We start from the raw sequence: 123,862 nt of genomic DNA on the forward strand, positions 1-123,862 counted from the left end.
CAACGTGCTGGTTTAACAAAATGTTAGATTACCCACTGAGAAAATCAGTGAATCTGAAATGGGTTAAAAGCAATTATCCAGAATAAGGCATGGAGAGACACAGGATTAAAAAGTAAAATTGAGGGTAAAAGACATAAAGGTTACTGTGGAAAGATTTCATAAATATTGACAGAATCTGAAGAGAGGGGAAGAAGGAGTTGGCAGAAGCAATACTTGAAGAGATATTGGCTGAGAGTTTTCTCTGTTGAAGAAAGGCATTTAAGACTAAACACGTTCCTCTAGATGCTGCTTTGTTCCCCTGGAATATCTGCCCTTGTAACGAGGATTTGCAGCCTCTTCCTTGGGTTGTACGTTGATGGAGGAGATACCCAAACATTCGAAGGGTCGCTAGACACAGGGTAGAGCTGACGCGGGTACCTACGGACCCAGGCCCTCAGGTGGCCCCTGCTGAAGTGGGGGATAAACAGACCGTGTAGTCAGTAGTTGTGGCCAAGGACTGGCCTACAGCAGGCCCACTGTGTCCCTGAACCCCTGTGGCCGTGTCCCCAGTCCCTGGATTGTAGCTGGGATAGGCAAGCTTGGCAGTCGGTGCCTTTGGCCTGTGGGGTCAAAGCAGCCACAGTGGGACGTGACAAGGGGAAGCGCCCTGACCCTGGCCAGGACAGTAAGTAAAACACACGACTCCATCCCCAGGGTGGGTGGAAACCGGTTCCGCACCAGAGGCTCCGAGGACGCAGGGGTGGCGGTCTCCAACCCCCCTCTATTTAATTTCTATCTAATTTAGCAGCCTCCCTGCAGAAAGCAGGAGAACCCTGAAGAGTGACCACGGACTCCAGCAAACGAGACGGGAGGCGGCCTGGCCCAGCCGCCCTCCAGCGAGGTCCTCTGCCGGAGCAGGTGAGCACAGCCTCCGGGGCACGGCTGCCCTCAGGGCGGGCCGAGCGCTCTTTTCCGTCCCTGGGAAGAAACAGTCTGCATTCACGTGGAAGGTGTAACAGGATATATTCCTGCTCTGCCTCGGGGCTGCGACAGAGGTCTGGGTGGCCCGGACATCCCGTAGAACATCACCTGGTCCTACCTCACTGATAACACCGTGCCCCCCGGGGGAGAAGCCCAAAGAGGCTCGCACACTGGAAGTCTCCATGAGATACCTGAGCCCCAGCAGGTGGGAGGGAAACCCTAAGACTATTCAGAGAACACCACGGTAATCCAGTTCTCAGGGGGGCCCTAGCCAGGAGCAGGCCGCTGCCTCCCCTCCAGTTCCTGCTTCTGGCGTCCCACCCAGACGATGCCCGGTGGGCCTCTGGGGACCCCGGAGGCTGCGCGTCCACAGCTGGGAGGCCGCTGCAGCCCACATGCTGCTGACGTGGACCCCGGAGCCGTGGGTCAGCGCCGAGCAGGGAAGGGCTCGGCAGCACGCCGGCTGAGGGCAAGCAGCCCCGAGGCTCGGGCCTGACACCAGGCAGACCGTGCGCCATCGGGGCATCGGCAGCGGGAAAAACGCTGGGTGATCTTTACAGCAAAACCACCATACAGGCCCCTGGGATCCTGGAGCAAAGCCACGCCACCTGCAGCAGAGAATTCTGTGCCTTTTGAAACACCACTGCTGGCGTGCTCCCGGGCCCCAGAGAGACAGGCGCTGCCCGCCCCCCAGGGCGAGCTGGGTCCCGTCACGCCCACAAGCTGCCCGGCTGTGGGGCTCAGAAATAATCCGTCCCGGATGGAGATGCGCACCTGGGACCAGCAGGAGCAGAAGCGGAGGGCCCGCAGGCCCCGGGCCCCCAGCGCAGCCCCAGCTCGCACCCAGGCCCTCCGCAGGGCCCCTCCCGGGGAGCAGATGCAGGGGGCCAAGGCCCGCCGGGCTCTCTGGTGGGTCCAGCCCAGCCAGGACTTCACGGCCACCTCACTGCAGCCTCACTCAGGCGCTTTAAAGAGAGTGAGGCGGGAAAACCCTCCCCACGGGCAGGGCTGTGGGGCCACCCGGGCCTCCCCTCTGTGCCCCAAGGTTAGAAGGGGCTTGAATCCGTGGGCAAAGGAGGAGGACTGGTCAGCTGGGCAGAGCCGGGGAGGGATGTGAGGAGCAGAACAAGGGGGTCTGAGCGGAGGCTGGTGGGCAGAGGGGACTGAGCCGGAGCCTGCAGGTCTGGGGAGCCGCGAGGAGCAAGGAGGAGCGTTCTCAGCAGCCCGGCAGGGAGGGTGGGGGCCAGCCTGCATCTGCGGGCAGTTCCTGCCTCAGATCTCCGCCGGGGACCAGGCCTGTGGTCTGGTCTGTGGGGCGGTCCCTCTCCTCCCTCGGCCGTGTCCTTCTCTGCCCCGCCTCTCCACGGCTGTCGATCCCAAGGGAGCTCCTCACACACGTCCTGTGTGCTAACCCTGTCCCCGAGTCTGCTCCGTGGGAGCCCGCCGGGACGTGGACCACATTCCAAGTGGAGAGAACGGGGCGGCTGTGCGTGGCTCTGATGCCCGCACACCCGCCTGCTGCCCGTGGCCCGCTCTCCTCTCACCTGGGCCAGCCCCTCCTCGACACCCCAGCTCCTGCTCAGTCCTAGACCAAGCTCTCCTCCGGCTCTCTGGGTGGTGTGGGGTGGTCTCTGAATCGGGGGTGACGCCCAGTGGTCCTCATTGTGTCAAGGGGGACGCTTTTGGATCTGGAGACTGATGAAAAGACAAATGACCTCCCCATCACATTTAATACAGAATGTTGGACCCGGGATGGGATGACAGTGACCAGCACATCCGTGGGAAGGGGGTCTCAGGGCTGAGCCGCCCTGGAATCCCAGCGGGGTGGGAACCGTGCCTCCACCTGGCCCTGATTCTCCCCCCACCCGGGAAGGGCCCCCATCCACCACGGTTCTCCCTTTGCTGTTACCCTCGCCGGCCACATCTGAACCGGGCCTGGGGGACCTGCCCTCCCGGAGGCCGAGGGCTTTCTTAGCCTGTCTGCTGCTCTCAGGAGAACGGGGCCGCGGGGGATTTTCAAGTTTTCAGTCTCAGATGCAGTTATTGTATCTTTATTGTCTGTGGATTCTGTGTTTTTGAATTTGTCTACTCTGGAAAACTTAGTTGTAACCTCAAATCAGTACCGAGGAGCTTAGAGGTCGTTCTTGGATGTGCAGAGGGTGGGGGTGGGGCAAGGAGTCTGAGTGATCGGACAGGCACGTCCCCAGCTGAGGATGACAGGGCGACTCTGCCTTCTTGTTTCAGCTCATGCTGCAAACCAGCGTCCTTTTCACGGCCTATTAAGTGCCATGCTCCTCGCTCTTCTGTGCTTTTTGCTAGTGAATCTGCTGTTTAAACAGCCCCAACCACCGCGGGAAGAGCTGTCTGGGGTCCTGAGCACAGGGGGTCTGGGACGCGCCCTCCAGAGGAAGCACGTGTTTAGAGCAGCGTCCTCGGGGTGAGTGCAGGGCTGCTGGCCTGAGTTCAGTGTTAACTGACCAACAACCTATTAAATAAGTTGTCTTTAAACAAAACCCTCGTCAAACAAGATCACGTATTGATTGATGGATGAAATGCTGTGACCAGAGGCTGGCAGGACCCAGCCCTGTGTTCCCTTCGCCGCAGTGGCTCAGGTTCCCTAATTCTGGGTGCACAGCGGCTTCACGCAGCGTGACTCCTGCACGTGCCGGGACCTGACCGTGTTCTTCCTGGTGTGCAGCTCCCCGGAGGGTCATCCTCTTACTGCACTGATGGAGAGAGACATTTGTGGTCTCTGAGCCCAAGAGCTGGCGTGGGAGAGACAACCACGTCCTCTTTCCTTGTGTCCACCCGGCCTGAGCCCCGGGTGTCGCCTGGATCCGTCCAGGGGTTTCAGGAACGGCCGCGAGGCGGCGCCCTGACCTCATCCTGGGACATGGCTGGGTTGTGTGCAGCTGCTGCCTCGGGCGTTTCTCAGTTTCATCACTTTGCTGCTGGAGTTTGAGAATCAGTCTCTTCTTCCTAATCCACCAGCTCCTGAGTTTGCTAACCCCACCCCTTTCGTCCCTGTTTACAAACCAGGCCATTCTTTTCTGAGCTCATCAATTTGTTCAATGCCTGTTCAGCGAATCCAGCAGCAAGCAGTCACCACACACTACTAAAATCGCTTCCACCCGTGTCCCCGAGAGCTGCGGTGTCCTTGGGTGTAGGGTTGCCTCCCACGGTTCACAGGCAACAGTTTTGCCAAGCCCACCGGGAATGACCTCCTCCCGCCCCTGAGGGGGGTCTCCTCACCGCCCTGCCTCCAGCCCTTCAGTGTGTGGGATACATGGCTGGGACCACCTGGGACCAGGTCGCATCTAAGTCGGGCGTACAGGGCATCAGGTTCTCCACGTCACTGGCTGCCATGGCAGAAGGCAGACTCCTCAGGAGGGTCCCATGTGGGTAGCTGAATGCTCCAACCCAGAAGGGACATGCGTCACCCCCTGTCTTGCAATACTTTGGCCAAACAGGCTGGGACTGGCCGTGCAGCTGCTGCGTGTGCTTAGAAGTGGTGAGGATCAGAAATGCTTGCTAAGAGAGGGCTGGTGGCAGCTACAGAGGACTCCAGGGATCCAGGGGAACGGATGCATTGTAAGCCTGCGTGGTGTGGCCTCAGGGCGGGGAGGACGAGCCCACAGACGGGCTTGCCCAGCGGGCAGGGGCCAGCACACACTGTCTCGTGGTCCAGCCCTGGCTGGCTCGTGCCAGCTGCACACAGGATGGTGTCACGACGGGCTGACTCGGCTCTCCGGGTTGAGTGAAGCCTGGCACACACCGCTAGCCCACCTGAAAGCCCTTCGGGTCCGTGCACGGGTCCTACCTCAGGGAATTTTGTTCCCACTTGAGTCCAGAGCCTCCACTGCTCCCCACGCTGCATTTGCAAACGAACCTGGAAGCTTTGGAGAGAGCTGATCTGTCCTGGAGGGTGTCATTAGCACCGTCAGCTTGTCACTGATTTGCAAGCCCCCCAGTGGCTCCTGGTCCCCGTCAGACCTCGCCCCGGGCTCCTCTGCGTCATGGGCACTTGGTCTCCTCGCTTTTCACATACTTCGGAGGCACTGATTTATCACTTCCCCTGCTTGGTGTTCCGGAGACATTCATTTTTCATTTCACGCTGCAGTTTCTAAAAATGAGCTTAGTGGTGACTTGAGTTTCTTACTCATTCCTCTTCCAACACCAGGCGGCTGGGTTCACGAAACCCTGCAGCTGAGGAGGTGAGTGGGGGCCCAGGTGAGCTCAGGTCACCAGCGCCCTCCGGCCTGGGGGCACCTGTGAGACCACCTGCAGACTGAGGCCACCGCAGTGGCCCGCGACTGAGGGCTCCCAGCTCTGATCCTGGTGGCTGAGCTGTGGGAAGTCACTCGGCCTCTTGGCCTTCGTGTACTTCGTCTGGATGGCGGACAAAGACAGAACAGAGCTGAGCAAAATGGCTGGTACAGGCAGTGAAGGTGTCTGGGTGCGATGATCCGATTCTGGAGGTTGCCTACAGATCGACACCGTGAGAGGGAAACGGACAGGCACCGTGACAGTGGCTGGGGCGGGGTGGGGGGCAGGCGTGCAGGGCTCATGGCGTCGTCTTGTCCATTTTGTGTGCGCGTGAAAACTCCCCTCATAAGAAGTACAGAAAAAATGAAAATCACGAGGACGTTTGCTCCAGCCTCTCTGGGAAAGGACAGACGGATAGTGAGCTGCAGGCAGACTCGCGGACGCCAACCCCGGCTCAGCCGGGAGGGAGCTAGCGCAGGTGGCCGCTCTGGATCTCAGCCCCTTCGTTATTTCATTAAATGAGGGTGGAGAGACAAGGGTCGGGGGGAGGGGTGGCGGCTGGCAGTGACAGAGCCTCCCCGTGGTGGGGGAGAAGTCCCCTGCCCGGTGGCGGGGGCCCGCCCTCCTCACGCCGGCCTGCAGGCCCCTGCCCCTCGCCAGGCTGACCACCGGACACACAGCGTTCCCGCTTCAGTTTCTTGTGTCTCATTAAATGTGACAGGAAAGCAAAGGGCCTCTGTGACAACCCAGCCCTTGAGAGAAGCTCGGCGGTGGGGGTTGACCTGGGGGCCAGGGAGCCCCTGCAGAGGGGCCCTCCTGGGTCCTCCTGAGACTTGGCCCTGGGAGGCCCTCTCGTGGCAGCGTGAGAGTCTGGTTTGTATTAAAACAGAACAAAGAAAACAAAAAAGAGGGGTCTTGGCCTTTCAGACCCCGGGGCCCACAGGTCTGATAAGCCCACCGACCCCTTGGCCGTGGGGGCCCCCGGTCGCCCTGCTTTGGGTGCAAGGGGCTCTGCAAAGACCAGGGCGCCCCCGGGGCGGCCAGCAGACGCGTCGCTGAATCAGCACTTACGAGGGACAGTGGGACAAGCGCTGCCCGGCGGCCGGGACTCCTGCTGGCCTCCACTGTGCTTTTCTTTGGGCCTCAGTGTCCTCAACAGTCAAGTGACCTCTGACGTTGCTGTCAGCTCTGAACTTGTGATTATGTGACCAAAACTGAATCCGCCACTCTTCTGCCCAAGACGGCCCTCCTTCTGGCATGCCCACCCCTGACTCCTCGTCCCCTGTTCCCCAGCCCCCAACTCCGCCTCTGTCTGCCCGCAGCAGCCCTGGCTCCACCTCCAAACCCTCCACCTGGTCATTACCAGCGTGGGCACCATCTCCCGAGTCCCTGCTCCGAGGGCCTGCTGGCTGCCGCCTCTGTCCGTCCAGCACTGCCCTCCCTCAGGTCTTCAATCCCGGGCCGTCCTGTTTCACCCGTCACCCACCTCTTCGCCTGCCTGGGCCCCCCCCAACCCCAGCCCCCCTCCCGCCTCCCCCTGCGCCTCTCTGGCCCTCCGGCCTGGCCCCGCCAGTCCCAGTAAAGCAGCGTCCCCTGTTGCCAGGGCTCACCGACCGTCCCGCCAGCTTCCGTGGGCCGCTGGACGGTTTGCTCTGGGTCACCACCGAGTTCTTGGCTCAGCTACCCTCCCTCAAAGACGACCGACCGATGTACGTAACGCCCCCCCCCCCAGTCCCCTCGCTCACCCTCCCCCGGGACTGGCCATCCCTGAGATGGCACTGCTCCTCCGTCTGCTGCTGTGGGCCGTGGCCCCGCAGCGTCGACTCCTCGAGGCCGGGGGCTGTACTGCCCTGCTCGTCACCGTCTGTCTGTCTTCCTCCAGGGCTTGGCAACATCGTGTGGAAGGAAAGAATGACACCAGTCTACTGGTCAGGTTTGACGTCTCGACTCCAGGCACCCGAGAGGTGTCTTCATGGGGTGTGGTTTCAAGGCTGGGGTTCTGAACGCAGAGCTGGTGCAGATGGTGACGTCGGACGTCCCCGAGGGCGCGGCGGGGTCCTGGGCTCCACAGCCCTGCTAAGCGTCAGCGTCTTGAAAGCTGCGCTGAACCGCGGCTGCCCCAGAACCACTGCCCTGCACGGACAGCGCTTCACTTTCTTCCCAGTGTTGACCCTACTTTCAAAGTTAACTTTATTACTTCTGATGATGAAAATAAGACGTGTCCCCTTAAAACACGTAGGAACTAGAGGAAGACATTGTACAAGCCAGGGTTCTGACAGGGAAAGAGAACCAGCAGGGGACCGCACCCGCACACGCAGGCACGCACACACACAGACACACCCACGCACGCAGACACACACACCTGCAGACACACGTATACCACACACACACATACACACAGACACACACACATACACACACAGACACGTCTACACACAGACATGCAGACACACACAGACCCACACATAAAGATCCTTATTTACATAAAGAGGTTTATTCCAAGGAGTTGGTTATGCATTCGTCTCAGCCGGCATGTCCGCAACCTGCAGGGCAGGTGGCTGGAAGCTCTGGGCCGGGAGCCGGCCCTGCCGTCCACGGGCCGAGTCAGAATCTCTTCTTCCGCAGGAAAACCTCGGTTTTGCTCCGAGGGCCTCTGGACCAATTGAGCCGGCCCTCCTGGGTTGTGGAAGAGCATCTCCTTTACTTCAAGTCAGCGGACTGAGGTGGTCCTCACGTCTACCAAGGGCCCCCCAGCAGCACCAGGATTAGTGACTGGCTGGGCACCAGGGACCAGCCAAGCAGAAGACCAACCATCAGAGGCGTGGGTGAAGTCCAGAAGGACCCTGCAAATCGGAAAGAAAAGGACCGGCAGCCCAGCGGGAAAAGGGGCAGAAGCTATCCCGGAGCTGGCACAGAGCCCCGGGGCAGGGGGCGCGGCCCACACAGGACAAGACGCCCCCCTCCCCGCTGCAGTACAGGGAAGCCGCTAAGGTCAGAGTAAGGTCGACTCTCAAGAGCAGGGGGGGCCCGGGGCTCTTTCTGGGGTGGGGGTAATGCTCTGCCTCTTGCCCTGGATGCCGGCTGCGTGGGGTGGAGTCACAGTCACGGAGCAGTCGGTGGTCGAGGCGGTAAGGGGCTCCCCAGGGCCGGGCCTGGTTCTTGGTAGTGGAGTGGAGAGAAGGCAGTACCAGCTCTCGGGCTTTGGGGGTCAGACAGGTCTGTGGGGTAAATGTTGTGGTCCCCGCCCTTTGGAGCAAGCCACCCGCTTCTCCTGCGTCCACTACAGCACCCGGGCTTTCTGGTGCAAACAATGCGGCCGACGCGGAGACCTCAGGCACCTCGACTTCGCGGCAGGAATACATGTTTTGGTCAGTTACCTGATTTAGGCTGTAAGCTTACTTTGACTCAAGGTACTAAATATAATTAGCTTAGGTCGGTCCCTTTAAACCCTGGTGGATGTTGCACACTTACAAACGTGTAATGTGTCCTGGCCGGGCCGTGAGCTGTTTGGTGCCATTAGGATGTCACTGATAAGTGAAACCAGTGGGAAGAGGAGGAAAGGGTGCTTAGGAGACACGTACCGAGGCCTCTGCAGCCGCTGTGCTGAAGTTCTGGTGGCTCTCTCTGCATCTGTGGTTCCTAAGGGAGGTTGGAGGGGGACAGTGGAGCCGGCTCGGGGGGCTGGAGCCGAGGCTGCCCCGGGACCCTGCCTCCTACGGCCCCTTCCCAGGGAAGAGGGGAGAATGTTTTATATCCTAGGACCTTGAACTTTTTTCTCATTTTTGGACAAGGGGCCCACGTTTTGAACAAGTTGGCACTGGCTGCAATTTGGCCGCCCGCACTTCCCAGCCGGGAGGACCCAGGGCCCCCCTGGGAAGCCAGGCTGCTGAGGCTCCTTGGGGACACCCCACGTGACCCGCTGTGTGAGCAACTCGCAGTAGCCCTGCACACCCACCGCCCGGCCCCCAGCCGCATGGCCACGTGGCTCCCTCCCTTGCAAGGTGTGGCTGGCAGGTCGCTGGCTATGGTTCACAGTAAGATTAGCAGGGTCGGGAGGAAGCGTTCACAAACTTCCGCAGCAATTGGCAGAGTGGTTTTATGTCTGTTGAATCTAACAATAAAAAATCAGGGCTTGCATGTTTTTCCCAGTTCATTTTTTTCTAGCAATCTATTTTTTATTGGATTTTACAAGCTGGCTATTGGAGGGGCTCTTTCTAACGGACAGTTTCCAGGACCGATTTTTCGTTCCTTTGTGAATGAAGGGCTGTAGCCCCGCCTTGGCTCTCTCACCAGTGCCACAGGCTTGTGTTTCAATCACCCTGGGTGTTTCTCGTGGATTTGAATAGGAAGGTCTGACTGCCACGTAAATTCATGAAGGGCAAAGCCACATTCCCGGTGACTGCAAGCACGCGGGCTCTGAAGCGGCTATTTGCAGGAGGAACCTGTCTCAGCCGCTGCTCAGGATGAAATGAAGATGTATTTCTACACTGAACTCATATACTTTTTCTGTAAGAGTCACAATGAAACCTTCCATTCATGGACAGAGAATGTTTCAGCTAAACTGCTCTAAAAAACAGCCCTGTGTGCACCCCCTTTTCTGCAGGGCTCGACTCCCCACCTCACAGGCATGGCCGGTGGCCGCCCAGCAGGCTCAGGGCTGCTGGCCCCCTTCCTCCGGGGGCTGTCGAAGATTTTCTCCTAACACTTTAGTCCCCTGTGTTGGGAAAAGCACCATCACCTCCTAAACGCTTCCTGCCGCTGAAGCACAACAGACAGGTGGCTGTTCTCCAGGGAAGGTGCAAAAATGGACTGGGTCAACCCAAGGCCTTCCCGGGCATCGTGACTACCAGCTCCGGCCCAGAGGGAGGAGGCGGGAGTGGTGGTTCCGGGTTTCATTAGAAAAGAAGTCCGTGCGTCACTGAACAGTGTGATTCCATAGCTCATCCCGCCCTTGTTCCTGCTATTTAACACTGAAAGGACAGAGGCCGTGTGGGAGCAAGGGGGCTGCAGCTGCAGGGAGGACAGAGTGGACGCCCCCCACCCCCACCGCCCGGAGGGCCAGCGGCAGAGGAGGAGACACAAGATGCAAAGAGCAGGAGGAAGAGGAAGATGCAGCCGGGTGAACCGTGCGTGAGGAACTGCATGGAATCCGCTCAGTGTTGGTGGAAATTTCACCCTCAGCGACAGGGCACTTTTCAAGTAGGCAACTCACTCCTGTAATAAAAAAGGCCTCCTTGCAAGGACACCTGCGCTCGGAACAGCCCCCTCCGGAGAGCAGAGCCGCGCCCTCGGTGAGCGGGGACGGCGGTGAGCGGCGGCCGCAGCCGGACGGCAGCGCCTGGCCCCGCGTTTCCTGCCAGCGCCCGGAAGTGGTCACCCTGGGCACCCATCTGAGAAAGACTAAGAACACGTGGCTTTATTTGGAAGTTTCGTTTCTGAACGTAATGGAAACGTGAGCAGAAATAACCAACGTTCTGCTAGAGTTTTGTTTTTTTTTTTTTAACATTTCATTTCAAAGAGCAGGTGTTTTTTTGAGGCAACAACTGAGAAAACAAGTGGCCAGAGGACAATCGGAGTTTGTCTTAATAAATAGCAAGATGCCACTTGGGTTTCTTAAGCTTCCGTAACACCGCACACACTTCGAGAAACCAATCTGCACCAGGGCCGTGGAGCCAAGGACAGTCCCAGGTCTGTGTGGGGCCTGGGAGGAGGCAGACGGCCGGGCTGGGCCGGGCTGGGCACCGGCCACTCCCAGCCCCAGGCTGGCCTCCTTGTGTCCTCCCCGCGACCCCGCATGGGGCCAGGGGCGTCGTGGCCCTTGGGGTTCTGGTGATAGGAACCTCGGGGTGTCTGGGGCTGCCGCTCCATCCTCCAGCCCGTCCGCGGGCTTGGCTGGCTTCACCGCAGTTCACTCCGTACCGTTTCCAGGTGGCTGCAGGGCAGGAGGAAGTGCTGGACGTCTTCCAGGTGAGGCGATGGGGGTTTTGATGGCTGTCTGTGTCCTGGGTCCTTGGGGAGGTGGGCTCTTTGCTGCCTGCGCTCCCCCACCTGCAGCGCCCCCCGCTCTGACATTCACCCCGAAACCCCCGGGGGAGCGAGGCTCACCTGAGTGCCGCCCACCAGTCCGGCCATGTCACCGGCCGCGGCAGAGCTGCTGCCCGGGCGCCAGGGGCCCGCTCGTCGGGCTGCGGGGCGGCGCCACACTGCTCACCGCCTTGCTCACCGCGGCCCTGAGCCCCGCGGCTCGGCTGAAATAGTACCAGTGCTCCCGAGGTGGCTTTTGTGTCTTTTCCAGGTGAGTGTGCAAAAGGCAAAGGTAAATCATTCTTTTCAACAGAGGATCCTTTATTTGAAAACTTTTCCTTGAAAGACAGTTTGTGAAGGACGGGCCCAGCCTCCCTCCATGGGACTCGGTGGTCAGTGCTCCTTAAACCTGGAGGAAGAGCACAAGGCGGCGGCTGTCACTCAGCCCGCGGCCACGCAGGCGCAGGTCCCCACCGAGTGCCGGTTCCCGGGACCTCCCGCCCCCCCCCCCCCAGCCTCCAGGGCACACAGGGGAGGAGGGGACACAGGGCGGGGCAGAGCCAGGCTGGGCTGGGGGCACTCTCTGTCTGAGGAGAACAAAGGAGGCAGCTTCCCTCACATTTTTTCACTCAGAGTTTGAGGAGAGACCGCCGGGACCACAGCCAACCCGGGCTCAGTGGGAGAGGAACACGGGGGAAGGAGCCATGCGGGGACAGGGACCCCGGGGAGGCAGGCAGGTGAGGGGCAGGACTTACGGAACTTGGTCTCCAGTCGCCAGCCCTGGGCAGCTCAGCTCCTTGTGTATGAGGCGGATCAGGAACTGCACCCAGAACAGAGACGAGGCCCTGAGCGCCTGCCCTGCACCCGCAACGCCCACTGGGCTCGGCGCTCACGTTCACCATGTCTGCAGATCTCCCGGGTCGTGGGGGGATACCTCTCAGAGGGGCCTCTTCTTTAGAACATCAAACACTGAAACCCTAAAGCTGAGCGGTGGGAGCCTCGCCCAGCCCCAGGGCCTGGTCCCCGAGCAGCGCCCCGCTCACTAGGTCCCCTGCGTCACCCCCGGGGTCGTGCTCCCGGAAACAAGGCCGTTAGGACAGACTGCAGCCAGAATGACCTCTGTGTTCAAGTAATGTTTAAAATGAAACCAGTCCAATCATAAAATGTCCAAGTGGGAAAGACAGAGAGTAAGGACAAGGCGGCCCACGGTCATGGTGACACGTGGGAGCTGCCACGTGGCTCCGAAGGCCAGGCGAGCGCTCACCAGCCATCAGCACCAGGAGGCTGGAGGGCGGTCGTGGGAGCAGCTCTGTGTCACTGGGAAGCTCCTGGGAGAGCGCCCCTGCCGGCCCAGGGCCTGCCGCTCACCCCCAGGGCCTCGGAGTAAGCCCAGAGTGGCCCTGCCTCCCTGTCGGGGAGCAGTCCTCCTCCCCTTCTGCTCCTTCCCATGCTGAGGGGCTGCGTGCAGACAGCGGGGAAGCATCGCCTGGTGTCACTGCAGCTGTGGACCTGGTCCTCCCCCGGCACGGCCGCAGCCCCCAGAAGGGCTCCCCCACCGCGTGCAGAGCCTCGGGGCTCCTGAGGGAGGTCTGGCTCTGGTGGCCCCGATTCTTAGAAAGCTGCAGGTACCCTCGGGCCCGAGGGAGACCGGGGCCAGGAGAGGCCCAAGGCAGTGGGGCTGCCGAGCAGAGGTTTGAGGGGCCGCACAGCGCAGGCCTCAGCTCTGCAAGGCAGACACGTGTCCTCAGACGCGCGAGGCTCAGGGGGAGCGTCGCCCTCGTGTGACGGACGCCGTCCAGAAAGCGGGCGCTTCTCCCACGGGGAAGGCACCGCCTGGCTGCGCGCGGGGCCCCTGCAGCCACGGCCACAGAGCGGGCGGGGGCCTGTCCGCTGCTGTGAGCGGTGCTGGTGGGAGAGTCACGTTGCTTAAATCAACTGACCACGTGGATGTGAACCTCCAGCTCCAGCTGCCCGTACCGAGCTGCCAAGGCCAAGCTGAGCTGGTGTCCCCTCAAACAAGTTCCACCACGTGCAGTGAGTGACCAGCGCTCGTGGGGAGAGCCCATGGTTACAGGAGGCAGATCCCAGGAGGAGGGAAAAGAGGGAGGAAAGAGCGAGTGTTCCCTGAGGGCCTGGGGGACACTGAGCAGCAGCGACACCTCTGAAAGACAAGGTCTAAGACTTGACACAAACGGCTGCCTGTGCGCAGTGCCCCCCAGGGAGCGGGCCTGCCGCCCAGGTGCCCCCATGGTGGGGGCTGCAGCCCGTGCTGATGTGAGCTGGAGGGGGCTGCGGACTGGAGGGCACGCGCCCCGGTGCGCAGGCCTGACCCGCCGGCTTCACTGAGGTCCGCTTCGGACTGGGAAGGAGAGGAAACCGGTCAGGCGACCGTGAAGAGAAGGCGTGCCTGGTCTGCAAGGCTGAGGAGGCTTGTCCTCCCTGGCTCCGGCGGGCCGCCTGCCGACCAGGTGACCTCGCCTCTCGTGGTGTGACTGGCTTCAGTCTCTCTCATCTGACCCAGCCAGTCTGAAGGCCTCCAAGTGACTGTCTGCCTGTTATACAGTTTTCCACTCTTTTCCTTTTGTCCCTTCTGATTCTGACATTTCAGCGTGTGTCCTGTAAACACCTGGAGCCAGGTCTTCGCAGCCGGTCCGCGGTCTGCTGGGACCACGAGCCAGCCGGGCCACAGTCCCGCTGGGCCCGCCCCGTCGCACTCGCCCGCCTCCTCCACGTGGCTCTCGTCCTCGGCTCTCTTCTCTTCTACTGTCGCTTCTGGCCCCGTCTCCCCAGCTTCCCGCTCGGGAGCCCCCCCGGACGGCGCTGCACCAGCCTCTCCGGGCCTCCGCTCTCCACCTGCTGCCTAGTGTTTCCCGTCTTCCTGTTTCTGGGCTGCACTCCGGATCGCTTCCTTATGTCCACCTCTCTCCAGCTCGGTCCTCTTTACTTCTTGTTCTTTTTTCATGAAGAGTTCAGTCGCTTCTCTGACATCTCCATTATGCTGGATGTGTTTATTTTTACAGCTCATCTGATAACCCTCTTACCTGCAGCTCTGGGGGGTCGGATTCTGTCTGCCACCCCATCACCACAGCCTGTTTCCTACTCTTTCCTGACCTGGGGTTGGGGCTGGGAGCTCATCCTTGGGGGCGCTGTCGGCTGTGGGACCCTGTGCAGCTGGGCTGAGGTTTGTCCCTCTCAACTGGTTTGGGATTTGCTTCTGCCTAAGAACCAGGTATAGCACCACTCCAGGATCAGTTTTACCCGATTTTGGTACATGTCACGTAATATTTACGTAACTTAAGTTAGAAGTGAAAGCTCACTGTAGGCAGGGGAGGTCCCCCGCCCCTAGTCTGGCGATCGGGCGAAGACCCCAGTTCCCCTCTGCGCCAGGTGCAGCGGCTCTGCGCCAGCGCACGCAGAGCCCCAGGGGCCTGCCTCGACGAGGAGGCGGGTCTGCTCCTGCGGCCCAGGCCCCCGTCTCCTGCTCCTGGGCCCGCAGCTCCCGAGGCCGACCCCTCCCCGGCTGCCCCAGCAGCAGTGTGGGGACTATTTCATGTTGCCTCCAGGCTCCTGGGTCCGGGGGCCACCCCTCCTTTCTTACAAGTCTGACTGTGCGTTACAAGGAAGGTTAATGTATGTGTTACCTGCTGCTCCTGAAACAGGAGCGGTTCTGTCTTTAAGCAGCCACCCTGATGGAGGCCTCACCGCTACCTAGTGCAGGGGACCGGGGACTTAACTGGGAAACCGCTTTCAAAACCTAACAGGTCCGCACGCTGGGAGTTGGCGTTTGATTCTGTATGAAGTCGGGGGAGCTGCGTTGTAGGGCTGCCCGGACTTCAGATACAAAACTTTCATTTAATTGATGGAGCTGTTATTTCCCAAATCCTTGACTCTCTGCCCTGGAATCCAGGTTAGGTTTTCCCGGGGAAGAGAGAGGAGGCCTCACTTCAGGTCTGGGGCCCCGTGCGTGGTGATCGGCCAGGGTGAGGCTGTGGTGGCCGCTCTCCAGTGGCCGCTGCGTGACTGTGCCATCAGGACCGGTCTTCTCCATCCGAGGGAAACCTCCCATTGTCTCACACAGGAGGGACGGGAAGCAGGACCCAGGGAATGGAGGGGCCTGGTGCCATGCGGGCAGCCTCAGCTCCACCCCTCTCTCCTGGCCCTTGGGGCACGGGCAGTCAGGCCGTTCCCCCCGTGTGGCCGCTTGGGGACAGGAGGATGTGGGGGCAGGAACAGCACTGTCTAGGAAGTCAGCTTCAGGGCACTGTCCCCTTTAACTCCCACAGTCATCCCGTCACCGGGGCCAGCACTCTGCCCACTTAACACGTGGACGCTGTGGAACAGAGGGGCACTCGCACGGGACAGCCAACAGGCTCAGGGTCCCAGGCAGGGCACCCCCGTTTGTGGCCTTGCCACCAGTCTGCTGGGAACCGCAGGGTGGCAGGCTGACCTGCTGCTGCTTCGGACGTCTGTTTAGACCAGAAGGAGAAAGGGCCTTGGACCTCAAAACATTTAGGGTCCCTGGGTGTGTGACAGACTGGACTCCCTGAGACCTGCAGGAGTCTGCGGGAGGGAGCGGTGGGGCAACAGTCACAGAGACACTCACGGGAGCTGCTTGCGCCGCCAGCGAGCTGCTTACCAGTAAGGCACAGGCGTCTGCGAACATCAGCATGTAGAACACGTTGCTCCATCCGGACGGGGAGATGAGCCCGGCCAGCAGCGGGCCCAGGGCCGCCCCTGCAGCGAGACAGATGACACACGGTTCCCGGTGAGGAGGACTCTGGGACGTGGCCACCCGAGGCACCCAGGCCCGCAAACACACAGCGGAGTGCCACGCCTGACTCAAAACGCAAGAAACAAGCTAACCGGGAAACCCGCGTTCTCAGCCATCAGACTGGTGAGGGGTGAAAAGCCTGGCACTTGGTGCTGGTGAGGGCAAAACTGGAACAAGGTTTTAGGAAGCCGATCTAAAAACTTGTCGACATTAAAATGTTCACTCTTTTGCTCCAACAATCCCATTAAAAATGGTTATAAAGTAATCTGAATCTAACGCACAGTCTTAGATATTCCTATGCTATAAAAATATTTAGTAAAATACAAGTGAGGCTTGTGGATACTAATATTGTATCAACGTTAACTTCTTGCTTCTGACAGCTGTGCTGCGGTCACATCAGGACTTCCTTGTCTTCAGGGAACACACACTGAGTACACAGCTAATGGTAAGGGGCACAATGTCTGCAACTTACTCTTACGTGGTTTGGGAATAAATGCATGTGAATATTCATAGCATATGTGTGTGTGTGTGTGTGCGTGTGCGAGTGTGTGTGTGCGTGTGAGAGAGAGGCAGGGAAAGGGGGAGGAAGGGGGAATGATAAAACAAGTGGGAATTCTTTGTACTATTTTTGCATCCATTTTGTGAGTCTCAAATTATGTCAAAATGATGTCTTAAAAAAACTATAAAAACAAAAGAAAGCAAATGTTCCTCAAAATACCCAAAGACACTTGTTCAGGGATGTCTGTTGCAGCAGTGGGGCTGTTTTCCCACGAGGGACTGGAATGAGCCGTGGTGCATGTGCTGGGCAGGCCGCTGGCAGTGAGAAGTGTGAAAATTCACGCCGAGTCATGCACCGAGGTCTCACCTCCGAGAGCAGGGCCAGCACGGCCCCTCCTGCTTGCGACGCGCTAACGCTATCCGCAGTGTTTACAAAGGGCACATACTACTTTTATAATCTGAGAAGCATCTGCGTGTTTTTTTGTAATCACAGAAGGACTCCCTGGTAAACACAGTAGACTGTTCACATGTGCTTAGCTCTACAGCCCCTGAACACCACAAAATGGACCATAACTGAATAAAAACTAAAACCCGCAAAGGGCACCTGAGGGAAGGCACTGTTTGTGTGGATGAGATCTAAAGGGCACGACTGATGTGCTCTGGCCCTCCTTGCCCAGGGCCAGGCTGCCCATGGCATGAGGCAGGGGAGGGTGGGCAGTAGAATGAAACAGGAGATCTGGCTGAAAGCCTCTTATAATGAACTATGAGACGTGCCCCACCTCCCCGACCCCAGGGCCCTCCTCTTCCGCATCACCCCCCCAGGACCACCCCTCCCAGACCCCAGGACCACCCCTCCCCGACCCCAGGGGAGCAGAACCTTAACCATTGGGAGAGTCTGCACCAGAGGCTTTGGGCTCAGGGGTTCCGAGCTCGGCGCAGGATGGGGACGAGGCACCGCCGAGCACGGGGAGCACAGGGAGGGACACCAGCTTCCACCAGGCAGCCCCTCCCATGATGGCAAGGATGCTGGCAGTAAGGTGCACACCCCCTGTGGGTACTGGGGGGGCTCCTCCTCCAGACCCGAGCCGGACCCCAAAGACATGCAACTGACATGCCTCCCATGCGGAAAAGGCTTCTAGTAAGTGCTTAGCGGCTTAGTCTTAAATGCAAACATATGAGGGGACGGCCGAGATCCACCTGCGTCTGAGGAAAGCCTCAAGGTAAATGTGAACAAGCTGGGAGGAGGGGGACCTGCAGAAAATGAACAAACTGGGGAGAAGAAAACTCCCAGCAAAATGCAACACCCCCAGAGAACTGACGGGAAACCAGGCTGAACCACGTGAGACTCCCGCTCCTGCATCTGAAATCCAGTCCAGCATCAGCGACTTCTCGTGACTTGGCCTCACACACACTGATCCGAGAAGAAAGAACAGGACGCACTCAGAGGGCAGAGACACCAATGAGCATGAATGATGGCAGCTAAAGTAAAAGGCTCAGCACGGAGGCGGGAAAGCAAAGCCAAGAACGTCTCTGAGAAAGCTCAGGAAAAGAACAAAGACGCAGGCAGGCAAGGAAAACAGAAAATTGAAGGATTAATCCAGAGAGCTACACCTCTGACTAGTAAGTTTTCCAGAAGACAAAAACAGGAAGGGAAACCTGTCAAAGAGAAGACAGGGCGCACGTCCCAGGGATGGAGGGCCTGTTTCCAGACGGGGCGGGACCCCGGGTGCCCGGCGCGCAGGGACGAGGGGGAGCCGCAGAGACAGAGAGGTGAGCCTGGAGGTCTCCCAGGGAAGAGAGCAGGGGCGAGAGGTCAGAAGCGGAGGCCTGGCCGAGGATGACAGTGGGGCTCTCCGTGGTGGAGATGGGAGCTGGATGACACTGGAATTCGGAAGAAAAAGAACTTTCAACCAAGACCTCTAGATCCAGACAGACTATCCATCAGGCGAGAGCTGAATCCAGACCCCTCCCCAGCGCTCCCGGGCTGTGCCCTGCAACCCACTACTCAGGAGGCCACGAGAAGACGTTTCCCACCAAAGAGGAGTCATGAACACGGGATCTGGCGAGCAGGGGTCCACCGCGGGGGAAGACGGAAGGGATTCACAAGCTGCGGCGTGACAGCAGCTCTGGGATGAGGGCCACGCAGCAGGTGAGAGTGAAGCCCGGCGGCACGTGGCTGCGGTGGACAGAAAGGCGCAGCTGTGACAGAAATGCCAACCAAAGGGCAGGTGAGGCATTCGATATTTTGGAGAAAAACAAAAATGTGCACGTTAAGGATGTGTAGTTAAGGTTTATTTCTTGGCTCAAGAGTGAGCGACATTAAAGAGACAGGGTGGTGAAGGAGCCGACGGGGACGGAGCAGGGGCCGCACCTTCCTCACCAGGAGGACAACACGGAAGGTCAAGAAACGTGTGACCGTGCATGGAGGAGACGAGAGAGCACAGCCGGCAGTGACAGCTTCTAGAAAGAGGGGCTGGGGGGTGGGGGCGGGAATGCCATTCTGCATTATGATAAGTTTTGACGTCTATCTGGTTTCTAAAGTTACGTTATGCTTTACTTTGATAAAATGAAAATGACCTTGAAGAAGTTCTGGGCTCTCTAACTGCTCTGCATAAACATGGAGCCAGCAAGCCCTGCGGCCGCGGAGGCGCGGCTCTAATCCCACAAAGGCGCCCAGCAGATAAACCTGTGTCACCGGGACCGGCTGGCCCTGGTGACTTGCGAGAGGGCCCTGGCTTATTTACAGGTAGTCAAGCTTCGCCTCCATCGAAACCGGTATTTCCAATACTTAGTAAACACAGCGGGCGAACTCCCCGGTGGACAGCAGCCCTGCGGGGAACTGCGCACGTTTCCACCCGAGCCCGGCTTTGCTTCCGCCAGCTGGGCAGCGCTCCCGCAGAGAACCAGGCCGTCTCCCCGACGGCCGCCGGAGAGGTCAGAGAGGCTGAGCCGCCCGGCTTCCGTGGGGGTGCTGGGAGCCGTGCCCCGCCACCGGCTCAGAGCCCGCCCCGTTTACAGACGCAGGACACCCCGAGCCACAGACTTCTGCTTCCCTCTAGCTCTGAGAAAAATATCAAGAAAAATGTGTTTTTCCCTAATTCATACTTTCCTTCATTTTAACCCCCACTCCTCTGCTTTAAAATGCAATCAGGGCCCCCAGCCAAGCTCCAAATTTGCTTTAAGAAAAGGGTTTCTCAGCGGGAGCTGGACTGACCCACAGACAGGCCTGTGTGGGACAGAAGCAGAGAGAAATGTCCTGTCCAGAGCCCACGAGAACCGCGCTCGGCCCAGGGCTCCCCCTGCTGCGCGGCTTCCAGGCCGGGGAAGCTTCTTGCTAACATAGTGTGGCACCAGCAGGGACTGGGGTACCCGCCACCCCAGGCGGGCGGGCCTGTCCTGGCGAGCCGGGTGGGCAGTGGGTCGCCCAGGGCCTCTGTGACCCGAGCCCTCACCCGGGAACCCAGTAGCCGGACAAGAGACCAGCTGCCTGGCCTGTGGGCGAGTCCTGAGTCTCAGGGCTGCCAGGTAGTTCCCTCCTCACCCTCCTCCTGAGCATCTGCTCTGTCCCGGCCTCCCCCTTGGTGCTGAGAACACAGCAGAGAACAAAATCGCTCCTGTCCTTGCGGGGCTTCCACTCTGCTGGAAGCTGCAGGGAGAGAGGACGGCACAAGACAGGAGGATGGTGCCTGGAGGACAGTGGACCAGAGGAGAGTCCCTGAGCCTGCGTGGGGAGCGTCCATGCACCCAAACGGGGTGGGTGAGGGGTCCCAGTGAGAGGCTGATACCTGGGTGAAGACTCTCTGTGGGTGGAGCCCCTCCCTCAGCATGGGGGTGGTGGCGGGAAGCGAGCTGAGGCCCATGGGGACCAGGCGCGAGTTTCGGGGGAGCAGCCGGGAGGCCGGGTGGCGGTAGCAGGAGGAGAGCAGGGTTGGGGGGAGGACTTCAGTCCTGGCATCAGTCAGACAGCAGTGGGTGTCTAGAAGTGGACCGGGGCTGTTTCTACGTGGCTCGGATGATGGGCCTCAGGAAGACAGGACAGAGGCATCTCCTGGTGCAGAAGGAGAGCCTGAAGGCCGGGCTTGGGGGGACCTGCACCACAGACCCGCCGTCGTCTGGCAAGCGTTGGGTTTCCCTGCTCTGAGCTGCTCCAGACCCAGGGCCCTCCCCACCTGGCCTGCCTGCTCTCTCACTGCCTCCCTGCGTCAGGAGCCTGGGGCAGCGGGGACACACCAGCATGCCACCCAAGAGCCTCCCGAGCAGCCGTGGGGGCCACAGTAGGCGGCCCCCCGAGCTTCAGGTCCCACGTCTCCAGAGAGGGGCCGGCACACAACACAGGGCCGGGCAGGCAGGGCTCGTGCAGGCAGAGCCAAGGGCCGTCCCAGTGCACCTGCTCCTCACGTGAGGCTGGGGACAGTCAAGGACGCCGCTGTCAGCCTTCAGACTCACTGATCAGGACAGGCTTGCTGGGTACCAGGTCCCGGCCGCCCAGCTCGGGGACGGGGAGGGGGTGAGATGTTCATTTCACCCCCTTTCTTTCCTCCAGCATATGCTACTGTGTCCTCTCCAAGACCCTTCAGGGGCTGGAAAGATGGGCATCTTGTATGCTTCAGGACCCAGCAGTTTACCTGTCATTCATGTTTGAGTTAAGATGCTGTCCTCACTGGAATAACAGTGACTGACAGTCAGTGTCTCAGTGGCCCGTGGGCCATAGTTCGCCAGTCACTGGCTCAGATGAAAACCCGCGGACGGTCCTTTCACACCAAGGAAAACCTGTCCTTCTGGCCACACGCCCATACCTCCTCTGGAGCCATCCGACCAAAGAGGACCAGAGTGCCACCTGCCTGTGTCCCCTGGGTTTTGACGTGCTTTTGATCTGCTTGTATTTTAAGAAGGCCAGCCGGTCCTAGAATCGCCAAAGCAACCACGACCCTGGGCATCCGTTAATGAGGACAATTAGGACGTGCTGATGCGGCCTCCCCTCCGACCACAGTTAACCTCTGAGGCTAAAAACCCCCACACACCTACAGACCCAGTCCCATCGATGATGGCAGTCACGGTGGCCAGAGCATGCGCGTTTCCTTTCAGGCTTTTGTGAGTCCCCTGGAGGAGAAAGAAAGCCAGTGTGAAACACGTCCCTGCAACATCAGAGCGAGAACCGATCTGTGTCTTCTACGTGACAATTTACCCAAACTGCTTCGCAAAGCAAGGCGTGGGGTACTTCCGTCAGAAGATTCAAGCTCCACACCATCCCAACGTGCCTTGGAAAAGTATGCCAGGTTTCACGTGTTTTTAATATTTAAAAAAATGAACAGAAATACTTGTCCAAATGTATTCCAGTTAAAAGAAGTCTTAAAATTCTCCTCAATAAAGAAATCTTTACTCGGCACAGCCACCCTCTTCACAACGCGGAGATCAACGTGGAAACCACAAGGTGAGTGGGGCTCATCGGGTCCCTGGCCGGGCCGGCGTGCGCGCCCGCGGCCACGGCTCTGCTGGGGATGCTCTCCGGCCACGCGCGCGGCAGCTCTGCAGCGTCTAAAAATCAGCCCGTGGGGCGGTAAACGCCAGGGAGGATGGGCGGGTGGGCGGGGCCCAAGAAACCAACGTACGGGGCAGAAGTTCTACGTGAAAAACCAGCAGGAGCTCTGGTTTTCAAAAAGCCACACAGATCAGGTTGAGGGAGAAACACAAACTGAGAACAATAAAAGGAAAAGCTAAATGAGGAAAAATAATGCCCAGAAGCCTAAAACTATAAGAATAAACCAAAGCTTGTAAAATACGAGTGCTTGTGTGTGCGTGTGCATATAGCATAAAATAGAGCACGTGGAAGAACCCCCTACAGTGGGTGAAGCGCCCCCACCCCTGTGCCCTCTAACCCCACGGGGCAGACACGCCGTGTGCGCTCCGCCCAGGCTGCGCGCGCTCACCAGGTCGGCGGAGACAGCGGTGGTGATGAGCGCGTACGGCCCACTGACCAGGGCCCCGCAGAGCAGCAGCATGGCTGTAGAGAACAGACCGGGGAGAGAGGGGCGGTTAGCAAGCACGACAGGGCCCCCGGGAGAGCCCCCGCAGTCTTAGCACCCCGCATCACACGTGGGTGCTGCCCTGAGTGGAAGGCAAGCAGGTGCCGGTCTACCCTCCTCCCCAGAGCGGTCACCGCTGGGGCAAGAGTCACAAACTGCTCCTTTAAACTTGCCCCAGGGTACGTTTTGTAAGTTCAATCACGCTTTCCCAGAGGTTCAAGCTATGTTCAGAGGAGCCGGTACCCCGTTTGCTGAATCTCAATGGGCAGCAGCTGTTGTCACAGAGAGGGAGCGAGAGCCTGGGGCACCGAGCACAGACGTGACCACAGGCGTGGCCAGGGGAGCGCCTGCTCCTTGTCGTCCGGTGGCCTGGATGCTGACGCCAGCCACGGTCTCACCTGCAGCGGAACGGCTTCCTCTCTGCACTCACTGCTGCTCACGGCAGCCCCCAAGGGGGCCCCGGAGCCCCAGCGCGGCTGAGCTGCTCACGGGCGGGACAGCCCTGCCCGTTTCTGAGATGCGGTCTCCTAGCCTCTGGCTCACTCCCCCAGCCATCCTCTGGTTCACATTCCTCTGTGCAGAAGATTCTGGACCCAAGGGTCATAGGAAACTCCAGGATCCTCTTGCACCCGCAAGCTGCCCCCTGAGTAACGTTTCATGGGATCCCACACGGCCCCCTCTGATCCCCACTGCTGCCTTGTCAGAACAGAAGAAATGTTCACTAAGTGTCACAGCCATAATTCGATAGCACTACTTGCAGGAAGTTGGAAATAGTCCTCCAGCGTGATGCCCAGAATGGCGGCTGCCAGAGCCAGCTGAGAGGGCCGGCTCCCCGGGGCTCGGCAGGCTGGGGGTGCAGCCCCGCCTGCTGCCCGCTCCTCACCAGGGGCGGCCAGGGCGCATCACCGCCCCAGACCAGGGGCCTGCACTCTCCCACGCTTGCCCTTAAACCTGCCGACTGTCAGGCCTCAAGTCTGGGAGCAGGAGTCCCAAAGCCCCACCCAGAGGGACTTGGCAAAGACTTCAGCTACACTATACCAGCTGCATGCTTCTTGCTGATTTTTTGTTTCATTTCACAAAGCTGTGTGGATGAAAAAATGCGTGTGAAAGGAAGGAAAGGGCTCATCAACTCACCTACAGTGGCTTCCAGACCCATTTTGCTGATGGCGGAGAATACGTACAGCTGTGAATAGGGAAAAAGAGGGTAAAGACAACGGTTTGCTACGAGTGGCTGAGAGATTGCCAGGAATCTCTATTTCTGAAAAGTGATTCTCAGGCAGCCAATCAGAGAGTGGACACCCTCCAAAAAGCAGGATGGCCAGGCCACCCCAGCAGACTGTCTAAGGACAGGCGTCGCAGAGAGCTTGGCACACAGTCCCCAGCCTTGCCCCAGACAGGCAGGGTCTGATCGCCCACGATCTGGGGAGCTCTGGGGGCGCCTCCACTCCGAGGTCCTGGAGTGAGGCCTTGTTGGGGCCGCCCCGCTGAGCTCTGCGTCTCTAGAGTCTACCCGTCTCCTCCTAGGCCGGCAGACCCAAACAGCCGCGCCCACTGAGGTGGGGCCCTGGTGGCAAAGGGGCCACGCCCAGCACGTCATCAGCCAAGGTTCTTTGAGTGTCTGTTCTGGGCAGTGTCCATGGCTCCAGGACGGCTGAAGACTAGGCTTTGTCTGGGGACAGTCAAGGCCCAGGGGAGTGGCAAACGGGCAAATAACTACAGTGCAAACGGATGAGCAATCCTACGGCTTATGACACGGCTGCTGTGGGAACGGCCATGATCTGTGATTTTCCACTTGATCCTCACAGTCGCACTGAGGTTTTTCACATGAGGACACCGAGGCGCAGAGGGAGCTACTAAATACTTAAAATTAGTGGATGGGCAGGGTTGGTGCTGCCTGGGGAGGGAGGGAAGACAGCAGGGATCCTAAAAAAAGTGCAGAAGCCTCTTGAGGGAGGGGAAGGGTGTCCCAAAGGGAACAGAGCACACGGGCACACGAGAAGCCAAGGGTGAGTGAGGAGCAGCGCGGTGCGCGGTGGGCGGTGCGCGGTGGGCAGCAGGCAGGGGGAGGGGGGTCCAGCGGGAGAGGGGGGGCACTGAGCACTGAGTGGGGCGCCGAGGCCATCGCTGGTCCTGGAAACCAGAGCCAGGAGCGGAGCAGACGGGAGGGTCTGCCTGTGGGAGGACAAAGGGCTGCGTTTCCACAGGCCCGGGGGCCCGACAAGGCGGTGGGGGCGCGGGCTCACCGTCGGGGCTGCGAGCAGCAGCATCAGGCCGCAGGTGGAGGCCCTTTTCTCCAGTCGATCTGAGATTACACCCGCCAGGATCCCACCTACAAGGCAGAGGGAGGGCCCTGAGGGGCTTGCGTCCCCAGGGCAGGACCCCACGGAGCAGCAGCAGAACACGGCTCGCAGAAGCAGTGAGAAGAGTGACCTCCTGGCTGGGCCCTCTGTGCCCACATCACCGTTAGCGGGGAGTGGCCTCTGTGGTGCTCGGCCTGGAACCGGCCTTGGTGGCCGTGGTCACATGACCCAGAGCCTCCCCCCGCCCCCAAGTGAAAAACAAGGGCGGTCTAGGGCTCAGGTTTCAGGCTGGCCCCAAGGCCCTGCGGCCTGGAAGGGTCCCAACCCTGTCAGCCTGTTGCCTGCCAGGGGCTGCGGAGCATGGGGTCAAGGCCCAGGATGGGGGGGGGAGCCTCCCCGAGAGGCACAGCCCGGCGCCTCCCGGCACTAAGGCAGCTCACAGAGTCAGGGCCACAGGTGTTCACGCACCACCCACAGAGAACACAGGCAGTGAACTCACCGAAGATGCCGCCCACGTCAAACAAGGTGGAGAGCTCCCCGGCCTTCCTGACATCGAGGTGATCTATTAAAGTGACGACGGAGTGTCACCGAGGAAGTCACAGTGCAAGACCCACACACAACATTCTGCTGTTCCATAAACATGCCTTCAGTCAGGCAACAGTTATTCGCTCAATGATCAGATGAGTATCAAAGTAGCAATCATCAGATCAGAAGGGGAAAAAGGGGTCCGCCATGTGGGTGGATGCACAGAATGGAGGAGACCTAAACCCTCACCTGCAAAGCGAGGACTCACGTGGCTCAGTCTAACTGCCATCCCGCCTTCGGCTCAGTGTCCCTTCGAGGACAGCAGCAGGGAGGCGAGACAGGGCCGGTGGAGCCGGCCTCGGGGAGCGGCCGGGGGGCTGCAGGAGCGCCCCTTGACACAGAGCACAAGACCCCCAGAGTTTAGACCTGAAGGCGCCAGAAGCTCCTCCTCTAGGTGAGAAAGCCCAGGTCTCACCGCGCAGCGCAGGGGTCTCCCTGCCGGACTTCGCACGGGTCCGGAGCTTTCGGGGGGTTCAAGGCGGCCAACGCCCGGGAGACGAGGTTTGGGAAGCGTCTGGACTGTTCATCAGTCCAGCCCTTCCTAGCGTCCTGAATGGTGCACAGGGCAATCTGTTCTTTTCAAACAATCACTTAGACTGCAAATGCTAGTCACTTGTGACCTGAGTCCTGTGGTCACAGGAGCGCAGTGCCAGCCCATTGAGGGCCCACCTGTCTGCACCACGGCAGCTCGCTGGCTGCAAGGAAGGGGTCGTGGGACAGGGAAGGAAGCATGGAATCCCTGGGAGCTCTTTCCTGCCCCTCCCCCCCCACGTCCCCGCTACCACAGGACGGTCCCCTCACTGCCTCTCCAGCTTCCATCCCTGAGAAACTCAGCCCTCCCGCCTCAGGCTCCGTCCATCTCTGCTGGTCCTCATGCCCCTGCTGGGAATACGGGTCTGTCCTCTGGAACCCCCACACCCCAGTTCTCCTCTCTGTCACGTTCACTAGGGCCTGCACCTCCTGGGGACCCTGGTTTCTTTTCTTTCTCCTCACAAGCCCTGACTCCTGGGCCCAGAGGCTCCAGGCCCTCCCTGACCACCCGTCCCGGTCAGCAGTGGCTGCGGCCCCCGCGCTCAGGGGCCTGTCCTCTTAGGAGTTGCCGCCTTCCTCCTGTCTCTGCTGCGGGCATGCACGGTCCGGGGAGGGCACGTTACTCCCCAGCTGCTCTGCTCTGTCATAACCTCCAGCTCCGGCCCCGGCAGGACTTTGGAAGCGGAAGGCAAATTGTCGGCTCCCCTGAAGTTAGAGCTCCCCTCCAGCAGCAGGTTCCAGGTCAGACGGTTAGGCTCGTATTATCTCAGCTCCCCAGGGCCTCTGCCCTGCTCACCAGCTGCTCTGACCCAAAGTCAACGCAGCCTAAATTCAGACGCAGGCTGCCCTAGACAGGGAGACCTCACAGAACTGGCAGCCACAGCCGGGACACGACAAGGTGATCATTATGGCAATTACACGTCCACACTTGAGTTCTTTCTGTCTATACGTTCCTACTCATCACGCAGTCTGACTCCAACGTCTGTCTCCCGGGCATCAGGCTCGCGCTCCCTTCCAAGACTCAAGACCTGAGGATAAGGGGGCTCCGTCCGACGCAGTCACTGCGAACAGCCGCGCGTCCTGCAGGCAGCAGGTACTCACCCACGTTTGTGATGTACAGCGGAAGCCAGAAGAGGAAAGTGTAGCTGACCAACTTTGCAAATAGCAAACACAGAGAGAACTCTATCACGCCCTGAAAGAGAGAGGGGGCCGGTGTTTACCCCAGAGTGTACTCGGCAGGTTTGCTGAAATATGCAACAGAATTACAAAGTACTTCATTCTCCTAAAAACAGCCCCCCCAGATGCCCGGGTACCGCACCGCTGTGGAGGGCAACCTGCGATGGGAGGGACCGCACAGCCGACCGACGTAGCCTCTTACAGCACATGACTACCTGTTAACTGAAACCTCAAGTCTTTCCATCAGACCAGGATCCATAAAAAACACTGATTTGATTCTCATACCGCAGGGCCCTGAAACAAGCCGTGAAAGTTCTCAAAGAGCAAGGCTGCACACAGCGCGCGGTCAGCTAGTTACCACGTATTTAGCGGCTATGTCTTTTCCCCCTAAAACTGCAATCACTGCGAATTACACAGACACCTGGAAACACAGTGCAGACACCCGACCATCTGGTACGACACACAGGCGACTGCCACCTGCCTGGGACTGAGCAAACCTGTGGTGCTGGAGAAACACCCAGAAAGAGGAGTGTGGGTCCCGGTGAGGAACCTGGTCTGGAGTCATGGCTACTGTGAAACGTTCCTTTTTACCTCTGCTTTTAGAGAGACAGCAGTTCCAGACAGCACGTGGCAGATGTGAGTGGCCCTCCAGGTGTGAGTGCAGAGTTGTGAACACACACCAAATCTGGGCAGAGAACACAACGTGCAATTTGTGTGCGTGCTGCATGCTCCACAGTCACCCCGGGAGGCGTGTGATGGCCCGTGCGCTTCCGCGTGCCTGCCATCGCGCTTGGTGTGAGGATAACGATCCCACTGGACTCCAGAACAGCATGGAGTTCTCAGAGCAGCGTGAACGAGGGCACCGAGCCTGCACGACAGGCGAGGAAATGGGGGCCCAGAGTGGTCACCACACTTGCTGGGCACAGCCCGCTCGTGGTGGCAGGGCCAGGCCTGCTGCTGTCCCCAGTGCGCCCTACTTTGAGCAGCGGTATTTGAGGCTGCTACACAGTAAGGTGCAACGTAAAAGTCACTAGCTGTTAACAACATTTAAAAATAACTTCATTTAGAAGCAGTATCTCCTCCAGGCCAGCCCACAGGGGTCTTTTTTAGGGACTCTGGGAGTCCAGGCCAGGCCTTCAATGTCCTCCTGTCTGGAGACCAGCTGCAGGGTCCCCGCAGGGCCAGTTTCGTCTGGGTGCTGGCGGCACTATCTGTTCTGAAGTGGAAGTTCTAAGTTCTTTCATTTGACTGATGTGGTTCTAAGGCTCTGGGTGCCCTGTTTACGTTTCCAGCCTCACACGGTCCCTAAGGAGCCCCTGGGTCAGTGTTCCCTCTGCCCTCCCAGCCTCTGAGGCCAGCATCGGGGAAGGTCCTGCCGGCATGGGAGTGACACCAGCTCCTCCGAACAGGCGCCCAAGGGCAGCCCCCTGAGCGTGGTGCAGGTGTGCCCCTCCTGCCGTTCTGCTCCGGGCCCCCGCTTTCCCCGCACCCCCCCCACAGAACGCAGCTTTGAAGAGTCCTCTGCATGGCTCCCTAGGTTCTCTGCTGCGGGGGCCCATGGACGTCATACAAGAAAACCTGCAGCAAAGAAATCTCATCATTGCACGGCTCCCCCAACCTGGACCGGAACACTTTTCCCTTGATTTCCTTCACACCCTGATTATATGTATACCACGCACCCCCATCAGCCCAGAGTCGGGCCGGCTGCCTCCTCCAGACCAGCACACCTGATTTTCAAACACAGAACAAGCTGGGTTCCGAGGACCATCAGCTCTCTGCGTCCAGGCAGGCTCGTCTCCCTGGTCTCTGCACGTCCCTTCACTCCTGCCCTGCCGGCCCACAGGTCAATCAGACCAGGACTGTGCTCCTAAAAGCACTGTGGCAGGTTAAGAAAATCAAGGTGGGCCCACCCAAGCCATAGAGCAGAAGGAGGGGGTGGTGACTCCCCAGGGTTTCAGGGCAGGCCAGGGATGGGGGGCCCAGGGGTGGGGAGGATGGGGCCACAGGGGTGCAGGCCCAGTGGAGCCAGAATTTCTGATGTTTCAAGTGAAGACAGGACGGCCTGCTGTTTGTCTATGAAATTTGTGAATTTCTAAATGGAGACAACCAATTTCAAAATTATACATACGTATTTAAGTTTATATATACACGTGTGTATATACATGTGTATATTTAAATACATATATACATATGTGTGTGTGTGCGTGTATGTACATATTTCGTAACTACTGGGAGGCAAAGGCGGCAGCCTTACTCGGTCCCGAGCCGAGCTGTCTGCGGCTGCCGGTCCCTGCTGGCTCTGGGCCTCTAACTTATGGGTTATACAGTCACGGATTTCTTTTCCAAGCTTGATTGTCAGCAGGCCAGTTTCTGTTCATGGTAAGTACAAATGCCCCTTTTTGAAACCCCTCCCAGGCCCAGGTACTCACAGGGATTTTCAAGGCCCCAGTGAAGCTGATGGCGGCCATGCCGCCCCCGCCATCGGCCGGGAGAATGACCACGTGGTTCTGGTGGCCGGAGTGCTTTCCGTCCGACAGCAGTAAGCACTGCATCTCTGGGTCCTGGAGACAAATCCCGTTGGGAAAAGGAAAGAAAAGGTGTTACCCGGTAGCCCATCCGGTTGGGGCGAGCTCTGCTAATGGTCCTGGGGACGCCTCGTAAAACATGCTCACTGTGGGCATTCACGGAGTTTTAGGAAATACTAACTAAAAACAGGCAAAGCCCTTTGACCAACAATTCTAGGAATCCATTTGCGAAAAATAATTTGAGAAGTGGAAAAATACTCGTACAATAAAATTAATGTCACACCAACAGTGAGAAAAACTGCTGAAGTACATCCACATAAATGACGTACAAAAAGCTGAGATTTGACGGTCTGGGAAGTGCTTATGAGAGGTCAGGTAACAGAACATCATCCAAAACCACGTTCTCACTCTGATCTCACAGCACGTTCATGCTTAAATGTGCACCTGTGTAAGTGGGTAACTAGAGGATCTATTCAGAGAAGAAAAGAGGCTAAATTCTAAACCGATAGTGGTTGTCACTGAGTAGTGGAATTAACGTGTAATTTTTATGGAAATGTCGGGAAATTTTTTACATGATCCTGAATTTTTTAAGGAGTTCATAATGGACATAAATGATCAGAAACGTTACTTTAAAATTCAAAAACCAATTCCAATATTTCGTAAATTCTGATTCTGGACGTCCCTAAAGGGCAAAGTTTGCCTTTATGAAAGTAAAGAACAGTGGTCTCCAGCTGACGGTGGAGTATCAAGTCAGAGCAAGGATGATCTAAAAACGCCTTTCATGAGTGCACTAGGGAGTCAGGGCTTTGGAAAGAAATGTTTCTATGGAGTTCAGACTTTCCATGAAATCAAATAGGTTTTATTGTATTTATCTCAGTGTAATCTACTCAAGACGGATTCCAAATGCAGTAAAAAAAAAAAAAAAGAAAGTGGTAATGGATCATCATATCCGTCTCTTGATATGACAGTTCTCTTCCAGTGAAAGGCAGAAATGTGGACAACAGTGGCAGGCTGCAGCAACCGTGGTCCACCAGGAGCTGAGGGCCCAGCGCCTCTCGGGCAGCAAGAGCTGTGGCACCAGGATGCCCGGCTCCTGCCGTCACTCGGGCGTCCGGCCCAGAGCTGGCCATTGGTGGACACGGTCACGTATCACCACATGTCTGATGTGCCAGAACGCAGATGCCAACCCCCGGTGAGAAAGCAGAATATCTTCTGATGACAGTTCTACAAAGTCATTGGAAAAGAGACCAAAGATTTGAGTTTGGAAATAAACTCTTCTCTCGTGAATTACGCCGGCTACCCAGTGTAGGAGACAAAAATCAATAGTTCTCAACCCTGGCTAAACGCTGGACTCTCCAGTGAGAGAGCCCGCTGCCCAGCTGCATTCCAGGTTGGATAGAGCAGTCTCTGTTCAGACCCCGGGGGAGTCCAATGTGTAGTCAAAGCTGAGAACCGCAGGACAGATGCTTTAAAACACTGAGTGGTCTGACCAGTGGACCATGAAACACAGCCAGATAAAGAGTAAAAATAAGGTGAAAAGCTTCTGCTCAGCCAGGAAGACTGCCTCTGACTCACAGCGACTGCAGGTCCAGCACAGAACCCACCTGGTCACGCCCCTGAGTCACCACCTGGCCTGTCCTCGTTCTGTACAGAGCTTCAGAGACCCACCCATGGGGCTGGTTTAAGGCCCAAGACCCAGCCCATCTGCTCCGTAAACAGCGAGGAGCCCCTCGGACGAGAGGGAAGGCCCTGCCTGTGTTGAGCATGGGCCTCCTGCCCACGCCCACTCATCTTTCACGCAGGGGCCTGGGTGGGTGGGCTCTCAGCCACCAAATTCCGGCCCTTTGCAGTGCCTGGAGGAGACAGAGGGAAGTGCGAGGTCGTGGCGGGTTTCCTAAAACAAACCAGGAGCGCAAGGCTGCCTCCTCCTCAGAGCCAACAAAGACCCACTGGGCGGACGGGACAGAGAAAGCTGTGTGCCTGGAGCCCCCGCGGATCTGCTGGGATCGGGGAACCCCACCCTGAGGTTTTACGCCTTCAGAGAGCACAAGGGCACCATTTGATGAAAACACACACAGGGGAGGACGCACTGGTGACTGCTCTGCCCACACCTCACCCTGATGCTGGCCCCGAGGACACTTGTGGGGCCGCACTGGCACCCCAGGTGGAATAGCCTTGAGCAGCAAGCCACCCGCTCAGCGCTCCTTAAGTGTTTGCTGAGCCACAGCCAATCAGAAAGACCCTCAGAGGAGCCAAGGTGACAAGAAAGACATGTGACTACAAGGATGACAAATTCCGACCACCCCCACAAATAATCACCTCGTGGGTTTTTATAACCCACGCGGCCTGGAAGCAGGTCCAGCGTGCAGCCGCGTGGCCCTGGAGCCACCTTCTCTCTGAGCACATCCTCTTCCTCGCCCACCCCTTCTTTGTGTATTTCCTGAGACGTCGCTGGGAACCAGGCTGGGCAGGTAAGAGAGTGGGCAGGACCGTCAGAAAGGCAGCAGTGATCTGGGGCCTGGGCGGTGCTCAGCTCTGGGCCCCAGTGGATCTGAGCTGGGTCACTTGGGGGAGGGGACAGCAGGGCATCTTGCCAAACTGTGGGATGTCCTGCCTGCTGACCCCGGAGCCGCCTCCAGCACGTGAGCTCATCCTGTTATGGAAGGGCGGGGCTCCCTACCCTGGTTAGTGGGAGGGGCCCGCTGAAAGGGGACACCCATTGACGGCCGCCAATACCTGCCCAGTCATGTCCATCAAGGTCAGACCTACTGGGGCTTCTAAACACGTAACTGTCTCTTTGGTGACGTGCTAGTGAACAGACTTCTGTGGAGGGAAGAGAAAGGAAAGAGGGCAGCTATGTTCAGAAGACAGGTCCAGCCGCTTTACCGGCCAGTAACCGCACCAGAGCACAGGGCCCGGGGTCTTGCCTCGGGGGGAAGGTGGGTCTTCAGTGACAGAGAGGAATTACGGCCATGGGCACTGATTAAGACCTGCTAGGGCCCCGTATTTGTGTTCACCCCCAAATCCGTATGTTGAACCCCCATCTCTAGTGTGGTGGCATTAGGAGGTGGGGCCCTTGGGAGGTAATTAGGCCACGAGGGTGGGGCCCCCATGGAGGGATCGGTGCCCTTCTGAGAAGAGGCAGCAGAAGGCCTGCTTCTCTCTCTGCTCCGCCGGGTGAGGACCCGAGGAGGAGGCGGCTGTGTGCAGGCCGGGGAGCAGGCTCTCACCAGACGTCAGGTTTTCCGGTACCTTGATCTGGGGCTTCCCAGCCTCCAGAAATAAATGTTTGAAATGTGAGAAATAATTATTTACTGTTTAACCACCGAGTCTGCCGTGTTTGTTACAGCAGTCCAAGCTAAGGCACCTGATTTTTACATAAACTCAGAAGTGAGTAGAAATTTTAAAGCATTTCAGTTGAATTTAACTAAAATCCAAGAACCAAGACACATCAGACATCATCTTCCCGCATCCATTATTTCAACCACCAAAAATAAATTCCTTGGGCAATAAAGAAAAAAAAAAGCCTGTTTAGTACACTTATCCTTTAAGCTACCTGATTTAAAGAGAAAAGAAAAGATCATATACTTTCAATGATTAAAACCAAATCTAAAACGCCCCTGTGGCTCAGCATGGTCAGCTAGGCAGAGAGATGGGAGAAGCCTCCTGGAAGAGCCTTCTCGGAAGTACAGTCCTGCCCTGGTACCCGAGACCTGTGGGGCACTGTTCCCAGGACCCTCGCAGAGACCAAAATCCACAGATGCTGACGTCCTTTACACACACTGGCGTAGTGCAGCCGGCCCCGTGCTGGTGGGTTTTGCATCTGCGGGAACGGAGAGCGGACCGTGTCCCAAGAGGGGGCAGGTGAGGCCCAGCGCAGGGGAGGAGCCCTACCTGCCTCCCGGCCTCCCCATCCAAGGGGGCCAGGCAGAGGGCTCAGCACCTCTGTGCCTCAGTTTCCCCTTCTGTACCCTGGAAGGCGCTGAAGGGGTGGAGGGCTGCAACACAGCTAGCTTTTACGTTCTCTCTGGGTCCCTCCTCATGTTCCCAGCCCGCCCCACGCTCCCTCTACCTGAACCCCCTTGGCCCAGGTACGTGCGGACTCACTCCTCCTCCTTCACAGCTCCCTGCGAGGCCGGCCTGAAACAGCGCCTGCTCACCCCTCTCGGCGGGCTCTGTCTGCACCTGATGCCCAGCCCAATGCCCGGCCCCCGAGGACGTGAGCTCCACGGGCCCCGGGGGACATTGTGACTGAGGCTCATGGTGTGTCAGTGGTTGTTGGATGAATGAATGGCTTGCCAATTTGATTAAAAAAACTTAAAGCAAGCCCAGCTCTACTATCCAAAGAAAAGTACCCAAGGCAGACTCCAATGTCACCGAGGAAGCACAGGCCCTGCCCAGGGCGTCTGTGACAGGTGCCACCGAGGCAGGGCCCCACTCCTGCCCAGGGGCAGCGGGTGCCACTCACCAGGGGCTTGCTCCTCTCGTCGGTCAGGACTTGCTTCTGTAGCCGAAACCTGTGTGCGCCGTTCTCATAGGCTTTCGGATACTGGGAGAAAAAAATTTAATTAGAGCCACTGCCAAATCAACAGAGTGAAATTACACCTCGTTCACTGCAGCGATGGCACTGTCTTCACAAAAACTGATTGATTTCTTGAGTTTGTGTAAGCACATTTGACTGTCCTTTATCATTGGATTACCCCGTTCTGTCCATTCTCATTTTATAGTTGGCTTTATTCCTTTGATAACTATGTAAGTTTAAAAAGCTAAAGCTCTAATCTGTTCTTAGAAACAATAATCAGTACCTATATGTAAACTAAAAACAACGTGCAGTGTGCTGTGTACGGGTACTTACACGCCACGTACTGTGTGTGCAGTCGGACTGTAATATTTCTACCTAATAAAACTGCAAAGGGAAAAAAATGCTACCGATGAAAATAAGACAAATGATTAAAACAAAACAAGGGCTAATCCGTGCAACCTGAAGGCTTCAGACCCTCAGACAACAGGATGAAAATAAAATCCTTTCCCGAAGAACAATCCGCGGCCAACACATAAAGAAACATAACGTGCTCCTCCCCCGCGCTGGGCCAACTAACTCTCCTCAACGGCTCTGATGTTTCAAAGCGACCTCGAAAGGAAAAGGCCTTTAGAAATAACACAGGCCAACCTCTTCCTCTAACAAGAAATTTCCTACATCAGCAGGTTGCTCCAGAAGGAAGAAGACGCCCTCCACACAGGAGAGCACGGCTTCCAGGCAGCGCGCAGCGTGACCGCCGGGGCTTTGGGGGGGTGTGGACGGCGGACATATGTTCTAATTTCTCCTGGATGCACCCAGGAGGGAGTGGAATCGCTGGGTCATATGGTGACTCTATGCTTATCCTTTTGAGAAGCCACCAGACCGTTTTCCAAAGCGGCTGCACCATTTCACACCCTCACCAGCAGTGACTGAGCGTTCCAACTTGCTACTACCCGTCCTTTAGATCACAGCCATCCTAGTGGGGGTGAGGTGGCATCTCGCTGTGGCTTTGGTGACTGACCCCTGATGGCTAACGATATTGAGCAGGTTTTCATGTGCTTACTGGCCGCCTGAATGTCTTCTTTGGAGAAATGTCTCTTCAGATCTTTCCTCTTTTTTAAACCTTTTAAAAAGTTATTTTAAATCACTGAATTCTAAGTGTTCTTTATATATTCTAGATACAAGTCTTTTAGCAGAAATACGATTTGCACATACTTTCTCCCGTTCTTGATGGTATCCTTTGAAGCATAAAAGTTTAAAATTCAGTGAAGTCCAATTTATCTATTTTCCCTTCCATCCCTTGCGCTTTTTGATGTCATATCTGGGAGACTTTGCCCAATCTGAGGTCATGAAGATTTCCTCCTGTATTTTCTTCTAAGAGTTTTACAGGTTTAGCTCTCACATTCAGGTCTTCGATCCATCTTAACTTTGTGCATGGTCTGAGGAAGGGTTCCAGATCCTCTCTTTGCATGTGGATATACAGTTGTCTCAGCACCGCGTGTTAAAGAGATGACCCTTTCTCCACTGAATGGCCTTGGCGCCCTTGTCAAAGTCAACTGACTGTGAGTGTGAGTGTGAGTGTGAGTGTGAGTGTGAGGGTTTATTTGGACTCTCAGTTCTATTCCACCAACCTGCATGTCCGCCCTTATGACAGTAACACGGAGCCTCAGTTACGGCAGCTTTGTAGTGAGTTTTGAAATTGGAAAGTGTGAGTCCAGCTTTTTTCTTTTTCAGGATTCTTTTGGCTACTCTGAATTCCTTGAATTTTTTCATATGAGATCAAGGATTAGCTTGTCAATTTCTACCAAGAAGCCAGCTGGGGTCTTGACAGAGATTACACTGAATTTGTACATCAATTTTGGGGATACTGCCTTCTTGACAATGTAAGTCTTCCTGTCAGTGAACATGGGGTGTCTTTTCATTTAGTTAGGTCTTCTCTAATTTCTTTCAACAATGTTTCGTAGTTTTCAATGTGTAAGTCTCGTATCTCCTTGGTTAAGTTTATTCCTGAGTATTTCACTCCTTCTGCTGTAACTGGGACTGCTTTCTTCCTTTTGTTTTCAGATTGCTCATCACTAAAGTATAGAGATACCATTGATTTTTATGCACTGACCTTGCACCCTGCAGCCTTGCTGACTTTTCAATTAGCTGTAATAGGTTTTTGGTGGGTTCCTTGGGATTCTCTAGATACAAAATTACGTCATCTGCAAATAGCGGTACTTTCACTTCTCGTCCGATCTGCATGCCTTGTATTTCATTTTCTTGCCTAAATGCTCTGGCTAGACTCTCCCATACGATGTGGCAAGAGCAGGCGTCCTTGTCTTGTTCCTGACCTTACAGGGAAGGCATCCAGTCCTGGACTGTTAGTTATGTTAGCTGCGGATTGTCCCAGACACAGTTCCCTTCTGTTCCTAGTTTGTAGAGTGTTTTACCATGAAGGGCTGTTAGATTTTGTCAAATGCTTTTTCTGCTTCTACTGAAAGGACCCTGTGGTTTTGTCCTTTATTCTATTCCTGTGGAATACCACATTGATTGGTTTTCAGATGTTAAACCAGCTGTGCATTCCTGGGATAAATCCCATTTGACCATGGTGCTAACCCTTTCTGTATATTGCTGGATTAGCGTTTTGTTGAGTTATACGCACATTCCTAAGAGAGCTTGGTCTGTAGCTTCCCTGTGACGTCACTGTCTTCTGTGTATCAAGATAACACTTCGTTGGATGAGCAGGGAGTGTTCTCCTGGAAATCTGGGAGGAGTCTGTGAAGAGTTGGCAGAATTCACCAGTGAAGCCATCTGGTCCTGTGATTTTCTTTGTATTAAATTTTTAATTAATAATTCAGTTTCTTTCCTTGTTACAGGTCTATTCAGATGTTCTCTCGAGTCGGTTGTGGTAGTTTGTATCTTTCTACCTGATGTGTCAGCACACTGCTCCTGCCGCTCCCAGCTCTGCTCCAAGGAAGGCAGCACCTGTCAATGCGTCACAGACGCTCTCCAGGCCACCCGGAAGCTCCGTGAATGTAAAGGGCAGGCCCAGAAGGGCAGCAGCAGCCTGGCCCGCAGCGCCAGGGCTCTGGGGCCCCTCAAGTGGGCCCCATGACCAGGGTCTCTGCAGGGCCCCATGGGAAGTGAGCAGAGTCCCTGTGGGAGGGAGGACTTCGGGGCTCTGGTGGAAGCTGACGAAACGTCCCTAGAAATCAGCCCAATCTCTCTGTACCTCTGACCGGCCCCTGGGAGGAAGAGAAGCCACAACTGCCCGGCCACCCTGCCCCACAGCGTCCTGGGGACACGGGCACCCCAGGAGCCCAGTGAGTTGACAGGGAGGATGTGAATGGGGGAAAAGGACACAGCTTCGGCTCAGCTCACAGCCACAAGGGCAGAAACGGCGCCTCGGGCTCAAGCCTGCCCTCCTGTCCCTGTGAAGCAGCACGTGAGGGCGATCTGCCCCTCCCCCAAAGTCCCCTCGCACTCGGTGCCCGTGTCCCGCCCCGGGGGACGTGCTGGGGTGGAGGTGAGTGCCAAAGTCCTCCCCTCTGCCAGAGGTGGCGGTCCATGCAGCTTGGGTCTAGCCCACAGCACCAATCTGAGCTGACCCGTCCCAGCTTGGAGACTGAAAATCATGCTCGTGGCAGGAAAATGGCCTTAAAAAAAAAAAATGTATCAAAGTTTTAAAAAACCAGAGGTGTTTAACCTTCCTGAGGCAGTCATTTACAAAATTGATTTTGTTTCCCTAATTTGGTTTAATGTGGTACCAGAACCCTTCTTTTTAAATTAATTGTTCTCAAGGCGCACTGTATTAACAAGCGGATCCCAGCACAGCCCCGGCTCCCTGTCTGCGCACGGCAGGCGCACTCCACCGCGGTCCAGGTGGGGCCCTGCCTGGGTGCTCTGACCCTCCCGCGGGAGACAGACAGTGAGGGCTGAACTGGGCTTCACTGAGTAAAAAGGAGATGGCTGGAGGGCTGTAAGCACGCAGTGACATGGTCTGACTTCTGTGTCAAGAAAATGTCCCCAGGCGATTTGGCTCTGGCCTGTCCAGGGGGTGGGGAACGGCTCCCTGAGTGAGACAGGCAGTGCAGGGGCCTAGCAAGTTCACGGGGTAAAATAACGAGAACAGTCTAGTTGTGTTAAGTCTGAGAAGACACCCGGACGCCTCTACGGGGACGTCAGGTGGCAGTGTGACCACGACCACGGGAGCTCAGCGGGGAGGACCATGCTGGGGAGATGCTGAAAGCCACGGCCTGCGTGAGAGCTGCCCCAGCGAGAGGATGAACGAGGAGAGACGAGGCCGAGGAGCAGGCCTTGCCCCCCACGTGGGGGTACGGCAGGGCAGGCCCAGCAGAGCACTACAAGAGAACCAGGAGGGCGCAGTGCCCGGAAGCCCCAGGGAGAGGGCCTCTCACGGAGGGAGGAAACCATCGTGTCAAAGGCTGGTCACAGGCCAAGGGGGTGAGGCGGGAGCACTGATCGCGCGCAGCCAGACGATGCTGCTGGGGACCCTGTGGGCTGTGTCCAGAGTGGGGGAGGCCCGAGGAGGGGAGGGGTGCCGTGCAGGTGGTCAGGGAGGGTGATCCATGGGGTCCACCCAAAGGTAAGCAGGGAACTGGGTGTGAGGGCCACAGAGGCCTTGTCCACGGTGGGCGGCACCACCTGCTGTGAGCGGCAGAGGGAAGGGGGCAAGCTGAGGGCTCAGGAGAGGGGACTGGGAGCCAGGGGGGAGGCTGGCCTGGGGGGCAGGGCATTCACGGAGTTGCTGTGACTTGGGGAAGGGAGAGACCCCTCCAGACGTGGCGGGGGAAGCACTCTTTCGTGCCTGCCAAGACCGCAGGGTCACTTACCAGCAGAGTGAGCGGAGAGGTTAGGAAGTGGGGCAGTGGGTGATGACACTGACCAGGGAAACCCGGTCCTGGTGCTGGGTGGTCCAAACGGCCCCCCTGCCAGATATGGACCAGTTTCAAGTGACACCGGCTGGCTTAGCTCTGTGTCTTTCTGCAGTCACAGCACGCTGCCCGCCCAGGGAAGCCAGGCCACCCCCACCCCTTGAGGGCCCGGCCAGCCCCTGGCCCGGGTCACCCTCTGAGGGCCTGCATTGGGCCTTTCGTCTGGTTTTCGTTGCTATCATTATGATGACCCTTTTTCTAAAACTTCCAATATTCTGAGGGTGGGACCCATGTCCACACTTCATTATCCACCGACAGGACAGACAGACAGGACCAGGCTGGTGACAGTCATCAGACACCTGGCAGATGGCTCAGCGTCCAGAAGACACAAGAAGCAGAGAGCAGCCTTACCTTCACCAGGGTGGAGGAGCAGGCGATGTCCTTCGGATCTGAAACACCAAACACGACCAGCGTGAATCCAGGGCTGGGTGTTTACCCCAGCGTAAGCCAAGAGGAAACCCAAAGAGGGACCTGCTGATACTTTTACTAAATTAGTCACAATTTAAGAAAAAAGACTGCGCGAGGCAGCGTCGCGGGTGGGGAGAAGGCTCCGCGCGGCCGTCCCAGCAAGAACGGGCCTCGCTTCTGGTTTTGCTGGGACGCAGCCCTCCCTTCCCCCGGCCCGTGACCACATCAGCCCCCGCCCAGAAGCTGGACGAGCCGGCATGAGTGCGAAGCCTGCTTTGCAGAAGGAGAAACAGCTTCTGTGTGAAGACGCTCACCCTTATGTTTAAAGGGTGAGGATCAGAGCAAGCAGAAGACATGGCCACGATTAGAGTGGGGCTCCCAGTAGCACTTGTGATGAGTCATGGAATGTCATGGAATCAATCAGAAATAAAGGTTAGTGGGCACAACGTCTACCCTGACACAGAGCAAAATGCCTTTTACCTAAATGCACGGAGGGAAGGACACGTGGAAACCAGCAAAACCAGAAGCGAGGCCCTTTTCATCTTCTCCTTTAAAATCAGCGTGCGACCTGGGGTGGGCAGCAATGCCCCTTTCACAGAACGAGACGGCCGCCGCCCCCGGCTCTGCTCCCCCCTCACCCACCCAGATCCCTGCTCTTTCTGTAGCTTTTGGTGAGACAGCTGAACTGCCTTAAAACACAAACTGAGCCACAGGGCTCTAAACTTCCCACAGCAGGTCCCTCCGACGGGCACGGGGGTGACACCGTGGAGGGCCCCTGACCACGTGGGCCCTGCGCTGGCGGCTGCTCTTCGCCTGCCCCTGCGGAGGCTCTGCCTGCGCCCGGTGGTCTCGCCGGCCGCTGGGGACGTGTAGTGGTGCCAGCAGCCCACACACGGACCTCTCCAGCCGTGCCGTGGGGCCCTAGGGGCAGGCAGGACGTCATGGCCACTCCTCGTGGGGCGGCCCGTCCCCACGACGGGCCTTCCCTGGGCTTTCCCCCTGCAGGACACCAGCACGTGGGCCCCTTGCCTGTGCTCACAGGCAGGCCCGGAGGGGCTGGCAGACGGGTCCCTGTCCTTGGGCGTGGCTGTGGCAGGAGGGAGGAGCAGGAGAGCTGTCCCCTAGCTGCTGGTCACAAGACAGGGCGCATCTGGAGTCTTCGCTGCCCAACCCTGCTGTCAGGGGTGAGGGACGAGGGGGGGCAGAAATAAACCCCCAAGACACACAGGGAGCTGGTCTCTCTGCAGAGCCTCCTGCTCTGGGACACAGAATTTGCTGTCATTACTTACGGCTGGCTTTCACTGGCTTTCGTCATTCTTACCCGTCACAAGGCGGGGGAACACGGTGCCAACACCCTCGGCAGGAGGGCCTGATGCCTTCCTCCCGGGCTGCCATCCATGGAGGGCAGCAGGGGACTCGGGCTGACCGGCGACACTGGGCTGGGAAGGGAGGCCTCACTTACAAGGGCCCGTCCAGGACTGAGCGAGGAGGAGGAAAGGGGTTCGGAGCCTGTGAACCGGCTTCTCTCTGCTGCAGACATGCTCATGGACACGGCCCCGGCTGCGGGGTCCAGCGTGAGGGGAGTGGGAGCCGCAGACAGGCCTCCCCCCGCCAGGCCGGCTGCAGGGCTGCCCCCAGAGGGAGGTGCCGGGGCACGGCCGGCCGTGAGCACCCGGAGTCCTGTCACAGCCGGGAAAGCAGAGCAGGCCTCCAGGCCACGGGCTCAGGAGGAGCCACTCAGTGGGAAAGCAGAGAAATGCCAAGTCCAGAAGGTGCCCCCAGGCCGTGGGGCCGGGCCCGGAGACCTCGGCAGAGGCAAGGCGAGGGGACAGGGAGCAGCTAAGGGTGCTTTGAGCAGCACAGCCAGTCTCTGGGGGAGATGAGCCACTAAAGGGACGGCTGAGCGAGGCAGAGCGTGAGCATGGGCGGAGCAGGGGGCTGAGAGCCTGAGAGTTCGGGGGTGGGGTGCAGAGAGAGGAAATCTTGGGGGCACCGTGAGGAATGGTAACAGGGAGCTTGAACACGTTTACTAGTCACAGCTAAAGGCTAAGACTGCGGGTGAGAAAACCCTGCCCCATCAGAGGAAAGTGCGGAGCAGAGAGGGGTTGCGCACAGCCTCTGAGGCCCGGGCTTCAGTCCCACAGGACCCTCTCCCCGGCCTGCGGGGCCCTGAGACCCTGTCCTCAGCACCAGCTGAGGAGGCACAAGTGCTCACACGGCCCCCAGGCCAGCATCAGCATCGCTGACAGGCGGGCCTACTGGCCTCGTGGTAGCAGAGCAGGCAACAGAGGAAGGTCCCCACCAGGTGACGGTGTGGTGGGAGAGCCGCTCCAGGAAGGCCCTCCGGGTCCCTGGGCACTGCCCCAGCCCCGCAGAGCTACGGGAGGGAAGGATGCTCTCTTGTTACAAAGACCAAACCAGAGCTTCCTTGTTCTTGGAAATCCTGCCCCTCCCAGAACATCTAAACAGAAGGCCACTGGCACTTAGAGCCCACCAGGCCAGCAAAGAAGCCCTGCCTCCCGCACACCCTGTTCCTCTCACCTTGCCTCCTCCCCCAGAACCACCTCCTTATCAGCTGAGGAAGAGAAAAAAAGTCACCGTGGACTCTGGACCTCCGGCTGAGCTCACCCGGCACACCCCCGCCACCGGGTGCTGGGAGCCTGCCCGGAAGAGCACAGGTGACGTGGACAGCCTTTCTTGCCCATAACTCCAGTGACACTCAAGCTACAGTTAAATGCCACATGTTGGAATGTTCGCAAGGAAGTCAGCTGCCCCCCAAGTCTGCTAAACAATTCACTTGTTTTGGCCATGTTGAGATGTTGCTAAAATCTCACTTGGCCCCTGGAGGAGACGGTGAAAACAGGAGAGCAGCCCCGCCAGCCTGCTCCCCAACCCTGGCCCGGGGCGTGTCTGAATTCCTTGTCTAACCTGGCTTCCATCCTCCCTGACCGGACAACGCTGGCCTGAGAGCCTCATGAGTGCTCAGCTAAATGGTGGGTATTTTAAAAATGAAAAGGTTAGCTTTAGCAACAAGAAAACAGAAGCGAGAAACTGAGTAGCATAGGACTTCACCTCTCGGAGGATGAAGCTGGCAGCTCCAAACGCAGAGCTGACGCTCCACCCAACAAGGCTGGTGGAACTCCCGAGCGACCCTACCTGGGCGTTAACAGCGGCGAGCTGTCTGGTACCAAACGACTTTTACTTTGCTTTAAGCCAAATCAAAGCCAATGCCAGATACGACTCTTCAGGGTAGCTCATGGGGTTGGGACACCCTGACGAGGCAGCAAAGGGAGCACTGCTCCTCTTCGCTGGCATGACTGTTGGGAGGCCTCGTCCTGCCTGTCTCTATTTCAAAAATTAATTTCAAATTCAATTACAACAGAAGTCTGGTATTGAGTCTAGAACAGAACAAAGGACTTGGCTTCCTGGCAAGAGCACTCTTCACCTAATTAAGATATATGATCTTAAGTCGTGGGTTTTAAACATTGACAAGGGTGTATCTTATCAGAAAGCAAACAAGCTTGTGGCGGCAGGAGTGAGTGGGGGCGGCCACGCGGGCTGGGCGGTGAGCAACGTGGCAGGCCTGGGACGACTGTGCACGCCTGGTGCTGCTGGGCCGGAGGGCTGGGCCGGAGGCGACTCCAGGCATCAGGAAATAGCAGAAAGTTCAGCAAGACCAGGAAACCTGCTTCTGAGGAAGGAAGCCTGCCTGGGAGCCGAGGGCAGGCCGGGACAAGCACACGCCTGCACAGGACTAAGGCGGCAGCAGCCTGTTCTCCAGACACCGTGCCCCCAAGCCCCCCGGGGTCAGCTCCAAGGCTGGCGGTACTTACGTTCGATGAGAAAGAGAAAGCACACTATCCCCATGGCCGCCACGATGGCCCCGGGCACGATGAAGGACAGGCCCCAGCACGTGGACACCCAGAAGCCAGCAATCAGGGACCCCAGAATGTTGCCCACGGATGTGTGGGAATTCCAGACCCCCATGATCAAACCTCGCCTGCAACACAGCAAAACACAGGGTGGCAAACCATGTCTCGAGGCTTAAATGGGTCAGGACACGTAGGACACAAGAGTGCCCGCCTGCACGTGTGAGGGCTGGTGTGGAAATAAACACGCTGCCTCTGCAAGACATGGGACCAGGGGTGCTTGCAAGGTGACTGTATCTTCACTTTACCTCAGGCTGTAAGATGACGTATCTCCCTGAGCTTATGCCTTCTATGATTATGAGAGGAAAGAGGCCTTTTCCTGAAATTCTTGGAAGGCCCCAAATTTAAATTTGTGCCTTGGCAACCTAAATATAATCATTTGATGAAATATCCTGTTAATAAAAGTTCATGCTGGCAAACCCACCGGATGGATGAATGGAGAGCTAAACAAGACTGGGTGGGCTGGTGTCCCCACCTTGCTTAGCGTCTCTACCACTTCTTAACCGTGGGCCTGGCCGTGCTGTGCGTCACAGACGTTACAAGGGATGGGACCGCATTCAGGTCACCAGAGGCTGGGTGCAGCTCTGCTGCTGGGCCCTGGGTGACCTAGTCAGGGCGTGTCACACTTCCCTGTGCCTCACAGTCTCGGGAAAATGTAGTCTCTGCTTGGAAAGGCCTGGGGCGAGGCCCTGACTGCATTTCTCCCAGGTTCCCCAGAGGCCAGGTGGGGTTGACCCAGACACCACCCCGCCCACAAGGGTACCATCTCCTGGGACAAAGGTCCATCTGAATCTCAGAACCTCAAGTCCCAGAGGTTTCAATCACCTGATTTCATAGAGTAGACTGAAGTGTTTTTTTTCTGTAATAAATCTAAAGGAAAACTAAAGCCAGAGTGGTCTGGTTTCCATCAGGATCTTCTGACAATAAATGCTGCCCGACACAGGCTGCCTTCCTCACCTTCCTTTTCCAAACCAGTTGCCGAGGCAGGTGACGACGCTGGGCCAGCCGGTGGTCTGCACCAGTCCATTGACGACCTGTGGTTGAGGGCAAAGCCGGGGACTCACTGGGCAGACAAGGCGCCCGGGGCCCATCTCCAGGAGTCTGGTGCAGAGGGGGACTCGCACAAAAAGATCTGATGTAAGCCTCAACGGCCAGAGATGTATTTCGAACAATTTATATATATACATCTTATTACGAAGTAATATGTGCCTATTGAGAAAATTTGGATTAAGCAGAGAAAGGAAAGAAAAAAAATCTCTTGCTACTATTAATAGGTTGGGCCAAACTTCCCCCGTCTCTTTCTAATCTAAATCTTAATAAAAAAAGAAACTTTTTTCTTTTTGTAGAGCTGATTGTCCCGCAGGCCCGGCGTGTGCGCAGCGTGCGCTCACTCCCGCGTTATGAGGACGGCCCTGCTGCTAACGCTCCTCTGCGACAGGCGCGACCTTGACTGAGGGCCTGGGGACACTGATTCTCCACTTCCAGGGGCACCGAGCTCAGCTTTCAACGAGGAGTTAGAAAGCGGCTTTGCTTAGGTGCAGGAGCCTGAGGGCAGTGGGAAACTAGGGCGGCTGTGCCTCCTCCCGCCGCCTCTGGGAAGCAGCCCTCTCCAGAGCCTGGAGGCCGCTGGCCTAGCCTCGGGCCAGCCAGGCTTGCCTTCCCTCCCGGGTGTGCTGGCTCCGGGAAATTGTTTTTCCTTCTCTTTGTCTATATTACTATAAAGTTTGAACTACTTTTGTAATTAAAACAGCCAAACTTTTTCAAGTCCTATGGTGAAGTTTTTAAAAGCAAATGACATATAATTTGCCTTGATGATTTTAAAACATCCTCCTGGGCTGTTTGAGAGCCTCAGAAGGTGAGCATCATTATTTTAAGTCCTTTTCCACTTCTTGTCAAGGTTAGCCACAGGGCTGCTGAGAGGGGCGGAGCCAAGGGTTCCAGGAAGGCGGTGGCGGGGGGGGGGGGCAGCGGTGGGTGGGCAGCTGGGAAGGCCGCACACCCTGTGGCACCGCTGGGCCCTTGCCCTTCCTCCCGCCGACTGCTTCAGACCCTCCCAAGTCCCTCATCCTCCACCCTCGCCACGCCCCACGTCCCTTCACCTCCTCTGTCACAAGACCCAGCATCTCAAGTGCATCTAAATTAAGGCAGAAGGGTTCCTGAGGGCTTCAGGCTTCAGTCCCCCAGCAGGAGGGCTGACAAATAGGATTCTTAAAGACACAACTCCTGAAAATAAGGAAAACTTCACAGCGGCTAGAACTTCAGGGCAGTGGAGGGAGAGGGCAGTGCTGACCCTGACGTCAGGCAGGACACAGTTCTGCCCCCACCCCCATCGTCTGCCGTCTTCTCCCCCGGCAGAGCAGGCGCCCGCGACACGAGCCCCCCGGCCAGCTCATCGCAGAGCCCCGCACGTGGTGGCCGCGGACCCAGACCTCACCTGCGTCACCACGTAGAATCCGAAACTGTGGATGTCGTAGAAGTAGCCCAGCCCGAAGAGGGCGGTGAGCGCCCCGCTGGCCAGCATTCCCGCCGTGAGGTAGTACCGGATAGGGAGGCGCTCCCCTATCACGCCACTGTGGATGGAGGGGAAGGAGGACAAGTGAGGGCGCGACACACTCGGATTGAAAGTGGCCCAGCAACTTCTTTCTGGATGTTTCCATGCTGTCCTCTGAGCTTTTAGAACTCCACGGCACTACAGTTCCCAGGAAATTTTAATCACAACCATTTCTCAGTGGAGCACTTAACCAGAAACTGGCAACATCTTTTAAGACTTCTTATTTCTAGTAAAAGTCACTGTTGAATAATAAAGCTTAAACGCTATGACACAGGGTGACTGCCAGCTTAAAAAACCCAAACCTGTCCTGCTAGCTAATCCTGTTCTAAATAAACAGCATCCTGCGAACGTACACAGTACCTACAAATTTCAGCTGTCAGGCTGTGGACAAGTGACACGAAAGGGGCCCCGTGACCTCGAGCGGGTCTCTCAGCTCTTAGCCGTCACGAAGCCCCTGCAACAGTGGCCAGGCGGGCAGCGCTCTGCCGACGACCCCTCCTGCCTCAGCCACTGTGATGCGCCTTAGAGACGGAGCATTTTCCTTAAGGTAAAGCCTGAAACATGGGGGGAGAGCCTCCGTGCTCCTTCTGAACAGCAGTGTGACTCAGTGAAGAGCTAATCTCTCCGGAGAACTTCTTCCTAGAGCTGCCTGGGTCCAAAGAGACAAGCGCAGGGAAAATGCCCATAGGTGGTGGGGACTCAGTGAAACGCTGCGGTGGTGCTGCTGTGGGAGAGACGTCTCCGGTTTCACGTGGGACGTGCACGCAGCAGGCTTGTAACCCCTCACACCGCACCGCCCGATGCCGTGGGAGATACAGTCTTCACTGCCTTATGGGAGATGTCACTTCGGAACAACTTGAAATTGTGACTTATTAAGTGAATAAAAAACTGGAGACTAATTATAAATGACTGCGAGCGCTTCGTGACATTCAAGCACTCTGTGGTTCTCATTTCCTTCCAGGCGGCCGTTCCAGGAGCAGGTGGGCATGAAGCGTAGTGGGGAACGATGCCCGCCTGCCCGTGGGCAGTGCCCGGGGAACCATCTCCAGAACCCGGTCTTTCCTCTCAAGAACCAACACACCATGGAGCTTTCACTTCTGAATTTACCACAGAAAACGTACCTCCCCCGTATCATGTAAATGGCCTTTTAAACGCTAAAGCAGAGGAGGTAACTCAAAATTATAAACCACATTCGGGTCAAATTTTGAGCTGAGTAGAAACTGATCACATCCAAACGCAAGAGCATTCTAGAGCTAAAGGAATCACCTACTTCATCCTGCTCACTTCGGAGAAGAGGAAACATGTCCCAGAAGCACTGGCCCCTCTGCCCAAGGTCACAGAACAAGCGGCAGAGTCAGACGGGCCTCCTGAGAGGGCGCCATCAGCAAGGGATGCCAACGCCCTCTGGTCCTGCTGTGCCACACTGGGCCCCAATCTGGTCTCCACTTAAAAGTTTTAAAAGAAAAGGCCTAACAGAATGGACGCCATTCTACATTGTGTGAGCCTCACACAGGTAATAAAGGCCACGCCACACCTGCATGAACCTGCCGGCCATGACCTGGGTTAACGAAGGTGCCTCTGTATCTGATTCGTGTGACATACACAATCCGCTTCACTAGCCACGTGTCACGATGTCACCGAAAGGACATGCAAGGCGGCAGGGTTCACCCTCGTTGCAGCCATGAGCCTATGGGGGAGTCTCACATTAGAAGGAATTTCATAATAACCCTCACTGGCAACTTGAATCATGAGGAATGATCTTTGCCAATAAATAAGTAACAATGAAACCGCTTTATTCAAACCAGGATTCCTAACCCCAGCTCCCGTGACATCTCGGGCCAGGCAGCCCTCCGCAGCAAGGTGCTGTCCTGTGTGCTGCAGGACACTCAGCAGCGCCCTGGTCTGCCCACTGATGCCAGCAACATCCCTGCTCCAGCTGAGACGGCCGAAAACGTCTCCAGGTAGCACTAATGTCTCCTAGGAGACAAAAGCTCCCCCAGCTGAGAGCCACATTTAAATACTGTTTTCTAGTAACCGAGAAAATCACACCTCAGCTTTTGGGTATCTTTATGTTACTGATTACTGGTGTCCAGTAACACTGCAGTCTCCAGAACACGGGTACTGGGCCCCAGGGTGGCCTGTGGCTGGCGGCTGGGCTGCGACCCTGCCCCTAAGGCGCCCAGGCTCGAGCGCCGCCAGATCCAGGCTTCCCACTCCTGATCCTGAGTGCCCCGTTCCCTCCCTTGGACCAGCCCTGCGGGCAGCGCAGACGTGCAAAGACAAGGGGGCGCCATCCACTCCGCCAGCACAAGCCGCCTGTCTGGGCACCAACCGCTCAGAAGGGTCCTGCGCTGGGGAGGGGGCCTGGGTCTTGATGATGCCACAGTCTGGGTGGGTCTCAGGGGAGAGAAGCATTCACAGGGATTCTGGGGATTCTCAAAGCTCTAAGGACCTCTGTCTCTGAACAAAGGCCTCTTTGGGCAAAAGGCCTTAGTTCCTATGATGCTTTTGTTAAACCTGGCTGGACTGACATGAGACCAGGTTTCAATCAGCCTACTGCATGTCTGTTACCCACAGGACACTCGCCACCTTCCGAGGGCAGCTCAGGACAGACGCGGGGACGGGATAATCATCATGGTACAGATGCTGGGAGCACGGCACGTGCCAGGCACTGTTCTGAGCACTCGACAGGCACCACTCACTCAATCCTTTTGTCACAGTCCTGAATTAAGAACTACTACTTCCCCCATTCGGCAAAGGGGAAACTGAGGCCCAGAGAGGTAAGGTAACTTGCCCAAAGCCACACAAGCATGTGGAAAAGCTGGGATCAAGTCCCAGAGATGTGTCTCTGGACCCACCCGCCAGGCGGGACAGCCTCTGTGCACGCAGGTGAGGTGCTGTTTGGGCCGAGCTGGGCCTGCCAAGCATGTCTGCTATAAACTACTCTGATGTAGGTGGAATCAGTAAACAGACGCGGCCCCTGAAACCAGAGAGGGTGTGCTGTGCTGTGTGTACGGGGCAGGGAGCTGCCAGCACATGTTCCTAAGTGACCACATCCTGGCAGGGCTCACAGTGCGCCCTAACCCCGGGCCAGGCAGGCTGTCCAAGGACAGTGGGCCTGACCGGCAGGACACCCGGGACGTGTGGAACGCGCTGCCTGGCCGACACAGAGGGCACACACGGACCCCGTCTCTGAGGAGAGGCTGGGGGCTGGCCGCCTGTGGGCGAGCCCGAGCTCCCCGTCCTTTGGCGCCGAGGCGCGCGCTGCACGCGCTGGGCTGCCCGGCGAGGGCCCGGGGTCGCCAGCGGACCTACCTCAGGTACATGCCGACGGCGTATGCGCACAGGAAGGCGTAATCCAGGGCCCCGAGCAGCTGCTGATAGTTGTCCTGGTCTGCACGCGCGTCAAACAGCAGCAGCAGGAGGAGAGGGTTGTTTAGTTTTCATGAAATACCAGTTGATGTTTGGGAGGGGGCAATAAAACACAAAGCTTCTGTTGTCTGAGTCTGGGCAGTGAACTCAGACTGGAAAGAGGTGGTTCTGAACGCAGAAAATACGGCAAGGGGGAAAAGTCGCCTCCTTTCCAATAATAGTAAAATAATCGCTAAATAGGCGTTCCTGCGCTCAGGGCGGATCCAGGCTGGCAGCGAGCACGTGGTTGCTCGTCTGCTCCACGTGTTACCCTGGCTGCTCTGAGACCCCCAGCCACCCAACACCACGCGCTGAGATCCTCTCTTCTTCCCACCCACACGGCTTATGCCGGCCAGTCCTGGCTGCTGTCTTTGACAAATGCCAAGTGCGAGTGATCTTCAGCAGATCTCCTGCCAAGAGAGACTTTTCCAGGTACGACGGCCCCGCACACAGGCGCAGGACACACAGCGGCTGAGGGAGAAGGCCAGTTTGCTAGGAGAGGACAGACTAGTCTGTACCTCGAGGTGCAGCTGTATCCGTGAGCACCATCACGCTGCTGAGATCAGTGACGCTGGGAGAGCCTGGCTGGCCACGGCCACACCACCAGCTCTGGGCCTGGCCGTCTATGGAGGAGCCCTGCAGGGACGGCCTGCTTCAGCCAGAGGACGAACATGGGGAGGGAGACGGATGGGGAACTCACCAAATGGGGCCCAGCCGCAGTCAGTCCCATTGCCCGGGAGCCGGTGGGGTGCGGTGTCCCCTGCTTTCTGGCTCTGGCTGTGGAAATGGACTTCACCCTCATTCGGAGCAGTGCAGAACCTGTGCAGCTCACCCTGGGCATTCGTGGGGAGGACAGAAGCCAGAGAGAGAACAGGCACTCAGGTGAGGTCCAGCAGGGGTGCAGCGTGAGAATGACTGCCCCTATCTCCACAGCGTTCCAGGGGGAATAAGGCACCACAGGGCGATCTGTCTGCAGGACCCACAGAGAGCCCACGGTGAGGAAGGTTCCTCGGGTGCCCAGCAACCCCTCCTGACGCGTGCACAGCAAACACGTGAGGGGCCTCGCAAAGGCGATTGCTGAGTGCCGAGTGCCCGGCATCCCAGGACCACCTACCCAGGACTGAGGAACAGGCCATCCTGCTAGATTTACATAACTGAACGCGTGTTACAGGCCCATGCAACGATGAGGATGGGTCTCAAAACAAAATGTGCTTGACACAGAGGAGCACGAGTGGGAGGACTCCACCACGGAGTTCAGGAGCAGGGAGACAAATCCGTGAGACACTGGTGAGACTCATGGTCACCCGGGGGAGGTGATGATGGGGACGGGGCGCACTGAGCCCTCTGGGAGCTGGAAAGGGGCCAGACCTTAGCCCAGGGGACGACTTCCCAGGTGAGCAGCTAAACATCTGTCAGGCCAGACACTGAAGACCTGTGTACTTTGTGCAAATCATACCTCATACCTCAAAACCAAACACCCCATCCAGGGCAGAAGGCCACCAGCCCGCCAAGCCATGCCCAGCAGCAGCACCCGCCAAGCCATGTCCACCCCAGCAGCAGCAAGCAGGGCGGGGGACAGAAGTGCTTGTCTGAGCAGTCTGGCTGTGGGGGCTGGAGCCCTGCCCGGTCTCTGGTCCGCAGACGGGGCTGCCACCGTCACAGAACTGTTCCCTGAGCCGTGACGCTGAACACCGTGCTTCGGCCGGTGCGTGGGACGGGCAGCCCGCCAGCCACGGCTGCAGTGGGGCAGGGAGTACGCGCGCCTGAGGGGCACCCTCTCCAGCAGCAGCCAGAGGGTCTGGCAAAGACGGCGTGTGTGTGCCGGGTGCTCCTCGGAGAGGACTGGCACCCTCATGCCATAGCACGCCAGCCGGGCCCATCTCTTTACAAGTGACCTGCTCCTTGTCACACGAGACAGAACGCCACACGTCTGCCCTTCTGCCTGCTGGCACCCACGTCCTCCCCAGGTGCTCGCCCTCCTACTCCTCTGCTGCTGCGCACTTTCTGGGTTTCCCACGACAAGTGCTTGGATGAACCAATCCATCAAGTGTAAGTGAGGGAGAAAGGAGGAATCCTCAAGGTCAGGGAGGTGGCCCCGAGGGGAGCAGAGGTCCTGAAGAAGCGTCCTCTAGTGAGCTGGGGCCCAAGAGAGGCCGGGCCTGGAGGGCTGTGAGGAAGGCTGGCCCAGGAAGGAGCATCCACCCCAGGGTCAAGACACAGGGTGGCGGGCAGGGGGCCCAGTCCACCAGGAGGGTAGCAGCCAGGAGGCCTATCCCCACCTTCGCCTCGTGGGCATCCGACTCTTCAGGATAGAGTCACCAAAGAGGCTGATCTCCTTTAAAAGGCTGCCTTGCCGGGGCCAAGGTCAGCCGGGGCTGGATGCCCCCGGGTTCTACATGGACGCAGGCCCCTGAGACCTGGCCCGGCACACAGGGCTCAGCTGCTCTGTGGTCGGGTGGCTTCAAAGTCATCACTGGGCTGTTCTGCTATAATTCAAACATTGCCCTAAAAACCAGCCAAGGGTTCCGCTTTCCAAACTCAAAGTAACACTTTGCAAAATAGCTTTCCTCAGCAGAGCTCAGCTCCCCAGCGGTGGAGGCCGGGTGGCGTCACCTTGGGTGACTCGGAGCCCCTTCCCCGTTCCTGCCTGTGCTCGGCGGTCTCACCCAGGCTGCACGTGAGAACTGAAGGCTGCGACTGTGAACTTGAGGTGGGGACCTGGGCGGGGGGGCTACAGTCCTTCCTTCCTGCAGAAAGCTGGCATTTCCCCACCCACCTGATTATACAGTTTTCTCCTCTTAGCCTTCAGAGGTCAGGGGTTTCCACCCACCTCTCCCTGCTGCTTCTCATGGAAGCCGACTGGGCCAGGCCCGGAGCTTCACTGCAGCTGGCCGTTCATCTTTCACTAAGAAAGCCACAGGCAACCCTTGCAGCCGAGAGGGACCCGCGGGCAGGGCCGATGCAGGGTTCCTAATGCATGCCGTGCACGGAAGCCGGGAACAGGACCGCTGTGGACGCTGCTCCGACTGGCATTTCCACCTCCTCTTTCACCATCCATAGCACACATGGGACTAGAAATGATCCCTTTTTATTTCATAAATAAGCAGAAGAGGTCTTCTGTTTCGGTCTGTCCTGTGATGAGACGTGCTGGTCAGGGACACACGCTCTGAGCTGGGTGCTAGGGCTGCCGTGCTGGCCTCCAACCCGGGCCAGGTCGTGCGAGCCCCGGACTGACTGCTGTGAGGCCGGCACCGCCCGGCTGAGCCACGTGTGTGTGGAGCGCTGTCCCGGGTCCTCGGCCCCCGCGGGGCTCCGCAGCCGTGAGCGTGGGGCCCCACAGCCATGCCTCGGCCCCCGCAGCGAGCCCCCTTTTCCCCCAGCCCTCCTCTCTCTACTGGAAATGCCGTCTCCACCCCGCCTGCCCTACTGACAGGCCGCAGCAAGAGCACCGAAAGGGTGGACGTGACACAGGCATGAAGAGCTCTGAGGCTGTTCAGCCGTGTCAGTTTTTAATAATACTGCTACATTTTAATATTTCAATGAGTTTTATTCCCTAAACCTGGTGTTTGCAGGAAAATTAAGGATTAACTAAACTGAGATAAACTTAGTTCATCAGAAAAAGACTCACCAGGTGAACTAATTCTCTCCATGCTACAAAGTCATTTGGGGGGAGCTAGTCCTCTGCTTTCATAAAAGCCGTCTCCTTTGCAAAGGTTTTACACATACGTCTTTCAACGGGTAATATAGAAAAGTAATCAAGTCACACTAGGCAGTTACTGAAAGTTGGTCAGTCAAAAGACTACATGGCAGCTGAGGGACACAGGTATGAAATGCCAGAGGAGGACAAGCAGGATGGAGCCTCGGGGCCCAGGCTGCTCATCACCATCTAAGAACGTCTGTGAACACTGGGGTGCGTGGATATTTTTGAATTAGAGTTCCCTCTGGATACATGCCCAGGAGTGGGATTGCTGGATCATGTGGTGAGTCTATTTTTAGTTTTTTGAAGAATCTCCATACTGTTTTTCATAATGTTTGCACCAAACTACATTCCTACGCTATTTACAACAGCCAAGACATGGAACAACCTAAATGCCCATCGCCAAATGACTGGATAAGAAGTTGTGGTATATTTATACAATGAAATACTACTCAGTCATAAAAAAGAATCAAATAATGCCATTTGCAACAACATGCATGGACCTGGAGATTGTCATTCTAAGTGAAGTAAGCTAGAAAGAGAAAGAAAAATACCATATGATATCACTTCTATGTGGAATCAAAAAAAAAAAAAGACATATGACCTTATTTACAGAACGGAAACAGACTCACAGACATAGAAAACAAACTTATGGTTACCAGGAGGAAAGGGGGTGGGAAGGGATAAATTGGGAATTGGAGATTTGCAGATACTAACTAATAGATATAAAACAGATAAACAGCACATTCATACTGTACAGCACAGGGAACTACATTCAGTATCTTATAGTAACTTATGGTAAAAAAGAATGTGAAAACGAATATATGTGTATTCATGCATGACTGAAGCATTATGCTGTGCACCAGAAATTGACACAACATTGTGAACTGACCATACTTCAATAAAATACATACATGCAATAAAAAAGAATACTTGATATAAAAATTGTCTGTGTAACACACAACGAAACAGCAACAACAAAACAGACTGTGAAACGCCAGAGCGACGGGAAGTTGAGGGCAGGATGAGAGAAGGCAGGTGTCAGCGTGACGGAGGATCACAGAAAACAGCCCCGACGGACAAGCGAGGTGCTTGCAGGGGAGGGTGGCCCGCAGTGGGCGACGGGCGCCCCCTCCCACCCAGCCGCGGCCCAGCTCCGCGCAGCAGGGGGCGGCACCTCGGGGACTGGCTGGCCATGCAGCAGAAGTGCTCTCTGGAAGTTCCACTCTTGCACAGGCCCCCGCAGCCATTCAGGGACAGGTATTTCTTATGTAAATGTACATTTAAGGAAGACTCCACTCTCCAAACTCTGAACTTGAGCAACTTTGCACTGAGAAACGCTTTCACTCATTCATTCCAGAAATATGGGCTGGACAGCTCCTGGGCTCTCTGGCCAAGGGTACAGAGAGGGTGCTCAGTGTCTGTAACTGGGGAGTCGGGAAGGGTCCAGAAGACACGGAGAGGTGATGATGAGGGGTGGGCGGCCAGAGCGGGGGTTTGGGGCCACATCAGCTCCCCCGGAGGAGATGAGGTCTGTCAACTCCACCTTTAGACGACACGTCCAGCTTGGGGTGTGCACACACACACGTGCATGTGTGTGGACACGAGTGTGTACGTGGTCCACACGGAGTGCATATGGTCAGTAAACTGCCTGTGGCTCATCAGGTTGTGTGGACTCATTCACTTTAACTAGCCCTTTAACAAAGCTCTGGGCTAAAAGAACTCTGCAGAGCACCATCCAAAAGGAGCCCCAGAAGAGAAATGGAAGTTGGGCGCCCGCTATGGTCTGAGTGTCGGTGCTCCACCAATTCGTATGTTGAAACCTAACCCCTAAGGTGATGGTGTTAGGAGCTGGGGTCTTTACGAGGTGATGAGGTCAGGAGGGTGGATCTCCCGTGAATGGGATTTTAAAGGGACCCCAGAGGACCCCCTCGACCTCCCACTATCTGAAGACACAAGGACACAGCCATCTGCAAGCTGGAAGAGGGCCCTTACGAGAAACCAGCAGTGCGGCACCCTGATCGGGGCGTCCAGCCTTCAGAACTGTGAGGGGTTGATTCCTCTGTTTATAGCCACCCAGTCTATGGCACTTCGTTACAGCAGCTCGAGTGGACGGCGACAGTGCTCGGAGCAGGAAGGCCAGGCAAGCTGTGCCTGTTTACAACAGCACCCGGAGGTGGTCAGCTCGTCTGAGTGAGTCACAGCGCCACGCACAAGGGGACCAAGCACACACACGCATGTGTGAGCACACACCCACTCACAAAGGTGCAGGAAACTCAAGGGAAGCTTTCTGGTCACTATCCGTTTTTCACAAATGGAACCCTTCTACATGGACTGATGCACACCGTAGCTCTTCTGACTCAAAACACCTCCTGGGACGCGTTCTGAGGCCACTGCTTTGGCTCTGACCCATTCCTTGAAGCAGTTACACCGCGGGAATATGGCTGTGCCACACGGTCCATGCAAACTTTCACCTGCTGGTTAAGTTCACATAGTAGCCAGGCTTTTTTTCTCCTTTTTTAAAAAAATTGTGAACGATGCTGCAATAAAGGTGCCTATGCAGATACCCCGAAGTGCTGGCGCCTTTATTTTTATGGGCAAAGTTCCCAGATGCAGGAATGAAGGACAAGCATTTTTAATTTCAATTAGGTGTTACCCAGAACGCTTTCCAAAAGGCTGTAACACTACATTTCCATCACCAATGCCGGAACGTCTTCTGCCTCCGTCAGTGCCAGCAACAGGGGCTGTTACTCTCTTTATGTTTTGCCAGATTGTGGGTGTAAAGTGATGTATTGCTACTTTAATTTGCACGTGCAAGCTCGCATGCAGTCCTCACAGTTCTTGGAAATCCAGACCCCTTGTCTGTGAGCTGCCTCTTCCTCCCCTCTGTCCATCACTCCTTTGGGTTTTCCCAACCTCATGCCCCTAAGACGGACATAATTCTGTTTTTGCGTTTTCACTTTTTATTTTTCACATTTGAATCTTTAACCCATCCATTTTTATAAGATAGGGATTCAACTCTATTTCTTCCAGGTGAATAACCAGTTGCGTCAACACCATTTATGAAATGACCTGTGCTTTTCCATCACCTGTCGACCACGCCACCGTATGTTTCTGCAGTATTTTCTGTACTATTCTGCTGACCTCCTCTGTGTCTAGTCTCACGCAACACCATAATAATTTGATTATAGTGACTTTAAAAAGGTTGCCTTTTCCGCACTTTCCTTGGTAATTAACTCTTGGGCGTCCTTTCATATAAACTCTAAGATTATTTTATTCAATTAAAAAAGACATTGCTGAGATTTTCACTGGAGTTGCATCCTGTTGAAATACTAACACGGGGAACAGTGGAACTTTCCAGATAGCAAGTTTCCCATGCAAAGCCCTGGTATGCACTTCCAGGCTTCTAGGCCTCGTCTTCTGTCTGCCACCGAGGATCTTACAGCTTTCTTATGGAGTCCTCTGTGTGCAGAGAGGGCTGGGCACTCATATTCAGACCAGTCAGGTCACCACTCCCCTCAGGGAATAGGGCTCCCTGCAGCTCAGGCCCTCCCTGAGAACCCCTGCTTTCAGGACTTTGTTCTGGCCCAGCTGGGGCTGGGGACACCCCCAGAGTGTCCCCTGGGCACGGGCAGGCCACACCTGTCTGCCAGTCTCCAGCTGGGAGCCGGGGCCAGAGCTGGAGCAGCTCGTGGAAAAGAGGAAAGCGCATTTGCTACACCACCTCCTCCCAGCCCTGTTTCCATCATCATCACCTATTTTTCCTTTTTGCTCTACTAAAATCAGAAAAACATGGAAGGCATCAGTGGAGACTGCAGGTAAGTCCAACAGAGAAGCCTGACGCTGTCACGACACGTCACGTCACTATGAACGACACTGAAGAATGTGACTCATTCTGTAATTCACAACCCCTGGTGGTCAATTCCAAGTAAGCAAATATATTTTAACTTTGTTTTGCTTATAACGTGCTAATTTAGGCTAGAGAGAATTCAAACTGTTCCCTGAGTCACAGAACCATTACTACCTCTAGTTTATAAATAAGATGAGCTAAACAAAGGCAGAAAACCCTGTCAGGCATTGCACAGCTTAAGTGTTCGTGTGCAGTGTGATGTCCTCCCTCAAAAGGCAAAGATGACCACGGACCCTGCACGAGGCTGCTCCACATCCAGGCACAGTTAAGGTGCAAAGCCAGACCACATGCGTGTCGAAGGGGACCTGGGTGTGACGCTGTGAATGCGCTCAGGTGTTTAAACGCCCCGGGGACCTTGTGGCAGAGAGGTCCCGAGAACCCTGGAGTCAGCCCGCCCACGTGGAATTCACCCGAAGGGGTCCTGAGTCTCAGTGTCCTCACCGGAACACTCAGACCCACGGTGGCAATTATCTCAAATGAGGAATGCGTGCATCCTGCCAGGCTGCAGGGCTCCATGAGCAGCAGACACTGTGACTGACGAAAACTTGACAGAGAGCTGGCCACGAGGCCCCGCGTCAGTAAGCCCCAAGCCCCCGGCAGGGGAGCCTGGAGCCTGGACGGTGCTCCACCCCTTTTGGGCAGAATGGAGCCCCGGGGACCCCCACATCTGGAAGGAACCCACATGCCCCGCGCTGCTGCTGAGACCCTCAGCCCGCCTGGGTCCCAGCACAGACCTCGGCTGGTCCAGAGGCGCTGGGAGGTGACGCCCCGCCCTCCACCTAGCGCTCCGGGCACTGGCCCCAGGACCCCAGTGCAGCCTTTCAGGGAAGCTCAGGAGGGCTCCCCGGCCGCTCGTGCTCCCTCAGTCCACGGCACCCACTAGGCCCCTTCAGCGGGCTTCGCCCTTTCTGAGCCGTGTGTTTACTTCCCCCAGGACGACGGGAAACAGGCGTATGTGAAGTCACCGTGGCTGGCTGGTCCTCGGCACTGACTTTGGAGCCACTGGTTGAGTGGAGTAAGGCCCTCCAGCTCCTGTTCCATCCTTTTCTCTTTTGAAAACAACATTTTAAAAGGTCTTCAAACCTCTCCATAGTTATTAAAACTCGGTATGTCAAAAAAAAAGCAAGAATTTTGGAAGTGACTTAAAGTGCAGGGGAAATCCCTGCTTCCTAGGGGCTAGGGAGGAGCTCCAGGACCCTGTGCCCCACATACTCCGGGAGTAACTGGAGAGAGGGGCACAAGGAGTGGCCAGGGCAGCGGCTCTCAGCCCCCGGGAGCAGCGGGGGGCACGACCACAAAAGCCAACAGAACTGCAGCCCCGGACCGTGTCCCTGCCGATGTTCAGAAGTTGAGGGCGCGATCGAGCCATCAGGGAACTATCTCTGGCACCGGTCAACTTCTGTGTCCCTCCTATAGCAAGAGTCAAAAGCCATGCCAGCCCGGTGACAGTCCGCAGGCAGACTGATGCGGCTCCGGGGAGGGCAAGGAAACGCTCCTGCTTTTCCCAGCGTTATAACTGGCTCTTACGTAGGATTGTCTACTTTAATCTTCTTTTCTCAAAGTCTAGTTAAATGCCTGCTTAACAACTTCCTGCCCACCCATCACTCAAACAGAAAAGCAGTGCTCCAAGAATAACGGAGAACCACCACGATGCCAGACTTGCGATCAAATCCAAATGATCACAGGGGCAATTTGGGGAACAATTTTAGATTGGATCTATTTGGAGGGAAAATTCACGCAAGACAGAATAAATATTTAATTAAGCTTCAAAATTCTGGAACCATCAACTAATAAAACTGAAAATATACTACCTCTGAAATTACAAGTCCTAAAAACATTTTAAAGATTTTAATTTCAGAAAAGAGAAACTAAAAACCAAAGCAGCAAAATAACTTGCTTCTCAGCAACCCATTTTCTCCACTCATCTTCTTACTCTGCCCCCACCCTCCCCTCGCCCCAGACTGGCTCTGAAGGTCACCAGCTCCTCACAGCATTCCAGGCAGGAAACGGAATCGAGGGCCGACAAGGGCTTCTTACCTTGACTATACTGATGGGCTTTCGAGATAAGTGAAAACTTGCATACAGCAAAAACGTCAGAATAAAAATGAAGGCTCTGTACCTGAAACACAAAACAGTGGCAGGGGATGGCATAAAATAACATAAGATGCGCTAAGAATACATTGCACTGCATTCTTAAATTTCCTTATGCTGTATGTTATTTATTCAATTCTGTATCAGGTACCCATCTTATTTATAATACTATTACAATATTATATTTTAAAAATGTGCCACTTTTACTTTGTCCAAACTCAAACTATTTAAATATTCATAGAAAAAAATCTAATCAGAGAGAAATCTGGGACACAGATGTACACGTGTTTACAAAGCAGACAAAAAGGAACGATTATTTGGTTTGTAACAAAAGTAACTGCAGGTGACTCAGATGCCTCTATCCCGGGCATTTAAGATCATATTTATTTTTTACCTTTTAGCTTCTGTGCAACTTTCTAGAAGGACACAAGCCAGGCAGAAGTATAAACATTTCACTGACCTCAGTGAGAACAACTCAGTGATGCTGACAAGCCATGAATAAGGCCACTGACATAAAAAGTCCTGCCCGAAGCCCTGCTGCCCTTCTCGGCGTGCGCGGAAAGCAGCTCAGACAGAAGTGCTGAGATGTATGGGAGACTCCAGAAAAGAGGCCACTTTAGTAAGAAGATAAAAGTTTGTTCCAGTCTAAACGTGTGAATCACTCCATAGAAAAACAATCCTTAGGGGAAGAAAACAGATCAGGAGGAAAAAGGATTTGGCCAGAGATCACGACAAGGGGCTCCCACCAGGAAGGCAGGCCCTCTGTGTCCTGGGGCCCAGCCTCCAACCCTGAGGAACCCAGCCTGCTCTGGCCCAGAAAGGCCAGTGACTCTTGAACTGCACACTGGCTGAAATGGATAATTACCCACAGCGGGGGCAGCGCCGGGGGACTGGACGGAGGCAGCGCCCTCGCTGTGCGAGGAGCCAGGTCCCCGGATCAGCTCATTCTAAGGCCCTGACGAGGAGGGACCCTTCCTCCTTTCTGCCCACATTTTCAATGTTGTGATTCACTTCTCAAGGGCAGCTTTCTGTAACTAACAGATTCCTACGGGTCTCTGCCTCTCTGGCCACCAGAAAAGGTAGGAGTTAAATATTTCCAGATTTAAAAAAAAAAGGTCATATTTCAGGTGGGAAAAAAGGGTTGGGACTCAAACCTACCATCGCGGCAGCAGCCGCGCGGAGTGAAAGGAAACCCCTCATAGGTTGCCTGGCTCTCGGTGAGCGCCTGCTAAGTGAATAAGGAAACGCACCCCCGTGCTCTCTTCTTCATCGGGGAAATTTACTGATGGCTTTTCTAGGATTCTTTGTGATTCAGCCCGAGCCCGTGAACAGTTAGGAAACAAAGTGCAACTATTAAAAAATGTGTCTCCTCCCTCTCAGAGAGCAGAGTCCATGCAGGCACAGCGGGTCTGTCACTGGAGCCCAGGCCTTCATCCTCATGCTCTGAAAACCCTTCATTTGGACGGGCGGGGCTCCGGCCCTGGGCTTGAAGCTCCCTGTTACTCCACCCGTCACTCCTGTGTGCCACCTTAGGAAGACCCTGGGCCACTGAGCTTTCAACGCCCAGATTCCCAGCCCACAGCCAGACTCAGGGTCACCTCCCCACTCCTCGCTAGGGCTCGTGGAGGACCCACCTGGGTGCAGAGTTCCCATCTCCCATCCCCACAGGAAGAATGGAACAGCTCTCTGACTGGTCACCTCCAGCCCCTCCCAGATCAGTCCAAGGGAAGAACCTAGCGCCCGCAAGGACGCGGGGTGCTGCCAATCCACAGGTGTGTTATCGACCAGGAGAACCTGAATTCCATGACCACCCGGCTCGGCAGGGTTTTGAGAGGGTGTCTCTACTTAAACAGGCCTGGAGCGGAGCGGAGCGGGGCGGGGGCGGGGGCGGGGGCGGGGGCGGGGGGTGGCACGCAGGGGTCAAGCGTGGGCTTAGCATGCACGAGGTCCCGGGTTCAGTCCCCAGGACCTCCCTTAAAACTGTAAATGAATGAATGAATGAATAAATAATAAATAAACCTAAAAAATAAATAAGTAAATGGCCCTTGGGTTCATGGCCTCCACTCTACCCAGACATAAGCAGAATATTCCATTGATAAACATTCTAGTTCTATTAAGTATTTTTAATGTACTTATTAAATAGGATAAATAAACCCAGAAACGAAGAGCTCCTCTGCGTGCCTAGGTGAGTCTGAAGAGCCCTGCGACCCTAGCACACCTGCATCCCGAGGCCGTCAGGGCCGTCAGGGTCACCGGGGCCGAGCAGCCGCCCCTGGGTCTCTGCCCCCTTCTCCGCCGGCTGGGCCTGCACGCGGTGCTCACCTGCACAGAGCCCACGGGGTGGAAGCGGAAGCAGTCCCCACACCTGCTCCTGGCAGGGGGAGGCCGAGCTGAAGCACACACCATGGATGCCCCAGGACACTGAGGGCCACAGAGCGGAACACCTGCCTCTGGACATATTCTGGTCAGTTTTGTGTGGAAGTGAAACACCTTGATGAAGAAGAGTACCCAGCTGCCTGTCAGCAGGGTTCCCTGAGGGAGGCTGTTCTGCAGAATCAGGGCAAAGGGTCAACCCACACTGCAGCCTGGAATCTTCCTAGAGATAGGACCCGTGGGTGCGAAAGCGGAAGCCAGTGTCAGGCCAGCTCTGCGTCCTCTATTTCCATATCCATCCTTCCTCCCTCACTCTCCCCGTCTTATTACGTAGGACTTGGGGAGAGGGGAGGAGCCAGCCGCTAGAGGTTGAATTTCCCCTTCCAGAAGGTCTACACACCGGTCACTTTAAACCACAGAGCCACGCTGTCGGGCTGGCGCCCTCCTGGTGGCCGTGTTGACACGTCTGCACCCGCGCAGACGTCTCACTTGTGTGGGATTATCCTGGTTCATGAAGAGGAAAGTCCCAAACACCCTCCTGAGGCCTTTCCGGCTTTGTAATTCTGTTCTCATCTGCTTTCTTCCTTTATCATTTATGAAGCAAGGATTTTGGGTATTTGTTTCCTTTTATCCGTCTTGTACTGGGGTGAATACCGTTTCCCAAAATTAACGTCCGCCATAAACTTTAGAATGTGATTGTATTTGGAAACAGGGTCTTGCAGATGTAATTAGTTAGTCTGAGGTCATACTTAACTCATGTGTGACCTCAGATCCACCGGGATCCTGAATCCAGTTAGAGGCCCTTATCGCACGCCACGGGGAGACACGGAGGCAGATAGGGAGGAAGGCCATGTGATGGTGGGGCAGAGCAAAGCGAGGAAGGCTGAGCACCGCCAGCAGCCGCCAGACACGGGGTGAGGCAAGAGGCGCTCTTCCCTCAGGCCTTCTGTGGGAGCAGGCCCTGCTGACCCCTGACCTCACACTTCCGCCTTCCAGAACCATGAGAAAACAAATTCCTGCTGTTTTAAGCCACCAGTTTGTGGACTTTGCTATAGTAGTCCTAGGAAACTCATGAAATCCAGTATTTTACTTTTTGTCTTGTGTTACATTAAACTTGTGAATATTAAGCAAGTAAAATTAAAAATGAATTATTTAATCTTTTCCTTCATCAGTTTCCACTCACCTTCTGCAGTTATGCCTAACAATAGGTAGCATTCTCTGTATCTACAAATACTACAAGAATAGTATTTGGGTTAATCCCATGTTTCTAGCAAAAAAAGTCTGTCTCAGCAATGCCCCTTCACAGCCTCCACAGAAATGTTCCTGAATGACACACGCATCCCCAGACAGACAGCAGCCCGCTCCCGGCTAGGAGACTCAAGGGACAATATCCGCTTCCTTATCTGAGTATTATTTCTCTCAGTCACATGGAAATAAGAAGTAAAAAAATGCTTTAGAGGACAGTTACTGAACAGCATAACTTGGCACAGAAGTTAGTAAAAAAAAAAAATCCTTAATTTAGGAACAATGAAACCACACACCCTGTGACACGAGCCCCTTCAGAGCACCCCAAAGGAGGGCCGTGGCGTCAGTGAGTTAGCACTGACCGCTTGGTTCAGGGGCTCTCTGCCACATCTCCCCTCAGTGAAGCCACCATTCTTCCCTCTAGCAGTTAACAAGGAATTTGTGGGAACATACTTGGAGAACAGACATCCTATTCCTCCAACGTTCTCCCAATGGTGTGTGTCCGCTAATGACCCTTGCCTAAACCAAGCATGCCTGATGGTCACAGATGGCGGTGTCCCAAGCTGGACACTCCTGCTCCACTTAGGGGCTAGAATTCTACCTTGGGAAAGAGCTTCCTTCCTCCCATTTGTGCATTAATTTAGGTATAGCAGCAGGGACTCACTAGATTCTTGTTTTATTCAATGGGCTATAATCCATTACTCGGATCATTTATTTAAAGTTTCATCCTCGATTTGGCCAGTGGGGGACCATTCATTTTTAAGTACTTCCTTATTTTCTGGCACAAGATATTCCAGGCTCATCTCACTTTCCCTATGAGCCCCAAGGAAACAGCCCCAGTGCTGACATCATCCTAGTATCCAAGGATGCCTGCCTGGATCCTTCAGTGGGAAAGGGTACATAGAAACCAAGATCCAACACCAAGTGTGCTCAGTGCTGCTGGGGTGTTGCTGCTCCCAGGGCCTCTCAGCAGGGCAGAAAGAAGGCATATTACACACACACACACACACACACATCCCAAATACATACACAACACACCCTCCAATATACACACATGCTCACCACATACACACCCACACACCCACAGCCACATGTATTTCTCCCTCTACTCTCTCTCCAGGTCTTCTTGATACCTTTCACTCCAGTCCAACACCACATGATTCATCCCGTCCCTCCCCCATCAATTTCTGTAACCTCGTCACCATCAGTGAGAAGCTGTCACCTTTCTGTCATATTTCTGACAAAATGCATAATTTGAATCTAACCATGAGGAAATACCAGACACACCCAAAACAAGGGACAGTCTATAAAATAAATGGCTTTATCCTTCAAAAGCGGCAAGCTCCTGGAAGGCAAAGAAAGGCTGAGAAACAGTTCCAGTTGAAAAGAGACTAAACCCACAGAACAACTAAATGCAGCGTGAGACGCTGGACTAGCTCCTGCGCCAGGAATAAACTCTACAAAAGACATTATTGAGCATTTGACATAACGTTGAATATGGACTATTGATTAGATAATAGCATTATATCAGCACTAAATGTCCTGATTTTGCCCTTTGTGAGCAGTTATAGGAGAGTGTCTCGTTCACAGGAAACTCACACTGAAGTGTTTAGAAATAAAACAGCATAATGTCTGTAACCTGCTCTCAGATGGTTCAGGAAAAATTGTGTGTGTGTGTGTGTGTGTTGGTCTGCCAGCTGAGCCCAGGCCCAGGGCTGGACGGGACGCATTTCCTCTGCTCTAGGCTCACGCTACTCAAGACTCGGAGTCCCAGGAGAGAGGCCAGCAGCCCACCGTGGGTCCTCTCCCACTCCTGCTGGACCTGGGCTGTGGAGGCAGGCCACGGGAAAGGAGCCTGGAGGGCCTCCATCGCTGCTGTGATGGTTGGAAAATCCGGAGACCCCACCCACGGACCACAACTGTGCACAAAGGTGGGGAGTCAGTTCCCCGAAGGGGACCAAAGTGCTGTGAGGAGGGGGCAATGCGCGCTGGGCAGAAAAACATGTAAAGTGTTCTACGCAGGAATGTTAAAGGCAATTCTCTTCTAAGGAAGCTGAGATCAAGAAAGGTTAAGTCACTTTTAAAAGTCAGAGAGCAAGTCTGAGGTGCAGCTGGAACAGAAATGAAGATGAAGACTATGTCCTTGCTACCCAGAGTGTGGTCTGCGTCACCCAGGAAACGCAGCACCCAGGCTCCACCCAGACCCACTGAGCCAGGATCCCCACTCCCACGAGTTTCAGGTGGTTCACATGCGCACTAAAATTTGAGAAGCACTGCTCTATCTCTGTAGGTCTCAACCTTAAAAAGAAAAGGGGGGAAAGAATTTGTGATTATAGGAGCTCTTTGTAACATTCTTATAATTTTCTTCCTGTGAGTTTGAAAACTGTATCTAAATGAAGTTACAAGACAAGGTAAAGATAAACACTCATAAATAACAGGTGAGTGTTTAACCACGTGCGGCTTGATTAGCAGTAGACAGGAGACGAGCCAACACGCGAACTGCTCTGAAAGAACCAGGCACCTGAAGTCACAGTCGGGAGCCTTGGGGTGAGCCCCCAAGCAGCCTCAGCCCAAGAGGCTGCAGAGCGTGCTGGCCAGATGGAGACCGGGGGTCCGGGACACGCCGCTGCGGCATGGAAGGTATTTTGAGCAGAAAAACGCTTGAGTTCCTGAGATCTCTCATCTGCCTAAAAACAGAGCCTCCTGAAAGAACTCAGCTGTCATAGGTCCCCTCTGGGAGCACCCAGGGGGGGCTGAGGCTACAGGGATGAGAAGTGTTCACACCACAGTCGTGACCCCCTCCTGGCTCCCATCTATTCTAAGGGCGCGTTTACTTTTCCCAAAAGTCATTTGTTATCCCAAAGGTGCCTTTCTCCTCCTCTCCGCCTCCTCATCCCCGTTTATAAGATGGTACAGAAGCCCTAAATTCTAAGGTCCCTTGGAGTCACAATTTTCTATAAACGCCCACACACACATGCTTAATTCTGTCTTTTTTCTTGTGAATCTGTCTTTTGTCAGTTTAATTCACATACCCCCAATCATTCAAGCTAAAGGGTGGAGGAAAAATTTTTCCTTGCAGCAGAGATGAGCAGGAGAGGAAAACCACTGAGACTGTGGGTCAGAGACCAGATGGCCTGAGACCCCGCTCCCACCACCTGCTTCCTCTGCGGAAAGGTGAGTCACGAATCCCCCGTGAGACGGACTCTCCGAGCACGACAGGAGAGGCGCTCGCTGAACAGAGCGCACGTTCCGGCCTGCGTCCACCTGGTCCAGGTTTCATTTTCTCTCTGAAGGTTCTGGCCCCGCGAGGCCAGTCACTGAGCTCAGAGGGAACACGCTTCACCCACAGCCACGCCATAACCCTGCCGGTCGCCAGCGCTCATTTATCTGTGGCGACCAGGATTATTTTCTGTAGACCAGAAACCACTGAAAACCTCAAATGAGCCCAAAGGCTGTCTGTCACTTCGAGAACCAAAGACGGACAGCTCCACGCTGCTCGCGCTCAGCCTCACCGCCGATCCGCACGTCGGCAGTGGCGGGCGGCCGGCCACCCACCTGCATTCTATAACCGAGCTGGGCGGGCCGAGGGGCGCTGGCGGCCCGGGGGCCCTCACCCACGCGGGGCACCGGGCCAAAGCACTCACCACTGATCCCTGGAGAACGAGATGATGAAGCGGATGCCAGGGGGAAGTCGGGCCATTGATGTCCCGCTGACCACGGAGCGCTGGTCGCAAAACAAGGTGCTTCATTAACAGGTTACTACCCCAGCTCCAAGGGGCTCTCTCGTGCCACGGCAGTTAGCTCAGGCTGGAACGCGTGTACAGACGTCTTCCTTCCAGCAGAGGCTCGGCTCCCTACACGGAGGAGGAGGTGTGGAAAAGTCAGGTGTTCTGACAATGGCACCGTCGGAGCCCCTGGCAGAAGTCCCCCGCCCCCGCCCCCCGCGTTGTTGCCAGCCTGGAGCGAGGCTGGGCTGCCAGCGCCACGGGGAGAGCCCACCGGGGGAGCCCCTCGGGGGAGAGCGTCTGCCCTCTGGGCAGCTTGTTCAAAGATCACTGAGATGAATTTCACATGATGTTCTGATGATATATAAAAAAGAACCGTGGAATTCAGCTCCATCTGAAGGTCTCTAGAGATCAACCCATTCACTCTTAACCACAACACTCTGCAGAACTACACTGACGTTCACATGAAGCCTCGTGTGCCCAGTGGTTACATCGTGCACTCAGTCTCCAGAATGCCAGGGAACCGGCCATGCTTGATTCCACCTGCTGTGGACCAGGCCACCTTTGAGTCACAATAACAGAGAGGAACGCAGGCCTGGACAAGATGACAGGTCATCAAACCGATCATCTGACTGTGGCTTTGCAACTGAGTCTAAATGCATGTAGTGCTGTGGGAATGAACTTCACCTCGTACTTGCCTCCTCATTTCTCACTCCTGTGGTCACCTCACTGGAAAACGGCCCCATTCTGAAGCTTGGGCTGAAGGCAGAGCAAGACAAGAGGAAACGGGCAGAGAGGTGTGAGAGCTGAAAAGGGCCCCAGCACACCAGGCAGGCCCGGTCTCCTGCCCCAAAACCAACTTCATGACTTGGGTGAGTTTTCAGTTTTTCTCCCATGCTCAGCAACGAGGAATCTTTTGGACCAACACATTAAATGACCGCACCAGTGCAGGCAGGAACGCGGACTGTTCTATGTTAACACGCACTGAGAATCCGCAGGTTATATAATGTTTTTAAAGAAAGCTACTTTTGACTAAACATTAACCCCGACTTAAAGCTGAAATGTACTCAGTGACACTAAACAACTTCCTTGGGGTTAACAGACAAGTAATAGCAAATAGCTCCAAATATTCCTAAGTGCCTGCATCTTCCCGATTAAAATGGGCTCTCCATGTTCACTGCTGCCCTCCCTCCTGAGTGAGCTTTCAAATGCACCTTTCGAAGCTTTCATAATTACCCCCCCCATCTCTTCTCAGGGAAGCAGGGAGGCCCCCTCTGCTCCCGCCAGCCAGCCAGCCCACCCAGCCTCCACCCCCACCGAGGCCTTAACTATGACACGGCTTCTACTCTTCATTCCACCTGGAGTGCCACCTGCCCCTGCAGCTGACCCCAGGCTGGGTAACCCCAGGCATGTCCCCTGAACTTTCTGCTCCTTCACCTGCCCAAGCTAAAAATGAGGGATGATGGCACCGTCACTTCAGGGTTGTTATAAAGATGAAAGGCACAATCCACAGAAAGCCCTTGGCACAGAGCCTGGTGTGCAGCACATGCTCAGTGAACAGCAGCTGGTCTTGTCCTCAGGAAGAATTCAGGAGCAGAAGGCGCGGGACTGCAGGTGACTGCCTCGGTCCCATTCCCTGGTTCAGAGCCCAGCACACAGCAAGTGCTCAAGACGTGTGCTGAACAGAGTTCCACAAATGCTTCAAAACTGGTTTTGCTCAAATCTCTAGATTAAAAAAAATTCTACTAATATTCTGCTCAAAATGAGTGGGCTCCAGTTTGGGCCTAAATACACTTTGAGAAATAATTTTGCGATGATGACTGGAAAGGATTTGGTCTAAATTTTACACTGCCTGAAAATGGATGGTCAGAGTCAAATTTCTTCCTCTGTCCAAACACTGCTTCTCTAGGTACTGCTTGTCTGGAAGTATTCTATTGCCATGTACTAAATCAACTCATCAATAAACCTCAATTCAATTCTGGTAAAATCTGTAACTTAAGAAAAATCCAGAAGAAACTGGAAAACCAGCAGGAAAAAAAAATCTTAATTTCCTTTTAAAACAATGGGAGTTCTTTCCCCTGTAAAATGGATGAACTCAAGTACTATAAATTCTCACCATGAGTGCAATTAAAATGTGTAAACATAATGGTTTTCCATGTGGGACATTGAGAGCTCAGTTTAATGAGGCCCCTCCCTCCAAAGCCTGGATGGTACCCATGGAGAATCATTCCAGCGAGAGCTGGGCAGGACCTCTGAGGTCATCAGTGGTGACTCCATGCTCTCCTGCAAGCTCCACAGGAACCTGGAGGCAGAGGCGGGACACACGCCTCAGACCCGTGAGGCCAGGCGGCTGGCCTGGGTCAGCTGGACACTGTGGGGCAAATCAGGTTGGTCCAGTTTCTCGCAGTCCCCTCCTCCCTCCGGCTCACCTCCTGCAAATAGAGGGCAGCAGAACTGGAGCAAATTCCTGGGTTTAAACCCTATTTTCAGCACATACCCCAAGCACATAAAAAGAAGACTTTTTAAAAAAGGTTCTTAATAGGTGCCCCTGGAACTCACCACCCCAGGAGGGACAAGGGTCAGAATACCCAGTTTCATTCTACCGTCAAAGAGAGCAACTTCAGAAACACCCCATTAGAGCATCTCTATTACAAGCGGTAAAGTGCAGTTTTTATACCCATCTTCCAAAAGAGCCCAACCTGACGTGCACCTGTATGACTGCAAAGTGCAACGACCAGAGGGAGATGGCCCCACCCTCGCACACTGCCTGGGGAAGAGTGCCGTGTACCTGCTGGAGAAGATGAGACTCAAAAGCAAACAATGGGAGTGACGCTGGGAGGGCCTTCCCAGAACTGAAGCGCTGCTATAAATAACCAAAGCAGCCCCAGCATATTTTAAACAATCTACTTAAAGACAAAGCTTTAAAAGTGCATCTTATCTTACTTTGAGGCAACAGGGGCAGGGGAGATGCATGTTTCCCAAACAAGCTCTCATGCACTTTTCTTTTTGCAGAGAAAGAGAGAGAATACAACTTCCCTTCTAGAGAAAACACTTTCTGTGGTTTGTGCTTTAAAGGCTCGAGGCAATATTAAAGGTTAATGACAACAGCCACCACCTCCTTCCCCGGCTTACACACGAAAAGGGACCCTCCATCTGTACCACTTTGTCCCACCAACAAAGAGAACCTCAAGGCGGTGCGCACAAAACAGAACCTGCAAATGCAGTTCCAAAACTACGTGGTGAAACACTGGAGGTCTAGAGCCCTGGGTTGACAAGGTTGATCTTAAAAGACATTGAAGAAGGAGCAACGGGGGAGAATAATCTAATCCAGTTACCAGCTCAAACAACTGCACACAATTCAAATCCAAGGGCAGGTGGGCACGTTCCAGGCAGTGAGCTCAGGGAGACTCAAGGAAAGGCCGGCTTCGGAATTCCACCTTGAGAAATTCAAACCTGGCGGTGGAGTAAGGGGCTTTCCAGTGTCCTGTTCCCACGCCTAGGTCACAGGTCACCAGGATCAGCAGCGTGGCCGCCGAGGCAGGGAGGGCAGGAGGCTGGGAGAAGGAGGAAAAAGGAGCCTGACGGTTGGTGCCCAGAGGCTGGGTGACTTTCTGACGCTTTAAGTCCTGTAAATCCAGAAGGACGCTGTCAGTTGTGTTGGCCAAGAGGCTCACGGGCTCCGGGAATGAGCTGCGCAACAGACAAACAACCCGAAGGCCCAAGGTGCCGGAGCTCGATTCGCCCGGACGGCTGCTGCGCCGGCTCCTCCCCGCCGGCGGGTCCCCGGAGGTGGACCTGGCGGGCACGCCCACGTCCCCGCCGCCCAGCCGACCGCGCGCCGCGCCTCTCTAGATCCCCGGCTGCGCTGTCACCGCGGCCGGGGCGGGCTGGGGAGGGGACCCGGCAGGACAGCTCAGCTCGCCCCTGCCCGGGGCTCCGGTGGGCGGCTGCCGGCCCGGCACCGGCTCCCCTGCCTCCGCTTGCCGGGTCTGGGGCCGCCCGGCCGCTCCTCTAGACCCCTCGCTGCAAAGATGCCCTCAGCCAGGGGAGCGCGGGACCGCCCCGGCCCCGGCCCCGGCCCACGACGAGCACAAAGACGGGCCAGCAGCCCGCAGAAGGCCGCCCCACGGCATCCCCGCCCGCCGCCCGCGGTGGCAGGTGCTGCGCGGCCCCTGCGCCCGGGCCCGGCCGCCCGGCAGGCGCGGAGCGGTGTCCGCGCCGCCGCGTCCCCCGCCCCGTCCCGGTCCCCGCGCCTCACCTGCGCCGCCCAGGCCCGCACACCGCCGCCCGGCCCGGCCGCCGCGGGCGCTTCCTGCTCGCGACTTCCTGGGGCGGCGCGCCCAGGCCCCGCCGGCCCTTTCACTTCCCTGCGGCCCGCGGGGCGCCCGGCCGGGCGGCGGCTCGGCCCCTCCCCCTCCGGCCCGTCCCCGGCGCGTCCCCTCCCCGGTCCTCCCGCGGCCCCGGAGCGCGCCCAGGGTCCCAGGCAGCCCGGGGACGCCGGGCCGGGGCGCCCCCACGCGGAGCGGCGCGGCCCGCTCGCCGGCTGTTGGGGCTCCAGGCCATCGCCGCTCGGGAGTCTTCCCCGCGGTCCCCGTCCCCGCACCTGCCTGCGGGTGCCCGGGGCGGACTGGCATGTTCGCCACTGCCCAAAGGGGAGCTCCCCAACGGCGCTTTGTCCTCAAGGTAGGTCCCTCCCAACAGCGGCACTGCGATGCTTCCCGGGAAGGGACCTGCGCTAAGGGGCGTCTGCCTCGGCCTCCAGGACTTTATTCTTCTTAGGGGTCAGGCTCATGAGACTAACACTCTATTAACTGAAAAACGGGGCCCACGATAGGCTAAGCGGACCATCTCTTAGCACACTTTCATGTGTGCGACACACACAGCTCACGTGGCCATGCTGGAGAACCGCAGCCGGCTCTGGTCACCTGAACTGGAAGAACCCTTCCTGGTGCAGTAACAGTTCCCATTTCACCCCAGAAAGTGTTCTCTGAATGCTATGCTCAGTTCTTGCCAAAAACTAACCCTGTGCACCGGCACCCCTCCAAGCCTGATTCCTCTCCTGGGGTATCTGCAGAGCACCCACAGTAGATACGGCATCCAAACCCAGCCCAGGTGCCCAGCTCCCAGGACAGTACCTCCCTCCAAGTAACAAGTGAGGCGGAAACATTCTGCAGAATAAATTCCAGAAAGAACTGCACCCCACCCCCCGCGCTGCCCGCTCCAAGTTAAAACTGGAGAGCGGTCTGCAGGAGCGTGTGCCTCAGCATCCCAGCGGGTACCGGGCTTCCCCGCCAGGCCTCTCAGGGCCCCTAAGGGCCCTGCTCTGTTTTGCAAACACCCTGCTATCCTTTTCCGCTGGCAAGTTGGATGTCTAAGGCACCGCTTCTTCGGGCTTCTGAGAAGCGTTCTCCACGCAGGAGGGAGACCAGCGGGCCTCCCTGTAGCCCTGAGCTCAGCCACAGGAAATCCTACAAGGGGAACGGCCCGAGCCTCCTGACTTCTCCCTCCTGACTTCTCCCTCCCCTTGGCGAGCTCTCTCCCCAGGCCTCCTCTTTCAGGTAGCCCTCCTCCCTTTCCTCACTCTCCATTCCTGGTGATCAGAACCTGCCTAGCCCTGCTCTGGCACTTGGCAGGGACTCTGCTCGGGCTCCTCCTCCCACCCTGAACTTGTGCATCAGCCTCCCCTCTTCTGAGCTCTCCCTCAGGTAACCACCGTTCCAGGGCCTTCAGCTGCCCTCCTAGAGCAGACAGACCTGTCGTTCCTGATGAAAACCTTTCAAGAGCCCCCACTGGATCAGGAATGAGCCCCAGTCCTTAGCAGCTAGAGAACAACACCTGAACCCACTCTTGGCTTCATGACAGAAGCTCAGGACAGCACGTTAGTTTCTAAGACACGTGCTTTCTTGCACACTGAGTTGGTATCTCTGCCTTGGCCCTCCTGACCCCAGCCTCTCCTCATGAGCTCAAATTTGGAGACCCAGGCCAAATACTTCTCTGTTCTCTCAGGCAATCTTCACCGCGTTTCCAGGGCACTGCAGAAACCTCTTCGTCCCGACTTCCCACAGTGAACTAGGACTACTTATTTCCAAACCTTTCTCTTGGCCCTTAGCCTGGGCCTGGAGGGGTTCTCGGGGTCCTGCCCCGATCGGGAGGTGCTCATCTACACTGGCCAACTGCACGGACAGGCGTGGAAGGACAAAGCACAGGGTACCCCACGTTTCCACCCCATTTCTCACCTAGGAAACGGCGACCTCTGCATGGCCCACTGGGGAAGACCAGAGGGTCCTGAGGTGGTCTATATAATATTTGCTGAAAAAATTCATCTTTTAATTTTATAAAGATGAAAATATCAACCTTTTAGAAAATAATAATATTTTTATATTAACCTTTTGTATGATTATAAGAAATAATTAAAAATATGTTAGGGGAGATAGTAATTTTGTACGAAACTTCCAATTGAAACGGTCCCCGTTTTGAGATGAAACCTTGTGAGTGCTTTGTATGTTTGTAAGACAAACATACAAGGTAGTTATGCTGGAAACGGCTGCACACAAGCTCAGGACGGAGGGGACAGCGGGGACGTCACCATCGAGACACTGTCTTTGTGCAGGTAGAAAACTTGAAAGCCGTTTTTTTCAATCACACACATTTCACAACAGCTGAAATATTTAGGAATCTGACACTCTTCTTTTTCTTCCGACATGTAATATTGACATTTCCTGTGAGAATCAAATGCATTTCCAGTCCTGTGGAGCTTTTCACATCCAGTACCGCAAACTCACGACAAGCATGCGGGCCAGTGGTGGCGTGCCCTCAGGCGGCCGTGGACAGAGTGCTGGCCAGGCTTCCAGAGAGATGAGCCCAGGGGGCCCAGACCTGGGGCTGCCAGCTGCGCACACCTGCCTGGGCGGGCCTCTGCTTTATCCTGAAACTTCTATGCTTGCTCTGAATTTATTTTATTTCAGAAAAAGCGAAGTAGACCAAATGAAAGGCACAAACACTCTTATCTGGCAGATGTGTACTGGGGGCCAACGAGGGCCAGACCGTGCCAGGCACTGAGCCTTAAAGTCAGCAGGGGCCTTGCCTTTGAACAGTTCATCGAGCAAAAGGCTCGTGAAGAACAGGCTGGTCCCCTCGAAGGGAAAGTGACGTGAGCACGGGGACGCGACTTCTGTTCACTGCCTGGGGCGGCTGTAACCAGCGCCTCAAACCAGGTGACTTCAGACAGTGGAAATGTACGGTCTCACAGCGATGGAGGCCAGGGTGGTGGCAGGGCCGTGCCGGAGGCTCCGGGAAGACTGTGCTCCGTGCCCCTCTCCCCGCTCCCGGTGCTGCTGCCGGTCCGTGGCGTCCCTTAGCCTGCAGACGCCTCGCTCGCGTCTGCTTCTGCTGCTCTCCGGCCTTCTCCCTGCATGTCTGTGTTCACACGTCTTCTCTCCGTGCGTCTGTGTGTCTGTGTGTCTCCTCTTACAAGGACACCAGTCATGCTGGATTGAGGGTGCACCCTACTCCAGGAGGACCTCAACTGAACTAATTACACCTGCAATGCCCCTATCCCAAATAAGGTCACATTCTGAGGTTCTGGGAAGGACACGCATTTGTGGGGCAGGAGGGGGCCATTATTTAACCCTACAAGGCGATATATGTTCGAGAAGGTGGTAGGGAAGGCACCCAGGCCTGAAGAGGCCAGGGCAGTGAGCCGTTAGGGGAACTCGGAGTGCTGAGGCCGCAGGAGGGAACCGTGGGACGGGAGTGGGCCTTTGGCAGAGGAGCAGCTGCTGTCAGACTGTGGCCCCCTGGGATAAGCAGCCCGACCTCTCCTCCTGCCCTCTGACTGGTCCAGTCGAGGAGGGAGGTGGAAGCCAAGGGAGCCCCGCCGACACAGGGCAGTACCGGCACAGGCGTGCCCCTTCCCCGCACAGTGCTTCCAGCGGGCGGAGACGTCAGACAGCTAACCAGCAGTCACTACGCTGTGTTACACGTTACGATGCGGACATGCGGAGTGCAACAGAGGGTCACCTGGCCCAGACTGGATGGTCACAGGAGGTGACGTCTCAGGAGCATACCAGGAGCTGGCCAAGAGCATGGGGAAGAGAAGGGACGTGGTCGGCGCGGAGGTACCATCACGTGTACAAACGCCCACAACACCCGCAGGGAGGCGGGTCTGGGGAGCGGTGACAGTGCAGGGAAAGTGGGGAGGGGAGGGCCGAGGGCTCTGGCAGCAATCCAGGCCCGAGAGAGCGCTGTCCGGGAGCATAGATCTGAGGAAGGCCTGAGAGGTGAGAGAAAGGCGGTGAGAGAGAGGGAGGAGGCGGGATGACACCCAGGCTTGGGCAGCTAAGTGGATGGTGGGTCTTCATGGAAAGAAGGAGCAGACAGAGGGCACACAGAGTTGAGGGGCAGAGCGGGGCAAAGGATTAATTCACACTCACTGAGCATTCGGTTCCCGTGGGACCTCTCAGTGGCTATGCTGACTGGGGGGTGTGTGGGTCTGGAGTCTCTGGAAGAATCCTAGGTTGGTGAGGGGGCCTGGTACAGACAGCGGTTGGCAGCTGGAGGGTAGAAAGCTTGCCCAGGCAGGAGACTAGGGCTGAACCCCCAGGGGTGCCAACGTTTAAGGGCTGGGCAGGGAGGAGGGGCTGGAAGCTATGGATGGAGCAGAGGGAAAATCCAGAAAAGTGTGATGTCCAGGAACCCCAAGGAAGGCAGTGCTTCTGGAACAAGGTGGGTGGCTGTGGAGGTGGAGGCTGCAAAGCAGTCAGGGTCTACTGGCTTCACCCTGGAGATCATGACTGAAGCTTCCATGGGTGTGGGCTGGGGTGGGCGGGCAGACCACTGGGGTCCCATGGCAGACCACTGGGGTCCCATGAGGAAGAGGAAGCCACACAGAACAGAAAACCAGTTCAGGAAGGCTGGCTGTGCCCGGGGAAGCGAGAGGCCCAAAGCTGGAGAGGGACTCAGGGAGGAGGAAAGATATTTTTAAATGTCTGACATTTTCAAGCATGTACAGAAGTCGAGAGAACACTATGGTGAAGCCCCAGGTGTCCATCGCCCGGCTTCATCAGTGAGCATGCGTGGCCAGTTTTGTTTCCTGTCTGTTTGGACCCACCTCCTGCCCTATGATTATTTTGCAGAAAATCCCATAGTATTTCATCTGTAAAGTTTCAGTGTGTATCTCTAAAAGATACAGTTCCAAACGCGATCACTGTACCGTCGTCAGGGCTCCCCCAAACAAGAAAACTCCAGAAGAGCATCGCATGCCCAGCCCATGTTCCTGCCTCCCCGACTGTCCTGTAAGTGGGCTCTCCATGTTCTCTGTTTGTTTTCAGATGCGGACCCAGACGGCCCACACCTGTGCGGCGCACGTGTCTCCTGGGCCTCTCCCTCTGGAGGTCCACCCGCATCTCTGTCGTCGCAGAGGCCAGGCCGTTTTCCCCACAGAGCTTCTTACACTCTGCGTTGCGCTGACTCCATCTTAATGACATGGTCAAACATATCCTTTTGCCCCCTGTATTTCCTAAAACTGGCAGCAAGGTCCAGAGGCTCGGCCGGATTCGGGTTGACCCGAGGCAGTGGTCGTCTTCTGTGGCATTAGACGTCAGCTGCCTAAGCTCGTTAACTCTTCAGAAGCAGAACTGGCAGAAGCCGTGAACCCGTGGCACCGTAGTCCCATGGTTTCTTTTTTATTTACTTGCTCGCACGCTGCCCTAAAGAGAAACCTCTTCTACCAGCGATTTAGTTAGCTGAGGTACACTTCATATTGGAAAGGCGAGGTAAGTACGGAATTACTTTTTTTTTTTTTTGCCACTTTTCAAAATGATGAGCTGGTTTTCCACTATCTTCAAAGGTCAACAGTGTGCTCCTGTTTTGCTTTTTCGGCCTCTGCCCTAGTGGCCTGAGTCACAGTTGCTGGGTTTCGATCCACTCCAGTTACTCCCCCAACTGAGTCGCATCTGCCCGTCTTTGGCCAGTGGGAGGCTCTTCTAATTGGCTCCTGAGTCCTTCCGACGTGGACCTGGCACCTGTGATAGTGTCCTTGCTTTCTAGTGTGACAGGCTGTCCCGAGCTCATCCCATTCGTCTGCTGCCCCAGACCTGGATTCAGCCACTTGTCCCAGGAGACCCAGGTCCTGAAGAAGCAGCAGAGAGGATGGGAGTGGGCGCGCCCAGGAAGGCAGCCGTGTGCTTAAATGACACATGTCCCTTCAGAGGCAGAAAGACAAGGAATCCAAAATACATGAGGAGGAAAGAGCCTCAGGCTGGAGCAGGGAGGGCGGGAAGGGCAGGTGTGGCTGCAACGAGTCTGTAGGTGGGAAGGCATGAGGTGAGAGTTCTTACGCATCTTCCCTTTGTTGCAGAAGGAAGAGTCAGTGGCTGAAGTGAAGAGGCGGGTGTCCGAGGGAAGTGGAGAGGAGTCAGGGTAATGGCTGAGAACCTAGGGGGAGGGCAGCAGGTACTGCCCAGAGATGAGAGGAAGGCGAGGGGATAATGAACTTCTCTCTGTGCCAATCAGCAAGGTGGTGCCAGTGTGTCTGTGAGCCCCGGGGGCGCCGACAGAGGACAAACAGGTGGGCAGTGCCAGCTGAGAGGGTCAGCTTTTTGCTAGCCCCCAACTTGCAGGGAAGAGTCACTCCTTTTCCCTGGTCTTACAAAAGCGTCAACTCTGACACCTATTGGAAAAGAGGTGCCAAGAATAAGAACCTATTATGTGCAGAAGGAGCTCTGTGCTAGGAGCAGGGGTTGCAATGAGAAATAAGATTGAAAAAAAGGACCTTTGGCCAAGAAGCTCCGTCTTTGCAGGAAAACCACGAGGCGCGCGTGGGGGCGGGGGTGGGGGGGGTGCGTGGTCCAGGCAGGAGCAGAGGTTTCTTGGGGAGACGGAGGCAGGGCTGAGGTCTCCTGTTGGGAGCTTTGAGGATGCTGGGCTGCAGAGCTCAAGAAAATGCCTCAAGCTTAGAAAGCATAAAAGCATGAAATGTGATTCGAGAGATAAGGAAAGGTAACATCAGAACACGGTTACTTACCATGGAGAAGAGGAGCCTCATTCCATCTCCACTGATCAAAAAGCAAGAACTCTAGCACTATGCGGCGCTCACCCTGCGAGTGAGGGAGTTTTGCCTTCATTCACTAATGTTGAAAACGAGCAGGGCGAAGAGCCTCCTACCGTGAGTGCGTCCTGTATCCCAGGCAGACCAGAGTCCCCGCGCCAAGGAGCCACATGCCATCAAGGATGCGGGGGCAGGCCTGCTGGGTCCCCAGGGGCCCAGAGAGGAGGTGGCCAGACCACGGGCTGCCTCAGGCTGCAGATCTCTTGATTTGACTCTGGTTGACTCATTTATGAAACTCGGTCCCCCCAACGGCTCTCTGCCCGGATGCCAAGGGCCCAGGCAGCAGCCTGGAACAGCACTTAGAATCTCCCACAGGGGAAGTGGGAGGGGGTGTCAGAGAGCGGGGTCACATCTCCAAAAGGAGCGGGCATAGAAGAGGGCTAAAAGGACCAAAAATCGCAGTAACTCACAGTCTTTAGAAACATGGAGAAGAGACTAGGAGTGGAAAGCAGTTGCCTCTGGGCTGTGAGATGAGGTGCAGAAGGGACAAAGTTGTATATTTCCAAGTAGAATAAAAATAAATATTAACGTAAAGAGAAAAGGCAGAAAGCTGTGCTCAGCCGAGGCAAAGGCTTGTTAGTGGTAGGATGTTAGAGCCTGTGATGCCTAAGTTAGGACGCATCTGGGAGAGAGCTGCTTTGCAAGTATCACGAGATAACACCAAGGCAACAGCCTGTGTACAAGGGTGGCCCTGAGCAAACTATGTGTACAAGACAGGTGGGCAGTTGTCCCTGCTTCCAGACCCCTTGGCAGTGTTTCCCAGTGGAGAGCTTTCCTGCTCGTTTTCTGTACTGCAGTTAGGGGAGTGGTCACTGAGAAAATGCCTGAGTGTCTCTGGGAGTAGCTGGACCCGAACTCTGGCAGGGCAGTGGAGGGCGCTGGCAGGGGCTTACTCTCCCATTGGCCAAGCGTTCTGGCAGCTGAGCTCCCCTCTGCGGCTAACTTGTCGCCTGAGCCTGTCTGCTGCAAATTCCTCCAAGTCCTAAGCCCACAGGTGAGCAGCAGCTCAGGGACATGGAAGCAGGAAGCTGACCAAGTAAGGAGTCACCCCCTCAGCGGAGCTGGTGCAGACACGTGTCGCATGCAGGCTGGAAATGTGTATGAGGCCTCCAGCAAGGCTCAGGCCCTTTCAGCCCAGGTGTGGTGTGGCGGAACACGCGTCACACACCAAGGGGTCACACACCAAGGGGCCGTGCTCTACAGCTCCCTCTGGGCCTGTGTTTGATGATCTGTGAAGAGAGGGTGCTTTTGCTTTAAGCACTATGTTGACAGCCTGGAGGGTGTAACTACAGTGGGGCCTCTGTACCCTCGGGGTCTGCATCTGGATTGAACCAACCATGGACGGAAAATACTTGGACAGAAACTCCAGAGAACTCCAGAGTCACAACTTGAACTTGCCACACACCAACAGCCACTTACACAGCTTTTGCGCTGCATTAGGTGTTGTAAGTAATCTAGAGATTTCAAGTACATGGGAGGATGTGTGTAAGTTACGTGCAAATGCAACACCATTTACATAAGGGGCTTGAGCGTGCTTGGATTTAGGTACCTGCCAAGGTGGGGGTGGGTGGACACAGAACCAACTCCCACAGAAACCAAGGGACAACTGGACTCATGTCCTCTCTACCAAACCTTAGCACACGCTCACCCATCTTCTCCCAGACAGCATGGAGCCGGGGAAGTTCTGGCCGTGCACGAGGAGGCTCTTCGCCCCGTCGGCTGAATCTGCCCTGCTCACCACAGGGGGACAGTCCCCCAACAGCCTACACTGATGACCTCGGCACTCACCGCGGTCACAGGAAGGCCGGGCCCTGGGCTCCTCCAGGCAGCTACGTTTTCTAGTTCCCCTATTAACTCCTATGGTTGAAATCGTTAGTTTTTCATCCTTAAAACTGAAATCTTTCTGAAACCAGACTCATGTAACTCAGTAATAAATGCAATTTATTGGCTGTGGTATCTCTTCTGTGCTGTCACTTGGGATCATCTTTCTGAACGCCAGCCCTGACCCCACAGAGTATCGTGGCCTGGCAGGAAAGCTGGGGGCCTGGGATCTGAAGATGCAGGCTCAAAGGCTGACTCCACACTTAGCACTGGGGGACCCCAGAGATGCCACGTCACTCTCCTGAGCACCTCTTTTCCTGCTGTGACTCCCCAGGGCTGACCAGTGGGTGCAGGAGGGCGTGTGTCAGGATGTGGGCTCCACGAGGGCAGAAATTTACCCCCTGTTCTGTCCTGCAGTGAATCCTTCCTGGAATTGAGCCTGGCACATCAGAGACACTCATTAAACCTTGGTTGTTGACTGACCAGCCACGAGAGTGAGTCAGAGCAAGACACCGCGGCTGCTCCACTACTAGAAAGCACGGCAAGTTAGCGTGAATATGAGTTAGCGTGCATATGAGTTGGCGTGAATGTGTAATCATTTGAGGACACATGCTGGGAGCTGATGGTCATTTGAGGACACATGCTGGGAGCTGATGGTAGGAGAGAGCTACAAAGTCCCTTTTATCAGCTTATTTTGTTGATTTGCCATTTTTCTCCTAAAAAAATGGAGTTTGATTCACTGCTTCCTCATCTTTAATATAACTTCTGTTAAGGGCTGGTTATGTGGCATAAAGTTAAAAGAGGTTTTAAAACCAAATATACCCGCAAAGTTCCTGTGCATCACAGCGGCCCTCCTGCTGGCAGACGCAGGAGCCTCAGAGAGAGGCCGCGGGACCGCCACGTCACGTGGGGGGCGCCGAAGTGGAGCCTGCCGCCTGCGGCCCGTGCTCTCCCTGCAAGCTGAGGGCAGAATCCCCTGCTGCCCGCGGCCCCTGCTGTGCGGACGCCGCACTTACTGGATGTGTCACGCTGGAACACTCTCTACCTCTTTGTGCCTCAGCTCCTTCTCCTCTGAGGCGGGTCACTGAGTGCTCTGACCTGTGAGACACTGTCCCTGTGACAGAGATGAATCGGGCGGGTGCCCTTCTCCGGAGCTCGCTATCTAGTTGGGACAAAACTGCAGAGAACCTCAAGCCACAGAATCTAAAAACCCCCCTCAATGCTATAGGTTACATATTTTTTGGTTTAACAATTTAAAAACTCTTTAAGGGAAAAAAAGCATGCATTTTCTATGTTATGATTTTTATGAATCAAACACAAGGGAACCAATCAAAGGAATTGGAGTTGTCTTCACCAAACTGATCTTGCTTAATAAATGCGCATCGTTACATTTCCATTCTTCTGTTTAGGAAAACCATCAGGGTCCCTGCACTGAGACTCTGTACGCAGTGCAACAGATAAACAGGACTAAGCTGACGGGTTCCAGCACTGCCTAGAGGTGATGGCCAGGGGCCTAGTGTGGACCAGAGCAGATCCCAGCCCAGTTCTTTTCTGTGTTGCATCTCAGCACTCAGATGGCGTGGGTGCCAGTCTTAGGAAACCTGAAACTACCAGCCTGGTTTACAACCTTCCTGACTCTCCTCTTTGTGAAGGGGGAGAGAAATGACTTGGTGAGCTCTCCTGACAACTGTATTTGGTCCACAACCACTTGGAGGCTTGTTCTAGCAGCTAGATCATCAAAAACCAGGCCTGGGGAGGAGAGCAAGCCATAAAAGCAAGCAGGCATGCCAGAGCCACAGAGGAAGGGCCAGTGCCCAGAGCCGAGACAGGGCTTTGGGCGGGCGTCCCAGAGCAGGGAGCAACAAGGAATCAAAAAGGACACCTGAAACAGTGTTTTCTTAATAACTCAACAGAGTACAATCTTCTCACGTAGTGCCCCCTACCTCCTTCAAACTGGTATTAAACATTTCTACTCATTCTTTATCAAACTTTGATTGAGTCAAGATAATTTTGGTATGTCCTTAAGGTGAAATACCATTCAGTCTTTTAAAACACTTATGAAGAAGTTTGGACACGTTCACCACATGATAGTAAGTGGTACCAGCATGTGATCAATGAAACGACTCAGTTAAGCACAAATATATCCGTGTTCAAAAGCCCGGGAGGACCAGACGCCTGCACCGCCGTCCCTGGGAGGTGGCGTCATTGGTCATTTTCACTTTCTTCTTTATGCTCTACTGTAGGTTCCCAATTTGCCAAGGGCATTCACTAATTTTTAGTAATCCGAGCCTCGGCTCTGTGCTGGACTGCGGGGTCAAGGCCTGGGGGCGCTCAGGGAGGTTGATCTGAAAACGCAAGTCACAGCCGAGCAGGGAGATGCCCAGTGGAGGGGTCCGCAGCGGCTTGAAGCAGCTGGGAAAGGCGTCCCCAAGGAGGGGACACCAAGGGAAGGTACTGGTGCTAAAGAACTGTCCCCAGGTGGAGAACACGGGCACTGCAGTTCAGAGAGAACGCACACGGATCTGTGAGGGTGTCCTGGAGAAACAGGGTCTAAACAGTTAACAACAGCTAATGCAGGTGAAGAGTAAGCCTCTGGGAAAAGCGCTCACCCTCACAAATAATCAAGGAAATACAAAGAAAAGGCACTAGGAGATGTGGTTTTGCCCAACAAATTAGCAAAGAAGAAAAATGACTTACCTCCGCTGAGGGGGCAGCAGCCCTCACCGCCGGGGAGTGCGGGGCCTGGCCGGCCGGTGCTCTGAAACAACACAGTGGGAGGGGGTATTCAGCGTTTTTTTTTAAAAACCCTTTTTAAAAAAACTTCATTACATTTTTGGGAGGGAGGAGGTAATTGGTTTATTTATTTATTTTTAATGGAGGGACTGGGGATGGAACTCAGGACCCTGTGCATGCTGAGCACACACTACCACTGAGCTCTGCCCTCCCCCTCCAAGGTGCTTAGTCTTAAGGCTCTGTGCCACTGGCCCAGGAACTCCTCACTCGACATAACTGAGCTACAGAGCTGGGTCTGAGACGCGGACAGAGACCTACGTGCTCAGATGTTCGTGGTGATTCTCTCCACTTCCTCATTCATCTCCTTCTGAGGGGAGCAGGTTCACAGGTGTTCACTGCATGAGTTTGCTCCATCACTGCCACACGTGAACGTGTATTCTTCATATGCATCAAATATTATATAATCAATGACTTTTAAAAGTGAGTTAAATATACACATTACATCTACAGCACCTGGTGCTGCCAGAGTATTTTCAGGCTCATTATCTTATTTGACCCTTCTGACTTCCTGCAAGGTGGGCAGGGTAAGCCTCATTCTGGGAGGGGTGGATGCTTCACTCAGCCTGCAGCCTTCTCCCCTGCTCCTTGCTCAAAGAAACAGACCCATCCTTAGGCCCTGGAATGTGCGGCCCCTGTACCGTGTGATCTCCCACCATCACCACTGGCCACAGCAAGGTCATGGGTAATATCAAATGCAGAAACAACCACTGGGGAGGAATGACATCCGTTTTAGAATGAAGGACTAACATGTAGTCATTATGTATCATAGTTTGGGGTAATTTTTTTAACAGCATGGATTAATGTCAAATTTGCCCCAGATGGGTCTATAATTTTCTCATTTCCTCAAAGCCCCCTAGTATATGATCCAGGGACCCAGTACACACTCAGCCATAGTTTTTTTTAACTAATGTACTGAGAGAGCCCCTGGAAATGGAATCTGATTTAAGGAGAATAAAAAAAAAAAAAAGATCATGAACTAGAAGGAAAAAAGAATGAAAAATGTATATACTTTACCTCTTAAAAAATATTTATTTATTAACAGAGGTACTGGGGATTGAACCCAGGACCTCATGCACGCTAAGCACGTGCTCTACCACTGTGCTGTACTATATCCCCCTACTTCATCTTTTTTTTAATTCTTCTTTTTTTTAATGGAGGTACTGGTGACTGAACCCAGGACCTCGCACACGCTAAGCATGAGCTCTACCACTGGGCTACACCCACCCTCCTACTTTATTCTTTTTAAAATTTTCCAAATATTGCATAAAGTACAATTCTGTTGCAAACTGCTACTTAACACCACTATGACAAGCTTACCTGGCTGAGTGGTTCCTACGTGCCAAGCACTGTACTGTGAGGAGGGGGAGGGGAGCAGAGCTTGCTGCCCAACACGAAATGCCTGTCTGCCCAAGTGCCTGACGTCGCTTGTCTCCACCCGGCTGACTCCACTAACCTGTCTACCCACTGGTTGTGGTGAATACTGAATAATCCCACTACCTGGGTGGAAAAGAATTTGTTTTCCTTTCCTGACAAAAGCATTCTCAGTATCCTTCCATTAAACTGTGTAACTCAGGCAGGTGTGCAGGGGTGTGTCCTTGTGTGTGTGTCTATTTCTTCCTCACTGGTTGCTACTTTTAAATGGGACACAACCTCAATTAAAAAAGCTTCTTACACCTAAGAATCTACTTGTCTGTATATTTCTAGAAACTTCTGTCTCTCCCCACCCTCATGTGTATTAGTGCTAATGAATATAAACATTAAACAAAATCAGTTTCTCACAGACTAACTTCCAGTCGTCACAATTACCTGTCTGAACTATCTTTGGCAGTTGATCCTCTTCAGGAAGACACAACAGGAAATGATTAAGATAAACTGGAGTCAAAACTTCCCCAAAGACCTATTGATAGACAAAACGTGTTTGGTTATTCTATGAACAACAGCATAATTATTAATAATAATAGCTAACATTTACCAAGTGCTGAGTAACAACAACATAATCATTAATGATGATTGTTAACATTTACCATGTGCCTTATTGTATGCTAGGCATGTGCTAAGCTCATTATAAACATCTTATTTAAACGTCACCACAGCCCTAAAAGGGCAGTTAACTAAAACCTCCATTTTACAGATGGACAAACTAGCTTCAGAAAGAAGCAAACAGAGGTAGGATTTCAAATCTGAATCTTACTCTTACCTACTAAATGCCATAAAACCTCTATTTTTAAAAAAGAAGTTGGGGTGGGTGGGAGAGAGGGCAGGGTAGGGTAGGGACGGTATATAGCTCAGGGGTAGAACATGTGCTTCACATGCAGAAGGTCCTGGGTTCAACTCTCAATATCTCCATTTAATAAATAAATAAATAAATGGCAATTCCTGTGTTTTTACATCAATCTATATCTACACATCTGTTAGTATACGTTTATATATGTGCATATACGTAACAGTTCAATTTGTAAGAATACAGTAGTTTAGTAAATAGCCTCACATTTCTACAGTTAAGATGCGCTTGAATTCATTTTGGTCAAGGTCTGCTTTTGTTCTGAATAGTTGCTACAAACTGAAAAACAACAACAACTCTATTTTCATTTTCCTGAATTGCCTCAGTTCTTACGGCCTCTTCTCTGCGTTGTCTTGGATGGTCCAGACAGCGCGGGCTCAGGGACTCAGCCAGTCGCCATGGCAACTGCCAGGCAGCCCAGACCCAGCTTGGAAGTGGTCAGAAAGGTGTGGAAGGCAGGCAGCGGCCCCAGGGGGCTCCGAGACGCTTTCCCCGCCCGGCGTCCCACCGTGGACACAAGAGACACCCTGCCGCGCCTCTGCGCAGAACCACGGCCAGCCCCTGACTGCGTTTCCTTTACTCGTTCTTTTTGTTGGGGGAGGGGAAGAGAGGTGGGTCTCTCTAATTTATATTTAAAAGACGTAAAAAAAAAAATTTCTTACTGGAGGAAGGCAGCGCGAGGGAACCGTGGCCCCTCACCTTCTCCCCTCAGCCTCGCCCCTCCCTTCTCCCCGCTGGGCTTACCTGCGCAGGCTCCTTGCTGGGGGATGATGGGAAACCGCCCCTGGGGGATGATGGGAAACCCCTCCCGGGGGGATGATGGGAAGGGCCAGCTGGTGGATTATGGGAAGTGCCTCCTTGGCAAGGGTAAGAGGTAGGAGAGGAATTTCTCTTTTGTCCAGGGAAGAAACCCCGTCCTAGTGATGGCCTCACCTTTTTGCCTCTCACTTACCCCAATAAAATAAGAGGATGAGCTATGCGAACATTTTGCAGGCCTTCGGAGCTTGAAAGCCCAGCTTCTGTGGGCACCAAGCACTTCCGGGTCACCTGAGGGTTAGGGGTCAGGGGGTCTGGGGATGACAGCCGTCAAACTGGCCTAATGAAGTCTTTCTGGGACTACCCAGGTCTCTCACGAGAGTGAGTGAGGCTCTCTGCCCAACCTGAGCCCGGGAGCAGCCTCCTTCTGGAAGGAGGAGTTTGGAATCTGGGCTATTTGCTGCTGCGGGAGCTGGGAGGCCAGTCCTGCTGTTCTGGACGCCTGGTCTGGTCTTGTCTGGACAATTGCTAAACCTGCAGTGTAGTGAAATTACTATAGATTGACTGACAGAGTTTTTTGGGGAACTCTGACTAATTTGCATAAGACGTAAATCAAATTGTAAATTTTAAGATTCAGTAGCTCAGTGGGTAGGCACCCAGCTGCTTATGACGTGATCCAGAACACGGTGTGCTTAAATCACTTTCTGGTTTTTTCAGTTGAAGCCTCTTTGAGCCAGTGGTTCTCTGTTTAGTAGATGGTTAAGGTCACTCCCAGAAAACCATAGTTATTCATTTAAATTAGCGGTCTGGGAGGCAGTAGGGTGGAATGATTAACAGCAATAGCTCTTGAGTCGGGTGGCATAGTTTGAATCTCTGGTTGTATGATTCCGAGCAATGTCTTTACCTCTCTGTGGTTCCTGTTCCTTAGCTGTACAATGGAGAAATGACAGTGAGGACTTAATAAGATAATTCATATAAAATTCTACAAACACTGCAGAGAGTCAGGACTTAACAGACATTAGTTACTGTCATTGTGAACATTTGAAAGTTGAATTTATGACGTTTACTTTTATGTGCAAAAAGCTGGTATTTATTTGTGTATTCTTGATTATATTCCAGATTTCTAATATTTAAAAATATTTTGAGATTTTATTATAAAAAAAAACATGCTCAATTGTAGTAGATGTGGCAACTGTCAAGTATAAAGAAGAAAATAACCATCATCTATTCTAAAGTCCCAACTTTTTCCCCATAAGAAAAACTGTTAATTGTGGGGGGTGTTTATGACCTTCTTATCTTTGCAACTAACTAACAATATGATTGTCTGGTCTTGTGTGTTGATTCACTTGTACATTGTTTCTTTGTTCAGTGAGTGATGGGTTAATGGGTTTGAGCCTGAGATTCGGTTAAGATTGCAACCTTCTGTTATGTTATTGGTTCTGAGGGAAAGGTACACAGGGTGTGTGTGTTCTGGAAGACCTGTGGGTTATTCACCTCTTCACCTCATGGATTTGGTCTCCATATGCTACCAGCAAGATGAAACTCTTGTGTTTACTCAGTCCCTGCTACCCTCCTCCAGCTCCTTCCCCACCCCAACGTCACATAATACACCTTGAGGTCAGTGTGAGGAGAACTTTCTATTAATAATATGTAACTTCTTTGTAATATCTTTGTTGTTAGCATTATGTAGCTATCACACACACACACACACAAAAACAGTACATTAATAAAATATCATCTTTGATCCCAAGGGCAGCTCTTTGAGATTGTAAGGGTTTATTCCCCTCAGTTTACAGAATAGGAAACTGAGGCTCAGAGGGCAGGTGAGTTGCCTGAGGTCACCAAAGCTAGTAGACCATGGGAATTTGAACTTGGGGATTCTGGCTCTAAATGAGTAATATTTCCAGCAAACAATGATGACTTTAAGAACTATTTTCCCTCCATTTAGATCAATTTTTAAAAATACTTCAATATTGGATTTAAATAAATAAAATGATTAGGTTATTACTGTTGAGGGTATTAAATCTCAAAAGCAACTAACAGCACCATGCAATATTCAGATTTAAAATGAAACACACTTATTTGTATAACTTGCAAAAACATGTTGGGAATTGAATATACAAGTGTATAATGGTCAAACCATCTATAAAAATAGAACTCGGATCCACAACTCGCAGCCACAAGCCCAGGAAACCAACTCATTATCTACAACAACCAGCCGAGGAAGCCAGACTCCTGTAGGTCAGACTTGTAGAAAGTCAGGTTGCTGTCCCTAGTAGCTGATCCAGGAACAAACAACAACCCCTATAACAACTGGCGTCAAATGGCCAGGACTTAATTAATAACAGAGTTTCCTTTTGTCCCCACTTCCAACTTAGGACCCAGTCAGAGGAAGCTGAATTTTCATCCTAACCAATCACATAAGATGCCTGCTTCCAGTGAGTCCTCCTACAGCCTCCTTACGCCCACAGCCTCCAGTCAGGGCCCACATGAACCCTTTCCTTTTGTCTATTGTAAAGCTTCCCCACTCTTCTGCCTGCCTTTGAGTCTCTGCCAAAATGCAAGTGATGGTGGCTGACTCCTGTGCTGTTGCAAGCCCTGAATGAGTAGTCTTTGCTTGTTCTTATTGGGTGTTCTTTGTTTATTTCTGCATACAAAATAGAGACTCTTTTAAGTAAAAATGATAAAGGAAGAACGTTTTTACAACTCATCAGGGATCTGAAGGCCCGTATAGACTGGATTTCAGTGGCTTGGTTGAGCATCCACTGGGTGCAAAACACTTTTCTAGGTGCTGTGGGAGAGACAAAGATGAGGGTGGCATGGCTCCTGAGTATCCGGGAATCAGACAGCCACCCAGGTGATGATTACAGGAGACAGAACTTGGCTCAAGGTATATGGGAATTAAGGGAGAGACAGTGAGTGCAGCTGACTTGAAGGATCACTAGAAGCTGCAGGAAGGAGGTGTCCGATATTTAGAGTGAAAAAAAAAAACACTGCACAGAAATATGGTTAATGTATACTAATAAAACAAAAACCAGTTAAAATTAAATTTAACATTTTGTCACTCACCTTTAAAATAGATGGATGATAGACAAAATAGATGATACACAGAGCTGAGTCCTTTTCTCTTTCTTCCAGCCCATTCCCCTCTCCCTCCCCGAGGGCGTCCCTATCCAGAATTTGAAGCTTTTTCTGGGAGTGGTCCCTTGGCCAGTCTTTGAAAAATGGCTGTGCTTTTTGATAGGCAGGGATGGGGGAAGGAAGACATTCCAGGAAGAGAGTATGGCACAGGCAAAGGCATAGAAGTGGGGAAGTGAGGGTTGTATCTGGGGGAAGTACCTGGGGTTTATTTTGTCTGAAGCACGTGACAAGTAGAGGTTGGGGATGGTGGGCCATGCGGCTGAGAAGACGACTTGGGCTGTGAACATGGAGAGACTGAATGCCAGTGAGCAAGTCTGGGCTGCATTTGGGTTTCTGAGTAGAGGGAGTGTGAGGTGCTGACTGCCAAAGGCTGGAGACGAGAGGTTGAATTAGAGGCTATGGCCAGAGTTTACAGGGGTAGTAAGAAGGCCTAGGTCGGTGGTGGTGACAGAGGAATTGGGAAGGAGATCATGAGGGGCCCTGGGCAGGCAGAGTATCAGATGACTAGAGGGAAGCCAGGAGGAGGGGCCCATTAACGAGAGGGAGTGAGTGTGAATGCGCAGGTAAGTGTGCGCGCGCCTGTGACTCTATTGGAGTGCGTGAGGGAGTGAAGCTCCATATGGGACCCGAAGGGGCTAGACTCACATCCAGGGTAGAGGAGGGATGTCAAACCCTGAAGGGCATCAGGGTAGACCCGCATCTGCTAAGTGGTCAGAGCTGACTCCTTGAGTCAGGAGATGTTTATAAACACGACAGAAGATCTCGAAGGGCACATCTCTGTGGACTGCCAACACCAAAGGATCAGAAGGGCCAAGAAAGGTGAGGAGAAGCAGGCAGGTCCCGAGGGACACGAGAAGCAGAGGGCTGGGGCTGGAAAGGGATGGTGCACAGCTCCGGGCAGGGGTGAAACCCTTATGAGAGCTAGCTCAACGCGCTTCCTGCACCCTTCCTCTTTAGGCCTCTGATCCAAAGGTGGCGTCTAGTTGCAGGATCACCCAGCTGCCGGTTAAAAGGGCCAGCCACGTGGCGTCCAGTTTAGGGAGCAGGTGAGTTCTCGATGCTCCTCAGGCCCCGCCCCCTCCCTCCTCCTGGGTAACGATTGGCCAAGACGCCCCTTACCGTTGCTATGACAGCAGCAAAGGGAGCCAGTGGCTCCTCCCCATCCCTTCCTGCCCCGGGTCCCACCCCTCTCTTCCCAGGCAGCGATTGGCGGATGCGTCCCGTTGCTATGACAGTATCCGAAGGTTAACAGTAGCTCCTTCCTGCTCCTTCCCTCTCCTCCCTCCACACCAGGAGAGGGGCGGGGCTGGCCGCGTGTCCATGGCGACGGCGGACGCGGCAGTGCAGGCTGCTGGTACCTACCTGCTAGAGAGGCGCAGGCAGCGGCGGAGATCCCGACTGGGGCGGGGCCATGTCGGACCTGGGCTCGGAGGAGTTGGAGGAGGAGGGCGAGAATGATCTTGGGGTGAGAGCTCCGGGTAAGGGAGGGGCACCCTGGGGTGCGCGGTGTCGGGCGGACTCTTGGAAGCTGGATTCAGAGAGCGGGCTGGCCTGGAGGCCAGCCGCAGTCCCCTGGGAGTCCCAGCCAGGGACCAGGACCACGTAGGCCACAGCGGGCGCTGCGTCCTGGAAGCCGGCTGTGAAAGGTGAAACGTCATGACGTCTGCTTGCCACATCCCTCCTCGCTCCCCCCACTCCCAACCCGCCTCCCATTAAAGGCAAAGATTTCCAAATCCAAGGCGTTGGAAACGTCCTCCTCCCTGCGGTTACCCTCCATCGAGGCAGCTTCCTTGATTGGCTGGGTCATCCCAAGCTGCCTGCTACTCTTGAATGTACTTTTGTATTATTCTGAAACCACTTCAGTAATGGAGCTTGGCTCCTCAGGATTAAGGCAGATGAAGGAAAGCGGCTTTCTGGCAGCCTTCAAGAAAGGCTAAGAAGGTCTCAGGCTCTGCGGAGGCTTCCTGGAGCTATTATCGTCTAGGCCTGTAATCCCATATGCTTTCTTTACTCTCGTCAGACCTGACGCAGGTTGCTGGGATTACTTCCTGGTTTGGACAGCGGAGAGAGGGTGAGGGCTGCACACCCAGTGGCCATGCTGGGCCCCGTGGGAGCGTATTTGTACCGACCAGAGATTAACCAAGCCAGAGGGTGACCCTTTCCTGGCTGACAGGTTGGACACCTCAGCCACTGTGTGTGTGCAGGGTGCAGAGGTGAGACAGTTTCAGGATTATCTGAAAAACCTAGCCCCTCTGCTGTGAAGCGTGCCTGCTCAGGCCTGTTTACAGCTCCGCACACCCATCTCCCAGCCTCCGCCTGGTTTGCTGCTGGAGACTAGAACCTCTATGCCCTGGAGCCACCTGGCCAGTAGGGAGAGCCAGAAGTGTCCCAGGACGGCGGCAGCGAGTGCTAAAAGGCGCAGCAAACTGCAGTGATCGGTACTCCAGAGCCCTCGGTGTGATGAGGCTGAGTCTGGGACATCACCCGACATTGCCATACTTGGTGGCCTCCTCTTTCACATCTCTTTCCCTGTCCCCTTTACTGGTGTCTCTTGGAGTCACTTGAAAAAAAAAATCACTTGCTCAAGGTCTGCTTCCGGGGACCCCAAACTACATCACCTGCCGAGTATGCTTTCTAGTCTGTCCCCTCAGCTGGCCCTACTGATTTGTAACTTTTTAATGCCTGTGATTTTTAGGTTCGAATCACAGTGGGGTTATTTTCAAGGTTCCCCCCCTTATTAGCCATCCCAGCGGCTCAGTATTGGTGCATTGGGTGGACTTTGGGGCAGGAGGAGTGGTCTTTTGTGCATTTTGATTTAGACTAACCCTAAAACAAATTTGTAAGGTCGCAGATTTTTACCTTATATTCTGACCATGAATTTCTGAGCCAAATAGTGCTAGAAAAGCACATGAACTGCCAGAATGTTTGTTTCTGAGCCTTCGATTTAGTGTGTCTGAGCTTGTGTGTAATTCAGATTCAACGCCGTGTCAAACCATTGCTCTGTGCCCTGGCCATTTCATTATTTGTTATTTGCGCTCTACACGTGTGGATTAGGTGCTGGAGGAACATTTATTTTATGAAGAATAGAGAAAATAGGGAAATTGCAAGCTTGTATTATGTTTTTTATTGATTTACTTTTAAGATAGATATGTAATTATTTCTGTATTAGGCGAGGAGTGTTTGAACCTTAAGTCTCTTGATGAAGAGTTTATTAAAATAAGATAAACTAAATTGAGTTAGGATATTCTGGGACAATTGAGCCCCATTTATTCCTCAGAGGCCCCCGGTCTCCACTCCTCTCCCACCATCAGCTTCCTTGAAGGTCAAAGCTGCCTTCGGGTCACAGACACCCCAGGGATCATTTGCATTTTAAGTTTTGGATTATCGGAGGAAGGTGGGTCCAGGGCCTGTTCACCTGCATCTGCTACTTCAAACATGTTCCTATAAAGAACACAACTTGGAGTACCTCCCATTTCCCCCCAGATGGTTGGTTTTGTTTATAGTGTAAAGGATTATCATGATAAATTGGAGGGAGAGTGTGAAGCTCCCACCACGGACAGGTATCAGCTATGTGACCTTGAACCAATGCTCCTGTCACCCAGGCCTGGTACCTACCTCACCTGTGAGACAAAGTCAAGGGTAGAGAGGATTCAATGGAATACTCATTTTTTCTTAATTGAAGTATAGTCAGTTTACAATGGTGTGTCCATTTCTGGTGTCCAGCATCATGTTTCAGCCATACATACACATACATATATTCCTTTTCATATTCTTTTTCATTATAGGTTACAAAGTATTGAATATAGTTCCCTGTGCTACACAGTAGAAACTTGTTGTTTATCTGTTTTATATATAGTAATTAGTATCTGCAACTCTTGAACTCCCAATTTATCCCTTCCCAACCCCTTTCCCCCTCTGGTAACTATAAGTTTGTTTCTATGTCTGCAAGTCTGTTTTGTAAAATGCTTAGCACATGTTTAATGCTTAACAAATGGCAGCCGTGATCATCTTGGTCTCCTTGGCCCAGGAATATGAAGGGGATCGGAATGAGATGGGTGAACGGCACGGACATGGGAAAGCGAGACTGCCCAATGGGGACGCATATGAAGGGAACTATGAGCACGGTAAAAGACACGGCCAGGTCAGCATCGGTGACTTAAGTGGTGGTTTTCTCTGTTTAGTACTTTGTTAGCAATTATTACATTCAGGAGTGACATGAATTATACACTCCATGTGTTTCAGGGGACCTACAAATTTAAAAGTGGTGCTCGATATGTTGGAGAATATGTTAAAAATAAAAAGCATGGTCAAGGCACTTTTATATATCCCGATGGATCAAAATATGAAGGTAAAATATTATCACAAAGCAGACTTCTGTGTTGTGGAGGTCTTTAGGGATTGAACTTGTCTGTGGATGCTGAGAGGTACAAGAAAGCTTAAAGTTCTCTGGATCAGTTAGTCATTCAACAAACACTGTATGCTCTTCTCCTCAGAACTGTTTTTGCTGTTTTCCCTTTATGACCAGCCCCTCTTTTGATGAACGTATTATTTGTTTAGATGGTGGTTCTTTCATGAGGGCTTCTGGTCTGGGAGGTGCTCTGCCTTGTTAAACTGGCGTTCTTATCCCTGCCACAGTGCATTCCGTGCCTTTTCTCTGAGCTGTAATCCATGTTCTGCAAGCACTCAGTGCTGCTCTTTCTGTTGTCTGCTGATCCTGGCCGGCCTGACCCCACCCCCTGACAAGCCGAGGGTGAGCTCCTCGGGACGGCAGGTCCTTGTACAGTGCTGTCAGCCTCGCAGGCGCTCAGGACCTTGGGGGCTGATGGAAGAAATATGCAGGAGTCCCCTTTGTGGATGAACTTTGGGGTTTATTCATGTAAACCCATTTCTTGGGTAATTAACATCCTCTTAGCCTGCCCTCTCTTCTTTGTCCTCATACGGAAGGGGATCCAGGCTTTGCAGATGCTAGAAGCTTATGTAAGTTTAGGTGTCCCCTTTAAGAAAAAGAATATGAAGTTGGTCTAAAAGTAAATTTTTACTTGTAATGAGAAATCAAAGTAAACAAAGAGGTAAAACTATCACAAACATCACAAAAACTGAGGAAGTTAAATGAGTTTTTTTTCTGTTATTTTTTTATTATTTATTTATTTTTAAATTGGCATAAAGTCAGTTTACAATGTTGTGTCCATTTCTGGTGTACAACTTCATGTTTCAGTCATATGTATACAGACACATATTCCTTTTCATACTCTTTTTCATTATAAATTACTGCAAGATATTGAATATACTTGCCTGTACTGTACAGTAGAAACTTGTTGTTTATCTATTTTATAGACAGTAGTTAGTATCTGCAAATCTCGAACTCTCACTTTATCCCTTCCCACCCCCTTCCCTGCCACCCTGGTAACCATGAGTTTGTATTCTAGTAACACGAATTTCTATAAGCTAATGTCCTGACACGCCTCTAGCATGCCACTTTTCCTCCTTTGTTAGCTAAAAAGGGAACATCTCTCTATATGACAACAATTTTTAAATATTTTCTGTAAAGAAAATAGAAGGAAAATTCTTTTTTCTTCGATCTGCACATTGATCAAAATTCATCTTTTTATTATCCATAGTCTAGAAAAGTGTCATTCAGCCTAGTGACTTGTTGCTGGCAACGCCATCTTCATCTTCAGGATAGCTGCTGACGTTGGGAGCCTCTGTCGAGCTCCTTTCATGTGCGTGGCGTAAGCCTTGAGGACATCTTGAGTTTTCCAGGGCAGGAACTCATCTTCAATACCTTTCAGTTTACGATGTTCACTGACTGGTTTGCTGTTGCCCTCACTGTAGAGAGTGTGCTATGGATTTCACGGTGTCTTTGCCAGTTCCAGTATTTCCTATCAAGTCAGCCCATAATTAGCAGGAACTTGCGTGGGGGTGAACGGCAGGGACTCGGGTGAGGGGGCGTCCAAGCAGAGGCTGGGTCGGCTGAGGCACAGCATCCCTCCGCGTGGTGCAGGTGGGGCAGCCGCAGGCCCTGGAGCAGGTGCGAGGTGCGAAAGGGAGTCAAGCACTGGCAAGTGGCTGAGAGTGGACCGCTGAGGCTTCAGGTTGTTGCTGGATCGCTGAGCACATGCGAGACAGCAGGAGTGGGGTGGGGCCACTGGCCACAGGGCAGCAGATCCTGACTTGAAGCCTCGGTGTGCTGCCGGCCAACTGGGAAAGCTGCTGTCAGCACAGATGGATGACAGTGGCCCACGAGCATACGCCTGCCCAGGCCATTCCCCTGGGAGCCCTGGCTCAGCCCCCTGCCCCAGCCAGCTCCCCGCTCCATGCCATCCATCGGCCTGGGGGTGGGCAGAGTGGGACGGGCAGTGGCGCAGGGCAGCGCCCCCCCCCCTGACCTGCTGCTCTTGTGCGGCCCCTGCAGGGGAGTGGGTGAACGACCTGCGGCACGGCCACGGCGTGTACTACTACGTCAACAACGACACCTACACCGGGGAGTGGTTTGCTCACCAAAGGTTCGTTCTCTCTTCGGCCCCAGGCTGACTCACGGGATGAGCCTGAGACGGTGTCTGACTTAGAGACGGCGTCACGCCCAGAGCCTGTTGTCCAGCTCTGCCCCGCAGTTCATGGCTTTAGGGCTGGTGTGGGGCCAGTGCGGTGCCGGGTGGACGCAGACTCCTGGGAACACACCCAAGAGCCCCAGGCCGAGGGATGCACAGGAGAACTTCTGGGGGCTGAGCCGTGGCTCCCAGGGGCACGGCCTCTTCCCCGAGCCCGCCAGCCACCCCGTGGGAGGGCCGGCGCTGACCTGCAGTGACACCCAGGCCTGCCTGGGCACATGAGCAAGTGGCAGACTTTGATCGGTCCAGGTACAGAAGCCCTGTCGCTTGGAGCCCAGGCAGCCTGGGACCCCCCTCGATTTTCACGTCTGTCTTAGAAACCTGGAAGGGTTGTCACTGCAGCGGAACACGGTGCACGGTGCTCCTTATATTAACCAGGCACGGCCAAGGCACCTACTTCTATGCAGAGACCGGCAGCAAGTACGTGGGCACCTGGGTGAACGGACAGCAGGATGGTGCAGCCGAGCTGGTTCACCTGAACCACAGGTACCAGGGCAAGTTCTTGAACAAAAATGTAAGTCAATGGGCAGCAACATTTGTCAATGAAATTAGCAAACCCTCCTCCCCCGTCCAGGGAAATGTGTGAGCAGAAAGTATGACAGAGCCAGGCAGACCTCCCCCCGGGGGGCGGTGCGTGCCCTCTTGCTGAGTGAAATTAGAGCGCGAGTCAGTGTGTGTAATTACGATGGGATTTTTATTTTTAAAATCTCTATTAAGAACAAGGTTACAGAGACTACATCGAAGTATTATGGGTAGTTTTATTTCTGGCTAATTTGACTGTGGGTGTTGACTAAGTCAAATTTTTGTCATAAATACATTACTTTTATAAAGAGAAAAAAAATTTTTAACCAAACCAAAGAGGACCTATACTTTGCAATTCTGTTAACCGTCAGTTCAAAAAAGCATCTTTAATCCATGTTGGCTTTCCCTCAATTCCAAGCCTTTGGGCAGGTTTTATGAAGGTAACATTTATAAAGCTCTTTGTACTTTCTACTGGGTGTTGCCACTCACGGGTGAAGCACCTCTTGGTTTCTCTTTGCTCGTAGCCTGTTGGCCCTGGAAAGTATGTGTTTGACATTGGATGCGAACAGCACGGGGAATATCACTTAACAGGTGTGGTAAGTTGCAGAGTGCATCTCGTTTCCCGCGTTCACAGGTGGCAGAGCTGCTCGGTGACACTGATCCTGGAGATGTGGGTCGGGGTCGGTTGCTGTGAGGGGGTGTAGGAAACAGGATGGGCAAAAGGGGAAGCTGAGTTGTGTTGGGACCCCAAGGGAGCCTTGAAACTGGACGACCCTCAGAGTGTCCTCAATGGAGGCAAGGACCTTTGACCGCCCTGTAGACCAGTCATGGGGTATAGGCTGCCCATGGACAGAGGCATGAAACCTGGTCTGCGTGGCTTCCTTTGGGGAAGGGCAGTTCCTGGGAAGGACCCCATTATAAGCAGTCAGCTGCCAACCCTCCCAGCAGCTGGAGGAATGAGCCCCTGATCCTGAGGGAGAATTGGTGGGCACGTGAGTACCCAGGAGACAGGAGACAGCAGATACCCTGAGGGAACGATTCTCAAAGTGTAGTCCCTGGGCCATCCAGGAATCTCTTAGAAATGGAGAGTATTGGGCCCCCCAGACTTACTGAATCAGAAACTCCAGGGGTAGGGCCAGTGATCTGTGCTTTAACAACTCATCCAGGGAATTCCGGTGTGATCCAAGTTTGAACATCACTCTCTTGGGCATTGGTGTCACCCTTCATGGGGGAGGAAACTCAGAATTTTAAAACCAAGTAGAGTAATTTATTTCTGAGTGACTCAATGAAAGTAATGGGCAGGGATCTGCCACTCTCTGTCACCGGTGTTATCACCTATGGGACAGTGACATTTTCCACATTCATAGTGTTGATGTTCAGATCTTGGGACTTCTGTGATAGTTACAGAATCGAGAAGTGGACCAATGCGCTTGGCACGACTGACGTGTGCTGGCTGTTAACCGTCGTCGTGACTTACATTGCTGTGAAACATTCCACGCTTAGAAATGATGAGCTTTGTCTGCTTTCACTGAATTTTATTTTCCTCTCCGTAACCCTGGAGGCTGGAGCTTGTGCCCCCTCCACATCATGGCCAAATGTCTTTGGGTGTTTTTAGGCCTTTTCTTACAGTGATGTTCATTTTTTTATGTGTAAAGAATCTGAGAGCTGGGAGATGTGGGACACAGGGCTGTGAGATGGCAGAGGGCATCGAGCCCCGGTCGTTTCTTACCTGGGACGTGTCGTGTCTGAAAGCCTCTCGTGCCATCCATGGAAAGAGCGCAGGTGCTGAGCGGCCCTGATCTTCATTCCTTGTCCACGTTCCTTCAAGATGTTTTCAGCCCTTACATGGTACTCTGGGTAGTAGGCAATCACTCTGGTCACTGAATCGTGTTCTAAAAATGCTCAAATGCAATTCCAAGTCTGTCTCTTCTCCCGTCACTTTAAATATCCCACAGTGTAGGTCAATTTACATTTTTAAACTGAAAATAGGAAAGAGAAGAGGAAGAAGAGGAGGAGACGTTAGTGACCGTCATCCCCAAATGGAAGGCCACCAGAATCACAGAGTTGGCCTTGTGGACCCCCACCCTCCCTGAGAAGGAGCGCCCGGCAGACAGAGCTGGCCAGGAGGAGGCCCCAGGAGCCGAGGGTATGGATGCCCTGGGTCCGGGGGAGTGGGGCTCTCAGGGAAGCGGGCTCTGTGTCACAGGTGATGCTGGGTGGCAAGTGATTGAAGACCACCTCCAATTGGCCTCTGTGAACTAACACTAACAGTAATTCATTGGGTCATACAACTGGTGTGGTTGGGGTGAGACAGCCTCAGGCACAGCTGGATCAGGCCTCCGCTCTCTGGTCTCTGCTTTCCTGCGCTCTGGCTCTGCTTGACAGCATCCCCTTCCTTGGGAGACCAAAGCTTATTGACTTTATCAGATTGTCACCCAATCAGATCAAGAACCCTGGGGAGCAGAGCGCTTCTCTTCCTCAATATGGTCATTAAACCCTTGGGGTATATGCTGTACACTTAACATAAAACAAAGGCAAGAAGCCCTTGGGAGTTAGAGTTGTCAGACCAACGATGCCCACCCCTGAACCCATCACTGGGATGGGGATGGGGGCTGAGATGCCAGTCTGTGTGGAGCTGCGACTCCAAGTGGGGAGGGCGGTCCCCTGGGGGAGAAGGGGGCTGCTGTCAGCAGGAGAAGGGGTGGGCTCTGTGAGGCCCCCCCGCTGATACTGTCTCCCTCTGTTCCATCCAGGCAGGGACGAGCCGGCAGAGGAGGCCCAGCCTCTGACGGACCTCTCAGAGGGGGAGATGGACTCACTGCGGCCCGGAGAGGAGGAGGGAGACATCGCCAGGGAGGAGAGAGAGGAGTTCCACTATGACAGCCTGGACCAGGGTGAACACTTTGGGGCCTGAGGCAAGGAGGGGAGGAGGCCGCCCGCACCCTGGGGTGGGCCGCAGGGCTCTCCGCCTTTGACCGAGGCCGTTCTGGGGCCAGGCCTGAGGCTCAGGAGAGCTCAGAGGACCCAGTCTGGGCACGTTGCGCCCTCCTAGGGGCCCTGCACACCTCCCCAGCGCACGGGGACAGCGGTGCGAAGCCTGTGGTTGCTAATCTCCACTTCACCCCAGAGCTGACCTCAGGCTGCAGGGTCCAGCAGACTGATGCCTTGGCTATACTTTATGACATGGTTTTCACTTTGGCTGAGTCCCAGGGGTACAGTGAGGGCCCAGCAGTGTTGGAACCAGCCCTCTGTAAGTGGATTTGAATATACGATCGATCTAGGAGCTTCCGCCTCTGCAGGTCCTGGAGCAGGGGGCTGGCCACTCTGTCCGACTGGGGCTTCAGCTTCCTGCAGTCCTTAAAGCTCCTTCCCCAAGTGATGTGGGGACCACGAGGCAACTCAAAGAGGTTTCTCTTCTCCGAGCCCGGTGTAAAGAGGAGACCTTGGAGGCTGAGGAAAGGGTGGTCCGGGAGCAGCCGGGCTTACGCGCGCACCTGCTCTCGCGTGGCTCTGCGCTGCGTCGCCGGGCCTGGGGTCCCAGCAGTTTAGTCTGTCTCTGTTGTAATTTAAGAGCAAATACATTTCCCATTCTTTTGAAAATAAGGTCTTAAATAATGAAGTCACATAAACCTGTTTTCTATTGACATGACTTAGACTTTCATGAGCAATAAGGATGCTAAGTACGGAGAGATGCAGCGGGTTGCGGTAGGCGGGGCGGCAGTGGGCGGGGCGGCGGGCGGGGCGGAACCCAGGCCTTACGGGTTGGTGACCTCTTGTCCTACCCCGCGTCGCGTCGCTTGTCTGCATAACGCCCACGGTAAAGACCCCTCGAGGGCACAGTGCCCATCTGATTCTGTGTGGGCAGATGTCTAAGCATTTAAACTGCACACGGAGAGGCTCCGTACGTGGAGGTTCTTAAGTAAAAAGCAGGCTCAGTGAGTAAAACATTTTACCAAAATAGTAAAAACTCAAGACCTGTTTATTGTGGTTCCCATTGAAGGTTCACCCTACTAATTCCTTCTTCAACACAGCCAGCAGTGAGAATTATAGAGTTTACATAACAATGAAAAATAATTCTAATTTTAAATTTCTTATTAAAATAAATAAGAATGAGTTCTTTAAATAATCTGATTTCTTATTTAAATACATATAATTTAAATAAATAATAAATAATTTAATTTTAAATAAACAATGTTTATTTATTATATAATTAAATTATTTTAAATAAATAATATTTATTATTCAAATAATTTAAAATAAATTTTTAAAAAATTTAAATTTAAATAATTTAAACAATTCTAAGTGTCATGACAGATTTAAAAAGGCATCTTATGAAACTGTAGCAAATTCCTGCTTTTCTTTTTATTAACTGAGGGGCCCCCCAAAATGGCATCTTTCACTCACAAAGCAAGCTGTATTCGGAGCGTGTGCAGGCGAAAGATACTGGTTGATTTTACTGTCACTTACACGGATGTTCTTGTCTTAGCATTTACCCTGAATATCTCTTTTGCTTAGTTTGCTACTGAGTATCAAGAGAAAAATTATAAAAGTCTTTATAAGATAAAATTTAACATTCCATTTTTTTTGCCAGATAAATGTTTCATATTTATATTATTTATTGCAAAAGTTCTGTTAGCAAATCAAGAATTTTTAAATAGAAAAAGTTAATACACTCATGCTTCCTTTTTTTTCCCAGGAAATATTAGTTTTGAAGAAGAAGAAAACAGGCCCTCAGATCTACTAGACTGAGATGAAGAAGCCAAAACGCGAGGAGAGTGTGTGAGGAAGGCATGTCTGTTGCCAGGGCAGCTGGTATGAATCTGTTACTAGCCTTTCTTACTTAGTTGTTTGTTAAAATGTTTTACGACTGCAAATAAATGTCTTCATTATCTTTTGTTTGTGAATAGCCTCTGTTCAAATCCCGTAAGGGCTGCCAGGTTATTTTGCCATGTTTTTTGGTGGAGTTTTCTGGGTTAAAGAAAAATGTCACACGACTGAAGCTCTGCAGAGGATGGCCGATGGAAATGGATTCCGGCTGCGTTAGTTGAGTGACTACATTCTGAAGTTCCTCGCTCGAGTCTCCTTCCAGAGAGCTTGGAAAACACCTAGAAGATAAGGATTCCTGTGCGCGACTCTCACCAAACACACTGTGAGAAATACGTTTCAGGCCCAGGTCAGAAACCACCAGCAGCTGCTGGAGGAGGCATCTCCGTCCATCCTGTGCCTTCAGCGTCCCAGGGTGGACGTGGGGCTGCCAGCCAGGGGTCCCTGCAATGGCTGAGGGCCGGGCTGCCCACAGGTCTGTCACTGGCCTGTGTGTACACTGTTCAGATCTCTGGGGGCTGGGGGCTAACGCCTAGGTCACAGTCAGGTCCTTTGCAGGTGCACCTTTGTTCATTGTGCTTGGCTTCATCGTACTTTGCAGACAACTGCATTTTTCATAAATGGAAGGTTTGGGGCAACCCTGCATCGAGCAAGGCTGTCGGCTCCGTTTTATCCAACGGCGTTTGCTCACTTCGTCTCTGAGTCACATTTTGGTAATACTCACAGTATTTCCAACTTTTTCGTGACTTTTCTATTTGTGGCGGTGATCTGTGATCTGTGATCTTTGATGTGACTGTTGCCATTGTTTTGGGGCCACCATGAACTGCACCCATGTAAGATGAAAATTTAATAGATCAGTGTCATGTGTTCTGACTGCTCCACCCACCAACCGTTCCCACATCTCTCTCCCTCTCCTCCGGCCTCCCCATTGCCTGAGACACAACAATGTTGAAATTAGGTCACTTAATAACCCTACAATGGCCCCTAAGTGTTCAAGTGACAAAAGAGTCACTCGCCTCTCACTTTGAATCAAAAACTAGAAATGACTAAAGTCAGTGAGGAAGGCTTGTAGAAAGCTGAAATTTCTCAGGCCAAAATCTAGGCCTCTTGCGTCCAGCAGCTAGCCAAGCCGTGAATGAGAAGGAGAAGTTCCCGCAGGAAATGAAAGCACTGCTCTAGTGGCCACACGGAGGATGAGAAGGCAAAGCAAGCTGATTGCTGGCGAGAGAAAGCGTCAGAGTCTGGACAGAAGGTCAACCAGCAGCAGCACTTCCTTAAGTCAAAGCCTCGTCCAGAGCAAGGCCCAACTCTCCTCGATTCGAAGAAGGCTGAGAGAGGTGAGGAAGCTGCAGAAGAGATATCTGAAGCGTGCAGGGGTTGGTTCCTGAGGCCGAAGGAAAGAAACCATCTCCGTGACATCGAAGCACAAGGTGAGGCAGCAGGTGCTGATGTGGAAGTTGCAGCAAATTATCCAGAAGCTCCAGCTCAGGCCATTCACGGAGGCGGCTGCACTGAACAACACGTTCTCAGAGCAGATGAAACAGCCTTGCACTGGAAGAAGACGCCATCTTGAGGTTTCATAGCTGGAGAGGAGAAGTCAGTGCCTGGCTTCAAAGCTTCAAAGGACAGGCTGACTCTTTCATTAGGGGCCAGTGCAGCTGGTGACTTAAAGCCAATGCTCATTTACTGTTTCGAACATCCTAGGGCCCTTAAGAAAGATGCTAAATCTACTCTGCCTGTGCCCTAGAAATGGAACAAAGCCTGGATGACGGTGTATCTGTTGGTAACATAGTTGACTGAAAATTTTAAGCCCACTGTTGAGATCTGCTGCTCAGAAAAAGATTCCTCTCAAACTGTTACTGCTTATTAACAAATGCCCCTAGGGTACCTTGCAGACCGGAGCCTAAGCACCCCTCTTCTCCCCTTTGCACATGCTGAACCCTCTGCCTGGAACCTTGGTTCCCCAGCGCCCCCAGCACATCCATGCGTGCCCCTAGCCACCCGTGTTAGGAAACACTCCGCCTACCTCCTGTGTCTCTCCTGTGCTCCCCCATGACTGCCGCACTCGCAACACTCCTGATACGGATGGATGGGGATTTTCCCCCACATCAAGCACCTCTGTGACACCAGCTGGGTGTCCTACAATTTAACCCAATTCTGACACTAGCCATCTGGAGATAGCGTCAGATCCCACTGGCTGAAGCCTCAGTCCCACGAGACTGCCCCCTACTTCAATGCCAATGACATGCAGCAGGTCCCCAGGTGACCTACAACTTCTGTCGGACTTGTCTGCAAATCAGAGGTTGCCGGGAACTCCTCCCTTTTGGATGCAATTTTTTTTGCAAGAACAGCTCACAGAACTAAGGGAAGCACTCACAGTTCACAGTTTATGAAAGATGTTATAAGGGAAACGGAGAAACACTCAGATGAAGAGATGCAGAGGGTGAGGTCTGGGAGGGTCCTGAGTGCAGGGTCTTCAGTGCCCATGGACCTGGGGTGCGTCACCCTCCAGGCACTTGGATGCATCCACCACCCTGGAAGCTCTCCAAACCTCATACTGTTGGGACTTTGTGGCAGTTTCCTCACCTAGGCACGACCAATTATTAACTCCATTTCCAGCCCTTCTCCCGTCTCTGGAAAATGGCGGGGGGTGGGAGCTAAAAAATTCCAAGCTTCTGATCACGGTTTGGTCTTTCTGTTGACCAGCCCCCATCCAGGAACCTCCCCCTCCTCCACCAGAGTCACCTCATTAAAAGACCCTCCCGCCACCCAGGAAATGCCAAGGGACTTAGGAGCTCAGTGTCAGAAACCAGGGTCAAAGGCCAAATACTAGAACAAAAGGCGCCCCCAGTTGCCTTACCTTTTAGGGGACAACTAGCTCTCAGGAGGGAGGAGGTCCCAGGAGTCTCTGGTTTGCAGACAAGCCGGACAGAAGTTCTTTATTCCAAGAATTTGAGCAGAGCTGCAATTCTGCATGATTCGCCTTTTGGTAAATAACAGGTAGAACTAACCTCTGTTCATAATTTTTAGTTTATCAAAACAGAGTCTAAATCAAGCCCTATTTTTCACTATTTTCTTTGAACTTTGGTTTCTATGGTAACCAGATGACTTTGTGTGACTTCTCTGTACAACTTACCTCCTGGAAAGGACACCTCCCTGATGAATTTTTGTATAATTGCATGTCACCCCCACTGAGATGAAAAGCTCGTGAGTGCACTGTCCCCTCAGATCAATCCCAGCAGGAAACAAATGGCTCTCTCAAAACAGGGTGGTTCAAGGGCGCACGTTAAAAAGGACATCTTGGGAGGTGTGGGGAACTGGCTTAGGTCTGGGAATGGGGCGGCAGCTGACAGCCAGGTTCCTTGGCTGCAGACCTGGCATTTCCCTGCCTTAAACTGCCAGCCAGCACTTAGTAGGGCATCTCCTCCCAGTCCAGGGACCCCACAAGCAAGGAGCCAGCAACACGGCTGCCTTGCTGTCTCCGTGCCTCAGCCGTCATGGCTGGGAGCTGCTCCCTCTCTGGGATCCCATTCTTCTCACTGAGATGGGGAATTTAGGGCCAGGGCCATGCCCCCAACCTCACCCCCAGCCTGGGGAAGACAGCCCCCCAGAGCTCCTTGAGGACTCACCAATGCAGTGTCCTCTAGCCCGCTCCCGGGAGGGGGCTGTGATTCGGGGGTGGCCGAGTCAGTTGCAAACAGTACATCTTTTTCTACAGTTCCGTTTCCCTGAGCCTTTGATCTCGGTCCTGTACAGCAGACCAGGGATTTCAAGCAGTTTTACCTGATTAATTCTAAACCATCCTCATTCCAGCTTCAATTAGTCATTAACCACCCTCTCAGGGCTTAAGCCAAATGTAAATCCCTCGTGAGGGCACCTATGTCAAAAATTTCAGCCTTGTCTAGACTTTTCCCCCACCCGTCTGGTCTAGTAGTCCTGGAATCCACTTCCACATTGCCCCAGGCTCTGCACTTCTCTACCTGGGGGTGTTGTCTCCTCCTGGGAAGGACTTGCGCCTCATTGCCTGGGCTCTGCTGGTGTCGGCTCTCTTCTGGGGCTCGAGTGGTGAGAGGCGGTGGGTGGGTCCTATGCAGAACAGGCATCAGGTCATGAGGTGGCTTCCCTAGCAGCAGGTGTTGGCAGCATTTATAGCAGAGATTGGTTGGTTTCCTTGGGGGAGGGCGGGGGGAGGAGTGGAGGAGAAAGGAAGGGAGGGTAAAGAGGGGGAGAGAAGGGAGGGGATGGGGGAGAGGAAGGGGAGGGGAAGGGGCGCTGCCTCCGTGGACTGTGGGGCCCAGGGGAGTCTGCAGAATAAGCAGAAGCACAGAGTGCAGGGAGCTGCGTGGAGGTGGGGCTGAAGAGGAAGGGGTGGGTAGGGGCCAAGGGGCTGCTGAGGGCGGGCTGAAGATGGAATAAAGAGCCTGGAGACGGAGTAATTATAACCAGACTCCTGGTGCCATTTCAAAATCTGGTTCGTGCATTGTGGGCATGTGGAAATAGTGTCACTCCCAACTGCTGCTCCAAACAGACAACTCAGAAATAGAGAAAATCATTCCAGTACTATAGCCAACATAGAGACCCATCGCGCAAGCGGCATCAAGGCTGGCTGGCTGTGGGCTGTGGGTTCAGGGAACAGCAATCTCTCTGTGCCTTGCCGAGAGGGAGGTCCTGGGCTGTGACGAGACCCGCGGTCTGCTTGGCCCAGGGTTAGCCCTGAGGTGCTCTGACTACAAGCTCTTCCCCTAAAGTGTATCCCACTTTCATTTTTGTAAACTAAAAATATTTTATATTAACCTTCCTCCTTACAGAAAATAAAATACACCCATTTTAAGTGAACAGCTCGATGAGCTTTGAGAAATATGTACAACCACGTGACTCCCCCTGCAGTGGGGATACAGAACACTTCCGTGACCCCGGAAAGGTCTCACGCCTGTTCCTGGAGCCCCCCACAGACACTGTTCTGCTTTCTGTCCATAGACGAGGTTTATCTTTTCCAAAGTTTTATGTAAGTGAAATCACGCAGTGTTACACTGACTTGGCTTCTTTATTCAGCGTAATCTTTTCATTCATATCATTGTGTTTATCAGTGTTCTTTCTGCTGCTGGGCAAGCAGTATTTCATTGTCTGCATAGACAACTTTTTGCTTATCTGTTCCCATGTTGATGGACATTTGGGCTGTTTCCAGTTTTTGGCAATTTTTAATAAACTGCGGATTGAAGTTTATCTTTTCCCATATGGATATTCAATTTTTTCAGCACCATTTGTTGAAAAGACTACATTTTCTCCAATGGATTGCCTTATATTTTTGTGAAAGGTCAGCTTTCCTTGTATGTGTGAGTAATTTTTGGACGAGCTGTTTTGTTCTGTTACTCTATTTGTCTGATCGGGTGCCAACAAGCTATTGGAATTAGCACAGCTTTATAATCTATCTTGAAGTCAGGCAGCGTAAGTCCTTCGACTCTGTTTTTCTTTATCAAAGTTGCTTTGGAGGTTCTGGGTCCTTCACGTTTTCAGGGCTCTTAGGATCAGCCTGTCAATTTCTACACCCACATATAAGAGCCCTGCTTGCCACCTGATTGGGACTGCATCGGCTCTACAGAACAGTCTGGGGAGAGTTGACATTTTTGCCAATACAGAGTCTAACAACCCACGAATATGGCATATTTATCCATTTAGTTAGGTGTTTTTAAATTTCCCTGAGCTGTGTGTTACAGCTGCAGGATACAGGTCTTGCACGTTCTTTTATCAGATTTGTCTTGTGGATGAAGAATGTCCCTGCCATACCAGTAAACAAAGGATGCTGCAGCCATCAGGCCATCAGCCACTGCGGCCACCCCCAACTGTGCACCCAGAGGGGAGGGGATTCAGGATGGAGAAAAACAAGATACTGGCCCTAGAGAGCTAAGGTGCAGATCAAAGGAGTGGTCTCAAAGAGCCCTGACTCTTGCATCTTCCCACACATAGACAAGTGCTAAATTCATTAACTTGAGAGTGTCTGGTTTTTCTTTGATTAACTGTAATCTTCTAATGTTCCAACTACTTGGTTTTTTTTTCAACATTTTTATTGATTTATAATCATTTTATAATGTTGTGTCAAATTCCAGTGTAGAGCACAATTTTTCAGTTATACGTGAACATATATATATTCATTGTCACATTTTTTTTCTCTGTGAGCTACCATAAGATCTTGTGTACATTTCCCTGTGCTATACAGTATAATCTTGTTTATCTATTCTACAATTTTGAAATCCCATCTATCCCTTCCCCCCCCTGCCCCCTTGGCAACCACAAGTTTGTATTCTATGTCTATGAGTCTGTTTCTGTTTAGTATTTATGCTTTGTTTGTTTGTTTTTGTTTTTGTTTTTTAGATTCCACATATGAGCGATCTCATATGGTATTTTTCTTTCTCTTTCTGGTTTACTTCACTTAGAATGACATTCTCCAGGAGCATCCATGTTGCTGCAAATGGCGTTATGTAGTCGGTTTTTATGGCTGAGTAGTATTCCATTGTATAAATATACCACCTCTTCTTTATCCAGTCATCCGTTGATGGACATTTAAGCTGTCTCCATGTCTTGGCTATTGTAAATAATGCTGCTATGAACATTGGGGTGCAGGTGTCATCCTGAAGTAGAATTCCTTCCAGATATATTCCCAGGAGCGGGATTTCTGGGTCACATGGTAGGTCTATTCCTAGTCTTCTGAGGAATCTCCATACTGTTTTCTACAGTGGCTGCACCAAACTGCATTCCCACCAGCAGTGTAGGAGGGTTCTCTTTTCTCCACAGCCTCTTCAGCATTTGTCATTTGTGGACATTTGAATGATGGCCATTCTGACTGGTGTGAGGTGATACCTCAGTGTAGTTTTGATTTGCATTTCTCTGATAATTAGTGATATTGAGCATTTTTTCATCTGCCTATTGATCATTTGTATGTCTTCCTTGGAGAATTGCTTGTTTAGGTCTTTTGCCCATTTTTGGATTGGGTTGTTTGGTTGTTTCTTATTAAGTTGTGTGAGCTGCTTGTATATTCTGGAGATCAAGCCTTTGTTGGTTTCACTTGCAAAAATGTTCTCCCATTCCGTAGGTTGTCTTTTTGTTTTACTTATGGTTTCCTTTGCTGTGCAGAAGCTTGTAAGTTTCATTAGGTCCCATTTGTTTATTCTTGCTTTTATTTCTATTGCTTGAGTAGACTGTTCTAGGAGAACATTTTTGAGATGTATGTCAGATAATGTTTTGCCTATATTTTCTTCTAGGAGGTTTATTGTATCTTGTCTTATGTTTAAGTTGATTTTTGTGTATGGTGTAAGGGACTGTTCTAGCTTCATTGTTTTACATGCTGCTGTCCAGTTTTCCCAACACCATTTGCTGAAGAGACTCTTTTTATTCCATTGTATATTCTTGCCTCCTTTGTCAAAGATTAGTTGACCAAAAGTTTGTGGGTTCATTTCTGGGCTCTCTATTCTTTTCCATTGTTCTATATGTCTGTTTTTGTACCAATACCATGCTGTCTTGATGACTGTAGCTCTATAGTATTCTCTGAAGTCTGGGAGAGTTATTCCTCCAGCCTCTTTCTTTCTCTTCAGTAATGCTTTGGCAATTCTAGGTCTTTGATGGTTCCATATAAATTTTATTATGCTTTGTTCTAGTTCTGTGAAATATGTCTGGGGTAATTTGATAGGGATTGCATTAAATCTGTAGATTGCCTTGGGCAGTGTGACCATTTTAACAATATTGATTCTTCCAATCCAAGAGCATGGGATATCTTTCCATTTTTTAAAGTCTTCTTTGATTTCCTTCATCAATGGTTTATCGTTTTCTGTGTATAATCCTTTCACTTCCTTGGTTAGATTTATTCCCAGATATTTTATTACTTTGGGTGCTATTTTAAAGGGGATTGTTTCTTTACTTTCTTTTCCTGTTGATTTATCGTTAGTGTAAAGAAATGCAACTGATTTTTGAACGTTAATTTTGTAACCTGCTACCTTGCTGAATTCTTCAATCAGCTCTAGTAGCTTTTGTGTGGACCTTTTAGGGTTTTCTATATATAGTAAAATGTCATCAGCATATAATGACACTTTTACCTCTTCTTTTCCAATTTGGATCCCTTTTATTTCTTTCTCTTGCCTGATTGCTATGGCTAGGACTTCCAGGACTATGTTGAATAGGAGTGGTGATAGTGGGCATCCTTGTCTTGTCCCAGATTTTAGTGGGAAGCTTTTGAGTTTTTCACCATTGAGTACTATGCTGGCTGTAGGTTTGTCATATATAGCTTTTATTATGTTGAGATATGTTCCCTCTATACCCACTTTGGCAAGAGTTTTTATCATAAATGGGTGTTGAATTTTATCAAATGCTTTTTCTGCATCGATTGAGATGATCATGTGGTTTTTGTCCTTTCTCTTGTTGATGTGATGTATTACACTGATTGATTTGCATATGTTGAACCAGCCTTGTGTCCCTGGGATGAACCCCACTTGGTCATGATGTATAATCTTTTTTACGTGTTGTTGGATTCTATTTGCTAAAATTTTGGTGAGGATTTTGGCGTCTATGTTCATCAGTGATATTGGCCTATAATTCTCTTTTTTTGTAGTGTCTTTGCCTGGTTTTGGTATCATGGTGATGGTGGCTTCATAGAATGAGTTTGGGAGTTTTCCCTCCTTTTCAATCTTCTGGAAGAGTTTGAGAAGGACTGGTATGAGTTCTTCTTTGTATGTTTGGTAGAATTCCCCGGTGAAGCCATCTGGTCCTGGACTTTTATCTGTAGGGAGGTTTTTTTATTGCTATTTCGACTTCACTTCTAGTGATCGGTTTGTTCAAGTGGTCAGTTTCTTCTTGGTTCAGTCTTGGTGGGCTGTATGTTTCCAGGAACTTGTCCATCTCTTCTAGGTTATCTAGTTTGGTTCCATATAGTTTTTCATAATATTCTCATATGATATTCTGTATTTCTATTTTATTTGTTGTAATTTCTCCATTTTCCTTTCTTATTTTGCTAATTTGTGCTCTCTCTTTTTTCTTCTTTGTGAGTTTGGCCAGAGGTTTGTCAATTTTATTTACTTTTTCAAAAAACCAGCTTTTGGTTTGATTGATTTTTTTCTATGGTTTTTTAAATCTCTATTTTATTTATTTCCTCCCTGATCTTTATAATTTCCTTCCTTCTCCTGCCTTTTGGGGTTTTTTGTTCTTCTTTTTCTAGTTCTTTTAGTCGGTGGGTTAAATTGTTTATTTGAGATTGTTCTTCTTTTTTGAGGAAAGCCTGTATCGCTATAAACTTCCCTCTTAGCACTGCCTTCGCCGTGTCTCATAAATTTTGTGTGGTTGTGCTTTCATTGTCATTTGTCTCAAGGTATATTTTAATTTCAGCTTTGATTTCCTCATTGACCCATTGGTGTTTTAATAGCATATTGTTTAATCTCCATGCTTTCCTTTTTTTCTCCTTTGTTTCTCTGTTGTTGATTTCTAGTTCCATGGCATTGTGGTCAGTAAAGATGCTTGAGATAATTTCTATCTTCTTAAAATTGTTGAAGTTTCTTTTGTACCCAAGTACATGATCAATCCTAGAAAATGTCCCATGTGCACTTGAAAAGAATGTATGTCCTTTTTTTGGGGGGTGTAATGCTCTGAAAATATCCACCAAATCTAATTTTTCTATTGTATTATTTAGTTTCTCTGTTGCCTTATTTATTTTCTGTCTGGAAGATCTGTCTAGTGATGTTAATGCAGTGTTAAAATCTCCAACTATGATTGTATTCCCATCAATATCCCCCTTTATCCCTGTTAGTAATTGTTTTATGTATTTAGGTGCTCCTATATTGGGTGCATATATATTAACGAGTGTAATATCCTCATCTTGCATCACTCCTTTAATCATTATAAAATGTCCTTCTTTATCTTTCTTTATCGCCTTTGTTTTAAAGTCTATTTTGTCTGAAATCAGTACTGCAACACCTGCTTTTTTGGCTTTTTCAGTTGCATGGAATATCGTTCCCATCCTTTCACTCTCAATTTATATGTGTCCTTCTCCCTAAAGTGGGTCTCTTGTATGCAGCATATTGAAGGTTCTTGCTTTATTATCTAGTCTGCCACTCTGTGTCTTTTGACTGGAGCATTTAGTCCATTAACATTTACAGTAATTAATGATAGATGTGTGTTTATTGCCATTTTGAACTTACCTTTGCAGTTGAATTGGTATTTCCTCTTCATTCCTTTCTTCTTACTTTTGTGGTTTGGTAATTTTCCTTTGTATTATCATGGATTTTATTTAGTTTTTGTGACTCCCTTGTAAGTTTTCGGCTTGTGGTTACCCTTTTCTGTAAGTCTATTAGCCCATTACTATATCTCGAACCCATCCTACCGAAAACAAAAAATTTTAAAAAGAAAGAAAAAAAATACTCTATATTTTCTTGCTTCCCTATCCCACTCTTAATGATTTTGATGTCTTCTTTTACAATTTCATGTTTATTTTATTTGTAATTCATGAGTTATCACCTTTCCAGTTGTGAGTTTCTCATTTCTGTAGCATCCTGCTGCTTTTCTATTTACAGTAGACCTTTCAATATTTCTTTTAGCATGGGTTTAGTGTTGCTAAACTCTTTCAGTTTTTGCTTGTCTGTGAAATTCTTTATCTCTCCTTCTATCCTAAAGGATAGCCTTGCTGGATAAAGTATCCTAGGCTGCATCCTTTTTTCTCTCAGGACTTTGAATATATCTTGCCACTTCCTTCTGGCCTGTAGTGTTTGTGTAGAGAAATCAGCTGAGAGCCTTTTGGGGGTTCCCTTGTAACTTACTCTTTGCTTTTCTCTTGCTGCCTTTAGGATCATTTCTTTATCTTGACTCTGGCCATCTTGATTATGATATGTCTTGGTGTGGATCTGTTTGGGTTCTTCCTGTTTGGGACCCTTTGAACTTCCTGTACTTGGATATCTGATTCCTTCTTTAGGTTTGAGAAGTTTTCAGTCATGATTTCTTCAAATACTTTTTCAATCCCCTTTGTTCTTTCTTTCCCTTCTGGAACCCCTATTATGCGAAGATTGGCATGCTTTATATTATCCCATAGGTCCCTTATGTTGCTTTTATTTGTTTTTATTTGTTTATCTTGCAGTTGTTCTGATTGGGTGTTTTCTGTTGTCCTATCTTCTAGGTCACTAATTCGTTCCTCTGCATTATCTAGTCTGCTTTGCACAGCCTTTAGATCCATTCTCATCTCAGCCAATGAGTTTACCAATTCTACTTGTCTCTTCTTTATAGCTTCAATTTCATTTTTGAGATATTTTATATCTCTAAACACTATCTCTTTTAGTTCCTTCAACCCTTTGATCACTCCCTTTTTGAAATTTTGATCTAGTAGGCTATCGATGTCTATTTCATTGATTGTTCTGGGATTTCTCTTGTTCCTTTAATTGGGAATGGTTTCTCTGCTTCTTCTTCTTGCTCATATCTCTCTGGCACTGTGGCTTATGGAGTATCAGTTATCTATTGTGGTCCTTAAAGGAGTTTATTTATTTATCTATCTAATGCCTATGTAGGAATAGAACAGATTTTTGGCGTCTTTGTCTTTTGAAGAGGATAATGTTCTGTTGGAGTTCCGCAGGTGCTCTGGTTGGCTGAGTGGGTCTGTGGATGTGAATCTTGGTGTATCTGTGGGAGAGGGTGAGCTACAAGCATCCTACTCCTCCTCCATCTTGGCCTCGTCTCCAACTACCTGGTTTTTGTTGCAAAAACTCCCATATATCCTGGGTCCTCCCTCACTTCTTCAGAACAAACCCTCAGAGCTGTCTGAGAACCTGTCTCCTGGGCTTAAGTTCTAAATAAGTCTGCTGAATAAAATATAATTCTCAATTTTAGGTTGTATATTTTTTTCCAGTCAGTAATCTCTAAGTATTCCATCTTTTCTTAATGCTAGGTGATACTGTTTTTAATTTTACCTGCTGATTGTTCATTGCTAGTGTATAGAAACATAACTGAGCTTTGATTATTGATTTTGTATTCTTCAACCTCGCTGAACTCACTTAATTTTTTTTTAAAACTCACTTAATTTTAAGAGCCTTTTTGGTGGATTCCATCAGATTTTCTATATAGATGATTATTTCATCTCTGGATAGAATAAATGTTATGACTTCTTTTCTAATTTGAATGACTTTTATTATCATTTTTTTCTTGCCATATTCAACTGCCTAGAATCTCCAGTGCCATGTTGCATGTTGTTCCTGATCTTATGGGGAGAACATTTAGTCTTACATCATTAAATGTTGTGATAGCTCTAGGTTTCTTTCTTTCTTTCCTTCTTTCTTTCTTTCCTTCCTTCCTTCCTTTCTCTCTCTCTTCCTTCCTCCTTTCTTTCTTTTCTTTCTTTCTTTCTTTCTTTCTTTCTTTCTTTCTTTCTTTCTTTCTTTCTTTCTTTCTTTCTCTCTTTCTCTCTCTCTTTCTTTCTTTCTTTCTTTCTTTCTTTCTCTCTCTCTCTCTTCCTTCCTCCTTTCTTTCTTTTCTTTCTTTCTTTCTTTCTTTCTCTCTTTCGTTCTTTCTTTCTTTCTTTCTTTTCTTTCTTTCTTTCTTTTCTTTCTTTTCTTTCTTTCTTTCTTTCTCCTTCCTTCCTCCCTCCCTCCCTTCCTCCCTCCCTCCCTTCCTCTCTCTCTCCCTTCCTTTCTTCCTTCCTTCCTTCCTTCCTTCCTTCCTTCCTTCCTTCCTTCCTTCCTTTCCTTCCTTCCTTCCTTCCTTCCTTCCTTCCTTCTTTCTTTCTTTCTTTCTTTCTTTCTTTCTTTCTTTCTTTCTTTCTTTCTTTCTTTCTTTCTTTCTTTCTTTCTTTCTTTCTTTCTTTCTTTCTTCTTTCTTTTCTATTTTTCTTCTTCTTCTTTTTTTTTTTTGGTGATGCCCTTTTTCAAGTTGATAAATTCCCTTCTCAGTTTGCTGAGAGTTTTTTTCTCAGATGAGGATTTTTGTCAAGATTCCTTTTTTGTCTCTATTGCAATGATCATACAGTTTTCCTTTTTCAGCTGTTAACGTAGTGAGTTACAGTTTTTTTTTTTTTTATTTTAAATATTTGCATTCCTGGGATATACTACACTTGATCAGGATATATCCTCCTTTTCATATATTGTTATATTTGATTTGCTAAAATTTTGATAGTAAGTTTTAGATCTATGTTTATGAAGGATATTTATTTGTAGTTTTCTGTTTTTGAAATGTGTTTCTCTAGTTTTATTATCAAGATAATGCTCGCATCATAGAATAGCTTGGTAAGCATTCCTTTCTCTTCAATTTTCTGGAAGAGTTTGTTTAGAATTGGCATAATTTCTTCCTTCATTGTTTGGCAGGATTCAGCACTGACATCGTCTGGACCTGTACTTTTCTTTTCAAAATGGTTTTTAACTATAAATTCAATTCTGTTATTAAATATAAGACTGTTCAGATGATTTTTTCTTTTTTTAATTCTTATTTTTATTGTAGTCAATTTAAAATGTTAGTTTCATGTGTATTGCAAAGGAATTCAGTTATACATATGCCTACATATATATTTTTTTCAGATTCTTTTCCATTACAGCTCATTATAAGAAATTGAATATTGTTTCCTGTGCTGCACAGTAGGTCCTTGTTGTTTATCTATTTTATATATAGCAGTTTGTATCTGTTAATCCCAAGCTCCTAATTTATCCCTCCTTTCACTTTTCCCTTTGGTAACCATAAGTTTGTTTTCTATGTTTGGGAGTCTGTTTCTGTTTTGTAAATAAGTTCATCTGTGCCATATTTTAGATTCCACATATAAGTGATATGATATTTGTCTTTCTCTGTCTGATTTACTTCACTTAGAATGACGATCTCCAGGTCCAACCATGTTGCTGCAAATGGTATTATTTTATTCTCTTTTATGGCTGCGTAATATTCCACTGTATTTATATTCCAAATCTTCTTTATTGATTCCAGATGAATAAAGAAGAATGGATGAATGAATTTTTCTTTTCTTCCTTTTTAAAAAATTTTATTGTATTTTTTATTAAGTTATAGTCAGTTTACAGTGTTGTGTCAACTTCTGGCATACAGCACATTTCTTCAATCATACATGAATATGTATATATTCATTCTTTCTCTCCCCTTCACTGTGAGCTATTACAAGATATTGAATATATTTCCCCATGCCATATAGTATAAAGTTGTTTATCTATTTTATATATACCTGTCAGTATCTACAAATCTCAAACTCCCAGTTTATCCCCTTCCAACCCCCTTCCCCTGGCAACCACAAGTCTGTATTCTATGTCTGTTAGTCTGTTTCTGTTTTATATATAAGTTCATTTGTCTTCTTCTTCTTCTTTTGTTTTTTTAGATTCCATGTATGAGTGACATCATATGGTATTTTTCTTTCTTTTTCTGGCTTACTTCACTTAGAATGACAGTTTCCAGGGACATCCATGTTGCTGCAAATGGCATTATGTTGTTATTTTTTATGACTGAGTAGTATTCTATTATATAAATATACCACAACTTCTTTATCCAGCAGATGACTTTTTCTTGATTGAGCTTTCGTAGTTTGTGTCTTTAAGAAATTTTCTATTTAAGTTTTAGAAATGGTTGGCACAAAGTTGTTCATAATGTTGTCTTTTAATATCTATCAACTCAGTAGCAATGTCACCTTTCCTGATGTTGGTAATTTGTGTTCTCTCTCTCTCTCTTCTTTTTTCTATGATTAGTCTGGTTGGAGGCTTATACATTTTCATGATGTTTTCAAGGAGCCACATTTTGGTTTCATTGATTTTGTTACTTTTTCTGTTTCATTGATTTCTCCTTGGCTCTTTATCATTTCCTTTCTTTTGCCTATGTTGAGTTTAATTTGCTCTTATATTTCTAGTTTTTAGGGTGGAAGCTAATATTATAGATTTTTAGACTTCTCGTCTAATAATGGCATTTAACATGCGATAAATTTCTCTCCAAATTCTGCTTTAATGGCATCTAACAATTTCTGTTATGTCAAATTCTCATTTTTACTCAGTTCAAAACTTTCCAATTACCCTTTTGATTTCATTGTTAATCCATGTATTATTTAGAGGTATGTTATTTAGTTTCCAAATATTCTAGATATTTTTCTGTTATCAATTTCTAATTAATTCCTTTTTGGTCAGAAAACATACATTTCATGACTTGAGTACTTTTAAATTTACCAAGACTTGTTTTATAGCCTTGAATGTGGTCTATCTTAGTAAATGGCTCATGTGCACTTGAGAAAAATGTGAATTCTGATGTTGCTTGGTGGAGTGATCTACAAATAGTGATTAGGGCAAGCTGGTTGATGGTGTGTTCAAGCTTCTATGTACTTACTTATTTTCTGTCTACTTGTTTTTGTCAATTATTGAGAGAGATTGAAATCCATGACTAGAATGACAGGCTTTCTTACATTTGCATTTCTATCAGCTTTTGCTTCACGCTTTTTGAAGCTCTGTTATTGGGTGCATAAATGTTTGGGGCTGCTATATTCTTTTGATGAGTTGACCCATTAATTATTATTAAATATGACTTCTTTATCTCTGATAATGGTCTTTGTTCTGAAATGTTTATTATTAATACATCCATCCCAGCTTTATTCTGAATAGAGTTAGCAGGGTATATCTTTCTCCATTCTTTTACTCCTAATAATTAAAAACATATATACAAAAGACATCTCATGTAGGTAGCATACAGTTAGGTCTTCATTATTTATCTCATCTGTCGATCTATGCTTTTTAATTGGCATGTTTAGACTATTGATATTTAATGGTATTATTGACATGGTTAGGTTTAAACCTGACTGTTATTTTATTGCCTTTTTTTTTTTTCTGTCTTCCTTTGGATTATTTTTATGGTTCGTAATGGTAGTATGGTAGTAAATGGCACATGAGCCATTTACTAAGATAGAGCACATTCAAGGCTATAAAACAAGTCTTGGTAAATTTAAAAGTACTTTTGTTGGCTTCTATGACATATATCTTTGTCTTGTTTTTTAGCAATTGTTTTAGGGTGTATAGTACACATATTTACTCCTCACTGTCTGCCTTCAAGTGCTATTATAGCATAAGGGCCCTACAATATAATCTTTCTGTTTATCCCTTCTCAGCCTACTGTTGCCCTACGTTTGAATTCTACAGATACTATATCCTACACTGTTATTATTTTTATTTACATATCCCATAGTCTCTTAAGAATAACAATAAGAATAAATACTATATACTTAAGTGTGCAGTTACCATTGTAGATTTTATTCCTTTGTGTACGTTCAGATTTCCATCTGGCATCATTTTCCTTCTGCTGAAGAATTTTCTTAATACTTCTTGTAATGTGGGTTAGCTGGTGATGAATTTTTTTTTAGCATTTTACATTTGAAAAAGTTTTTATTTCACTTTTATTTTTGACGCACATTCTCACTGGGCATGGAACTCTATGTTGACAGTTTTTTCCTTCAGTACTTAAAGATGTTGCTCCTCATTCTTCTCACTTATGTTGTTTCTGACACAAAGTTTGTTGTTATTCTTAAATCTGTGCCTCTTTATGTTATGTATATTTTTACTCTACCTGCATTTAAGATTTCTCTTTATTCCTGGTTTTGAACAATTTGATCATATTCTTTTCTTGTTTAGTTTTCATTGTATTTCTTGTGCTTAGAGTTTGTTGAAATTTATGGTTTTCATCAGATTTAGAAACATTTTGGCCATTGCTTTTCAAAAATATTTTTCCTTTCTCCTTCTCTTGCAGAGACTCTAGTTGTTTGTATACCAGCCTACTCACTGTTACTACCCCTCACTGATGTTTGTTTATTTATTGTTAGTCATTTTTCTCTCTGCTTCAGTTTGTTTTTTATTGCTATGTGCTCACATTCACCAGTCTTTTCTTCTGCAGTGTCTAATTTACCATAAATTCTATCCAGTGTATTTTTAAGCCTCAGACATTATAGTTTTCATCTCAACATTTTGATTTAAGTAAGTGCTCTGCTGAATAATTGAAGTTCGTCATCTACACATCTCTGGAGTTCTCTTTGTGGAACTCTCTTGTCTGGTACTGGTTAGTTCCTGCTCCTTTGTCTCTGCAAACTCTCACCCCATCTCCTCTACTCAAGGAGTCTCCTGGGTCACCCAGGTTCTCCCTCCCTGTACTGTGACCTGGAAATCCTCTCTCCAGGCAGTAAGATGGGCAACTGTATGGCCTACCTTTTTGTTTCTCCCTCCCAGGGTTCACTGTCCTCTGTTGCCTGATGTGAAATACCTTAAGAACTATTGTGTCATATTTTATCCATTTCTGGCAGGAAGGAAAGCCAATCCGGGTAACTCCACGTTGCTTAAAGGCTGATTTCCTGTCTTGTAGTTTTTTGATTATATATCTGACATCATTAATTTGATGCTGAGTGCAGGGTTTTATGGTATTTCTTTAAAGACTATTGGAATTTTTCTTATCTCATAGTTAAGCTATTTGAAGATCAGCTTGATTTTTTTGAGTCTTGTTTAAGTTTGGTTGTAGCAGGTCTAAAGTACCCTTTTGCTCTAGGGCTGGTTTTGTCCCACTGCTACTGAGATGTGACTCATGCCATTTGTCAATTTATTGCCTCTGAGCTCCTGATCCACATTCTTCTCCTGCACTGTGATGATGGAGCTTGAAGCATTTTTCCTCTTCAGTGAGCACAATATTGAGCTCTGTCAACAGAGGGTGCTGGAGGGAAATTTCAGGAGGAAGGAGCTTCTTTTTCTGATTCTGGCATGTTGTCATTTTTTTTCTTATACTGAACACTGTCGGTGGTGACTGACCCAGTCTGATGACCACCTGGATGTGGCCCTCCAAATATAGACTCCATGCACACCAGGTTTTATGCCATCTCGTTGGCAAATGGGTTTCCAATGCCCCAACTCTCTCTGCACACTGGCCCACCAGCCTTGGCCTGTCTGTACTTGGAGGATGTTTCCTGTTTCCACGGTTGCTGAGAACCAGCTCAGATTTGCAAATTCCAGCAAAGTTATTTGCCATCCAGTGACCTGCAAATACTGTCTCCAGTGAGGCCTGAACCCAGCCGTGAGGAGGAAGACCTCCTCCCAAGGTTGTCCATTCTTGAGTATTCTCCCTCAGCTTTAAAGCGTTCTTTAGAATTCTCTTTTTGTCTTTAGAGTTATGCCCTTATTATAGTTAATCATTCTTTATATTAAACTTTTTGCTCAAATTATTGAGTAGTTTGTGTCTCCTGATTGGACCATAACTGATATGTAAGGTGGTTTTTTTTTGCCTCTATTAAATGCTGTATGTATTCAGTGAGGTCTCTGTACTCTGGCTGGTTGGCACTTAAATGTCCCATACATATGTAAAGCTTTGCCAAGCATTTTGCCTATAGTCTTGTGACCATTTGTCGCCTGGCCTGGTGGGGTTGTACTCTACTCACGCTCAGACTGGTGTCCGCCAGAGACTCAGGGGTCCTCCATGAAGTCTCCAGACCTCTTTCTCTGCAATCACCCCCCTCCTGGATACCCTGTCCTACAGTTTCCATCTGCCTCATCTTCCCCAAATGTCAATTTTTGTCTCCTCAACTCTGTAAGATCTCAGGGTTCTGTTTATATTGCCCCTCCCTGCTCTGTGGTTTGGAAATTACTTCTCGGTAGGAAGCTGTAGTGGTCTTAAGGCTCATTTCCATTTCCTTCCCTTTTCAACATCACAGTCTTGCACTGCCTGTTGTGCAATAGCTGAAAAAACTTGCTTCATGTATTTTTGGCCAGCTTTCCAGTTGTTTATGGTGAGAAGAAAAACCCCACAACGGTTACTTCTGGGCTCCGAGTCACACTTTCCCCCAATTTCACTGTTGACACTGGACCTATATTTTTCTAACCTGGTGCCGTCTCTTCCCACCGGGGCCCCACCGCTTACAAGGCTGGCTTGGGAAGCTACGTCTTCCGCTTACTCCCGCTCTAACACCGAGATGGTATCACTCGCTCTTCTTATTACAGGCAAAAATGGAAAGAATAGAAAGCGATTCAGGAAAATAAGCAGCATTCTGTGAAGCTACTATTATTGGGCATCCAGGTCTTTTCAGGAGCCATTCTTTGAATTGCTTTTCCCTTCTAAAGTGCTCTGGCTTTCTGATTACAGCAAATTACTATTTTCCTTTTTTTTTTTGTATATAATTCTTCTAAATCCAAGTGCATACAAAAAACGGATCTAAGTCAGGTTTCTAAGTGCCATTTCCTGCTGTCTCGGCTTTCACAAAGCCCCACGCAGAGCCACGGAACACCCCACATCCGTGCTCTCCAGGACCGGGCAGAGGAGAGCATCTAGGTAAAAGCGTGACTGGCTTTCTTGGTAATCCGAATAACAGAGCTCTCAACCCAAACTGAGATCGCTGTGTTGGAGGCGTTATGCTGAAACTTTCTGTTAACAGCCTTGGTTACCCTTTCCTTACAACAGTCCTGTGAAGATGCTACTAACGTATGTTCATATTTTATAGGTGAGAAAACAGAGGTTTAGAGAATTAAACAACTTACTCCAGGTGCGAACGCAAAATATTGCAGCCATATCAGTAAACAAAGGATGCTGCAGCCGTCAAGTCATCAACCACCCGCACAGTGAGTGGAGGGAACTCGGATGCAGACAAGCAGGCAGCCCGGCCTCTGCAGCCACTCCCAGCCGTGCCCCCTGAGGGGACGCAGGATAGGAAAGAACAGGGCCCTGGCCCTAGACAGCCAGGTGCACATAAAGGAATGGTTTCAGTGAGCCCAGAATTTTGCACCTTCCCACACATAGAAAAGCGCTAAATTCTTTAACTCGAGATGTCTGGTTTTCTTTAATTAACGACAATCTTTCAATGTTCTGACTACCTGGCTTTCGTTATAAAAGCTCCTATATATCCTGGCTCCTCCCCTCCCTCTTCGGAGCCGCCCCTCAGAGCCATCTGAGAGGCTGTCATCCCAGCTCAAGGGGTTCAAGTCCTCAGAAACGTTCACGGACTAGCCCTGTGCATCTATCTTAGCAGACACACGTCACAGAGTAGGTGAGTGTCGGGCCTGGGATCGACTCGGAGTTTTCTGACTTTAAACGTGTGCTCCTTGCAGCTACGCTGCACTGCCAGGACCTAAGGGCCAGCCTGGGCTATGTCACCTGCTCTGAAGTGGCTTTTGGGCAGACACGTCACCCACCCCAATCACGGCTGCAAACAGCCAACTCCAGGCCCTGCTCTATGCTCTACCCGTGCCAGATGGGGCAGACAATCAAGAATCCTACAGATGCTGAAACAGCAGAAGAGGTCCCAGCCGGGCGGGGCCGCGGCTCTTCTCTCCCCCCTCGCTGGGGGATCATCACGGGGTGGGAGCCTGGGGCGAGCGCTTGGCCCCGGAGCAGGCTTGGCCCAGCTCATCCACACTCCCAGCCCACAGCGCCTGTGGTCCCCTAGTGTGGCTGAGTCAGCGGGGTCAGGGGTCGGGGGTGGGGGTGGAAGCAGGTGGTAGCTAGTTGAACAGGGAGGCTGGGTAGAGGGAGGGGTGGGGCTCCCTCCCGGCACAGTCCCCGCAACCAAGTCACCGGCTGGATGGGGAGCCCAGAAGAGACACAACCCCGGAGGGATGCTGGGAGCCCACTGTCTGCCCAGTGCTCAGCACACGGCACTGACCCGGCTCTTCTTCTCAGTCTTTCCTCCTGACCTGGCCCCTTTCTGTCCTTCCCCTTTTTGTGGATGAGACTGTTGCCTTTCTCAGCGGGAAGTGGGCGCCAGCCTGAACCACGTGGCTGGCCTGGTGCCCGCAGGCAACCGAAGCGTCTTCTCACCAAAGCTGACCCTCTCCCAAGAGCGGCTCGGGAGAGCAGATTTTAAAATTCTCAGGCATTTTTAAAATCAACTGTTGAAATGCTGGTGGCTCAAAATTGGCCACGATGGGAGCATTTCCCCCGTGGAAACTGACAAAAACTGCAGACACTTCAGATCAGGCCCCCTACGCTCACAGCTAAGAGGACGACCCTTCTTCCAGAGCAGAGGCGGGACGCTGTGACCAGCCCACCTACCCTACCACAGTGAGCCCGAGGCTCACAGAGGTCACACCTGAGGCGGGAAGGGGGCAGGGCACAGCCGGTCAGGAATGCTGCAGCAATTAACATCAAAACGGTGGAGGGTTCTGCCCCCAGGAGGCCTTGATGCTCAAGGTGGTGGGAGATCTGACTTCTAGCAGAACTTGAGCTTCATTATACATTCACTGTAATATATCAAGATGGTAAATAACATGCCCACAGGCGCCATGACAGCTCCAACGCTAGCTAGCCGCGGAAGGTCTAAGAGTGGGAAATGGCCAACTTCCTGGGACTCCCAGCCCCTTCCCCAGGCTACTTAGACTGGTCCTTCCACTTATTAGCATGTGAAGACACTGAGCCCAAAAAAACTGGCAACACAGTGCCTTGCTGCCCGAGCCTCCTCTCTCTCTCCCACTTTGGAGACGACTCGCACTTGTCTATGGAGTGTGCACCTACTTTTACTCTAATCTGAGCACTCAACTCCCCACACCTTGTGGTCTTTCTCTTGCCTTTCAATGTGCCTCTCTAAATAAATCTACCTTCACTCAACTGTGGCTGGCTCTTGAATTCTTTTCTGCGCGAAGCCAAGGGCCCATACTTCAAATGAAGCCTGAGACACGGCCCTTCTCACACCCCACATCCTTTTTCCTGCATAAACATGACTTAAGGACAGACTTGGAGCTCAAGCCCAGGTCTCCTGAACCCAATTTAATTCCTCCAAGCAATGCTGTTGTTGATGTTCATAGATGCTGAGAAATTAGTGTCTCCTTCCCTACTGGAAACTGCTAATTGCAATTCCATTAATGTGTGAGCAGCCACTGTCTGCTGGCCCTTGGGGTCTGTGGGGAGTGGGGAGTGTGGGCGGGGGAGCTGCAGAGAAGATTCCTCTGTATTGGGACCCAGCACTGGGTCCAAGGACTCTACAGTCATTTGGTGCCCATGGCACACTTTCAAGTTCTGGACTTTGGTTGGACGACTCCATCAAATGGACTAAAAGACCGGAAACCAGGTGGGGCTTGATCATCAGGACCTGGCCACCAGGACAGGAGGGCCCACTCGGTGGACCATGTCCACCCCTCCGCTCTGCTCCCCCTCCCACCCACCCCAGGCACACGCACCTGTTCACAGGGCACACCTGGACTTCCTCGTCCTCCGACTCACAGAACCCTGCCCTTCAGAGCATCACAAGCTGCTTGGCTCAAGACAGGGACCCATTTGTTCTGACATTCACCTCCACAGGAGCACGTACACCCAGCAGGGCCCCATGGGCACGCATGTGCATGTCACGGAATTCTCGAGGGCCTTGACATAGCATCACTGGTTTACAGGGCTCTCGGTGTCCTGGGGACGGAGCACATCAGCGGTCCTCAGCTAGGGTGATTTTGCTCCCTGAGCACACTGGCAGTGTCTGGAGACAGTTTTTGTTACCATAATGAGGAAGAGTGCTACTGGCATCGTACTGGGCCCAGACGAGGGACACTGCTAAACATCCCACAGGGCACAGGACGGTCCCTGCAGCAAAGAACCCCCGCCGGGGTCGATAGTGTGGAGGTCAGGAAACCCTGGGCTACATGAACGGAGCAGGTTTGCAGGTGAATCACTGTCACAGAGACGACTGGCTGCCACTCCCTGCCCGGGTCCCCAGACTGGTGGTGAACTGGCACACGGTCACTATTGTACTCTTTGAAAGAAGCAATGGTTAGTGACAGCAGATGACAGAACTAGGCCTGTCTCCATGGCGTGTAGGTGGCCGTCTTCTCCCCGTGTCCCCACGGGGCCACCCCTCTGTGTGCGCATGTGTCTCCGTCTCCTCTTACAAGGACCACAGCCATCTTGGATTAGCACCACTCCCAGTGACCTTGTTTCACTCTAGTCACCTCTTTAAAGGCCCTCTCTCCAAAAAAAGTCACTTTCTAAAGTGCTCAGCGTTAGGACTTAGGAGTTTTGCAAGGGACACAAGTCAGCCCTAAAGTTTACCAAAATAACTCATAGCTAAAGCATCTCAAATTTGGTTCTAAAATCAGACTTGCTTCCGTGGAAGAGTATGATTGTTCTGTCTTCTCAGATAAACACAGCAGAGTGTTTGTCAGGGCTCGGTGGCCCCCGACCCGCAGCACGTACTCCTCCATCAGGCGCCGGCTCGGCCCCTCGATTTCCTTGCAGCCCAGCCCAAGGCCGGCCACCCTCCCATCTTCCGAAAGAGCCACAGTGAGGTTTATTCTGGAAGCTAAGAGTGACAGAAGTGGGCTTTTCGGCCACTGCAGCAGAAGGGGGGCTGGTCAGAACCAGAATTACAGAATATAAAGAAAGCGGTGTTTCTTGCACCCTGCACCTAGAGCTCTGAGATTCGAACCCCCCTCACTCTGCCTTGTAAACCCTCATCAGCAGCCCAGCAAGGAGGAGGTGGCTGTCTGCCCCTTCATCGCCCAGGGGTACGAGATCCAGATGCCTCACCCCTGAGAGGGTGAATCTGGATATCGCGTGGACCACCCCTAAAGAAGAGACCTTGATTTAGACCTCGTTTGCACCATTCCTCAAGTTTCTATTCATCATCAGAATTAGCAAG

The 123,862-nt window shown here is 52.1% G+C and overlaps 2 protein-coding genes and 1 long non-coding RNA gene across 18 annotated transcripts; 1 reads left to right on the top strand and 2 right to left on the bottom strand.

The window, feature by feature from the left end:
- Nucleotides 1–10,627: 10,627 nt before the first annotated feature.
- On the bottom strand, nt 10,628–90,001 carry SLC37A1 (solute carrier family 37 member 1). Of its 12 annotated transcripts, XM_074348566.1 has the most exons (24): nt 89,717–90,001; nt 83,983–84,073; nt 82,081–82,141; nt 66,375–66,584; nt 59,059–59,140; nt 50,115–50,247; nt 49,319–49,397; nt 45,887–46,022; nt 44,410–44,486; nt 43,357–43,523; nt 39,467–39,504; nt 39,014–39,109; nt 34,128–34,208; nt 31,979–32,122; nt 29,564–29,695; nt 27,060–27,150; nt 25,342–25,404; nt 24,786–24,871; nt 23,677–23,725; nt 22,447–22,520; nt 21,541–21,619; nt 15,887–15,984; nt 12,006–12,070; nt 10,628–11,659 (listed from the first exon to the last, which is right to left on the bottom strand). In XM_074348566.1, the coding sequence occupies exons 4-24, from the start codon at nt 66,428–66,430 to the stop codon at nt 11,644–11,646; spliced, it is 1,842 nt and encodes a 613-aa protein (XP_074204667.1). In that variant the 5' UTR covers nt 66,431–66,584; nt 82,081–82,141; nt 83,983–84,073; nt 89,717–90,001; the 3' UTR covers nt 10,628–11,643. The 12 variants fall into 12 exon arrangements, 11 of the variants coding, with proteins under 11 accessions (XP_074204667.1, XP_074204610.1, XP_074204474.1 ...); XM_074348509.1 differs by lacking the exons at nt 82,081–82,141; nt 83,983–84,073; nt 89,717–90,001 and adding exons at nt 69,909–70,081; nt 70,714–70,871; XM_074348373.1 differs by lacking the exons at nt 82,081–82,141; nt 83,983–84,073; nt 89,717–90,001 and adding exons at nt 69,791–70,081; nt 70,714–70,871.
- On the top strand, nt 89,586–100,957 carry RSPH1 (radial spoke head component 1). Of its 4 annotated transcripts, XR_012501201.1 has the most exons (10): nt 89,588–89,819; nt 92,382–92,495; nt 92,597–92,702; nt 94,767–94,857; nt 95,280–95,448; nt 96,009–96,080; nt 97,474–97,630; nt 98,238–98,378; nt 100,181–100,296; nt 100,392–100,957. XR_012501201.1 is itself a non-coding variant. In XM_010966538.3 (9 exons), exons 1-8 carry the CDS (start codon nt 89,766–89,768, stop codon nt 98,396–98,398), a joined length of 924 nt encoding a protein of 307 aa, XP_010964840.2. In that variant the 5' UTR covers nt 89,586–89,765; the 3' UTR covers nt 98,399; nt 100,181–100,375. The 4 variants fall into 4 exon arrangements, 3 of the variants coding, with proteins under 3 accessions (XP_010964840.2, XP_010964838.2, XP_010964839.2); XM_010966538.3 differs by lacking the exon at nt 100,392–100,957 and having other exon boundaries at nt 89,586–89,819; nt 98,238–98,399; nt 100,181–100,375; XM_010966536.3 differs by lacking the exon at nt 100,392–100,957 and having other exon boundaries at nt 100,181–100,375.
- LOC105078038 (uncharacterized) lies at nt 95,638–104,483 on the bottom strand. 2 transcript variants are annotated; one of them, XR_836135.3, is made up of 6 exons: nt 104,289–104,483; nt 103,938–104,056; nt 103,169–103,291; nt 97,214–97,463; nt 96,595–96,705; nt 95,638–96,172 (listed from the first exon to the last, which is right to left on the bottom strand). It is a non-coding gene; the product is annotated as an uncharacterized LOC105078038 (long non-coding RNA). The 2 variants fall into 2 exon arrangements; XR_012501217.1 differs by lacking the exon at nt 104,289–104,483 and having other exon boundaries at nt 103,938–104,269.
- Nucleotides 104,484–123,862: the final 19,379 nt, after the last annotated feature.

This window comes from Camelus bactrianus, chromosome 1 (genome assembly GCF_048773025.1).
Source record: "Camelus bactrianus isolate YW-2024 breed Bactrian camel chromosome 1, ASM4877302v1, whole genome shotgun sequence".
Lineage (NCBI taxonomy): Eukaryota > Metazoa > Chordata > Mammalia > Artiodactyla > Camelidae > Camelus > Camelus bactrianus.

Excerpts from the sequence above, each read along its gene's own strand:
- SLC37A1 (XM_074348566.1), bottom strand. The coding sequence starts at position 66,430 with ATGGCCCGACTTCCCCCTGGCATCCGCTTCATCATCTCGTTCTCCAGG. Across the intron at positions 34,209-39,013 it reads CCTCTCCGCTCACTCTGCTG|TATCCGAAAGCCTATGAGAA; the intron begins GTAAGTGACCCT and ends TTTTTCTCCCAG. Across the intron at positions 21,620-22,446 it reads CCGCTGTCTCCGCCGACCTG|GGGACTCACAAAAGCCTGAA; the intron begins GTGAGCGCGCGC and ends TTTCTCCTCCAG.
- RSPH1 (XM_010966536.3), top strand. The coding sequence starts at position 89,766 with ATGTCGGACCTGGGCTCGGAGGAGTTGGAGGAGGAGGGCGAGAATGAT. Across the intron at positions 89,820-92,381 it reads AGGGCGAGAATGATCTTGGG|GAATATGAAGGGGATCGGAA; the intron begins GTGAGAGCTCCG and ends TCCTTGGCCCAG. Across the intron at positions 96,081-97,473 it reads AATATCACTTAACAGGTGTG|GAAAGAGAAGAGGAAGAAGA; the intron begins GTAAGTTGCAGA and ends AACTGAAAATAG.